The sequence below is a fragment of the Elgaria multicarinata genome, chromosome 3 (assembly GCF_023053635.1).
Source record: "Elgaria multicarinata webbii isolate HBS135686 ecotype San Diego chromosome 3, rElgMul1.1.pri, whole genome shotgun sequence".
Taxonomy (NCBI): domain Eukaryota; kingdom Metazoa; phylum Chordata; class Lepidosauria; order Squamata; family Anguidae; genus Elgaria; species Elgaria multicarinata.
In genome coordinates, this window is record NC_086173.1 from 155075058 (window position 1) to 155194942 (window position 119885).

General features: G+C 43.9%; 4 protein-coding genes across 4 annotated transcripts; 3 read left to right on the forward strand and 1 right to left on the reverse strand.

Moving 5' to 3' along the window:
- Positions 1–45613: 45613 nt before the first annotated feature.
- LOC134395593 (zinc finger protein ZFP2-like) lies at positions 45614–46669 on the forward strand. The gene has a single exon (XM_063121754.1). It carries the CDS (start codon positions 45614–45616, stop codon positions 46667–46669), a length of 1056 nt encoding a protein of 351 aa, XP_062977824.1.
- Positions 46670–60784: 14115 nt separating this feature from the next.
- On the reverse strand, positions 60785–62252 carry LOC134396234 (zinc finger protein 345-like). The gene has a single exon (XM_063122654.1). It carries the CDS (start codon positions 62069–62071, stop codon positions 60845–60847), a length of 1227 nt encoding a protein of 408 aa, XP_062978724.1. The 5' UTR covers positions 62072–62252; the 3' UTR covers positions 60785–60844.
- Positions 62253–72633: 10381 nt separating this feature from the next.
- On the forward strand, positions 72634–86611 carry LOC134396223 (zinc finger protein 420-like). The gene is made up of 2 exons (XM_063122643.1): positions 72634–72663; positions 84559–86611. Exon 2 carries the CDS (start codon positions 84945–84947, stop codon positions 86421–86423), a length of 1479 nt encoding a protein of 492 aa, XP_062978713.1. The 5' UTR covers positions 72634–72663; positions 84559–84944; the 3' UTR covers positions 86424–86611.
- A 17814-nt stretch (positions 86612–104425) lies between these two features.
- Positions 104426–116301, forward strand: LOC134396167 (zinc finger protein 883-like). The gene is made up of 4 exons (XM_063122566.1): positions 104426–104494; positions 110040–110759; positions 111237–111333; positions 114978–116301. Exons 2-4 carry the CDS (start codon positions 110061–110063, stop codon positions 116204–116206), a joined length of 2025 nt encoding a protein of 674 aa, XP_062978636.1. The 5' UTR covers positions 104426–104494; positions 110040–110060; the 3' UTR covers positions 116207–116301.
- The last annotated feature ends 3584 nt before the right edge of the window (positions 116302–119885 follow it).

Genomic DNA, 119885 nt, shown 5'->3' on the forward strand with positions numbered 1-119885 from the left:
TGAGTCAGAGCACTTAAACTTTCTACCACAGCTGCCCAGTCAATGGCTGATAGGGCGAAACATGCAGTGGCAGACTAAGGCCGTAGCTAGACCTAAGGTTTAACCCAGGATCATCCCGGGTTCATCCCTGCCAAAGAAAGTGAGGCAGGGGGCTACCAGGAGGAGGGCCTTCTCTGCTGTGGCACCCTGGCTTTGGAATGAGCTCCCTACTGAAGTTTGCCTGACACCTACACTATATTCTTTCAGACACCGGGTGAAGACCTTTTTACTCTCTCAGTATTTTAACAGTCTATAAATTAATTTTAACTTTGCTGTTTTAAATTTGCATTTTAAATTTGTATTTCTGCACTGCTGCTGATTTTATCCCGGTTGTGGTTTTATATTGTATTTTATATTATGGTTTTATACTGTTGTTTTATACTTTGAAGGGTTTTAATTTTTGTGAACTGCCCAGAGAGCTTCGGCTATTGGGCAGTATAGAAAGGCAATAAATAAATAAATACAACATATTGGACCTGTTCAGACTTGGGTGACCAACTGTCAGGATTTCCCCGGATTTGTCCTGGTTTTTGTTCTTTCCATGGTGTCAGGGGGGATTTTCTATAATTTTCAATAATGTCCTGGAATGACACACCTTCCCCTTTAAGGCTGCCATTAGCATGGCAGGAGGGAATGACATGCTTTCTTGAGGCACATCATTCCCCCACCCTGAGCTCCAATTGAGGTCTTAAAGGGGAAAGTGGGTCATTCGTGGACATTATAGAAAAGGCCCCAATTGGAGTGGATGGTGGTGGTGCAGAATGAAATCCTTTCCCCTCCTCCACTCCAATTGGGTTCTTTAAGGCGGCGGGGGAATAACGTACTTTCTGCAGGACTCAGAAAGCTGCTTCCCCACACACACACTAGGTGTCCTCTTTTTTGGTTTCCCAAATATGGTCACCCTAGTTCAGACGACACGCTAAACCATGGTCAAGCCGCAAACTCATTTGCAGCAAATGGTTGGTGAGCATGTTTAAACCGTGATTATGTTCACCATGGTTAGGAATGGTTGCCCACCCACCCCGGTAACTGACACCTGAGGCGGATGCAGCACTCTGCTGCTTGGTAGGGCCGGCCCTGTAAAACAGTTACTCCGGCAGCTCTTTGATACACGCTTCCTTCCAACATTGTTGTCCTAACTTTGAAAACACAGGAGCTTGCTTGCAGTGCCATCTATTAACCTCACCTGACCCTACATAGCTGCAGCTTTTTTCCACAACACATTCCTCCTGCTCCCGCAAAAGATCTCTTCCAAAGCTCATCCTGTTTATTTAAGTCTTGAGTTTATCTTAGAAGCACAAAGCTGGAAGAAACCCAGCTCATTCCAATCTGAGCCTGAGACAGGATATCCCCTGACTAGAGAATCCTCAAAAGCAGTACCACCTCCAGGGCTGGATCTACACTACTGCTTTAAAGCGCTTTATAACAGTTTTATAGCGCTTTAAGGCAGTTAAAACGCTTTATAACTGTTATAAAGCGCTTTAAAGCAGTAGTGTAGATCCTGGGCCCTTGAGCTCCCTCTGTTGGTAAGGTAGGGTGACCCTATGAAAAGGAGGACAGGGCTCCTGTATCTTTAACAGTTGCATAGAAAAGGGAATTTCAGCAGGGGTCATTTGTATATATGGAGAACCTGGTGAAATTCCCTCTTCATCACCACAGTTAAAGCTGCAGGAGCTATACTAGAGTGACCAGATTTAAAAGAGGGCAGGGCTCCTGCAGCTTTAACTATTGTGATGAAGAGGGAATTTCACCAGGTTCCCCATATATACAAATGACACCTGCAGAAATTCCCTTTTCAATACAACTGTTAAAGATACAGGAGCCCTGTCCTCCTTTTCATATGGTCACCCTAGGTAAGGCTACATTCTCACCAGCTGCTCTTGGTCTGCCTTCTCTTAATAATAATAATAATAATAATAATAATAATAATAATAATAATAATAATATAATTTGTTACCCGCCTCTTCCTCTGGATCGAGGCGGGGTACAACACAAGTGCAAACACCATAAAATGCATATAACTAATTAAAACATTTAAAGCTAATACATTATTAAAAGCAGCACATTATTTAAAAGGCATCTTAAAATTCAACTGGGTAGGCCTGCCGGAAGAGATCAGTCTTTATGGCTTTCTTAAATTCCGGAAGACTGTTAAGTTGACGAATCTCTCACAGCAGGCCATTCCACAGTTTGGGAGCAGCAGAAGAAAAGATCCTCTGGGTAATACTTGTCAGCTTAACTTTGACTGACTGAAGTAGATTCTTCCCAGAGGACCTGAGTGTGTGGGGCGGATTGTGCGGGAGGAGGCGATCCTGCAGGTAGCCTGGACCCAAACCATGTAGGACTTCAAAGGTGATAACCAACACTTTATACTTCACTTGGAAACTAATTGGCAGCCAGTGAAGAGATTTTAAAACTGGTGTTATGTGGTCACCCCTAGTACCTGGCTGCCATATTTTGGACTAGTTGAAGTTTCCGGAGTAAATTCTTCCCATAAATTCTTCATGGCTCCCACTTGTTTGCTTGACAGGCACAGAGCCAGGGAGCAAGTCGGCAGGGCTCTCTCCTGCTCCTCTGCTTCACTCTCACCATTGTCTGGGTCAGAGGGTGAGGCAGGTAAACTAGGGTGACCATATGAAAAGGAGGACAGGGCTCCTGTATCTTTAAGAGTTGTACTGAAAAGGAAATTTCAGCAGGTGTTATTTGTATATATGGGGAACCTGGTGAAATTTCCTCTTCATCACAACAGTTAAAGCTGCAGGTGCCCTGCCCTCTTTTAAATCTGGTCACCCTAGTACAGCTCCTGCACCTTTAACTATTGTGATGAAGAGGAAATTTCACCAGGTTCTTCATATATACAAATGACACTTGCTGAAATTCCTTTTTGTTAAAGATACAGGAGCCCTGTCCTCCTTTTCATATGGTCACCCTAGGTAAACAAGCAGGCAGGTCTGGCCCAAGGCAGGTGTCCTCCTCCTCCCTCCTGATCTGCCAATTTACCTTTCTGGGAGTGCGAACACACACGTCCCAACAGCCCGTGTGCCCGCCAGCTAGGATAGTTTTCTTTGTGCACGTAAGCACGCATGCCTCCCCAGCACACTGTCCATAAGGGGTTTCCACCTTCAGGAGCTGTGCGGAGCCTTCACATGGGACAAAGGATCGTGAGAGGAAAAGCTCCATCGCATCTAGTCAAATGCACGGCTCCCGTCGCTTCTTCCGTCGCCGCTCCCACGTCGCTTCCTGAAAACAGGAAGTAATGAGCCCCATTCAGTCCGGTAGGAGACAGCAGCAACCAGATTTAATGAGAGGTTTTATTTGTAGCGTAATAGTGGCCAGAAGGGGCGGAAGACGCGCGAGAGGCAGACGACGTCATGTGAGCAATTCGTGAGTACCCAGTAAGGAGCGTGCAATAAAACGCTCGTCGGATGGAGCTTGAACTTCTGGGATCTCTCGTGATACTTTACCTGACCTCGGCAGGGGAGGCGAGCGCGATATTGGGGCAGCCTTTGAAGACGGTCCGGAAGCTGCAGCTTGTGCAAAATGCAGCGGCCAGATTGATAGCTGGAACAGGGAGGTTTGAGCATATAACACCGATTCTGGCCCGCTTGCGTTGGCTGCCTATATGTTTCCGAGCCCAATTCAAGGTGCTGGTCTTAACCTATGAAGCCCTAAATGGCTTGGGACCACAATACCTGATGGAACGCCTCTCCCAACATGAACCTACCCGTATACTGCGCTCAACATCTAAGGTCCTCCTCCGAGTGCCTAATCCGAGGGAAGCTCGGAGGATGGCAACAAGGGAGAGGGCCTTCTCAGTGGTGGCCCCCCGACTGTGGAATGATCTTCCTGATGAGGCTCGCCTGGCGCCAACGTTGTTAGCTTTTCGGCACCAGGTCAAGACTTTTCTCTTCTCCCAGGCATTTTAACAGCATTTAACAATGTTAAGTTTGTTTTTAATGGACCCCAGAATTGTTGTTTTTAAATGGATACTGTTGTTTTTATGCTGTTTTTATGTTTTTTTTTAATTTTTGTATACTTTTAATGTTTACTATTTTTAATTGTTGTAAACCGCCCAGAGAGCTTCGGCTGTGGGGCGGTATATAAACGTAATTAAATAAAAATAAATAAATAAATAAATAAATATTTTGCCTGACTAGCGTGCTGGAGAAGCGAGCATGACCACTCATGCAAACAGTGCACAGGGCCAGGCAGGGTGGCAGGGTTGGGAGGTGCAGGAGTGGGGCAGAGCAGGAGCTGAGGTGTGGTGTGGTGTTCAAGCAAGCAGCTGCTTCTTGTTCCTGCAGGTGGCTGGAAGGACCAAGAAGCAGCAGATCCTTTGGACGGGGAGAGCGCCCCTCTTCCCATACTCCGCCACCTGCTGCCCCAGCTTCCTAACGCTTCACGGTAGGACTGGCCCTGAAGCAGATTTAAATGGTGATGAGAAGGAGCAACTCCCAGGTGCTGTTGTCGGTAAGTCCCTGCTCAGTTAGGGACCCTCAACAGGTGCCCGGCTATATCTACCCTTGACACTGACCCTGTCCAAGAGATGCCAGCCCAACCTTCTCTTACTAGACATGTCCTAGGAAGGAGATTATACAAGCCTCTCAAAGCTCCATTGCTGAACTGCTGCTAAGGCCTTAGCTAGACCTAAGGATTATCCCAGGCAAATGGAGGGGTCGTCCCTGCCTGCTCCCAGGATCCCCTGTGTGTCACTTGGATGCAGAGGGATGATCCCAGGACAATCCTGAGATATAGGCCTGGTCTAGCCATGGCCTAAGAGTCTAAATACAACTTTGGATGGTCTTTATTGGGATTTCCCCTTTCTCTGTGTGCTGCTCACCAGGAAAAGTGTGGTTCCCCCTAGGGTGGCTTTCTCCAACCTTACGCCCTCCAGAGATGTTGGATTACAACTTCCATGATCCAAAAAGTCATGCTGGCTGGGGTTGGTGAGAATTGTAGTCAACACGTTTTGAGGACACCAGGGTTCTGGAATGAGCTCCCTAGAGAGGTTTGCCTGGCACCTATGATATACTCTTTTCGATGCCTGGTGAAGACCTTCTTATTCTCCTAGTATTTTAACAGTTCATCATCGTAGTATTTTAACTTTTCCGTTTTAAATCTGTAGTTTAATCTGTGTTTTAAATCTGTATAATTCTCTGCGTTGTTGCTCATTTTTACACTGGTTGTGCGTTTATATTGTATTTTTATATTGTGTTTTTATACTGTTATTTGTTTTATACTTCGTGTCTGATTATTTTAAAGTTTGTGAACCACCCAGAGAGCTACAGCTATTGGGCAGTATAGAAATGCAATAAATAAATAAATACAGTAAATAAATTTGTCCTGAATCTCCCACCAATCAGCTTCATCGGATGAACCTGGGTTCTAGTATTTTGAAAGAGAAAAATGTCTCCCTATTCACAGTCTCCACACCACGCATAATTTTGTATACCTCTATCATGCCTCCCCTTAGCCTCCTTTTCCCCCAAGCTTTTTATTCCATATTATCCAAAATGCCGCAATAAATGTCACTGTGTCCTACAAGGTATAAATGTGCAAGCGAGTTATAGTGTTACCTAGGGTGGCCATATGAAAAGGAGGACAGGGCTCCTGTATCTTTAACAGTTGCGTAGATCTGGCCCAGGTCGGGAAAAGTTGCCTTAGGCTTAGAATCATAGAATCGTAGAATAGTAGAGTCGGAAGGGGGCTATAAGGCCATCAAGTCCAACCCCCTGCTTAATACAGGAATCCACCTTAAAGCATTAATAACACATTCTGCCTAAAATGGAATATGGGTTAAATCTGGGGAGGAATTCTGGGAAGACTTGTCGCAATGGGCCGTGCTTTCATGAGACCGTTATTTCAGAAAGCACCTGATCATTTCTTTTACCAATAGCTATGCTGCACCTTCATCACCCAGGTTTCCAGTGCGGTGCACATAAAACTATAAGAAAATAAAATATAGCAGCAATAACATTTTAAATATGTACGAAACCTAAACCAGCAACAACCAAACGACAAAAATAAATTGAAAATCCGTTTAGGCTGAAATTGAATTTACCATTTTAAAACTCTTTCTTTCTTTGGGCATCTCTCTTTTGCTGCCTCTCTTACTTCCCTCGGCTTTGAGTAACTTCCCCCGCCTTTGCGAAAGACATTGGATGTTGTTGTTTTAAAGGGCAACGTTGTCCCTTGTTGCTTTGATACATTTTGCAGCTGTTCCTCATGTAATGTTTTGATAGCCCTCAAACCGGTTCCATGACGGCCATCTGCTGGAGAACATGGGGAATTGCCCAGAAATTTCTACTACTACATCTTGGGTGACATGTTTATTTATTTTTATTTATTTATTTATTTATTGCACTTATATACCGCTCCCATAGCCGGGGCTCTCTGGGCGGTTTACAGACATTCTAAAATTAAGATAAAAACGAGTATACAAAATTTAAAATTCTAAAACACAGAACATACACACATAAAACATTAAAAACCGTTAAAAAAAACTAAACATGTGGGTGATTAGGATGTGCCGCCATATGCCTGGGCTGTAAGGGATGGGTGAATGATACTGGGGCTGGTCTGTCTTTTAACGTGTTAATTTTATTATTATGGTTCATAGGAAGGGAGATAAGCGGCCCAGCTGCCTGTGGGAGAATGGTGCAACCAGGAACCGCCTGAGGCATGTCCGCTTGGCCTTGAGAGACATTAACATCTCAGGCGGAGGTGTGAAAGATCTACGTATGAAAAGCCAAGGGGAGGGGGGAAGGAGTTGGAGAAAAGAAACTATAAAGTATACTTTGTGGGGGGAGTTCAGGGCGGCTGGCTGACTCCATGGCTGGGTGATGTATGAACCGTAGTTTTACTTTTCTGGCTTGCTTTTTCTGGGTTCTTATATATATGCATGTTTTAATAGTTTTAGTTGCTAATCCCATGTAACCTACCCATTTCCTGAAATAAATGGTCATAAACCTCCAAATTGTGAGCTGTGAGCGTTCTTTCCGGGGATCTGTGCTAAATCCAGTCCAAGGGCTAGCTTTGGCTGGTGCGTGTCTCCTTTACATGGGCAAAGAGGAAAGTCTTAACTTGGCGCCGGAAAGATAGCAGCGTTGGTGCCAGGCGAGCCTCGTTAGGGAGATCATTCCATAGTCTGGGGGCCACCACCGAAAAGGCCCTGTCCCTCGTTGCCACACTCCTGAGCCTCTCTCGGAGTAGGCACCCGGAGGAGGGCCTTAGATGTTGAACGTAGTGACCGGGTATATTCACGTTGGGAGAGGCGTTCCGTCAGGTATTGTGGTCCCAAGCCGTTTGTCCCAAGCAACAAACATGTTTGTTTGTTTATTACACTTTAGGGCAGAGCTTTCCAAACTGTGTGTCGCGACACATTAGTGTGTCAGCTGCAGTGTGTAGGTGTGTCACGCAAACATAACGAGAAACCTCTGAGTCTATGTGAAAAAAGCAATACCAACTTGCATGCATTTTTACGCAGCAAAGGTGCCGATTAGTATGGTGCACTGGTATATTCCCCTTCTGTCGGTTGAGGGATCATACAGGTACTGCGCATGTGCAGTATGCATAATCGGGTCGAAACAGCTGATTCCGCATCACTTCCGGTGACGCGGCTGCACCTGAAGTGACGCATTCGAAAAATTCCATGGGTCCAGTTTTTTGATAGAACATCGTCTCAACCGCTGCTTGATCGTAGCTGGACAAAATTGGTTCAATGTGAAAAGTTTTGGAAATGTATGTTATTATCTTGCAAATCATATATTTTTAAAAATATAAATGAAAGGTTTTCATGAGATATGTTGTGTCCCCATACATATGTGTCCGTATCTCTTATAAGGGGTTAGTTTAACCTTCGGTTTGCTAGTAAAACTGAATTACTGTGTTGTGAAATGATGCATGTCTAAAACGTGTGTCACCAACATGAAAAGTTTGGAAAGCTCTGCTTTAGGGTGACCACATGGAAAGGCGGACAGGGCTCCTGCATCTTTAACACTTGTATAGAAAAGGGAATTTCAGCAGGTGTCATTGTTATGCCTGCAGCACCTGGTGAAATTTCTTCTTTATCTGCAGAAGCCCTGCCCTCTTGTATCTAGTCCAGAAGGCAGGGCTCCTGCAACTTTAACCGTTGTGATGAAGATTATGGCATGATCTCCCCAACGAGGCTCGCCTGGCGCCAACTTTGTTATCTTTTCGGCACCAGGTTAAGACTTTTCTCTTCTGCTAGGCAGTTAACAACATATGCGGAGTTGTTTTTTTTTAACTGTTTTAAATGATATTGCTGTTTTTGTGCTTTAAAATTATTGTATATTTGTTTTTAACGTCGTTTGTAAGCCGCCCAGAGAGCTTCGGCTATGGGGTTGTATATAAATGTAATAAATAAATAAGTCACCCAGTGGGTTTTCATGGCCGAGTGGGGACTAGAACCCAGATCTCTTGACTCGCAGTCCAACACCTTAATCACTACACCACACTGGATAGCCTTTGTTCCCTCCTGCCATCGGTATTTATCGTCCCTACCCCGCAGCTGTGAGGCTGTGGGGTTTTGTGGGAACCAAGTGGCAAAGCTGCATTATAAAGTTACCCCCAAGGCTGTTCTAGATGAAGCACAGTAAAGGTTTCGTCTGCTTTGTCTAACCTTGTTCTATGATTCTGTGTATTCAGCCAGCCTCTCACCTGAGTAGGTACTGGGAAAGATCTTGCACTATTCAGAAGGCCCTTCCCTGATTTTCACTGTTATCAGGATAGCCTTGTCAGGAGAGAGGGTTCTAAAAAGTATCATCATCATCATCATCATCATCATCATCATCATCATCATCATCATCTATTTTTTCGCTCATGGCAGTTTTTCTAGACGAACATGTCAGGCTTTGCCAAGCCATGCAGTCCTTTACTGATTCAGAAACTTCCTTACTATTGAACATGTTTTGAGTATGACTGCTTCCTGGATGTTTGTATGGATGTATTTTGGTACGCCCAGTTTCTGAAGGTTTTCTGTAAAAAAAAAATTGATATGATGCCAGTGACTGAAGTGACTAGCAGAATAATGATAACTTTTACCTGTTACCATAGTTCTTTAACTTCCATAGCCAGTGATGTATATTTCCCCCTCTTTTCCTCTTCCTTTTCTACAACATTTTTTGTCAATAGGTATTGCTATGTCAATGAGGTAGGTGTTTCCCCCCCTTTTTTTGTTTATGACTGTTATGTCTGGTCAATTGCAAAGTATTGTATTATTGTATTATTTATTTATTTATTACATTTTTATGCTGCCCATCTGCCGAAGCTCTCTGAGCAGCGCACAATCAAACCCCATAAAATATAACAAGTTTAAAACGTTATAAAGTTAAAAAGACAATATAAAACCAGCTGCATTAAAAACCAGGGAAAGCCTTTGTAAAAAGGTATGTCTTCAGGAGGCATTTAAAGATGTTACGTCTTCCACTTCACGAACCGTACGAGGGAGGGTCCTCCAGAGGGTGGGGGCCACCACAGAGTAGGCCTGCTGCCGTGGTTCTTCATGGCGGCATTCTGTTCATCTCAGAATGGCCAGTAGGGTTTGACTCAGAATGGCCAGTGGGGCCTCCTCTGAGGATCATAGTTGTCATCCAGGTATATATAAGGGAAGGCGGTCTGCTAGGTATCCTGGTCCCAAGCTGTTTAGGGCTTTGTAGGATAACAGCACAACCTTGTAAGTGGCTTGGTAGCTAATAGGCAGGCAGTGCAGTTCTTTAATATAGGTTTTATATGAGCAGAGCTAGGTGTCCCATTCTGCACTAGCTGCAGCTTCCAAACCACACACATGGGTAGCCCCACATAGAGTGCATTACAGTAGTCTAGTCATGAGGTTACCAATGCATGAATGACTGTGACAAGGCAATCCCTAACCAGAAACAGGCTCAATTGGCGTACCATAAATTCCATCTGAGTCCTTTGCATACAATGCACCGTGACAGCAGACTATAATGCTGGTGTGATGGAACTTATAGTCATCATGACTACTAGCCATTGAGTACCTTCTCCTCTACGAATTTGTCTAATCCCTTTTTATAGCAATCCAAATTTAAAGCAATCTCTGTTGTGGCACCCTGACTGTGGAATGCGCCCCCCCCCTTGGAAGGCCCGACTGGTGCCAACATTGACTGCATTTCGACGCCAAGTAAAAACATGGCTTTTTAACAAAGGCTTTGATGGTTAAACTCACTGGCACATTGTTTTAACTGTTTTAACTGCTTTTACTGCTTTTAAGCTTCCAAATCACGTGAGGTACTGGTTCCTCTCTATTCAGCCCTGGTTAGGCCTCATCTAGAGTATTGTGTCCAGTTCTGGGCTCCACAATTCAAGAAGGACGCAGACAAGCTGGAGCGTGTTCAGAGGAGGGCAACCAGGATGATCAGGGGTCTGGAAACAAAGCTCTATGAAGAGAGACTGAAAGAACTGGGCATGTTTAGCGTGGAGAAGAGAAGATTGAGGGGAGACATGATAGCACTCTTCAAATACTTAAAAGGTTGTCACACAGAGGAGGGCCAGGATCTCTTCTCGATCCTCCCAGAGTGCAGGACACGGAATAACGGGCTCAAGTTAAAGGAAGCCAGATTCCAGCTGGACATCAGAAAAAACTTCCTGACTGTTAGAGCAGTACGACAATGGAATCAGTTACCTAGGGAGGTTGTGGGCTCTCCCACACTAGAGTCATTCAAGAGGCAGCTGGACAACCATCTGTCAGGGATGCTTTAGGGCGGATTCCTGCATTGAGCAGGGGGTTGGACTCAATGGCCTTGTAGGCCCCTTCCAACTCTGCTATTCTATGATTCTATGAACTTGGGTCATGGTTTAATTTATTTTTAACTGTGCACATTTATTGTTTTATACTGTATGTTTTTATCTGTATGTCGCTCTGAGATCTTAATAATATAGGGCAGGATAAAAATGTTTTAAATAAATAAATAAATAAATAAATCTTATGAAAGTTAATTCCATAGTTTAATTAAGTGCTGTCTTTTATCTGTCCTGAATCTCCACCACTTAGCTGCATTTGATGAGCCTAGTATTATGGGAGAGGGAGAAACACTTCCTCTATCCACTTTCTCCATACCATGCATAGTTTTATACACCTCTGTTTTGTCCCCACTTAGCTACCCTCCCCCTGCCCCCAAATATTGTCAACTTTTGCTCCATCCCCCTGAGCATTTTGGCAGCCCTTAACTGATGTGGCTGCAAAAAAAAGAGCAAATGCTGTTTTGGGCTGCATTAATAGCTTCCAAATCACGCAAGGTACTGGTTCCCCTCTATTCTGCATTGATTAGGCCTCATCTTGGGTATTGTGTCCAGTTCTGGGCACCACACTTCAAGAAGGATGCAGACATCTGGAGGGGGTTCAGAGGAGGACAACGAGGATGATCAGGGGTCATCCTCGTTGCCCTCCTATGAGGAGGGGCTGAAAGCACTGGGCATGTTTAGCCTGGAGAAGAGAAGATTGGGGGGGGGGGGGGAGACATGATAGCACTCTTCAAGAACTTGAAAGATTGTCACACAGAGGAGGGCCAGGATCTCATCTTGATCATCCCAAAATGCAGGACACAGAATAATGGGCTCAAGTGACAGGAAGCCAGATTCCGGCTGGACATCAGGAAAAACTTCCTGACTGTTAGAGCAGCATGACAATAGAACTAATGACCTAGGGAGGTGGTGGCCTCTCCCACCCTAGAGGCCTTCAAGAGACAGCTGGGCAGCCAAATGTCAGAGATGCTTTAAGGTGGATTCCTGCATTGAGCAGGGGGTTGGACCTGATGGCCTTAGAGGCCCCTTCCAGCTCTACTATTCTATGATTCTATGAATTCATGCTTTACACGTATGGATCTGGGCTGCCATTAGTCTGCGCCACGTCTACCATTTGCTCTAGTTTCTTCTAGTTTGGAAGGCTGGGGTGTCTTGCTTCCAGATACATGAAGGCAAAACTAAGTGCATCCCATCCGTAGCTGCAGAGTGGTGAGGAGATTTTTACAGGGGAGGAGCGGCACGCAAGGGGTGTTGACAATCTCTGGGTTGTGCCTCTGTGTTGGTGACCATTCCTCTCCTGCAACGGATGAAACATGATGCAGCCTAGCACCAATTTGAAAAGAACGTGGCCATAGGTTGCCAGAGCATCTGAAAAAAGGATTCTTTCTGAATAGCTTTCCCTGCTGTTTGCTAAAATTACATTTCTGGTCGCCACTGGGAAACATATTTGCAGGGCTCTGTGTGTATTCACCTGCCATGGCCTCCTGGGGAGCTTATGAATGGCCCAGACGTAACTCTTCGCTTAGCTGAGTGGTCACTTGGGAAGACCTTGTTGTGCTCAGCAGCTTCTGACTCTGAACCCTGCATTAGCAAGACCTGATTGATCAATGATAATATTATAACTAATAATTAGTCAGGAAATGTCCATCGGATCAGAAGTCAGACTGTTGGATACGTTGCCTTTCACATATCTTTATAAGTTTAAAATCAATAAGCATATTTATCCGCAAAATCCTGAGCAGACTGGGAAGGGCGATGCCGTCTATGAAGTCTAATATTGCCTGTTTCCTGCCTGAGGCCTGGGCTGCCGTTGAAGCCGCCTTCCGGACCACGATGGACGATGGAGCCGGGTAAGTGGGGGAGGGGGGCTTACTTGGCTCTGCCGCCTGCCGCGGCGGTTCATGCGGCTGTGGACAGCGAAGCCAGGCTAAGGGAGAGGGGGACTTATCGGCCCCCATTTTGTCCCCCCTTACCTGCCTCCACTGTCCGCTGCAGAGGCAAGTAAGTGGGGAAGGGGGGGCAAAATGGGGGGCGAATATCGATCCGGACCTCCGGATCTCGCTCCGGATCTGGTTCTGGACCAGATTGGAGGAGGTCTGGATCGACCTGAACTGGTTTGGGCCCGATCTGGAAGGTCCAGATTGGGATCTGAAGCGGTTCAGGGAGGGGTGCACAGCCCTACCAGAGAGTATATAACGATGACAGCTGATTTGATTATGGACTTGGGGCTATTTCTCTGGTTTGTTCACAAAGAGAAAAGCCAGACTTCTTTGTTTGCATATCGGGACAAACACCACAAAGACGAAACATATCTGAATTATTTAGCTGCTCTCAATCAGAGCAGGGGAGATCAGGCAGTGTGCAGTAGCATGCTGACTCATTCATAAAAACCCAAGGTTTTAAAGAAGTTACTATATGTTCAGCTTTTTAAGGTTCAGCTCTGAGAATATGTCCCTCAAATCAATGGTTTTGTACTGCAGTGGAACACTCAAATACGGGATCAGTCATTTGGTTCACATGGAACCATATGGTTTATGATTTGATTATGGTTTCATGTGGATCTCATATAAGATTCAGATCCATGTTTTTGTGTCATGGTCACCCCCATGAATAGTGGATCCATGATTTTTGTGGTTCAGTCCGTAGAAGCAGATACGATGGTGTTCCAGTGTTGTCTTATGATCATGAGGATCCCGGCCTCAGAGCCATGTTTTTGCACTGTGGTTGCACTCAAGAGTGGTAGATCCTTGATTTTTGTGGTTCAGTCTGTGAAGGCTGATGTGCTCTGCGATTGGATTGTAGTTTGGGGAGTTGCTTTATAAAAATCATATGAAATCATGAGGATCCCTGAGGATATGTTCCTGTTTTCCATGTTTTTGCACCATGGGCATGCCCATGAGTGTTGGAACCCAGATTTTGGTGGTTCAAACTGTGGAGGATGACTGGATTGTAGTTGGGGGGGGGGAAAGGTTTACTCTGTAAAAATAATATAACATCACGAGGATCCCTGAGGATTCCTGTCTCAGATCCATGTTTTTGTGCCGTGGCTGCACCCACGGCTGGTGGATCCCTGATTTTTTTGTGGTTCAGTCCGTGTAGGCAGATGTGCTCTGTGATTTGATGGTGGTTTTGTGGGTTCCTCTTTAAAAATCGTATGAAATCATGAAAGTCCTTTTTTGATTTCCTGGATCCTGGTTTTACTTTCTTCCCTGAACTTCCCTTCTCTATACAACTGTTAAAGATACAGGAGCCCTGCCCTCCTTTTCATATGGTCGCCCTAAAGGGGCATTTATATTAGTTATGAAATTGTATTTGTATAGCTTTTAAAACTTTGTAAACCTCCCAGAGAGCGCTGGCTATTGGGAAGAAAGAGAGGGAGGATGCTTCTGCCACCCAGTCCTCCAAGAGTTAAACGAGCTGAGCTGTGCTTCCTAGAGAGGCAGGAAATGTTTTAAAAAGTGCGGGAAATGCAAGAGCCAGGCGCCCACATTCCTCTTCCGGGAAGGGAAAAGGGCCTCGTGGGTCTCCTTGGGCAGGAGGGGAGGCGGATGCACGGCCGGAGGTAAGATGCAACTCAACGTGGGGCTGGGAGGTGGAGGAGACGTGGGGTGTGTGCGTTAAGATTTTGCTTTTAGGGGCGGTTTAGAGGTCCAGGGGCTGAGCCCTGCAATCCAGCTACAAAATCAGCCCCGAACGCATAGAATGATAGAATCATAGAATAGCAGAGTTGGAAGGGGCCTACAAGGCCATCGAGTCCAACCCCCTGCTCAATGCAGGAATCCACCCTAAAGCATCCCTGACAGATGGTTGTCCAGCTGCCTCTTGAAGGCCTCTAGGGTGGGAGAGCCCACAACCTCCCTAGGTCACTGGTTCCTTTGTCGTACTGCTCTAACAGGCAGGAAGTTTTTCCTGATGTCCAGCTGGAATCTGGCTTCCTTTAAGTTGAGCCCGTTATTCCGTGTCCTGCACTCTGGGAGGATCGAGAAGAGATCCTGGCCCTCCTCTGTGTGACAACCTTTCAAGTATTTGAAGAGTGCTCTCATGTCTCCCCTCAATCTTCTCTTCTCCAGGCTAAACATGCCCAGTTCTTTCAGTCTCTCTTCATAGGGCTTTGTTTCCAGACCCCTGATCATCCTGGTTGCCCTCCCCTGAACACGCATGGTTTCTGTTGCACGGCCTTGAAGCCTCCCTCCCGTAGCAACCCAGCGCCCCCCTGGACTATGCCTTGTTCTGATTGCAAGGTCTTTCTGTCAGCCTCCACTGGAGCAATGTCCAGTTGCCCTGGGGCAGAAGAAGCAGCCTGGGGGTGATGATGGGCGATGGGGCAGAAGAAGCTCTGCTGCTTTTATGAGTCCTGGCTGGAGGAGAGCCTGGTCCGTTTCCCTCCTGCTTGGCCAGAAATGGGTGAGGAGATTTGAAAGGGATCAGGCCCTTCTTTGCTTTCCCGAGCTGGAGATGCTCAAGGCAGAGAGTGGAGGAAATGAAATGTCCCGTCCCCCACCCACCCAGCTGCACGTGGTGTTGCTCGGAGATGAACAGAAAGGACTTCTTCGGAGGTCCTCTGCGGAGTTTGGCTCCACTCCCTGCTGTGCAGGTGAAGCGCAAAACAACAGAATGAACCTGTTGGGTGTTTTATTGTGGTTTTAATTTTTGTGAACCGCCCAGAGAGCTTCGGCTATTGGGCGGTATAAAAATGTAATAAATAAATAAATAAAATAAATAAACAGAATGAAATTCCATAGGGATCAATGCCAAGTTCTACAGCTAGGAAAAAGAAACCAAATGAACAGTTACAAGATGAGGGATACTTGGCTCAGCAACACTACAAGCGAGAAGGATCTTTGGACTTGCTGTAGATCACAAGCTGAATATGAGCCAACAGTGTGAGTGGCTGCAAAAAAAGCAAATGCTGTCTCGGGCTGCATTAATAGAAGTATAGCTTCCAAATCACGTGAGGTACTGGTTCGGCCCTGGTTAGGCCTCATCTAGAGTATTGCGTCCAGTTCTGGGCTCCACAATTCAAGAAGGACGCAGACAAGCTGGAGCGTGTTCAGAGGAGGGCAGCCAGGATGATCAGGGGTCTGGAAACAAAGCCCTATGAAGAGAGACTGAAAGAACTGGGCATGTTTAGCCTGGAGAAGAGAAGATTGAAGGGAGACATGATAGAACTCTTCAAATACTTAAAAGGTTGTCACACAGAGGAGGACCAGGATCTCTTCTCGATCCTCCCAGAGTGCAGGACACGGAATAACGGGCTCAAGTTAAAGGAAGCCAGATTCCAGCTGGACATCAGGGAAAACTTCCTGACTGTTAGAGCAGTACGACAATGGAATCAGTTACCTAGGGAGGTTGTGGGCTCTCCCACACTAGAGGACTTCAAGAGGCAGCTGGACAACCATCTGCCAGGGTTGCCTTAAGGTAGATTCCTGCATTCTGCAGGTGGTTGAACTTGATGGCCTTATAGGCCCCTTCCAACTCTATGATTCTAGCGGAATCTCTGTTGTTTTGCTATAACCGGTTCAAAGACCCCTTTACAGCAACCCTGTTAGTTGGGCCAATATGACAGTATGATGTAGTGGTCCAAGTATTGGGCAGACACCAGAAAAACCCAGGTTAACATCCCCACTTCGATATAGTGCTGACTGGGTGGTCTTCTGCCAGTAACTCTCTCAGCTGGATCTACCTCGCTGGGTTGTTGTGAAGATACAGGGGGTGGTGGTGGAAGAATCATGTGTGCTGCCCTGAATTCCTTCAAGGGCAACTGGGATAAAAAATTGTGATTAATCATAACCTTTTGCCCCTATTACAGATTTGTATCTGTGTTTATTATTTAGGTTTACTTATATGTATTATTTGTATTTTTATGTTTCCTGCTCTGTGCCCCCTAAAGTAAAAGCACTGCTAAATGTTGACATTCAAATGTGCTGCCAATCCAAAGGAAATTTTGGAAGTACCCCAGATTATATACAGGAGAAAAAGGGTAACTAATCATCTTTCTCCCATTGTACAGGTAAAGATTGTGTTTGTTCATGTTTTATTATTTATTTTTATTTTATTTCTCTGCACTCCTGCTCTATCCTCCCGAAAGTAAAAACACTGCTAAATGTTGACATTCAAAAATTCAGACACCCCCAGTTAAATTTTGGAAGTACCCAGATTATATATCCGGTTCCCCTAGTTTCTGCTCTGTTCCACCTTGGCAGCCGGTGTATTTCTTGCAAGGCCAGAGGCAGACCAGAGTCGCTGCCGGCCTTTGTGCTTTTAAGGAAGGGAGATCAGCCATTGCTTCTCCTTCCCCAAAAGCATTGTGTGGTGTAGACTGATACATGCAACACTGACCACTGGAGAATTCATTCAGGTTGCAAACCTCCATTTTGAGACTGGTCTGTCTAATCTGCAGGCCTCTTGGCTATGACCCCGGGCCAAATTTCTGGCTTTCCCTCACTTTTCAGCCGTTCACAACCGAATCCTGCAGCTCACATGTCAGTGCCTGGCAGAAGTTTTACTTATGGATTTCTGCATTTTTGGATGCTCTCAAAAGTATTTTGGGATTCCTCAAATGTGTATGTGTGGTTAAAGAGAGCTGTTGTTAGTCCTTTGTTGCTATTTTGCATCCTCAGAGATACCTCTCTCTGATTAAGACTGTATATTGGGAAACACTTTGAGTGCATTAACTCTTATTAATGCATTTATTTTGTGTGCAATTTTTTGGGTTTGGCTTCTATTCACCAAATCTTGGCATAGGTGGCGTGGTTGTGGGGTTGGCAAACGCTTCCCAGAACCAGATGTTCTCCTTGCACTTCCCACACTCCACCCCTATTCTCCTTTTAAACATCAGTTCCTGGATGTATTGGATGTGTTCTTTGTTTTTATTCACCCCTTACTTATGTGGTTACTTACAGGAGCACACAGAGGGAGACACAGACCGGAGGTTTTGGAAGGACGTCCTGAGTTGGCAGTCGGACGCAACTGCATCTTGTGTTTGGTGATCCCGGGAACAGGGGTAAGTGGGATTCTTTTCTTCAAATTGGAAGTTTAGACCTGTCTGAATTTCACTTGAGAGACATGGGAGGGTCCCAGTCTGCAGAGGAAAAGTCCCCACCCCATTTGGTTGTATGTTGAGAAATTTCTCCAGTTTTTGTAGTGACTATGGCGTTAAGCCTCGTGTGGTGCAGAGCGGTAAAGCAGCAGTTTCTGCAGCTGAAACTCTCCCCACGGCCTGAGTTCGATTCCAGTGGAAGCTGATTTCAGGCAGCCAGCTCGGGTCGACTCAGCCTTCCATCCTCCCGAGGTCGGTAAAATGAGTACCCAGTTAGCTGGGGGAAAGGTAATAACGGCCGGGGAAGGCAACGGCAAACCACCCCGCTATAAGGCCTGCCAAGAAAACGTCAGCAAAAGCTGGCGTCCCTCCAAGAGTCAGTAATGACTCAGTGCTTGCACGAGAGGTTCCTTTCCTTTCCTGGTGTTAAAATGTCTAAGGATGAACTGATTAAATTCTGTGATCGTGAATGGCCGACCTTCGGCACTGAGTGGAGACCAGGGGGCCTCTTTGATGCCGCGGCCATTACTGCTGTCCACAATATAGTAACTAGAGATCAACACTGGGATCAGTTTCCATACGCTGATTCCTGGTTGGGCACTGTGACAGCCCAACCTGCCCCCCCCCCCCGGTGGTTTCTAAAATGTAAAATGCAAAAATGTAAAATGATAAGTAAATAAAGCGATTGCCTCCTTTATTTAAACGACAACCCTGCAAAGTAGGTGAGAGCACTGTCGTTGGGAAGAGAGGCAGTAGACAACCTGGGTGGCTCACTTTGTGCTGAGGTTGGGGCATCTGAAAGAATACACCTCTTTCCATTCCTTTTGGCCAAGTAAAAAGTTTGAGAGCTCTACAGTTTCTCTCACAGAAAGTTTTAAATTTCAGGGAAGAAATAATAAAACGTGCAGAAAAAGCTACCCAGTTATCTTTTCCCTTTTCAAACTGGGAGCAATAGTATATGATTCTATGATTCTAGGGAGATGTCTGTACGGGAGATTATTTCAGAGTAGAGAATTCTGGTCCCCCCCCCCCCCCCCGTCCCTCCTTTCAGGTGCTGGTGGCCTTTGAGGAGGTGGCTGCGTATTTCACTGAGGGGAGAAAGGTCCCCTGGATCCAGCCTAAAGAGCCCTGTGCACAAACCCCCTGCTAGAAAATCATGGGGGAAAAGCTGCTCTGAGTAAAGATACTTTTTCCTTCTTTGATAAGATAACGTGAGATGAATTCCTATTTTTGCTGTCACTCTGCTGTAGGGATGCCAGTGTGGACACGGATGCCTGGGCCATATGTCCTCGGGGTGCCTTTTCTCTCACACTCCGCTAGACCTGAGCTTGGCTGCCACCATTTTGAACACTGTCAAATTGGATTCTTAGAGATGTCATGGCATAAAGTCACTTGTATCTCACGTGGGTGTAATGCAGGGCTGGGCCACTTTTTGCCCCTCTGGATGTTTTGGCCTATAAATCCCATCAGCCATAGACCGCACAGGCAGTGGTGAAGGATATTGGGAGTTGTAGGCCAGAACATCCGGAGGGCCTCAAGTCGCCCACCCCTAGAATCATAGAATAATAGAGTTGGAAGGGGCCTATAAGGCCATTGAGTCCAACCCCTTGCTCAATGCAGGAATCCACCCTAAAGCATACCTGACTGATGGTTGTCCAGCTGCCTCTTGAAGGCCTCTAGTGTGGGAGAGTCCACAACCTCCCTAGGAAACTGGTTCCATTGTCGTACTGCTCTAACAGTCAGGAAGTTTTTCCTGATGTCCAGCTGGAATCTGGCTTCTTGTAACTTGAGCCCATTATTCTGTGTCCTGCACTCTGGGAGGATCGAGAAGAGATCCTGGCCCTCCTCTGTGTGACAACCTTTTAAGTATTTGAAGAGTGCTATCATGTCTCCCTTCAATCTTCTCTTCTCAAGGCTAAACATGCTCAGCTGTTTCAGTCTCTCTTCATAGGGCTTTGTTTCTAGACCTCTGATCATCCTGGTTGCCCTCCTCTGAACACGCTCCAGCTTGTCTGCGTCCTTCTTGCATTGTGGAGCCCAGAACTGGACGCAATACTCTAGATGAGGCCTAACCAGGACTGAATAGAGAGGAACCAGTACCTCACGCGATTTGGAAGCTATACTTCTATTAACGCAGCCCAAAATAGCATTCGCCTTTCTTGCAGCCATACCGCACTGATGTCCTGCCTCATTGCTCCCGTCTTCCTTCCGTCAATCCAGTTCTTTCCGAACATAGATGAGGTAGGAAAACTCAGGCTCCTGGTGCCTCAAATGTCTCGGCTTGAGGTCTCCTGTCACTGAGTGGGAAATAGAAGGAATAGTAGAGTACACTGATTAAATGGCTGGATGACAGCTAGAGTGCAGGTAGCATAGGTCTCGCAGCGAGTACGATCAAAGACTCTGCGTCGTGCCTATTACGCGGCAGTGAGGATGGCAAAAAAATCATATTACGCCTCCTCAATTTCATCTTCAAAATGCCACCCAGCAGAACTATTCCGAGTAATGAATAGCCTGTTGGGAGGCGGCTCGGGCCCAGGGAAACCAGAATTGGAACCTTCTGTCATCTGTAATAAATTTGCTGGGCATTTCGAGGAGAAAATTGCTTGGATTCGCTCAGAACTTGATGCCACAGTTGTTGCAGAGCCTGAGGAGGTGTACAGTGCCCCGTCTGGTCATGTTAGGCTATTGGGCGGTATAGAAGAGCTTTGGCTATTGGGCAGTATAGAAATGCAATAAATAAATAAAATGTTTCCTGCGATCAGTTCCAGTTGTTTTAGCCTGATGATGTGGACAAGACGCTTGAATCAGTCCGTCCCACCACATGTAAGCTTGACCTTTGCCCATCCTGGCTAATTCGATCTAGCAAAGGTGGACTGATTGGGTGGGTCCAGGGGGTGGTAAACGCCTCCCTCTGTCAGGGAGTGGTGCCTGCTGCCTTGAAAGAGGCTGTAGTGCGCCCTCTCCTGAAGAGGCCCTCCCTGGACCCAGAGGTATGTGAGAACTAGTGCCCCATCGCTAATATCCACTTTTTGGGCAAGGTGCTTGAGTGTGTGGTGGTTGGGCCACTTCAGACACTCTTGGAAGAGACTGAAAGAACTGGGGAAGAGAAGGTTGAGGGGAGACATGAGAGCACTCTTCAAATACTTCAAATACAAATAGGTTGTCACACAGAGGAGGGCCAGGATCTCTTCTCGATCCTCCCAGAGTGCAGGACACAGAACAATGGTCTCAAGTTACAGGAAGCCAGAATCCGGCTGGACATCAGGAAAAACTTTCTGACTGTTAGAGCAGTACAACAATGGAACCAGTTACCCAGGGAGGTCGTGGCCTCTCCCATCCTCGAGGCCTTCAAGAGGCAGCTGGACAGCCATCTCTCAGGGATGCTTTAAGGTGGATTCCTGCATTGAGCAGGGGGTTGGACTCGATGGCCTTGTAGGCCCCTTCCAACTCTGCTATGCTATGATTATTTGGACCCATTTCAGTCTGGTTTCGGGCCAGCGCATGGCACAGAAACAGCCTTGGTTGCTCTGACCGACGACCTGCTCTGGGTGAAAGACAGGGAAGTGCTACCCTGTTGATCTTCCTGGATCTCTCAGTGGCTTTGGATATCATAGAGCAGTACGACAATGGAATCAGTTGCCTGGTGAGGTTGTGGCCTCTCCCACACTAGAGGCCTTCAAGAGGCAGCTGGACAACCATGCTTTAGGGTGGATTCCTGCATTGAGCAGGGGGTTGGACTCGATGGCCTTGTAGGTCCCTTCCAACTCTGCTATTCTATGATTATGGTAACTTACTGGATCAGCTCTGCGAGATGGGAGTTGGAAGCACTGTGTTACAGTGGTTCCGCTCCTATTTGCAGGACTGGTTCCAGAGAGTGGCATTGGAGGATTCCTGTTCTACCCCATGGCTATTAAGCTGTGGGGTGCCACAGGGTTCTATTCTATCCTCCATGCTGTTCAACGTCTATATGAAGCTGCTGGGTGAGGTCATTAGGGGTTTGGGGGTTGGGTGCCATCAGTTCGGCCTGCCTCGATGGGTGGACTCCGACTGCAGTTCTCATTTTACATCCAGTCTTAATCAGTACCTCTCTAAATGTTTGGGACAAGGGTGGGAGTTACACACCCCATACCACCCCCAATCTGCAGGGCAAGTGGAAAGGATGAATGGCACATTGAAGAAACGCCTTGTTAAAATTTGCAGAGCTGCCAATTTGACATGGCCAACGGCCCTGAACTTAGCCCTTCTGTCCATGAGAACCACACCCCGTCGACCACTTGGACTGTCACCTTATGAAGTTTTGTTTGGTAGGCCACCCCCAGTAGGAAGAGAATATGCTAGGCCACATGTTACTTTGTTGGGGGGAGACGAAGATCTCACTGCCTATATTATTCAGCTACAGGTCCAGTTCCAGAGGATTTGGAAATTTGTTGGAGACGCTCCACCCTTGCCGCTAGACGTGCCTGCTCACCCTTTTCAACCTGGAGACGTGTTTGTGAAGAGCTTTACTGCTGAAGGGCTACACGAGCATTGGTAACAGGCCCTCATCTAGTTTTGCTGGTGACCCACATCGCATTCACTTTTGAGGGAAAGACCTCTTGAATTCATTATACCCAGTGCTCGCAAAGGCATCCAGATAGTCCTCTTGACTCCAGCTCCACTGGAGGGGATGAAAGTGAGGACAGCGCGCAGCAGGGGAACAGCAACGCTAGCCTTGCTACGGACCCAACGGACAAGGAAAGGCCAGAAAAAGAAGCAGAGGAGGAACAGGCTCATCCCAATAACACGGACCTGAGTGACTTTTCAGGCCTCAAAAATCAAGTAGAGCGATGGCATAGAACCTAACTTGGTCTAGGGATAGGTGTTGGATGTGTCTTACCGTGTATTTGTAGATTCAATTGGTGGTTTAAGAATTATTGTCTTATAAAGTGTACATCAGTGTGAATTATGGCACTAGCCAAAGTATTAACAGTGCTCGGTCTCCTGAGTTCCCTACCCCCCACAATATCTCAACTGGTTCCAGCCATTTCACCACGTTTTCAAAATAGCCTTGTGTCTATAACCCAGGCTATACAGCAATCCCTTAATCTCACTTCATGTTGGATATGCCTGGAAACATCGACGCATTTACCCACAGCAGTGACTTGGGGAGTAAGCCCTCTCACGAGTCGCCAATTGGCTAGTCCAGTGTTTGGACTTCCAAATGCTGCCAAAAACAATCTGACTTGGGAAAAATCTGGTTATCATACTTCACAAGAGTGGTGGGAAGTCCGAGATACTGAAGGGACTTGGTGTTTCCATAGGAAACCATCAAGTAATGCCACCACTAATATGGGTACCTCTCGTTGTGAGTGGACACAAGGCATTAAAAATTATACTCACGCCTATAATTGCACCAGATACGGAAATTGGAATGAAACCCATATAGATGGCTATTTTTGCAATGCTTCCACAGCTTATGAAGCAGAAAAGTGGTGCAAATCCGTAGAACAGAACATAGACAGTAATGCATTGCTCTGTAAATCGTTAAATCTCACCCACGGAATAGGCCACAAGAACAAAACACACTTTGGATGGTGGCATAAAAATGGAACCTTTGTTATAGGATTTCCCACCACACAAGTTGCAGTCGGCTCATGGTGGGCTGAAAAATCACTCTGTAATAAGAGTAATGAAAACACAGAAACCCAAACGTTTACCTGCCAAGCAACCTGTGAGCATTGCATGTTCCGTGGACCAGTTCAAGGAGGTTATTATCATGAAGAGAGAATCGGTGACCCAAATAGTTATGATGGACCTTACAATCAAGGAAAAGAAGCCATATTAGGGCACTACTTTGTTTGTGGACGAAGAGCGTTTCAGAAATTACCCCCCAATTGGTTTGGAACCTGCTATGTAGGCATAATTTATCCCCCCTTCAAACTTTTAGCACCGCAGACCAAAATATGGGTACCCACTTACGCACAGCTACAAGTCAGGAAGAAGAGATCTACTGCTATGTTATCGGCAACCCAGAAATGGGGAAACTATGAGTGGCCAGCTCATAAAATTGTAGAATATTACGACCCTATGACCTGGGAGCCAAATGTAGGAGCACGAGGTCTTCGAACCTTAACTGACAGTGTCATAAGGCTCCAGGGCGTAGTCGAAAACTTGGCAAATATGCCAACTGATGCTCTCCACTTAGACTCTTCTGAAATGCCACAAATGAGACAGTCATCCATCCAAAACAGACTAGGGAATGATTACCGCCTCGCTTCAAAAAGAGGTTTGTGTGGAGTCTCTAACTGGACGGACTGCTGTATAAATATATCTGACAATGGAAAACTAATATCTCAATTGGCCAAAAAAATTAGAGCCATTGCCCATGTTCCTGTGCAAAGAATTTCATCAGGGGGTACAAAGTTTCTTTTGGGCCCCTTCCCTTCTCCATTAGTCATTCTGTTTTTATCCACTATGGTTTTGTGCCATGAGCTGTAGTTTGTAAGGTCAAAAAGGGTATGGAGAGTGGAGTGGAGTGCTGTGCTTTGCATTTAAGGCCTTATGCTCTTATACTCCCTCCACAATAAATATAAATAAAATAAAAGAGGATCAAAGATAAGAAAGCACATTTGATTTGAGCATCTTTGTTTATGCTACAATACAGAGAAGGAGAAAGAATTCACATTGAAAAGGTAAATACACTTACTATATACTTTTAAAAAAGAGCTATGCTGGCTTTTTGTGTGTGAAAAATTTAGAATCGCAGCATGAAAATTAATGTTTGATTCAGTACTTCGTTTGGCCAAATGCACAAGACATTCCTGAGACATTGTAGACCTTAAATAATTCTTATAATTAGCTTAAGTTTGCTAGATGGCCTCTCTCCAGAAGCTACTGTTGCTGGAATTGTTAATAGTATTCTTAAGCTAGCACAAACATTTGGAAACAGGTCACCAAGTCTGTACTCTGTTTACAAGTTCAAAAAAAAATCCATTGTTTTAATCACCGATACGATGGGATGAACCAGTAAATGCTAGGCCACGTTCTCTCAAGGAGAGTACAACATCGATGATACGCTTTAAAAGGTTATACCATTTCACAGCTTCAGTTTTGATTGACGCTTCTAAGATGGTGTCAACTCCTGTCCCAGATAGCAGGCACCTTTGTCACCAAGCTAAGTAACATTCTCTGTGGCTACTGCCTTTTTCATGTTTTTGGATCCTGTTGGAAAGTTTCTGCCACTTCCCATTAGAATCTCAGCCTTCAGCAGATACCAGAGCAGACTGAGGCCTTAGCTAGACCTAAGGTTTATCCCGGGATCATTGCGGGGTCGTCCCTGCCTGCTCCCAGGATCCCCTGTGTGTTGTTTTGCACAGGAATGACCCCAGGACGATCCCAGGATAAACCGTAGGTCTAGCTAAGGCCTTAGATGCAGAAGTGCTAGTCTTGACTGTCTTGTGCCAAAATAATCGACATGGAAAGTAATATAAAGCTTGTTTCTGTTGACACCAGACAAGCCAGTCTCTTACATGTAGTTCTCCATTAGTGCTTTGAAATTTCAGGATGCTTTCTGGGAAAACTTGATTGCAGGTGTCTTTTGGGAATGTTATCGGCAGAGGGATGTGACCATTCATAACATACTTTTCTATTTCCTTTCGGAATGGAAACTTATTGGATCAAATGGGGGATTGATGAAAATAATTATACAACAGCTGTGTTTATGTGTTCTTTCAGCATAGATGGGAGAGCTATGTGATGAACAGCATGGTGGGGCCAAGGGTGAGTGATTTATGAAGGCTAACGCATAGCGTACATGCATCCAGCGTGTGATCGCATATATAACCTTTTTTGCCCAGCGACAGCTAGAGCGTGTGCAGTAACCTCAGCTCATGTAACTTAGAAAATATGTGGCACTGTGCCAAAGAGCACTGGCTGTCAATGAATTCCATTAGAATCTGTTTGCAGTTGTGCACTAGTATGAATGATGCAACTTGTTTGTAGCACTGTTTAAAACCCCCGAGAAGCAGACGCTCGGGGTTGCTTCTGCCTTTTTGTTCAGACAGCCTTCACTGTACATGAATAAACTCGAGTTGGATCTTACCCGGTGTCTAATAGCTTATTGGAGCGGCAGCTAGACACGAATCTAAGAGACTCTCACAACACTACCAACCACATTCAATTCACAAAAAGGCAAAAGGGGCAAATAAAATGTTCCTCAGTGCAGAAGATTTGAATAGTGTATTGAGCATTTTCCTGACAAACAGTATGAGGAAGTGTTTTTATAAAGGAGAGCAATAATATAAATGGAATGCTAGATTGTCAGCAGACTGTATTAAGGGAATGAAATGATATCAGTAACTTAAGGAAAAGAAGGAGAATCTTTTCAAACGTACTTAATTTAAACAGGGCATAGTTGGTGGCTGCGGGGAAAGCAGAGGCAGCAACCCAGATCTACACTACTGCTTTATAACAGTTTTGACAACTGTATATGGAGTGTGTCCTGGACCCCAACAGTTGTCAAAACTGTTATAAAGCGCTTTAAAGCAGTGTAGATCTTGCCCTGGGCCGGTTGCTCCTTATCTCTTCCTTGTTCTTTCCTCCTCCCACTTGCTTTTTTCTTAGGGTGACCATATGAAAAGGAGAACAGGGCTCCTGCATCTTTAACAGTTGTATTGAAAGGGGGATTTCAGCAGGTGTCATTTGTATACATGTAGCACCTGGTGAAATTCCCTCTTTATCACAACAGTTAAAGCTGCAGGTGCCCTGCCCTCTTTTAAATCTGGTCACAGTATAGCTGCAGTATAGCTCCTGCAACTTTAACTGTTGTGATGAAGAGGAAATTTCACCAGGTGTGACATGCATACAAATGACACCTGCTGAAATTCCCTTTTCTATGCAACTGTCAAAGATACAGGAGCCCTTTCTTCCTTTTCATATGATCACCCTGTTTTTCCTCTTCAGTTGGATCTTGCTCCCGCAGGAGAAGGAGCAAGCAAAGGCTGTTTAGCCTGGCCTTCCTAGCACGTGCTCGCTCTCCTCTTCACTCTTATGCACTCAGTCCTTTCTAACCTTCCCACCCTGCCCCATCTTTTTCTAAAACAACAAGCGGCTTCTTCCAGATAATTAATCACCATGACAACGAGGCCTCAACGCTTCCGCTGACCAAGCAGCCCTGGAACTGGATCAAATCCTCGTCCCCCCTGCCGCTGGCTTCTTGGCCATCCCAGAATGCAAGCAATTATAACAGGAGTCCCAAAACTGGGGTGGCAAGCCCCTTGTTTGGGGGGGGCACTTGCCCCCCTCTGCCCTACCTCCCTGTCTGGCTCCTGTCCACCTGCCCAGCGGGAAGTCAGTGCGCCTCTCTTCTATAAGAGTCTGCTATCACCTGATTATGTTTGCCTGCAAACGGCTTTTATATACAATATTGTATATTTGAGGTTTTAAAATGTTTGCAAACGTCTGGCTATCAGTGGCAGCACCAGAAAAAAAAAGGGGGGGTGGCATAGAAGGGGCAAAGTATAGTTCTAGGTGGGAGGGCTGTGTCCCACGTGTTAAGATCTCTGAAAGAAAAATAGTAGTACATCTCACACTAAAACTGCCATCCTTACCATAGATTCTTTTTTTTTTATATATATATTTTTATTTTCTACAATACTTAAACATACACATTTACATTCACATAAAAACAACAACAACAACAACATACTACATAATGTTCAATTTGAATACAAAATCTTATCTTAATAACATAATCAAATAACCTACAAGTGCACCCCCCACCTCGGGATCTCATTCCTACTTCCAGAATCTCATACTTTCTTCTGCTGGTGGTTTCCCACTTCCTTTTGAAAACACAAATATTAGGAACTGTTTCCAAATTCCTTCAAAATCATTTGATTTAGCTATACCTCTTCTCCATTTAATATTGCTTGTTAATTTATCATTAATAGCTATATCCCATACTTCTTTATACCATTCTTCAGTAGAATATTCCCCTTGAATCTTCCAGTTCCTAGCTACAATCAATCTTGCTGCAATCAACAAATTCGTTATCAGTTCCTTAGTTTCCTTTTTACATTTAAAATCTTCTTCAAATAGTGACAGCAATGCAACTTTTGGTGTTCGTTCTATCTTCATTTCCACAATTTCTTCAATCTCCAAAAACACCATCTTCCACAATTTCTGAACATAGTTACATTCCCACCACATATGCAAATACGTTCCTTTAACCCCACAACCTCTCCAACAATTTTCTGATTGCTGATTGTTTATCTTATTCAATCTAACCAGAGTTAGGTACCACCTCCATACAATTTTATAATAATTCTCTTTTATTCTTACTGACATATTTCTCAACGCTCTTTGTTTCCATAATCCCTCCCAACCCTGTTGTCCTATTTGTACCTTCAAATCTGTCTCCCAAACCATTTTACCCGAATTATCCACCGTCCCTTTCTCTACCAATATTCTATATAATTCACTCATCAACCCTTTTAACACTGTTCTTTTCTCCCTTTCATTATCTTTCTTAACTATTAGTTCCTCGAACTTTGTTAATTCTCTACACTCCATTATCTCTTACCCACTTTTTAGTCCACTGTTCTAATTGCCTATAATTTAACCAAGTTAATTTTTTATCCTTCAAAACCTCTTCCATATCCTCTCTTGTACTCATTCCTCTTAACCAATCCTTTAATTTCATTTTATTTTTTTCTATTAAAACTTTACTTAATCTACTCTTTAATTCCTCCGGGAAATTCTTCAACATTATTACCGGTGACAAAGGAGAGCCGCTTGGAAGCAGCTCCCCTTTATATTTACTCCAAATTTCCCAGTGAAACCTCAAGAGCGGGTTATTTATACTTTCCACCCATTTTTTTTCCCCTTCCATAAAAAATACATTTTCCAATTTAGTCTCTATATTACTCGTAATTTTTTCTTCCATCCAATCTAATTCCCCTAATCCTGTAATTGCCTTCACTATATATCTTAATCTATTAGCTACATAATATAATTTAATATTCGGGAGACCCAATCCTCCCTTTTTTTGGCTCAAATACCATTTACTTTTATTTACCCTCGCTTTCTTATCACCATTACAATAATTATTTATAATCCTTTGCCAACTTTTTAGCTCTAATTCTGAAATTTTTATTGGTAGCATCCTGAACACAAAATTAATCTTTGCTAAAATCTTCATTTTTATTAATGCTATTCTTCCAAATTTAACCTTTTATATTTTTCCAATTTTGCTAAAATCTCTTTTTTTAACACATTTAAATTCTCTTTCTCTAAACTCTCTAATTTCTGCGTAATTTTTATTCCCAAATATCTAATCTGATTCTTAACTCTAATTTCTCTTCCCTTTTCTTCCCAATCCTTCTCTTCCTTTTTAGTATAATTAAACAACATCAATTCTGATTTAGACCAATTTATTTTTAACCCCGTAATATCCTCAAATTCTCTCAATTGTTGTTTAATTCTCCCCATCTTCTCTATTGGATTCTTTATCGTCAACAACGTGTCGTCTGCAAACATATTCAATTTAATTTCCTTCATACTACCTATTCCTTCAATCTCCTCATCTTCTCGTATTGCATTCGCCAATAATTCCATTACCATTACAAATAGGACTGGTGAGAGCAGACAACCTTGCCTTGTCCCTCTGGCTAGTCGTATCTTATCTGTCACACCATCATTCACTACCACTACGGCTGTATTTTGAGAGTATAACTGTTCTATTATCGCTTTAAATTTATTTCCAAACCCCATTTTATTTATAACCATCTTTAAATCTTGCCAGCTCACACAATCAAAAGCCTTAAAACTATCCAATGCCAGAATTCCCGCTTTAACCCTAGACTTATTTATCACCTGTATTGCATTTAATACTCTTCCCACTAAATTAGGCATCTGTCTACCTGCCACAAATCCACATTGATCCTCCCCTATATATTCCTCTATAAATTTATTCAACCGCCTTGCTAAGATAGTTGAAAAAAGCTTAGCATCTTGGTTTATTAATGAAATAGGTCTATATGAATCCGGGACAGTCAAATCTTTATCTGGTTTTGGTATTAAAATTATTAATGAGTGTTCCCATGATTCTGGCGTTCTATCCCCTTCCAATATGGAATTAAACAAATTTATTAATTTTGGTATTAAAATTCCTTTAAAAACCTTATAATATTCTGGTCCTAAACCGTCTACCCCCGGTGATTTACCCGGCTTCAGGTTCTCAATTACTTCTTCTACTTCTCCTTGCGTTATTACCTTCTCCATTAACTCTTTATGCTCTATTTTTATTCTCTTCTTTATATATTTTTCTATATAAGCTTCCAACTTTTGTTTTTGAGTATCCTTTCCCTTATACAATTCCTGATAAAACTCCTGAAAAATCTTTACTTTATCCTTCATTGTATGACAATACTTCCCTTGTTTATCCTTCAAAATCCCTATCCCGTTCCTGGCTTTTTCTTTTTGTGTGAGCCTGGCAAGCACTTTAGAATTCCTGTTACTGTTTTCAAAATACTCCCTTTTCATATATATTAAATTCTTTTGAACCTCCTCTAAATTTAAATTTTCTAATTGTTTTTTCTTTGCCTGTATTTCTATTAATTTATATTTATTTTTATGTTGCCAATAATCTTTCTCCATTTTCTTAATCTCTTCCTCCAATTGTTCCTGCTCTGCTACTTGTTGCCTTCTTAAATTACACATTTCTCTAATACATATCCCTCTCGATACTGCCTTCATGGTATCCCAAACTACTGCCCTTGACGTTCCTCCGTTCTCATTAATTTCCCAAGCCTCTATCATTTCTCTTTGCATTTTTTCTACCACCTTATTATACTTCAAAAGTTTTGTGTTTAGTTTCCACCTAAACGCTTCCTTATAATTCTTTTTAACTGTAAATTCTAAACTTAACAATGCATGGTCCGTTACCTTTATTACCCCCATTTCCATTTTACATACCTTACTTGCAAACTCTTTTGAAACCATTATATAATCTATTCTAGAGTATGTCTGATGAACTGAGGAGTAATAAGAAAATCCCGGATTCAAGCCATTCAGTAAATGCCAACAATCTACATAATCTTTTTCTTTTACTAGTTTATTCAATATAGTAATATTATTTCTTTTTTCCACATTTGTGGGGTTTGATCTATCCACTCTATTATTCATTACCATATTAAAATCCCCAGCTAAAATTAGATATCCTTCCCTAAACTCCTCTATTTCATTAAATAAATTCATAAAAAACTCTCTATGTCTCTCATTAGGGGCATAAACATTTACTAATGTATATTGTTCACTTTCAATTTTCCCCTTTATCATAAGATATCTACTATTATCATCCTTTCTTACAGTTTCCAATATGAATCCACTTTTTTTTGAAATCAAAATTGCTACTCCATTTTTCTTTGACGTCCCTAATGACTTCTCATAATAAACAGACCACCTTGTCCGGATTTCATTTACGCCATCAAATTTTTGGTGTGTTTCTTGCAACATAATAATATCCGATCTTTCTTTATTTAACATTTGTTCTATTCTCCTCCTTTTCACGACTGCCCCCAGACCTTTAACATTGAGCGTTGATACTTTAATATTCTTATTCATAATCACCCTTTTGATTTTCCTTCCGATCCCGTGTGCTCTGCAACTCATAAACATATACAACACCAAATATAAAAATAAACCCTAAACCCCCCTTCATCCCCCTCCCTCCCACCCTAATGATCCCCCCCAACCCCTCTTCCCCCCCACTACTTTCCCCCTCCCCATATCCCCGTGAGTCTATTACTCCGGCCATCTAACTTAGGGGAGAGGGGGGAGGCGGCGCCCCGCCATAACGGCACGATCCCTGTATTTAACTACTTATCATATTAATTATCTCATAACAACATTCCACATTTACCCCGTCCCAGACGCCCCGGCTACAGCTCCATTCTCATCTCCAGCTCCAAAACTTGCATCATTACATAACCCCAATCTCTTCAGCAGCTCCTTGCCTTGCTCCAGAGAGGTTACTCTATGTTCACCCCCAGCATAGGAAAACTTTAAAAAAACTGGGTAACCCCAAGCATATCTCACTGTATTTTTTGTTAACGTTTCAGTTATTTGCTTAACGCTGCGCCTCCATTGGAGTGTTTGCTGACAAAGATCGTTGAATACTTGCGCTGTTTTACCTTTATATTTAATCATGACCATAGCCCTCAATTTCTTCATCACTTGCTCTTTTTTGTAGTAACTGCCAAATCTCACAAGAATGTCTCTGGTTGATCCTCTATACTTTGCTCCTCCCACTCTATGGATCCTTTCAATATCACAGTCTTTTATATCCAGATCTGGCATCATATCGTTGAACCACTTCAAAACTATTTTTCTCAAATCCTCTCCTGGTTCTTCAACAAATTGTTTAATGCGTACATTGCAACGCCGCTCCTGATCTTGAAGTCGGATCAGCTGTAGATCTTGACTTTGAAATTTTAGCTCACAACTTTTTTCAAAGACATCCTGTTTTTTCACAAGTGCTTTAACTTCCACATCTAGCTTCTTTATCTCTCTATCATTAGCCGCGATCTTATCTGCTAGCACCCCCATTCGTGAAGCTGCATTTTTTTCATTAATATCCATCTTCTTGCTCAAAGTGGCAGTGCTATCTAGAATCAGTTTCTTCAATTCTTCCAGTGCAGCTGAAATTGGCTCCGTGCCAGAACCCTCAGCCATTTTGATAGATCCGTCTGAATCACTTCCAGAACTTTGTAAGTCTTTTTCTACAGACACTTTCTCAAGACGGGCCAAATTATGGTTAGAAGGATGAATTCTTTGCCAAGTAGCCTTCCCCGGGTTTTTTCCCCCTTTTTTTCTGATATATGGCATGGATCTATTTTTAACTCTCAGTCACTGTCCCGATTACAATCCACCGCGTCTCTCTCTTCTTACACAGATAAACACTTTATTCTTCGATGCTCTTTTTTTTTTTTTTTTAGAGGGGTGAATTTACTGCCAATTAAACCTTTCTCTCAGATTAGGAGTATATAAATCATCACTTTATCAGACTAGAAGACAGGAGAGCTCTAACATTCCAAAGTTAGTTTCGCTTTCTGCTCCCCCCTCCTTCCGTCTGCTTGCAGCCAGAGAACGGGCTGTTTTTCTCCTCCTTATTCTGAGTCTGCTTCCAAAAAAACAGGATTTTCACCCTCTCTTAACAATCATAATCATCCTCCTTCACTTTCATTAACGACCCATGCCTTTTTAGATGAGATAATTAGCTTTTCAGATCCCCCCCTTCGGGAGCTCTCAAGAAGAGACCTTACCCGTCATGACGTCCGGCTCCGCCCCCCCCCCTTACCATAGATTCTGAAATAAATCATATATTGATTAATTTATGTGTTGTTGTTTCTAATATAGCATGCGTTAGCCAAATTCTAATTACAGTAAGGAAAAGGGCTTTCAAACAAGGTAGTCACTACACAAGCATTTCCTTAACCTACAGATTAAACAGACAGAACAGTTTTTTTAAAAAAAGAAAACAGTTACTTTTGAACCAGTGCAGGCAGAACCATGAAGGTAGACTTCTAGTTTCACCAGGTGCTGCACCCATACAAATGACACCTGTTGAAGTCCCCTTTTCTATGCAACAGTTGAAAGATACAGGTTTGGCTTCTATTCATAGAATCATAGAATCATAGAATAGCAGAGTTGGAAGGGGCCTACAAGGCCATCGAGTCCAACCCCCTGCTCAATGCAGGAATCCACCCTAAAGCATCCCCGACAGATGCTTGTCCAGCTGCCTCTTGAAGGCCTCTAGTGTGGGAGAGCCCACCACCTCCCTAGGTAACTGATTCCATTGTCGCACTGCTCTAACAGTCAGGAAGTTTTTCCTGATGTCCAGCTGGAATCTGGCTTCCTTTAACTTGAGTCCATTATTCCGTGTCCTGCACTCTGGGAGGATCGAGAAGAGATCCTGGCCCTCCTCTGTGTGACAACCTTTTAAGTATTTGAAGAGTGCTATCATGTCTCCCCTCAATCCTCTCTTCTCCAGGCTAAACATGCCCAGTTCTTTCAGTCTCTCTTCATAGGGCTTTGTTTCCAGACCCCTGATCATCCTGGTTGCCCTCATCTGAACACGCTCCAGCTTGTCTGTGTCCTTCTTGAATTGTGGAGCCCAGAACTGGACGCAATATTCACCAAATGTTGCCATAGGTGGAGTGATTGTGGGGTTGGCAAGTGCTTCCCAGGCAAATACAAGATTTTATTGATGAAAAGCTTTGTCAACAGTAACATTTTTCACACCATCCTTAGACTTTTCTCTGCCTTCGTGTTTAATTTCGATGTTCTGCCGGTGTGCATCCCCTGCTTACTTCCCCAACACACAATGCAATTTTCCAGTGTCTTTTCTCCCACTAATATTTGTTACCTGAATTTTAGACATTCATGTTATGTGTATGTGTGTATAAACGAGAGACTGCCTATACTTCACCCATATCAGCCTGCCAGCACTTTAAGATCAGAAAGAGAGACCTGCCCACCAGTGAGAGAAATTAGGTGGGTCTCCACATGGGAGAGGGCCTTCTCAGCAGTGGCCCCACACCTGTGGAACAAACTCCCACTGGTGGTCCCCCATGCACCATTCATAGTGGCTTTTAAAAAGGGCTTAAAATATTTTTATTTAACTATGGCCTTTTGTTAGTTTTACTTTAAGCTTTTATTGTTTTTATCTGATATTTTGTTGTCTCTGCTTTTGTTGCTTGTAATGTTTATAGTGTTTTATGTATGGTTGTAAGCTGCCTTGGCCCTCACCATGAAAGGCAGCTAAGAAATGGTTTAAATAAAAAATAATAATGTGGGAATGCTTTGGGAACATTCATTCCCATTAATACATTCTATTTTTAAACCTTGGTTTGTGGATCTGCTGGCTGTGTTTTTTTGTTTAGCTTTCATTTACCAAAGTTTGGCAAAGGTGGCACTGGCCAAGGGTAAATGCTCTCCAGATTATTGTGCTTGCCCTCCCCCCAACACCCCATTGCTTGACCCTTGTGATTACATAAAGTGAAATGAAATCTCACTTCCTTATTCCTCCATCAATCCGCTCAATGAATTAAATAATAGTCCACAGTTCTATACCAGAGTTTCTTGACCAAAGTTTTTCTGTTCCAAGGCTTCTTACTTTCAGGTCCTTCTCCCCAGGGCTCCAAAGGCTAAAATATAGAACCCAGATAACCATGGAATGTTCCTTTTCTTTGCCCAGGCAGGTGCTGAGAAGGACAACGGGAAGAAGAAGGAGCCCTGTGACGTGTCCCTGGAAACAGGCATGAAGCAGAACAGACCTTTTGGAACAAAGTGGAACCAAACTGGCGCAAAGGAAATCCATCAAGGAATCGGAAGAAGAAGAAGACATCCTCTGCTTCCGAGACTCCTGACCTCCATGCATCCCTGATCCTACAGGATTGCAAACAAAAGGGAAGGAGAAAGAGTAAAGTCTTGGGGGGGGGTTATACATGAAGGTCAATTGAAATCAACAAGATATTGCAGAACCCACCCAGGGAAGAAACTATATCCATGTGTAGTGTGTGGTAAGAGGTTCAGTCAAAGAACAGACACAGTGGGGGAAACCTATATGCATAGACTGTGGAAAGAGCTTCAGTGATAATGGAAGCCTTACTGATAATGAAAGAATCTATACAGGGCAGACACTAACTGAATAAATTGAATGAGGAAAGAATTTGAGAAGGATTGCTGGACACACAGGGCAGAAATCACTGGAGTGTAAGGAATGTGGAAAGACTTTCAGCACAACCACTGACCATAAAAGTCATCACAGAACTCACAAGGGGGAGAAACCATGTAAAAGTACGGAATGTGGAAAGCGCTTCAATACGACCAGTAGCTGTAATGCACATCAGAGGACGCATACAGGAGAGAAACCTTATGAATGCATGGAGTGCGGAAAGAGCTTCAGTATAAGCCAGAGCCTTACTTTACATCAAAAAAGTCATACAGGAGAGAAACCATATAAATGCATGGAGTGCAGAAAGAGCTTCAGGGATATTACTCAACTTACTGAACATCAAAGAATCCACAAAGGGAAGAACCCATATGCTTGTACGGACTGTGGAAAGAGCTTCAGAATAAGTTCCTACTTTAGTATTCATCAAAGAATCCACACAGGGGAAAACCCACATATATTCATGGAGTGTGGAAAGAGCTTCAATAGGTGTGGCTCTCTTACTTTACATCAAAGAACACACACAGGAGTGAAACCTTATGAATGCATGGAATGTGGGAAGCACTTCAGTATAAGCCATGGCCTTACTTCACATCAAAAATGACATACAGGAGAGAAACCATATAAATGCATGGAGTGCAGAAAAAGCTTCAGGAATGGTACTGGATTTACTGAACATCAAAGAATCCACACGGGGAGAAACCATATGCTTGTATGGATTGTGGAAAGAGCTTCAGAACAAGTTCCCAGCTTAGGATTCATTAAAGAATCCACACAGGGAAAACCCACATATATGCATGGAGTGTGGAAAGAGCTTCAGTAGGAGTGGCTCTCTTACTTTACATCAAAGAACACACACAGGAGAGCAACCTAATGAATGCATGGAATGTGGAAAGCGTTTCAGTAACAGAGGTGGCCTTACTTTACATCAGAGAACCCACACGGGGGAGAAACCTATCAGTGCATGGAGTGTGGAAAGAGTTTTAGTCAAAGACAGTACTTAAACATACATCAAAGGACCCACACAGGAGAGAAACCATATGAATGCATGGAGTGTGGAAAGCGTTTCAGTGACAAGAGTGGCCTTACTTCACATCAAAGCACCCACATGGGGAAAAACCATATCAGTGCATGAAGTGTGGAAAGAGATTTAGTCGAAGTCCGCAGTTTGCTCAAGATCAAAGAATTCACACGGGAAAAACCATATCAATACATGGAATGTGGAATGAGCTTCATTAGGGGTAAATCCCTAACTTTACATGAAAGGACCCACACAGGAGAGAAACCATATAAATGCATGGTGTGCAGAAAGAGTTTCAGTGATGGTACTCGACTTACTCTACATCAAAGAATCCACTCAGGGGAGAAACCATATGCTTGTATGCACTGTGTATATGCACTGTGTATATGCACTGTATACACTCTCACCATAGGATTCATCAAAGAATCCACACATATCAATGCATGGAGTGTGGAAAGAGATTTATTCAAAGAGCACACTGTAATAGACATCAAATGACCCACGCAGGAGAAAAACCTTATGAATGCATGAAGTGTAGAAAGAGATTTAGTCAAAGCCCGCACCTTGCTTAGCATCAAAGAATTCACACAGGGGGAAAACCATATCAATGCATAGAGTGTGGAAAGTGCTTCAGGAACAGCAGTCATCTTCAGAGACATCAAAATACCCATAGAGGGGAAAAACCACAGAATTGTATAAAGTATTGATAAAGCTTCATTCAACCAGGGCCTTTACTCAATATCAAAGTACTTCCTCGGGAGTGAAACCATATAAATCAGAATTGTATAAAAAGCTTCAGTCAGAGCAAAGTTCTTTCTTTACGTGAAAGAACCCATACAAGATGGACATTGTTTCAATTTACACAACCTCAAGCTTTTTTCAATAGTGAAGCGAGACCCCCTGTTTACTGCCAACACAAAACTATTGTTCGTTTTATTTCCGAAGTAATTATTGCTTGATTCATTCCCGGGAAATCATAATGTAATCGATGGACGTACACAAACATGGGAATAAATAGGTCATGTCTCGCTGTTCTCCCAAGACCCTTGGGAAAGTGCTGACCCCTGAAGAATGACAACTAGAACTTAGCCAAAATGTTGCAGATTTTTCTTTTCTTACCCCCTAGAAATAAAGGACACTTTGCAGAATTTTCTTCATGTTTATGTGTGGGTGGGTCCATTCCCTTTTCCACCACTTGCTATGCCCTGGAGGCTGCTGATGCTGTTGCCACTTGAAGTCCCAGTGCAGAAAAGTCAAAAACCCATAGAGAAAAAAACCCAGAAGTTGTTCTACAACCCTTGCCAATTCCTACCTGTGAGAAATTGTTGGAGAACTTCTCCTCCCCCTGGAGAAATTTGATGAAATTCTCCCACCAATTTCTTTGCCCACAAACAGCTCCAGATTTAACCTTCCACAATAATTCAGCACTTCCAGCATCACCCCGACAATGTGTGTGGGGGAGCGTTGGAAAAATCCAGGATTGGACCAAATTTAAACACAGCATTCCCTAGTATGAAGGCATGAAGTGCACCATCAAAACCCTGTGAGGTTGCAAACAAAAAGACAAAACCTTGGGTGCTTCAAAACGGGGGCAATGCAGATAAACTCTGGGAAGTTTGTAGGATGGGGACCAAAGTTCATGCAAAGTCTCCCGGAGCAGTGATTCACACAAGCTTCACTGAAAATCCTGCACACTGACAAAAGCCTTTGCGAGCGAAAGTGCCTTTTGGTGGCAGCTATAACTCTATGGAAGTTTGCAGGAAGAAGACAAAACTTCACACACCTCATCAAGGCAAAATGACAACCCTGCACAGCTGTCACCACCCAAACAAGGGTATGTTTGACACTTGGGGAGGTTGCAAGGGTTAAGGTGGGATTGGTGTGTGATGTGTGATCAGTTGCTAGGCAGATCATGGAAACATCTGCCCATTGGAGGAGAGTGGCAGAAGCAGTTTTGACCGCTTTTGCCAAGCTATGCTTTGGGCGCCCAAAACAACCATCTGTGACCGCAACACGCTAACCTATAATGGGTTAAAAAGCCCACTCTGCAGACTGTGGGTTATGATAATGGCTTATATCATATATTATTAAATACATTAAAAGGTTGTCACACAGAGGAGGGCCAGGATCTCTTCTCGATCCTCCCAGAGTGTAGGACACGGGATAACGGGCTCAAGTTAAAGGAAGCCAGATTCCGGCTGGACATCAAGAAAAACTTCCTGTTAGAGCAGTACGACAATGGAATCAGTTACCTAGGGAGGTTGTGGGCTCTCCCACACTAGAGGCCTTCAAGAGGCAGCTGGACAACCATCTGTCAGGGATGCTTTAGGGTGGATTCCTGCATTGAGCAGGGGGTTGGACTCGATGGCCTTGTAGGCCCCTTCCAACTCTGCTATTCTATGATTCTATGATATATTATTAAATACATATATAGTCCGTTATATATAATTAAATACATATTAAATATATTTTTAAATATGTATATAGTGGTTTATATCATAGATAATTAAATACAGATATAATTAAAAATATATCACCAAATGCCTGCCCCAAGGAGCTTACAGTGTAACATTCCATGCAGAGGAAACAGTGAGCATCCTGTGTAAAGTTCTGGTCATCACATATAAAAATGATATGGTAGAGGTAGTGGTGCACAAGAGGGCAACTAAAATGATCAAGGGGTTGGAGTATCTCCCCTATGTGGGACGATTACAACAACTGGGACTATTTACCTTGGAAAAAAGGAGGCTAACGGGAGACATGATAAGAGGTATACAAAATTATGCCTGGTGTGGAGAATGTGGATACGGAGACATTTTTCTCCCTCTCCCATAACACTAGAACCAAATGGGGTCATCCCATGAAGCTGATTGGTGGGAGATTCAGGACAGATAAAAGGAACGACTTCTTCACACCACGCAGAATTAAACTACAGAATTCGCTACCACAAGATGTAGTGATGGCTGTCAATTTGGATGGCTTTAAAAGGGGGCTTGGATAAACTGTTGGAGAAGACTATCAGTGGCTCCTAATCCCGATGGCTGTGTGCTACCTCCAGTATCAGAGACAGTATGCCTCTGTTGCAGGGGAACATGGGTAGGAGGGTGCTCTTGCACCATGTGTTGTTTGTGGGTCCCTGGTCGACAGGTGGTTGTGTTATGGACTCGGGGATGGGGTGCCTCTGGTACTGGAGCTGTGATGTTTCTTGGGGATGGGGAAGCAAGTGAGGATTTAGTCAGGAGATAAATCCCAATCTTTTTAACGTGGGTTACTCCCTAGGAATTGTGTCACTATCCCATATGTAAATGAGCACATGCAAATTGTGCCTTCTTTTGTTGCTATGAGCCTGAGCCCCTTTTAGGCACCTGATATCACCCGGGCTGGGTCCTGCCCCCCTGCCCAGAGGGAAGTCACTGCTCCTCCCTCCAACAAGGGCCTATGTTTGCATGCAAACGGCTTTTATATTAGGCACGAGATTGTCTATTTGAGGTTTTTAAATCTTTGCAAACCGCCCAGAGAGCTCTGGCTCTTAGAGAGAGGGAGCTTCTCCCTCCCAGTCCTCCAAGAGTTAAACGAGCTGAGCTCTGGCTCCTAGAGAGGCAGGAAATGTTTTTTAAATGTGCGAGAAAGACAAGAGCGAGAACCCCGCATTCCTCTTCCGGGAAGGGAAAAGGGCCTCGTGGGTCTCCTTGGGCAGGCGGGGAGGCGGATACACGGCCGGAGAAAGAGGTAAAATGCAATGCAATGCGATGTGGGGCTGGGAGGTGGAGGAGGAGACGTGTGGGGGGTAAGATTTTGCTCTGGAGGGCGGTTTGGGGGTCCAGGGGGGCTGAGCCCTGCAATCCAGCTGCAGAATCAGCCCGAAACATCTGCATAGTTTCTCTTGCACGACCAAGATGCCGTTCTCTGCGGTGTTCGTGGTTATGGCGTCGGGCAGAGACTAGAGAGACACCCAGGCTCACGTCCCCACTTCGACAGAGGGCTCATTGGGTGATCTTCCGCCAGTAACGCTCTCAAGCGGATCTACCTCACTGGGTTGTTGTGAAGATACACGGGGTAGGGTGACCATATGAAAAGGAGGACAGGGCTCCTGTATCTTTAACAGTTGGACAGAGCAGGGAATTTCATCAGGTATCATTTGTATATATGGAGAACCTGGTGAAATTTTCTCTTCATCACAGCAGTTAAAGCTGCAGGAGCTACCAGATTTAAAAGAGGGCAGGGCACCTGCACCTTTAACTGCTGTGATGAAGAGGGAAAATCCCCAGATTCCCCATGTATACAAATGACACCTGCTGAAATTCCCTTTTTAATACAACTGTTAAAGATACAGGAGCCCTGTCCTCCTTTTCATATGGTCACCCTAAGGTGGTGGGAGAACCATGTACGCTGCACTGAACTCCTTCAGGGAGAAAAAGGGTGACTAATAATCTTTCACCCATTGTACAGGTAAAGATTGTGTTTGTTCATGTTTTATTATTTATTTTTATATTATTTCTCTGCACTCCTGCTCTATCCTCCCGAAAGTAAAAACACTGCTAAATGTTGACATTCAAAAATTCAGACACCCCCAGTTAAATTTTGGAAGTACCCCAGATTATATATCTAGTTTCCCCCAGTTTCTGCTTTGTTCCACCTTAGCAGCCAGTGTATTTCTTGCAAGGCCAGAGGCAGACCAGAGTCGCCGGCCAGCCATTGCTTCTCCTTCTCCAAAAGCATTGCGAGGTGTAATCTGATACCTGCAGCACCGACCACTGGCAAAGTCATTCAGGGTATAAAACTCCATTTTGAGACTGGTCTGTCTTCGCTGCAGACCTCATGGCTGTGACCCGGGGGCCAAATTTCTGGACTTCCCTCACTTTTCAGGCGTTCACAGCTGAATCCTGCAGCTCACATGTCAGTGGATTTCTGCATTTTTGGATGCTCTCAAAAGTACTTTGGGATTCCTCAGATGTGTATGTGTGGTTAAAGAGACCTGTTGTTAGTCCTATGTTGCTATTTTGCGTCCTTAGATCTCTCTCTCTCTCTCTCTGATTAAGACTGTATATCGGGAAACACTTCGGGTGCGTTAACTTTGATTAATGCATTCTATTTTGTCTGCAATGTTCTTGTTTTGGCTTCTATTCACCAAATGTGGGCATAGGTGGTGTGGTTGTGGGGTTGGCAAATCCTTCCCAGACCCGTAGGTTCTCCTTGCAGCTCCCCACCCTCTCCTATATTATTTTTAAATATCAGTTCCCTCTTCATCACAACAGTGAAAGCTGCAGGAGCCCTTTCTAGTATGACCAGATACAAAAGAGGGCAGGGCTCCTGCAACTTAACTGTTCTGATGAAGAGGGAATTTCACCAGGTGCTGCATGCATACAAATGACACCTGCTGATATTCCCTTTCCTATACAATTGTTAAAGATGCAAGTGCCCTGTCCTCCTTTTCATATGGACACCCTAGATTAAGGTTGTGTACTCGGAAAGAATTTGGGTATATTAACTCTCATTAATGCATTCTATTTTGTCTGCAATTTTTTCCCCGTCTTTGGTTTGGCTCCTATTAATCCAGCATTGGCACAAGTGGTATTGTTGTGGGCTTGGCAAATTCTTCCCGGGCAAGGAGCGGTTGTTGTACCTCCCCACCCCTCATCTTTGGGGCTACATCACAAATTTATTCAGTTTATAAACCTCCATTTTGAGACTGCTCTGCCTAATCTAAAGACATCATGTCTGGGACCCCGGGCCAAATTTCTCGACTTGGTTTCTTCCCTCATCGCCCAAACTCCAATTCTTGCATTCAAGACTGCTGATAATCCCAGGTACATTGTGTGAATACCCCTCATTGCATATATCTGTTTCCCTCTCATTTCAGGCATCCACAACCTAATCCTGCAGCTCACATATAAGTGACTGGCAAAAGTTTCACGTGTGGATTTCTGAATTTTGGGGCACTCACAAAAGTACGTTGGGATTCCTCAAATGTGTCTGTGTGCTTACAGAGAGGTGTTGTCAGTCCTATGTTGTTGCTGTTTAACTCTCATTATTGCGTTCTATTTTGCCTGCATTTTTTTTCTTTTATGGCTTGGCTTCTATTCACCCAAAGTGGCCGTAGGTGGGATGATTGTGGGGTTGGCAAATGCTACCCAGGCAAGGAGAGTCTCCATGTACCTCCCCACCCCACACCTCTGTGGCTACTTAGGGGAAAACACAAAGGGAGAAAGTAGTCTCAGGATGCTGTACAAGATTTTATAATTAATACTTTTATGTATTTTCTACAAAAAATAAGACACGCAGGGAAAGGTAAAAAACAATACAAACTATACAAACTACATCACAACGCATGCAAGTACTAAAACACCCACAAATACATAAGGCTATATTCCATTTAGAGCAATCTTCATGTCAGACGACAAACCTCAATCATTTCTAGTTAGCCATGTCGTAATTACTTAGTAGCAAGCAACTGCTTATAATAAAGACAAAAACACAGTCTATATAAAAAAAATCCACATACAAATAAATCATCTTTTTGCAATTCTTGTAGGTACTCAATAAGAAGTTTCCAGTCCATTACATAAGAAGCTATTGTTCTTTCTTTTACCAACGCCGTTAATTTTGCCATCTTTGCCAGTTCTAGCACCTTGAGGAGCCATTCTTCCGTTGTTGGTACTTGTGTTTTCTTCCAATATTTTGCATATAGTAGTTTTGCCGCTGTTGTCATATATTGAAATACCAGTCCCTTTTCTTTTACTTGATCGTCCATTTTTTCTTGTTTATTCATTCAGTCGCTTCTGACTCTTCGTGACTTCATGGACCAGCCCACGCCAGAGCTTTCTGTCGGCCGTCGCTCCCCCTAGCTCCCCCAAGGTCAAGTCTGTCACCTCCAGAATATCATCCATCCCTCTTGCCCTTGGTCGACCCCTCTTCCTTTTGCCTTCCACTTTCGCTAGCATCAGCCTCTTCTCCAGGGTGTCCTGTCTTCTCATTATGTGGCCAAAGTACTTCAGTTTTGCCTTTAATACCATTCCCTCAAGTGAGCAGTCTGGCTTTATTTCCTGGAGTATGGACTGGTTTGATCTTCTTGCAGTCCAAGGCACTCTCAGAATTTTTCTCCAACACCACAGTTCAAAAGCATCTTTCTTCCTTCGCTCAGCTTTCCTTATGGTCCAGCTCTAGCAGCCATAGGTTACTACGGGGAATACCATTGCTTTAACTATGCGGACCTTTGCTGTCAGTGTGGTGTCTCTGCTCTTAACTATTTTATCCAGATTTGTCATTGCTCTCCTCCCAAGAAGTAAACGTCTTCTGATTTCCTGGCTGCAGTCAGCGTCTGCAGAAATCTTTGCGCCCAGAAATACAAAGTCTGTCACTGCCTCCACAAGTCTGAGCAAAAACATTTCAAGTTTCATTTCTATGTTTATTTTGTTTTAAAAAATGCATTATTGCATGTATTTTAACTCTGTGGCTACCTAAAGGAAAACACAAAGGGAGAAAGTAGTCCCAGAATGCTGTACAAGATTTTATTGATGAAAAGATTTGTCATCGGTAAATTCTTTCACACCCTCCTGAGACTTCTCTCTGCCTTTGTGTTCACTTTCGATGGTCCGCCACTGTGCATCCCCTGCTTCCGTCCCCCAACACACAATGCCATCTTCCCGTGTCTTTTCTCCCTCTAATATTTGTTTCTTGAATTTTAGACATTCACATGCACGTTGTATGTATGTGTGTATGAACAAGAGATTGTCTGTACTTCACCCATATCAGCCTGCCAGCACTTTAAGATCAGAACGAGAGACCTGCCCACCAGTGAGAGCAATTAGGTGGGTGATCACATGCCCTTGCTTTTTCTTTACTGATAGTTTTACTGTTGGCTTTTTTTGTTTTTATCTGATATTTTACTGTCTCTGCTTTGATTACTTGTAATATTTATAGTGTTTTATGTACGGTTGTAAGCCGCCTTGAGAGGGCTCACCCTAAAAGGCGGCTAAGAAATCGTTTAAAGAAAAATAATAATGGGGTAATGCTTTGGGAACATTAATTCTCATTAACATTCTATTTTTAAACCTTAGTTCTTGGATATGTTTTTTTTTCTGGCTGTGTTCTTTTGTTTAGCTTTTAATTACCAAATTTTGGCACTGGCCAGGGGTAAACGCTCTCCAGATGATTGTGCTTGGCCTCCCCACAACACCCCATTGCTTGATCCCTGTGATTTCATAAAGGGAAATGAAATCTCACTTCCTTATTCCTCCTACAATCTGCTCAGTGAATTAAACAATTGTCCACAGTTCTAGACCAGAGTTTCTTGACCAAAGCTTTTCTGTTCCAAGCTTCCTTACTTACAGGTCCTTATCCCCAGTTCTCCAAAGCCTAAAATATAGAACCCGGATAATGTTCCTTTTCTTTGCCCAGGCAGGTGCTGAGAAAGACAACGGGAATAATAAGGAGCCCTGTGAAGTGTCCCTAGAAGCAAGCAGGCATGAAGCCGAACAGGAGACCTTTTGGAACAAAGTAGAACCAAACTGGCACAAAGGAAATCCATCAAGGAATGTGGAGAAGAAGGGGTATAGATAAAGATCAATTAAAATCAACAAGATATTGCAGAACCCACCCAGAGAAGAAACTATATCCATGTGTAGTGTGCGGTAAGAGGTTCAGTCAAAAGAGTGACCTTAAAATACATCAAAGAACAGACACAGGGGGGAAACCTTCTATATGCATAGACTGCGGAAAGAGCTTCAGGGATAGTGGAAGCCTTACGGATAATGAAAGAATCCATACAGGGTAGACACGAACTGTATAAATGGAACGAGGAAAGAATTTGAGAAGGATTGTTGGACACACAGGGCAGAAATCACTGAAGTGTAAGGAGTGTGGAAAGATTTTCAGCACAACCAGTGACCATAAAAGACATCTGAGAACTCACATGGGGGAGAAACCATATAAATGTACGGAATGTGGAAAGTACTTCAATACGACCAGTAGCCGTTATGCACATCAGAGGACGCACACAGGAGAGAAACCTCATGAATGCATGGAGTGTGGAAAAAGCTTCAGGAATGGTACTCAACTTACTGAACATCAAAGAATCCACACAGGGGAGAAACCATATGCATGTATTGACTGTGGAAAGAGCTTCAAAGTAAGTTATTCCCTTAAGATACATCAAAGGACCCACACAGGGGAGAAACCAAGCTTCAGAATAAGTTCTCACTTAAGGATACATCAAAGAATACACACAGCAGAAAAACCTTATGAATGCATGGAATGTGGAAAGTGCTTCAGTAAAAGCAGCGGCCTTACTTTACATGAAAAAACACATACAGGAGAGAAACCATATAAATGCATGGAGTGTGGAAAGAGCTTCAGTAGGGGTGGAGCTCTTACTTTACATCAAAGAATCCACACAGGGGAGAAACCATATGCTTGTATGGACTGTGGAAAGAGCTTTAGAACAAATTCTTCCCTTACGGGTCATCAAAGAACCCACACAGGGGAAAAACCATATAAATGCATGGAGTGTGGAAAGAGCTTTAGTCAAAGACCGCACCTTATTATACATCAAAGGACCCACACAGGAGAGAAACCTTATGAATGCATGAAGTGTGGAAAGAGCTTCAAGGAGAGCGGTAAACTTAGTCAACATCAAAAAATCCACACAGGAGACAAACCATATAAATGCACTGCATGTGGGAAGAGCTTTAGTCGAAGACCGCACCTTATTATACATCAAAGAACTCACACGGGGGAGAAACCTTACGAATGCATGGAATGTGGAAAGCATTTCAGTGACAGCACTGGCTTTACTTTACATCAAAGAACCCACACAGGGGAAAAACCATATCAGTGCATGGAGTGTGGAAAGAGATTTAGTCAAAGCCCGCACCTTACTCAACATCAAAAAATCCACACAGGGGAAAAACCGTATAAATGCATGGAATGTGGAATGAGCTTCAGTAGGAGTGACGGCCTTACTTCACATCAAAGAACACACACAGGAGAGAAACCATTTAAATGCATGGAGTGTGGAAAGAGCTTCGGGAATAGTGGTAGCCTTTGGGCACATCAAAGAACTCATGCAAAGAAATAACCACAGAATTCTATAAAATGTTGATAAATCTACATTCATCCAAGAGCCTTTACTCAGTATGAAAGTACTTCCTCAGCACTGAACCCATATAAATCAGAATGGTGCAAAAAGCTTCAATCAGAGCAAAGTTCTTTCCATGAAAGAACCCATGAAAGAAATTGTTTCAATTCACACAACCGCCACCAATTTCCAAGATTCTGTTCCAATAGTGAAGAAAGCACCTGCTTAGTGCCAACAGAAAACCATTGTTCCTTTTATTTTAGAGATGATGACTGGCTCATTCCCCAGGAAATCAAAATGTAATCTATGGAGGTATGCGTACTAAAATGAGGGGAGAAATAGCTAATGTCTCCCTGTCCTCAACTGACTCCATGACAGTGTTCAGATGTCATTTTAAGTCATGATGTGTTAATAAACTACTCACAGGGTGCATTTGGATGACACAGTGGCTAACCCTGACACGATAGTCCACTCCACGGATGACTAGCAGTATGTAGCACTTGGGTGACATGCTAATAATTTATCCTTGGAGTAGGCTATCAGGGCAGGGTTGTGTGGAGGAACTCAAAAGGGTAGTTTCCCTTGGTTCGCTGAGTGGCGGTCAAAGACTCTCAAGACACAATTTCTCTCACCTTGGAAAAGATTTACTACGAGCAGCCTGCCGTGCTGCAAGGTGGCAAACCCTAGAGCAGCCTTCCTCAACCTGGGGCGCTCCAGATGTGCTGGACTGCATCTCCCAGAATGCCCCAGCCAGCAGAGCATTCTGGGAGTTGTAGTCCAACACATCTGGAGCGCCCCAGGTTGAGGAAGGCTGCCCTAGAGGCTCTGAAGGACTGCCCACTAACTGCAGGCAAAGCTAACATACTTATAGGGTCAATTTCCCAGAACCTTCCTGCCAATCATGATACAGTTTTGCAATACAGTAACCAATGATACACAAGGCAGTTATGCGTGTACAGAGTCGAATAATTCTAAGACTAAAAACTATACATAGATGTATTGAAACCTGCACCTGTTTTCGTTTGAGGTTAGCTAGCTCCCGAAAATATCTCACTCTACCCTCTAACTGTTTTCATTGAAACCCAGTCTTGCAACATGTCAGTTCAACCTTGACCGTTAGATTCGAAGGAGTGGGTTGCAATCTTAATATACGTTACCGTATTTCTTCGACTGTAAGACGCACACTAATTTCAGTGCCACCAACAGGAAAAACAACAACCCTAAGACACACCCGCGATTCTAAGACGCACCCCATTTTTAGAGATGTTTATATGGGGGGGAAAGTGCATCTTAGAATCGAAGAAATAGAGTAGTTACACTAAAAGCATGAATCTTATGATTTATAATGAAAAGGCCAAGGCACACGTTTTCCTATACCTGTGGGCATAGGTAAACAGACCACCCATTGTGATTTCCTCGACAGTTGGCTGTTGCTCCCCCCCCCCCCCGCACCGAATGGTAGCACTGGTTCCCCCTTGCCTTATCGGTACATTGCCATTCCATGGGGTGGGTGTGGAGAGGGGAAGAGACACCCCCCCACCTCCCTGCTGTCAGGGGAGCTGATCTGTACGCTGATTCTTGCTGCAGTGGCCGCAGTGCGGGGATGTGCCCTGGCTGCCGAAAGAACCTGGGGCCATAGAAACGAAAGGAGGGCGCTGCTCTAGCAATGGTTGCTGGAGCTGCCCTTTCCGAGTTTCCATGGCCCCGGCGGTGAAAGAGGCGGCAGCTCAGCGAAGTCATCTCACTCTGCCCTGCTGCCTCCTTCCTCATTAGTTTCGAGGCTGAAGGCCGAGAGAGCTGTCGGCATCCTCTCTCTCCGCCCCTGGCTTCGAAACAAACGGGAGAGGACGCGTGGTGGAGGGAAACCGTTCCAGGATCGGGAATAGTACCCGTCCACTACGTGTCCCTGCCTGTTTCTTGCTATGCCGAGGGCGGAGAGAACCATCAGGAGAGCCGCTCTTGACAAATGCATTTAACAGCATTTAACAACATATGCTAAGTTTGTTTGTTTTTAATGGATCCCAGAACTGTTGTTGTTTACTCCAAGGGAAGCTCAGAGGATGGCAACAAGGGAGAGGGCCTTGTCAGTGGTGGCCCCCCAATTATGGAATGATCTTCCCGACGAGGCTCTCCTGGCGCCAACATTGTTATCTTTTCGGCGCCAGGTCAAGACCTTTCTCTTCTCCCAGGCATTTAACAGCATTTAACAACATATGCTAAGTCTGCTTTTTAATAGCCCCCAGAACTTTTTTTTTTTAAATTTTATTTACCACAAATTAAAACATCTTACAAAAAAGAAATAACACAACATACTACATACATTTTGAATAAATGTTGAATACATAAATATTGAGTAAATATTATCTATAACCTATCCTATCATACAATATAATCATTCTTAACATATAAGTGCACCCCCCACCTCGGGATCTATTCCTGCTTCCGAAATCTCATACTTTCTTCCGGTTTCCCACTTCCCTTAGAAAACACAAATATTAGGAACTGTTTCCAAATTCCTTCAAACTCATTTATTTTGGTTATACCTTTCCTCCAGTTAATATTACAAGTCAATTTATCATTAATAGCTATATCCCAAGCTTCTCTATACCATTCTTCAATAGAATATTCCCCCTGAATCTTCCAGTTCCTAGCTACCATCAAACGTGCTGCAGTCAGCAAACTCGATATCAATTCTTTAATTTCTTTTCCACATTTTAAATCTTCAAATAGTGACAGTAATGCAATTTTTGGTGTTTGTTCTATTTTCATTCCCACTATTTCTTCAATTTCAAAAAACACCATCTTCGTAATCTTTGTACATATTTGCATTCCCACCACATATGTAAATACGTTCCTTTTTCCCCACAACCTCTCTAACAATTTGCTGAATGCTGATTATTTATCTTATTCAGTCTAATCGGGGTTAGGTACCACCTCCACAAAATTTTAAAGTAATTCTCTTTTATTCTCACTGACATACTTCTCAACACTCTTTGTTTCCACAGTCCCTCCCAGCTCTGTCGCCCTATTTGTACCTTCAAATCTGTCTCCCATACCATTTTTCCTGAACTATCCATTAGCCCTTTTTCTAACAATATTTTATATATTTCGCTCATTAACCCTTTTAAGACTAAACTTCCTCCTTTACATTTTTCCTTTTTAACTATTAACTCCTCAAACTTCATCATTTCTCTACAAACTCTATTTTCTTTAATCCACTTTTTATTCCACTGTTCTAATTGCCTATACTCTAACCAAGATAATTTTTTCTCCTTTAACAGCTCTTCCATATCTTCTCTTGTATTTATATCTCTTAACCAATCCTTTAATTTCATTTTATTTTTCTCTTTTAATATTTTACTTAATCTACCCTTCAGTTCCTTTGGGAAATTCTTTAACATTATTACCGGTGACAAGGGAGAGTTGCTCGGAAGCAGCTTCCCTTTAAATTTACTCCAAATTTCCCATTGAGACCTCAGGAGTGGATTATCTATACTTTCAACCCACTTTCTCCCTCCTTCCTTAAAAAAAACATTTTCCAAACTCATCTCTACATTACAAGTAATTTTATCCTCCATCCAATCTAAATCTCCTACTCCTATAATTGCTTCTACAATATGTCTTAACCTATTTGTTACATAGTATAATTTTATATTTGGGAGACCCAATCCTCCCTTTTTTTGGCTTAAATACCATTTATTCTTATTTACCCTCGCTTTCTTATCTCCGTTAAAATATCTGTTAATAATATTTTGCCAGCTTTTTATCTCAACTTCTGAAATTTTTATTGGTAACATCCTAAACACAAAATTAATCTTTGCTAAAATCTTCATTTTTATTAATGCTATTCTTCCAAACCAGGATAAATTTAATCTTTTATATTTTTCCAATTTTTCTAATACCTCTTTTTTTAACCTCGTTAAGTTCTCCTTTTCTAAATTATCTAATTTTTTTGTAATTTTAATTCCCAAATATCTAATCTGTTCCTTAACTCTCATTTCTATTCCCTTTCGTTCCCATTCCTTTTCTTCCTTCTTAGTGTAATTAAACAAAATCATCTCTGATTTGGACCAATTTATTCTTAATCCTGTAGCTTCTTCAAATTCTCTCAATTGTTGTTTAATTTTATCTATTTTTCTTATTGGATTCTTAATAGTCAATAGGGTGTCATCCGCAAACATGTTCAATTTTATTTCCCTTACCTTTCCAATTCCTTCTATCTCTCCATCATCTCTTATTGTGTTCGCCAATACTTCCATAACCATTACAAACAGGACCGGCGAGAGCGGACATCCTTGTCTTGTACCTCTGGCTAGTCGTATCTTATCAGTGAGTCCATCGTTTACCACCACTACAGCTGTATTTTGGGAATATAACTGTTCTATTATAGTTTAAAATTTATTTCCAAATCCCATTTTATCTAAAATAATCTTTAATGCCTGCCAGCTCACACAATCAAAAGCCTTAAAAATATCCAATGCCAAAATTCCTGCCTTGATCTTTGATTTATCGCGTGTATTACATTTAAAACTCTTCCCACTAAACTATGCATCTGTCTCCCCGCCACAAATCCACATTGATCTTCTCCTATATATTCTGATATAAATTTATTTAACCGTTTCGCCAAAGTAGATGAAAAAAATTTAGCATCTTGATTTATTAATGAAATAGGTCTATATGAATCAGGGATAGTCAAATCTTTCTCTGGTTTTGGAATTAATATCAATGAGTGTTCCCATGATTCTGGTATCTTCTCTCCTTGTAATATAGCGTTGTAAAGTTTCAATAATTTCGGAACTAAAAACTCCTTAAAAACCTTATAATATTCTGATCCTAAGCCATCTGCTCCCGGTGATTTACCCACTTTCAAATTATCAATTACATCTTCAACTTCTCTTTGAGTTATTACCTTCTCCATTTGCTCTTTATGTACTATTTTTATTCCCTTCTTTATATACCTTCCTATATAGTCCTCCAAATTTGCACTGATTTGCCTTTATACTGTAGCAGGGCCATGGATCTCAGTTTCTTCATAACTTACTCTTTTTTATAATAATTGCCAAATTTCACCAAAATATCTCTGGTAGCTCCTCTATAATTTTGCCCCCCCACTCTGTGGACTCGGTCGAAATCACAGTCCTCTAATTCCAAATCAGGCATCATCTCTTTGAACCACTGCAGAATTATATCTCGCAAATTTTCTCCTTGTATTTGAATTAAATGTTTTATACGAAGTGATGAATGACGATTTTGATCTTCTAAAGTTATCAGCCTTAATTCGTGGTCCTGGAATTGCACATTGGACGATTTTTCAAAAGCCTCCTGTCTCTTCTCGATCAGGTCTGCTCCTGCCTCTAAATCCTTTATACTCTTGACGTTCTGTGCTATCTTATCAGCCAACACAATCATCCGCTTATCTAATTTTTCCGTTTGCTGGTCCATTTTTTAAAAAATGATTACATTGTTTTCTGCAATAACACTCTTGATTTCAGCTAAGGTGGCTGGCTGGCTGCCAGCTGATTTTCCACCTTCCGCTATTTTAGTATCTTCTGCTGCTGTGTCTGTATCTCCCTGCTCTTCTTCCAAAGCCAATTTTTCCAAATGAGGGAGGTTGTGATTACTGGGTCGTTTCCTTGACCACGTAACTTTTGCAAATTCCGTTTTAATTTTTCTTTTTATATTCGACATAGGGCATAAATCTCTTTCTTAAGTCCCGGCTCCCCTTCTTGCCCAGACTATTTTTTATCTCTCTGTGCTTTTCAATACTTAATAACTCTTCTCTGGGGGGGGGGGGGAATTTCACCATATATCAAGACAGCATTCACTGGGGGAGATCGAACAACCATAAACACAGTTCCAACAGTATCAAGCAGTCGTCTCCCCTCCCCAAATGCTGCAAATGCTCCAAATGCTGCAGTCCACTTCCCCCCCCCCCCATAATCTCAAATTAGCACACCGTCTGTCCGTCCGTCTATGCCTGGGTTGCTTTCACTCTGTAAAGCCGGTAATTAACAGCTCTTCGCTTTCCAATAAAAAGTGAGATTTGCCATAAATCAAGTCCGCGTCTCTAACAATAACAAGCAATTAACTGCTGTGCACTTTCCGGCACACAGCAGTCTCTTTCTTTTTCAACTAGAGACGTTGTCTCCAACCGCTTCAAATTTCTCACTTTTAAATCATTTCCACTTTACACCATTATCAGCAACATCAACAATTAATATTCATAGTCCTTTTCCATCGTGTTCCTTTGAAATTTATGCCCTTTTAAAAGGAGATAATTGACTTTTCCGGCGTGGCCGGTTAGAAAGTTAAGAAACTCTTACCAGCTCCATGGCCGCCAAGCTCCGCCCCCCTACTGTTGTTTAAAATGGACACTGTTTTATATTTTTGACTGTTTTAAATTTTGTACACTTTTAATGTTCGCTCTTTTAACTTTTGTAAACAGCCCAGAGAGCTTCGGCTATGGGGTGGTATATACATTTGATAAATAAATAAATAAATAAATGGATATTGTTGTTTTATACTTTTTAAATGTATTTTTGATGGTTTTTAAATTTTGCATACTTTTTAATGTTCACTGTTTTTAACCTTTGTAAACTGCCCAGAGAGATTTGGCTATGGGGGAAAAAAGGAAAGGAACCTCTCGTGCAAGCACTGAGTCATTACTGACTCTTGGAGGGACGCCAGCTTTCGCTGACATTTTCTTGGCAGGCCTTATAGCGGGGTGGTTTGCCGTTGCCTTCCCCGGCCGTTGTTACCTTTCTCCCAGCTAACTGGGTACTCATTTTACTGACCTCGGGAGGATGGAAGGCTGAGTTGACATGAGCCGGCTGCCTAAAACCAGCTTCTGCTGGGATCAAACTCAGGCTGTGGGGAGAGTTTCAGCTGCAGAAACTGCTGCTTTACTACTCTGTGCCACATATAAATTTAATAAATAAATAATAATAAATAATTGCCCCACCCCTACTCTCGGCATAACAACAAATCTCAAATGGACGATGGGGACGCAGGAGAACGCTCTCACCCCTGCGCCCGTTCACCGCAAAGTGCTGCGAACGGAGCAGGAGTTCTTTGCATACGCAGTTGCCAGCACTTTCCCTCTGTGGGAGGGGTAGGGGGCATGAGGGGCACCGCAAATGGCAGTGCCCCACCCAGGGACAGTAGGACTGGCAGCTGCTGAAGTGCTTCCCGGACGGGATTATTTCCCGTCTTCAGCGCCCCATCTAGGTAAGAGCGGCGGGGGGGGGGGGTCTGCCCCTCTTGCCTCACAACTCCGTAGGAAGGGGAATTAAACCACGGAGCCCGCCACACGCCACAGTAATCAATGGCTGTGCAACGGCTCTTAATTGTGCTGGTTATGTTCTAGCAATAACCAACTGTGGTGTAGCTTTTCCCACCAGACGACACAATAGTCAATGGTAGACTATTCAGTCTACATGGACTATTTAATCAACTGTTGACTTAGAATCATAGAATAGTAGAGTTGGAAGGGGCCTATAAGGCCATCGAGGCCAACCTCCTGCTCAGTGCTGGAATTCACCCTAAAGCATCCCTGACATGGTTGTCCAGCTGCCTCTTGAATGCCTCTAGTGTGGGAGAACCCACAACCTCCCTAGGTAACTGATTCCATTGTTGTACTGCTCTAACAGTTAGGAAGTTTTTCCTGATGTCCAGCTGGAATCTGGCTTCCTGTCACTTGAGCCCATTATTCTGTGTCTTGCAATCTCGGAGGATCGAGAAGAGATCCTGGCCCTCCTCTGTGTGACAACCTTTTAAGTATTTGAAGAGTGCTCTCATGTCTCCTCTCAATCTTCTCTTCTCCAGGCTAAACATGCCCAGTTGTTTCAGTCTCTCTTCATAAGGAGACTGTGGCCATAGCTAGACCGAAGGTTTATCCCAGGATTGTCCTGAGGCCAAACCTGTTCATCTAAGTGCCACACAAGGCATCCAGCGCTCAGGCAGGGGTGAATCTGGGATGATTTACTCTTCCTCCATTTACTCTGGAGGAAGAAACCCATAGGACTGAACAAGAAGGAAAGAGGATTTTGTTGGCAGAGACGAAGCTCCAAACATAACCTCCCAAAGATAAGAGTTTTTAACTTCAATTTTATATGGACATTTTAACTTACTTTTTTCTCATTTATTCAATTTTAATGGTTCATCAATCAGGGAATCTGCTTGGCACTTAAGTGTGTTTTTACTACAATTTTTAAACAATTTTTAACAAATTTTTACAACAAATTGGAGGAGGTGAAGGGGAGGTTGAGGGAGCGAACAAACGAAGGGGAGTAAATAAGTTCACCACCTTAGACTGGGTGAAAATTGGAATCATGGTGTTTACAAGAAGGATTTATAAAGATTTGGGTCTTACCCCTTGCCAACAATATCGTTCTCCAGAGCCGCGGAAGAGACAAATTAAAATCACTCAGTTTTTTAAGCATGAGGAGGAAGGGGGAAAAACAGGAGAACTGTTTAAGTCCATGCAGGATGATTCCTCGCCAGAACTTAAAATGCTGGATTGGTCAGTAGATCTTAAAGGGGCCTTACAAGAACCTAAATCTACGATGTCTATATTAGATCTAGCATCACAGCTGGCCCTGGCTGAGATCCATGACTCCCTACTTGAAGCACAGCGGGTCGTCGAGGGAGAGGGAGAAGAATTAATGTAGAAGCTGAGGAAGAACCTGTGCAGAATCAATCATTTAATTGCGTAGCTAATATCTCAAGAAAGAATTACAACACAATCTCCTTGCAAACAGAGGATACAGGAAAGGAATTTCTTCAGATGGAAGGGCAGTTACTTATGATATCTAAAGAACTAGCCCTCATTAAAAACTTTTTGGCAGAAAGTAACAGGTTGTTAACAACTTTGACTGAATGCTTTAATTTGCAGGAGAGGAACCAGCTGGTAAAAGGTAATGATGATAGGAAAACTCAAACAGAGTCGTCAAACAAGAAGTTATGCAACTCCAGAAAGAACCAGTCTAAAGGAAATAAAAAAGTGGCTCAAAATGGGGAGCATAAGAAACAAAAGAAAAGCAAAAACATGAAAACATCTAAAAAGCAGGAGAAAAAAGTACGGTCTTGCCGGAGAAAGGATTTTCAGAGGTTGTTTGATTTGTTGGATGTATCTAAAAATGCCAACCCTATCAAGCCTCGACAGAAAGAGCAGGAGGAAAGGGGAAAAAGGACAAAGAGCAAAGGATCACTTAAAGCCCTTACTAAACAATGTAGTGGTGAAGAAGATCTTGCTTTGAGCAATGTGTCCAGTGATCAGGATTTGGAACTGTTGCGAGATCCCTGGGAAGACGTTCTTTGTAAGGCTCAGGTAAAGTTGGAGGATGATATTCAAGGTATTAAGCAGGGTGCTGCTATTTTTCAGCCCAAACCAGTGCTGGTCTCTACTGTAAGAGCCAATTGGAATTTGGTGATGATCCCTTATAAGCTGGTGTTTGTGAACTATCCCAAACCGTGGGGCAATCTTGCCCAGTCAGTTCGTGTCTCACATTTTTTGCATATGGTAAATAGTGTTATGCCAGGTGCATTGCACTTTAACAACATTGTGAATATAGAATACTTATATTATGATGGAATAAGAGCACGTGCTGTTGTTACATTTAGTGACCAGGGCATAGCAAGTTGTATTTATAGAGCAAAAAGGGAATTTTTAGTAAGTAATATAGTTTTAGCAAGATTTTTTGAAAATCAGGCCCCTTTGGCCCCTTTATTTGATGCTCTAGACAGGAAACCCAGTGAGAACATAATGGGAGTTAGGAATCACACTGAAAATCTAATTGATCTAAATTGGTCCTGTGACATCAATCAAGCCCCTACTCAGTTAGAGAAACAGGACAAATTGAGGATTAAAGTAAACCCAACAATGGGATCACAGCATTTTGATAACGGAAAGTTAGGTTTAGACATTGCAGAGGAGACTGCTCTCCTGAATTCTTTTCAGGTCTTGCCAGATTTTGCACAGGAAGAGATTTTGGAAAGGTTAGAATCATTGAAAAACCATCTAAGGGAAATAAATCTAGGGAAACCTAAGCCTTATGATGGAGGAGGACTTCAAAAAGAAGAAGAGCTAAAAATAGTGGTGGATGCAGGAGATAGTAGGATGGCTCAGATTTCAACAAGTAATTCAATAAAAATGAGCCCAGTTAATCTTTCAGGTTTGATCCAAAATAGAAATGAATGCATTGCTTCTAAACCCAAGAAAGGTGTCGACTTAAACAGCATAAACTGGCAAGCTATGAGGTTCCTGGAGGAAGGGGAGTTGGGATGTATTAATCAGCCCATTGTGACCACACATTCTAAGACAGACATCATCCATCCTTTGAGTTCTAATGTGAGTGTATTAAGTCCCTTTATGGAGGAATTGACGTGTCTGGATACGGAGTATATTCAACCCACTAATCAATTAGAAAAGGCAGTCAAAATTAGTTGATTAGGAGAGCTAATTGATTTAGGGAGGGGGGATTCATTGACAGCTAGATTTTCATCTCATGCATATCTTAGTCCCCACAATCACACTAGCAGGCCAGTTAAATTTCTCTCATGGAATGTATCGGGCTGGAGGTCTTGTCAGCAGGGAGTTGATCTGAAGGAATTCCTTTTTGACTTTGATGTGATTGCCCTCCAAGAAACTTGGCTCATAAATAATGAGAATATCCTCCCAGGTTATATTGTTTGGAATGAACCTGCTTGGAAAATGAAGAATAAGGGCAGAGCAGTTGGGGGATTAGCAATTCTTGTTAAGGAAGATTTAGGTTGGGTTGGTGAGCTGGTGTGTAATAGTTTTGCTCCACAAAATAGTATAGTAATTAGGTTAAAAACCCCAGGTTTATCATTATTATTAGTAAATATTTATATACCACCACTCAACTCACAGTATTATTTTCAGGATGTCTGGCTTCTTTTGGAACATTTGGTGGAGGATTTAGGTACGAGATTCCCGAATGATTTAATTATCATGTTGGGTGATTTTAATGCCAGAATTGGCTCCAATCCATCACAATCTGCTGAGCGTTGGGGTCTTCATGAAGACCTCCAGGAGATCTATTAATGGTCCTCCAGAGATAAGAAAGTAAATAAAGCGGGTCGGAATTTGTTGGAGTTAACCTATAAATTAGGGCTTCAAATTTTAGGTCCCAGTGATACCGGGCTTCTTTATCCATATACATATTTTACACATTCAGCTGGCAGTGTTATAGATTACATTTGTGTCCCTAGACAGAATGTTCATCTGTTCCCAGGAATTACGGTAACTACAAGAGAAAAGAGTGACCATCAACCCATTTCAACTCACTTAATTTTAGAATCAGATCGTAGATTAGTGACCCAGTTAGACAAGTATGTGTCAAGTAGGCTAGACATTGTTAGTGAGAAAAGAATAAGATGGGAGCATGTGAATACCCAGAATCTCAAATCCTGTCTGAAATCAAATGAGGGAATAGCCCTGGGAAATCTGATATGTGCTCTGGATACAAACATTGAGTCTGTGCTGTCTGCATACCAAACAATTTGTTCACAAATTAAACCCTGGTTACTAAAAAGGGACAGTAGAAATGGTCTGCGGAATATAAAAAGTACTTGGTTTGATGCAGATTGTAGAGTTTCAAGGAATAGACTGAGAAAACAAATGAGGATTGCTCATGATACCTTGGACAATGAAGCACATATACTTATGCTTAAGCTTAGGCGAAATTATAAGAAATTACTCATAGATAAGAAAATTAATTATTATGCAAAAAGTTGGTCTGAGTTGGAACAGGCGGCCAGAAACAAAAATTCAGCAAGTTTTTGGCGTATGGTATCTGCCAGATTTAGAACAGACAATTATAGTGTAGAGATTCCTGTATCTGCTAAAGTATGGGAAGACTTTTATTTCGAACTATTTAGGGATAAGGCAAACGGGGAAGGAATAAATGTTGCAGAAGACATTGATGCCATTCCCAAATGGCCTCCAATTTTAAAACAAGAAATAAAGCCTCTCATTCTCATGTTAAAGAATAATAAGGCTCCTGGAGAAGATTTTTTGCCGCCAGAACTTTTTAAAGACAATGTTGACTGGTGGGCTTCTGTTCTTGCAGGCCTCTACACTCATATAAGTAATACTGGTCGTATACCTAATGGATGGAAACTTAGCATAGTAATTCCCTTATTTAAAAAAGGTGATCGCAGAGACCCCAGTAACTATAGACCTATCAGTTTAATAGATATCCCTGCAAAAATCTATGCTAGATTCTTATACCAAAAATTAGAGGAGTGGGCGGAACAAAATGCTATTTTGGTAGAAGAGCAGGCAGGTTTTAGGCAGGGAAGGTCTGTTATTGATAATTGTTTCACACTATCTCATTTGATATCCAAATATACCTCAAAGGGTGGACAGCTCTTCACAGCATTCATCGATTTAACTGCAGCCTTTGATTCAATTAATAGAAGTCTTCTCTGGGATAAGTTGGCTAAAACAAACATTGATCAGAGACTCCTTTTTCTTATAAAGATCCTCTATACAGATACCCGTTTAAAGGTTAGAACTGGGGTAAACCAAGCTTTAACAAACGACATTCCCACAAGTAAAGGAGTTCGTCAGGGTTGTATTCTTGCGCCATTCCTCTTCAATTTCTATGTTAATGATGTAGTTTCCGCACTACATAGTCAAGAGCTTCATATGCCAAGGATACTGGATAAATCGTTGAATATCCTCCTTTATGCAGATGATATGATTTTGTTTTCTACCACACAGGTTGGTTTGCGGAGGCTTCTGAGAAAATTTAGTTTATATTGCAGGGAAAATGATTTAACGATTAATGGTAAGAAATCAAAAGTGTTAGTCTTTGGAAAGAAAAAGAAGCGATATAAGTGGGTTTTGGATTCTAATGAAATTGACCAGGTGGATTCATTTATCTATCTTGGCTTAGAGTTTACTTCCTCAGGTTCTTGGGCACCGCAGTTAAAAAGAAACGAACTAAAGGCAACGGTGTGTGCAAAATCCTTGAACAAGCTCTTGAATTATAGACATCCTGGTTCTCTTTTGCCAGTAATTAATGTGTACAAGGCTAAAGTGTTGCCGATAATAATTTATGGGGCTGAAATCTGGGGCTTTTCTAAAAGTAGGGAAATAGAAAGGGTCCAAAACCGTTTCTTTTGTACGATTCTAGGGGTTGCATTTGCCTGTCCAGCATATGTGCTTAGATCGGAATTAGGTATCTTGGCTGTTTTAGACCAAATGCATTGCAGGCTATTTAATTATTGGTTTAAGCTAGTTTCGATGAATGAGGCCAGGCTTCCAAAGATGTGTCTTCTCGAGCAGATGGCCAAACCTTTAAAAACTTCCTGGCTTTATAAATTTAGTAAGATGCTACCAAACTATGGCTTTAGTTTGCAGGCACTTAGCATTTCAAACACCAATATAAGAAATGCCGTTAAACTCAGGATTTCAGATATTAGAAGGCAGTCTGATATAGCGGCAGTGTCAAAATCAAGGGCCATGAAATGGCTAGCCAAAACAAAATTCCATTTCAAAGAAGAAAAATATTTGTTTTTTGTTATGAAACGGGCCCATCGAGTAGCCTTTACCCGGCTTCGATTCGAGCTGATGGACACAATGATGTTACAGGGTAGATTCCAAGGTATTCCATTGAAAGATAGACTATGTATATGTGGCAACCCTGAAATTGAAGATTTAACCCACTATTTACTTGAATGTTGTTTATATTCGAAATGTAGAGAACATTATCTATCTATGTTTTTAATACGCATGAGAGCCTGGTCAGCCAAGGATAAATTGGCCTTTCTCCTACGTGGTTCTAACTATTTTGTGACCCAGAGGGTTGCTCTCTTCGCTCTTAAAGCAGCCAGTATAAGGAAAAAAGAATTAGAAAAAATGGATTAATTAATAAGTTTTTATCAAATGTTGCAATATATGTGGGGTTTTATTAACTGTTAGTCATATATAATGTATTAATTATGAACTGTATATTGTTTTAGAATTTTAAATCATAAATTTTAAGTATTTGTTTGTTTTTAATAATATGTGATTTTTTTGAAATGGTCAGTAGACTTATTCAATAAAGGTATTCATTCATTCATTCATTCCTGAGAAAGTACTTTGATCTTGAGTAAAGGCCTTGGATGAATGAAGCTTGATCAATATTCTATACAATTCTGTGGTTATTCCCCTCTATGGGTTCTTTGATGGCACCGAAGCTGACTACTGTTACTGAAGCACTTTCCACACTCAATGCATTTATATAGTTTCTCTCCTGTGTGGATTTTTTGATGTTGAGCAAGGTGCGGGCTTTGACTAAATCTCTTTCCACACTCCATGCATGGATATGGTTTTTCCCCTGTGTGGGTTCTTTGATGACAAGTAAGGCCAGTGCTGTCACTGAAACGCTTTCCACATTCCATGCATTCGTAAGGTTTCTCCCCCGTGTGAGTTCTTTGATGTTGAGCAAGATGGTGACTTCGTCTAAATCTCTTCCCACATGCAGTGCATTTATATGGTTTGTCTTCTGTGTGGATTTTTTGATGTAGACTAAGTTTACTGCTCTCCTTGAAGCTCTTTCCACACTTCATGCATTCATAAGGTTTCTCTCCTGTGTGGGTCCTTTGATGTATAATAAGGTGCGGACTTTGACTAAAGCTCTTTCCACATTCCATGCATTTATATGGTTTTTCCCCTGTGTGGGTTCTTTGATGTATCCTTAAGTGAGAACTTACTCTGAAGCTCTTTCCACAGTCCATACATGCATATGGTTTCTCCCCTGTGTGGGTCCTTTGATGTAGAGTAAGTTGAATGCCATCAATGAAGCTCTTTCCACACTCCATGCATTTATATGGTTTCTCTCCTGTATGTGTTTTTTGATGTAAAGTAAGACCCTGCCTCATTCTGAAGCACTTTCCACACTCCAGGCATTCATAAGGTTTTTCTGCTGTGTGGATTCTTTGATGTTTCCAAAGGTTAGAACTTACACTGAAGCTCTTTCCACAGTCCGTGCATGCATATGGTTTCTCCCCTGTGTGGGTCCTTTGATGTATTCTAAGGTAAGAATTTACTCTGAAGCTCTTTCCACAGTCCATACATGCGTATGGTTTCTCTCCTGTGTGGATTCTTTGATGTTCAGTAAGTTCAGTACCATGCCCGAAGCACTTTCCACACTCCACGCATTCAAAAGATTTCTCTCTTGTGTGCATCCTCTGATGTGCATTACGGCTACTGGTCATATTGAAGCTCTTTCTGCATTCCATACATTTATATGGTTTCTCCCCCGTGAGAGTTCTCAGATGTCTTTTATGGTCAGTGGTTGTGCTGAAAGTCTTTCCACACTCCTTACACTTCAGTGATTTCTGCCCTGTGTGTCCAACAATCCTTCTCAAATTCTTTCCTCGTTCCATTTATACAGTTAGAGTCTGCCCTGTATGGATTCTTTCATTATCCGTAAGGCTTCCACTATCCCTGAAGCTCTTTCCGCAGTCTATGCATATAGAAGGTTTTCCCCCCTGTGTCTGTTCTTTGATGTATTTTAAGGTCACTCTTTTGACTGAACCTCTTACTGCACACTACACATGGATATAGTTTCTTAACTGGGTGGGTTCTGCAATATCTTGTTGATTTCAATTGATCTTTATCTATACCCCTTCTTCTCCACATTCCTTGATGGATTTCCTTTGTGCCAGTTTGGTTCTACTTTGTTCCAAAAGGTCTCCTGTTCTGCTTCATGCCTGCTTGCTTCCAGGGACACTTCACAGGGCTCCTTCTTATTCCTGTTGTCCTTCTCAGCACCTGCCTGGGCAAAGAAAAGGAACATTCCATGGTTATCCGGGTTCTATATCTTAATCTTTGGAGCATTGGGGAGAAGGACCTGTAAGTAAGGAAGCTTGGAACAGAAAAGCTTTGGTCAAGAAACTCTGGTCTAGAACTTTGGACTATTGTTTAATTCATTGAGCGGATTGTAGGAGGAATAAGGAAGTGAGATTTCATTTCCCTTTATGTAATCACAGGGGTCAAGCAATGGGGTGTTGGGGGGAGGGCAAGCTACTCACCTGGAAAGCATTTACCCCTGGCCAGTGAAAGTTTGTTTTGAAAGTTAAACAAAAAAAAACACAGCCAAATATCCAAGAACCAAGGTATAAAAATAGAATATATTAATTAGAATTAATGTCCCCAAAGCATTCCCCCATTATTATTTTTTATTTAAACCATTTTTTAGCTGCTTCTCAGGGCGAGCCCTTCCAAGGCGGCTTACAACCATACATAAAACACTATAAATATTACAAGCACTAAAAGTAGTGACAGTAAAATATGTGACAGATAAAACAATAAAAGCTAACAGTAAAACTAACAGTAAAAATGACAAGGGCAGTAGCAGCAAAACAATAATAACAGTAATAATAATAATAATAAATTTATTTATTTATTTCTTATCTGCTTCTCCCTTTGGATTGAGGCGGGGAATAACATTATTACAAGAATCAACACATCTTAAAAATTCTTGATTTAACATTGATCTGGATAGGCCTGAGGGAAAAGGCTCGTCTTCAAAGCAGTCTTAAAATCACAGAGAGAGTTAATTTTACGACTCTTCTCCGGTGGGCCGTTCCACAATCTGGGGGTGACAGAAGAAAAGTTCCTCTGGGTAACTGATGTCAGCCTACTTTTGGCTGACTGAAGTAAGTTCTCCCCAGAGGACCCGAGTGTGCAGGACGGACTGTATATGAGAAGGCGATCCTGCAGGTAACCTGGACCCAAACCATGTAAGGCTTTAATGACCAACGCTTTGTAATTTGCCCAGAAACTAATTGGCAGCCAGTGGAGTGATATTAATGTTGGGGTAATATGCTCGCCCCTAGACGTACAGGTGACCAACCTGGCTGCTGTATTTTGAACTAGTTGAAGTTTCCTAACTAGGTACAATGGGATAAATAAATGTATGTAAATGTACAGCGCATTGCAGAAGTCAAGCCTTGAGGTTACCAGCATGTGCACTACTGTCTTTAGGTCTTCCAACTCTAGAAAAGGTCACAGCTGGCGCAACAGCCAAAACTGATAGTCGGCACTCCTGGCCGTCGCATCTATCTGGGCTGTCATTTGGAGTGCTGGATCCAGGAGCACCCCCAAACTGCGAACACAGTCTTTCAGGGGGAGTGTAGCCCCATCTAGAACTGGTTGACACACCTCCGAACCTAGGTCAGAGCCCTTGACAGCAAGCACCTCAGTCTTGCCTGCATTCAGCTTCAGTTTGTTTTTCCTCATCCAGCCCATTACTGCCTCCAAGCATTCATTCAGAGGAGACACACGATCCTTAGCTGATGCTGTTATTGAAATGATCGTTAAATGCATCAGAGTGAACTACCGAAGGCTCAGGGGAGAAGGTGTCTGAGTTAGACCCCTCACCACTCTGAACAGTTCTGCTGGACGCGAATTCGCAGACGCAAAAAGCTTTTCATCAGTAAAATCTTGCACAGCATCCTGAGACCACTTTCTCTCTTTGTGTTTTCCTCTAAGTAGCCACCGAGGGGTGGTGCGGTACATGGAAACACTCGTTCGGGAAGCATTTGCCAACCCTACTATGCCAGCATTTGGTGAATAGAAGCCAAACCCAAAAAGAAAAAAAATGCAGGCAAAATAGAATGCAATAATGTACCCCAAAGGCTTTCCCAATTCACAGTCCGAATATATGAGGAAACAAAACAGCAACAACATAGGACTGACAACACCTCTCTGTAACCACACATACACATTTGAGGACTCCAGAAGTACTTTTGTGAGCGCCCCAAAATTCAGAAATCCACACGTGAAATCCACACTTTTGGCAGTCACTTACATGTGAGGTGCAGGATTCAGTTGTGAATGCCTGAAATGAGAGGTAAGCAGATATATGCAATGAGTCGTATTCACAAAATGTACCTGGGATTAACGGTATTATGTACCCAAATTCTTTCCGAGTACACAGTTTTAATCTTGGGTGACCCTGGGAAAAGGAGGACAAGGCTCCTGCATCTTTAACAGTTGTATAGTAAAGGGAATTTCAACTGTTGTAATTTGCATGCATGCTACACTTGGTGAAATTCCCTCTTCATCACAACAGTTAAGCTGCAGGAGCCCTGCCCTCTTTTGTATCTGGTCATGCTAGGCAGGGCAACTGTTGTGATGAAGAGGGAACTGATGTTTACAAATAAAATAGGGGAGGTGCAAGGAGAACCTACTGGTCTGGGAAGTGTTTGCCAACCCCACAACCTATGCCCACATTTGGTGAATAGAAGCCAAGCCAAAAACATTGCAGACAAAATAGAGTGCATTAATCAAAGTTAATGCACCCAAAGTGTTTCCCAATATACAGTCTTAAACAGAGAGAGAGAGAGAGAGAGAGATCTTAAACCACACATGCATATTTGAGGAATCCCAGAGTGCCTTGGACTGCAAGAAGATCAAACCAGTCCATACTCCAGGAAATAAAGCCAGACTGCTCACTTGAGGGAATGGTATTAAAGGCAAAACTGAAGTACTTTGGCCACATAATGAGAAGACAGGACACCCTGGAGAATTGGCTGATGTTAGGGAAAGTGGAAGGCAAAAGGAAGAGGGGCCGACCGAGGGCAAGATGGATGGATGATATTCGGGAGGTGACAGACTTGACCTTGGGGGAGCTGGGGGTGGCGAGGGGCTGACGGAAAGCTCTGGCGTGGGCTGGTCCATGAAGTCACGAAGAGTCGGAAGCGACTGAACGAATAAACAACAACAAAGTACTTTTCAGAGCGTCCAAAAATGCAGAAATCCGTAAATGAAACTTCTGCCAGACACTGACATGTGAGCTGCAGGATTCGGTTGCCAACGCCTAAAAAGTGAGGGAAGTCCAGAAATTTGGCCCCCGGGTCACAGCCATGAGGTCTGCAGAGAAGACAGACCAGTCTCAAAATGGAGGTTTGTAACCCGACTGACTTTGCCAGTGGTCGGTGTTGCAGATATGGGATTACGCTTTGCAATGCTTTTGCGGAAGGAGAAGCAACGGCCGATCTCCCTTCCATAGAAGCACAAAGGCCGGCAGCGACTCTGGTCTGCCTCTGGCCTTGCAAGAAATACACCCTGGTTGCTAAAGTGGGACAGAGCAGAAACTGGGGAAGCGGATATATAATCTGGGTACTTCCAAAATTTACCTGCGGGTGTCTGAATTTTTGAATGCCAACTTTTACCAATGTTTTCACTTTTGGGAGGATAGAGCAGGAGTGCAGAGAAATATAAAAAATACGGTCTTGTATGGGTTCTTTCACGCAGCTGGATTGCAGGGCTCAGCCCCCCTGGACCCCCAAACCGCCCTCCAGAGCAAAATCTTACCCCCCACACGTCTCCTCCTCCACCTCCCAGCCCCACATCGCGTTGCATTTTACCTCCTTTTCCAGCCTTGTATCCGCCTCCCCGCCTGCCCAAGGAGACCCACGAGGCCCTTTTCCCTTCCCGGAAGAGGAATGCGGGGTTCTCGCTCTTATCTTTCTCGCACATTTTAAAAACATTTCCTGCCTCTCTAGGAACCAGAGCTCAGCTCGTTTAACCCTTGGAGGACTGGGAGGGAGATCCTCCCTCTCTCTAAGAGCCAGAGCTCTCTGGGCGGTTTGCAAAGATGTTAAAAACCTTAAAGAGACAATCTCGTGCCTAATATAAAAGCCGTTTGCCTGTAAACATAGGAACAGGCGATAGCGGACCCCGGCTGGGGGGAGGAGCAGTGACTTCCCTCTGGGCAGGGGGGCAGGAGACAGCCCCGGGGGGTGGGTAGCAGGTGCCTAAAAGGGGCTCAAGCTCTAGGAGCAAAAGAAGGCACAAATTTGCATGTGCTCATTTACTTATGCAAATATATGAGATGGTGACACAATTCCTAGGGAGTAACCCACATGACAAAGATGGGGATTTCTCTCTTGACTGAATCCTCCCCCCATCCCCAAGAAGCAGAACAGCTCCAGTACCGGAGGCACCCCCATCCTATGCTATTCTATGATTCTATGAAAGACTTCAATCCATCCATCCTTTATTTACAGTCATAGGCGTGCGCAGCACATTTCATTTGGGGGTTCAGCCAGGGGTTGTTTTTTTTAAGGTAAACATTGATTGAACATACAGTAATAAAGGACTTTTTTCACTCATCAAACAAATGAAATAAACGAAAACTGAAGTAAACTGTATTTTTGTTATTAACAAGTAATATGTACTTTAAAAATACACATTTTGAAACAGAGACTCTGAATACTTTTTTTTGCTGTAGTAATAACCAGGCATATATAAAGATACAGTTAATTTTTATCATCTTTAAATTTAATCAGATAATGACCTAATCCAAACTTACTAAAACAGATTCAAGTTTCTTGATCTTCTTTTCCTAAAGAAGGAGGCGTCGCTCACCAGGTGTTATGGACTTAAATTCCTCAATAACATCATTATAATTAACTGACAAAACCAATTCTTGTTCAATGTACAAAATCATGAGTGAGTCGAGTCGCTGTTGGGACATTGTAGTTCTTAGTTTGGTTTTTACATGTGTTAGTTTCGAAAATGCTCTTTCACATGAACAGCTTGTAACAGGCAAGATTACAAAACATTGAATACATTTGTAAAAGGCCTGGAACATGGAAGACCGATCCGATTCCTTTAGCCAATCAAGCCATTCTCTGGTGGTGTTTGTAGTGCTACCTTTAGGAACAGATCCTTCATAACCCCGAAGCAGTCTGACTTCAGCTTCCAACTCATCCAAGGACACTTTAAATTTTTTGGAAATGATTCTAATATCATCCCTGCCAATGTCTAAGCTCAACAGCTTTCCCACTGCAGTCACAATTTCACAAGTGTCCTGTTCAAATCGCTGGTCAATGCAAGTAATCATTGAGTCTAGGAGTGGGTAAAAGGAAGTTATTCTCTCCTGCTCCTCTTTCGTATCAAAGTGATGCTGGGACTCAAACATGTCATCAATCCGAGTAGATATTCTTCTCTTCTTAACTGGGGGAATAGATATATCACGCTCTTCACATATTTTCACGCTGTCATTGAAAATAGATTTAAAATGTTCTGGGTCACTTCTCATTGCAGCCAAAGAGTTACGCAAACTTTTCACCCCTGTCATTGCAGTCAGTAGGTTGAGTTCTGGAGCTTGAAGAGCCTTACTCACTTTTACCACCATCTGGAGAATAGGGTGCATCATATGAAGGGCAAAGATGAACTTGAATGAATTTAGTTCATGGATAAGGCCCTTGGCTTTTATTTTAGCGTCAGCAAGGCGAGTTGTTTCATTTATCTCTTTTAAAGCTTGTAAAATGACGGAGTAGTTTTGTTTTACAGCAGCCACTGCTTCTGCTCTGCATGCCCATCTTGTGTTTGACAGTGACTTCAAAGTTTTCAACTGGGATCCTACGTCTTGTGCAATTTTCTCCAATACTGCATGTCGCACAGCACTCCCCTCCATGAAAGCATAAAGAGTCTGAATAACACCAAAAAAATTAAACACAGTTCTGTTTTGTTGACTTGAAGTGCATGCATCTACTAGGACGAGGTTCAAGCAATGTGCATAGCAGTGAACATAGAGTATTTCACTGTTTCGATGTTTACATTTCATTTGAACTCCTGCAGTACATCCAGACATAGTAGATGCACCATCAAAACAGACAGACATCACTGAAGACCAGCCAATTTTAAGAATGCCAAGGACCTGATCTAACTGGTCAAAAACAGATTGAGCATCAACTGCTAATAATCTCTGAACAGATACAAAACGTTCAACTGGACCATGTTTTTCATTGTCGAAATATCGCACCACAATGGACATCTGTTCATGGTGTCCACAGTCAGTAGTGTCGTCGGCAATTATTGAAACCATTTTTCCATTTAGTGAAGAAATAATTTGTTGTTGCACAACATTGTGACAGGCCACAATTAAATCATTTTGGATGCGATTGCTCAGATAGGTAGCATTTCAAGGAGAATGTTGCACATGCTCTGCCATTACGGGATCATATTTTTGGAGCATAGTGACAAGATCTAGAAATAAGCCTTTTTCAGCACTGTCAGCTTTTTCATTGTGACCCCTGAATGGTCTCCCACCTTTTGCCAAACACAGAACAATGTCAATCAGACGCTCCATTATTCTTCGGTTATGGCAGCGTTCTTCTTCTTGCTTAGTCAGATAAGCCTGCTTGCCCTCATCCAACAATGCATCAATAGGTTTCCCTTCATTAAAAGTTGACCATGAAGAAAAGCTCAACACATGAGATTTTGAAAGTTGGTGGTTTTTAAAAGTTTTGCTAGCCTTATGCCAACTTCTGAAGCCCTTACGAATAAATGCTAAATCAGGGTGACCTTTGTTTGTTGGCATATTAGAGGAGAAGCAACGGCAGAAAAAACAAAATGCTGCATCCTTTGATGGGCTGTATTCTAGCCAACTATACTTTTCATACCAATCAGAATGAAAACTTCTTTTACTTTTTGCCATTTCAGTTTTAGGAAATATGCTCAATTTAGGCTGATAATGACCTCTAGATAATCGGGACTGGCGTTCTAATCTGTTTTTTGGAACATCACAGGCTGGGTCATCAGGTGAAATGTCTGATGGCTTTGAAGAGGAACTACACTGACCTGAACTAACAGACAAAGTCTGTTTCTGTTGTTCATTTCTCAGTTCATTGCACACACTAGAACTAGTGGCAGCAATAACTTCATCTTCATGTAAGTTCTTCAGTGAGGAGTCAGAGCTATTTGCACTAGTATCAGCACATTCATTATAGTTCAGTTTGTCTGCTCCTTTCTTTATCTTAACCACAAACCGATCCATATTTAAAATTTGCTACTGTACCCCACTATTTCAGTGCACAGGTTGCTACACTTGATGGTCCCGAGTGCTCAGGATTGCAACTCCCTTTTCTCCAAAGGCCCTTTTTCTGAAAATAAATAAATATTGTAGAGCTAGGAACTGTGTAGAAAAAAGCAACTAAAATGTTCATTTGGCTTTAACAACTTTAGCAAAAACAGCTGAACCCAATGGAAATTTTTATGCAAGTAAGTAAGGTGACCATATGAAAAGGAGGACAGGGCTCCTGTAACTTTAACAGTACTGTAGAAAAGGGAATTTCAGCAGCTGTCAATTGAAGAGGGTGAAATTCTCTCTTCATCACAACAGTTAAAGCTACACTAGCTATAGTAGAGTGGCCAGATACAAAAGAGGGCAGGGCTTCTGCAGCTTTAAGTGTTGTGATGAAGAGGGAATTTCAGCCTCTTCAATTCACACCTGCTGAAATTCCCTTTTCTATATTACTGTTAAAAATACAGGAGCCCTGTCCTCCTTTTCATATGGTCACCCTACAAGTAAGTGATCACCCAGTCACTCCCTACGTAGGTGGAAGGGGGGTGGGAGAAAGGGGATGCCTGGCAGGTTATGAAAAAGCCCAGGGCAGACAAATAAAGCCACGTGCACGCACGCACACACATTGCAACTGGATCTGGAAAAAGGATTTGCACTTGAGGCCAGGGCAGGAGGGCATTGCAACAACTGGAGAAAGATGGGGTGCGAGGTCTGGGCAGGGAACAACCCCATCAAGCCTCGTGCAGCGCAGCTGGAGAGAGGAGGGGCACTTGAGCCCCCGCAGGAAGCAATCCCCAGCAGGCCACATGTAGCACACACCGAGGCTAGGAAAACATGAGGCGTTCGAAGCCAGGACAGGGAGGGAGCAATCTCCGGGGAAGCCGTGTGCAGCATGCACTGAGGCTGGAGTTAGGCGAGGCGTCCGGCGCGAGGCCCGTACAGGGAGCAACTCCCAGGGAAGCCGTGTGCGGTGTGCGCCGAGGCTGGAGATAGGTGAGGCCCGGGCAGGGCCAGGGCAGGGAGCAACCCCCAGGGAAGCTGCAGTGTGTGTGTTTTACGTATGTGGCACCAGATTGCTGTTCCTCCGTGCCTTGTGAAGGGAAAGGAAATTGGGCCAAGGGCTTCAGCTGGCTAACACACACACACACACACACACACACACACACACACACACACACGATGAAGACTCCAGCTTCAAAATTGTGACACTTGCCTCCAGCACGACACCCACCCAGCCAGTCACCCCAACGCAGTGCGCCCTACATGCCTCCACCCGCTAGCCAGCCTCCCTCTCCCCATCCAGCACAACACGAGAGAAAACCTTCTCGCCCCTACCGCGCTCGGCTCCTGCTTCTTCCTCTAGCTGCTGCTGGCTGAGCTGATAATAGTGGCCGCTCTGTGCTGAGGCAATGGGGAGGAGCGGGAGACACCCCAATCACCACGGAGCAAACGGACCCGAGTGGCTTCACCCTAACCCAGGGCCGGTGCCAGACTATTTGGTGCCCTAGGCGAGGGGAGCTATTTTCACCCCCTCCCCCCGAAAAATTGCCAACTTTGTTTTGTCTACTTAGAAGCCCAATTGGGTTCAACAGGATTTACTCGGGTGTAAGCGCGCTCAGTATTAGAATCCCGAGCTGATCAACAGCAGCTGGGAATCTCCCCATTGAGAACTGGATCATTCTGAACTCAGACAAAGATGGGCTTTGGCCCACAGGTTTGGAGGTTGGGGTGGGAGCGGAGCCCCCCCTTTTTTGTTTCAGTGGGCCCAGCTCACCCGGGACAGCCTAGCAGAGAGCCCATTACCTTAGAGTAGGCTTCGCTCCCTTCCTCGGCTTCCATCGGCCTACTCAACTTCCTCATCCGAGCCCTCTCTCTCCCTGCGGCAGAGGAGGAGGAAGCCCCACGTGGGAGAGTCCCTTACCTTAGAGTAGGCTTTTCTCTCCCTTCCTCGGCCTCCATCGGGCCGCACCTTTCGGCCCCTCTTCCCCGGCCTGCCCAAGCTCCTTTGCCGTGCCACGAGGCGCGGACAGCCTTCCACGTGAGAGGAGTCGCGGCCGGAGTGAGGGGCTGGAACCGCCTTGCCAGCCGCTCGCGCCAGAGCCACATAAACGGGCGCAGCCGCTCCGGCACGAACACATGCAGTGAGGGAGCCGGCCCGCCTCCTCTCCTGCATCCGGGCACCACCTCGCCTACGGCCTACCTCCTTCGCCTTCAACGGGAAGCCTTCCACCGCTTCATCCCGGCCCACTCTATTTCTTCTCCCCCCGGCCTGCGGCGGGTACGCTCGCAGAGTGGAGCCAGGACCGGCTTGCTAGCCCAACCAGCGCAACCCAGAGCTGCCAGGTGACATTGGGCTGTCGGAGGGTGGGCCCATCCACTGCCGCGCCTCACGGCCGGGCTCTCGGCCTACACCAGCAGAGACAAAGCGCAGGAGGCTGCGAGGGCCTGAAATCCTAGACTCAGAGCTACTTTGGCACGGGCAAAGTGAGGGGGACCAATGGCTACTATTAGCAGACCAAGAAAATAGCTTACTTTCACGAACTCGCCTGTAGCTTCGTGGTGCTCCTGGCTGCCCTCGCCTCGCCTGTCGCCTCGTGTTCCTCGGCTATTGCAGCTGTGGGAGGGGCGAGCAGCTTCCGGGCGCGTTCCGGAAGCCTGAATGAACATGTGTCGAGTGGAGCTGCCCCTCCCCCCGAGCGTCCCTCCCTGCTTTGCTCGGCTGGGCAGGCGCAGGGGCGGATCTCTCGCCCGCCCAGTCGTTTCTCCCTAGAGAGCTGCTAGAGTGGCTCTGGGAGCAGCAGCGGGCGGGGGTGGAGGGCGGCTTGCTCAGCAGGGACGGGGGAAACAACATGGCGGTGGCAGCACATTAGGGGGTTCAATTGAACCCTCTGAATCCCCTGTGCGCACGCCAATGTTTACAGTCAATAGACCAGAAAAAGAAAGGTACAGTTATTTCAAGCAAAAGGAAGAGAGATATAGCCTATGAAATACCAAGAGTTAAACGAACTGAGCTCTATTTCTGGCTCCTAGAGAGGCAGGAAATGTTTTTAAAATGTGCGGGAAAGACAAAAGCCAGGCTCCCGCATTCCTCTTCCGGGAGGGGAAAAGGGCCTCGTGGGTCTCCTTGGGGAGGCGGGTGCACGGCCGGAGAAAGAGGTAAAATGCAATGCAATGCGATGTGGGGCTGGGAGGTGGAGGAGGAGACGTGTGGGGGGTAAGATTTTGCTCTGGAGGGCGGTTTGGGGGTCCAGGGGGGCTGAGCCCTGCAATCCAGCTGCAGAATCAGCCCGGAACATCTGCACCGTTTCTCTTGCACGACCAAGATGGCGTTCTCTGCGGGGTTCGTGGTTATGGCGTCGGGCAGAGGCCGGAGAGACACCCAGGCTCACGTCCCCACTTCGACAGAGGGCTCATGGGGTGATCTTCCGCCAGTAACGCTTTCAGGCGGATCTACCTCACTGGGTTGTTGTGAAGATACGGGGTGGTGGGAGAACCATGTGCGCTGCTCTGAACTCCTTCAGGGAGAAAAAGGGTAATCTTTCTCCCATTGTACAGGTAAAGATTGTGTTTGTTCATGTTTTATTATTTATTTTTATATTATTTCTCTGCACTCCTGCTCTATCCTCCCGAAAGTAAAAACACTGCTAAATGTTGACATTCAAAAATTCAGACACCCCCAGTTAAATTTTGGAAGTACCCAGATTATATATCCGGTTCCCCCAGTTTCTGCTCTGTTCCACCACACTATTGCCCCGCTCGTGCTCTTCGCTCCTCTGACGCCATGTTTCTCACCTGCCCAAGGGCCTCTACTTCCCTTGCTCCGCTCTGTCCATTTTATTCTGCTGCCCCTTATGCCTGGAACGCTCTTCCAGAACATTTGAGAACTACAAGTTCAATCGCAGCTTTTAAAGCTCAACTAAAAACTTTTCTTTTTCCTAAAGCTTTTAAAACTTGATGTTGTGCAGACTTTATACTGTTAGTTTTACCCTACCCTGTGCCTGTTTGCATTCTCTTCCCCTCCTTATTGCTTTACTATGACTTTATTAGAATGTAAGCCTATGCGGCAGGGTCTTGCTATTTACTGTTTTACTCTGTACAGCACCATGTACATTGATGGTGCTATATAAATAATAATAATAATAATAATAATAATAATAATAATAATAATAATAATGAATAAAGGCCGCCGGCCTTTGTGCTTCTAAGGAAGGAAGATCAGCCATTGCTTCTCCTTCCCCAAAAACATTGAGAGGTGTAATCTGATACCTACAGCACCGGCCACTGGAAAAGTCATTCAGGATATAACCCTCCATTTTGAGACTGGTCTGTCTTCTCTGCAGACCTCATGGCTGTGACCCGGGGGCCAAATTTCTGGACTTCCCTCACTATTCAGGTGTTCACAACTGAATCCTGCAGCTCACATGTCAGTGGATTTCTGCATTTTTGAATGCTCTCAAAAGTACTTTGGGATTCCTCAAATGTGTATGTGTGGTTAAAGAGACCTGTTGTTAGTCCTATGTTGCTATTTTGCGTCCTTAGATCTCTCTCTCTCTCTGATTAAGACTGTATATTGGGAAACACTTCGGTTGCGTTAACTTTGATTAATGCATTCTATTTTGTCTGCAATGTTCTTGTTTTGGCTTCTATTCACCAAATGTGGGCATAGGTGGTGTGGTTGTGGGGTTGGGAAAAGCTTCCTAGACCAGTAGGTTCTCCTTGCAGCTCCCCACCCTCCCCTATGTTATTTTTAAATATCAGTTCCCTCTTCATCACAACAGTGAAAGCTGCAGGAGCCCTTTCTAGCATGACCAGATACAAAAGACGGCAGGGCTCCTGCAGCTTAACTGTTGTGATGAAGAGGGAATTTTACCAGGTGCTGCATGCATACAAATGACACCTTCTGATATTCCCTTTCCTATACAATTGTTAAAGATGCAAGTGCCCTGTCCTCCTTTTCATAGGGTCACCCTAAATTAAGGTTGTGTACTTGGAAAGAATTTGGGTATATTAACTCTCATTAATGCATTCTATTTTTCCCCCGTCTTTGGTTTGGCTTCTATTAATCCAGCGTTGGCACAAGTGGTATTGTTGTGGGCTTGGCAAATGCTTCCCAGGCAAAGAGCGGTTGTTGTACCTCCCCACCCCTCATCTTTGGGGCTACATCGCAAATTTATTCAGTTTATAAACCTCCATTTTGAGACTGCTCTGCCTAATCTAAAGAGATCATGTCTGGGACTCCGGGCCAAATTTCTCGTCTTTGTTTCTTCCCTCATCCCGTTTTTTACCACTATGCCCAAACTCCAATTCTCGTATTCAAGACTGCTGAAAATCCCAGGTACATTGTGTGAATACCCCTCATTGCATATATCAGTTTCCCTCTCATTTCAGGCATTCACAGCCTAATCCTGCAGCTCACATGTAAGTGACTGGCAAAAGCTTCACGTGTGGATTTCTGAATTTTGGGGCACTCACAAAAGTACGTTGGGATTCCTCAAATGTGTCTGTGTGCTTACAGAGAGGTGTTGTCAGTCCTATGTTGTTGCTGTTTAACTCTCATTATTGCGTTCTATTTTGCCTGCATTTTTTTTCTTTTATGGCTTGGCTTCTATTCACCCAAAGTGGCCGTAGGTGGGATGATTGTGGGGTTGGCAAATGCTACCCAGGGAAGGAGCGTCTCCATGTACCTCCCCACCCCACACCTCTGTGGCTACTTAGGGGAAAACACAAAGGGAGAAAGTAGTCTCAGGATGCTGTACAAGATTTTATAATTAATACTTTTATGTATTTTCTACAAAAAATAAGACACGCAGGGAAAGGTAAAAAACAATACAAACTATACAAACTACATCACAACGCATACAAGTACTAAAATACCCACAAATACATAAGGCTATATTCCATTTAGAGCAATCGTCATGTCAGACGACAAACTTCAATCATTTCTAGTTAGCCATATCAGAATTACTTAGTAGCAAGCAACTGCTTATAATAAAGACAAAAACACAGTCTATATAAAAAAAATCCACATACAAATAAATCATCTTTTTGCAATTCTTGTAGGTACTCAATAAGAAGTTTCCAGTCCATTACATAAGAAGCTATTGTTCTTTCTTTTACCAACGCCGTTAATTTTGCCATCTTTGCCAGTTCTAGCACCTTGAGGAGCCATTCTTCCGTTGTTGGTACCTGTGTTTTCTTCCAATATTTTGCATATAGTAGTTTTGCCGCTGTTGTCATATATTGAAATACCAGTGCCTTTTCTTTTACTTGATCGTCCATTTTTTCTTGTTTATTCATTCAGTCGCTTCCGACTCTTCGTGACTTCATGGACCAGCCCACACCAGAGCTTTCTGTCGGCTGACGCCACCCCTAGCTCCCCCAAGGTCAAGTCTGTCACCTCCAGAATATCATCCATCCATCTTGCCCTCGGTCGGCCCCTCTTCCTTTTGCCTTCCACTTTCCCTAGCATCAGCCTCTTCTCCAGGGTGTCCTGTCTTCTCATTATGTGGCCAAAGTACTTCAGTTTTGCCTTTAATACCATTCCCTCAAGTGAGCAGTCTGGCTTTATTTCCTGGAGTATGGACTGGTTTGATCTTCTTGCAGTCCAAGGCACTCTCAGAATTTTCCTCCAACACCACAGCTCAAAAGCATCTATCTTCCTTCGCTCAGCTTTCCTTATGGTCCAGCTCTCGCAGCCATAGGCTACTACGGGGAACACCATTGCTTTAACTATGCGGACCTTTGCTGTCAGTGTGGTGCCTCTGCTCTTAACTATTTTATCGAGATTTATCATTGCTCTCCTCCCAAGAAGTAAACGTCTTCTGATTTCCTGGCTGCAGTCAGCATCTGCAGAAATCTTTGCGCCCAGAAATACAAAGTCTGTCACTGCCTCCACAAGTCTGAGCAAAAACATTTCAGGTTTCATTTCTATGTTTATTTTTTTTAAAAAAATGCATTATTGCATGTATTTTAACTCTGTGGCTACCTAAAGGAAAACACAAAGGGAGAAAGTAGTCCCAGGATGCTGTACAAGATTTTATTGATGAAAAGCTCTTTCATCAGTAAATTCTTTCACACCCTCCTGAGACTTCTCTCTGCCTTTGTGTTCACTTTCGATGGTCCGCCACTGTGCATCCCCTGCTTCCTTCCCCCAACACACAATGCCATCTTCCCGTGTCTTTTCTCCCTCTAATATTTGTTTCTTGAATTTTAGACATTCACATGCACGTTGTATGTATGTGTGTATGAACAAGAGATTGTCTGTACTTCACCCATTTCAGCCTTCCAGCACTTTAAGATCAGAACGAGAGACCTGCCCACCAGTGAGAGGAATTAGGTGGGTGATCACATGGGAGAGGGCCTTCTCAGCAGTGGCCCCACACCTGTGGAACAAACTCCCACAAGTGTTCCCCCATGCACCACCCATAGAGGCTTTTAAGAAGGCCTTAGGGTCATTTTATTTTACTAGGGCCTTCTCATAAGTGAATACTGTTTTGCTGCCACTGCCCTTGCTTTTTCTTTACAGATACTTTTACTGTTAACTTTTATTGTTTTTATCTGATATTTTACTGTCTGCTTTGATTGCTTGTAATGTTTATAGTGCTTTATGTACGGTTGTAAGCCGCCTGGAGAGGGCTCACCCTGGAAGGCTGCTAAGAAATCATTTAAATAAAAATAATAATGGGGTAATGCTTTGGGAACATTAATTCTCATTAATACATGCTATTTTGGTTATCTAAATCATTAAGCCATTTACCCTTCCCTTTTTGCTTAAAAAACACATTTTGCAATTTCAACTCAATATTCCCCAGCGTATTTTCCTCCATCCATTTCAAATCCCCTACCCCTATAATTGCTTCAACAACATGTCTTAACCTATTAGCTAGATAGTAGTACTCAAGGTTTGGGAGACCCAGTCCGCCTCTCTTTTGGCTTAAATACCATTTACTTTTATTAATCCTTGATCTCTTCCCTTCATTGCAGTAATTATTTATAAGATTCTGCCATCTTTTTAATTCTATCTCTGAAATTCTTATTGGTAACATTCTAAAGAAAAAGTTAATCTTAGGTAAAATTTTCATCTTTATTAAAGCTATTCTTCCAAACCAGGAAAGATTCAGTTTCTTATACTTCTTTAACTCTTCCTCTAATTATTTTTTCAATCCATTTAAATTCTCACTTCCCAAATCTTCTAAATTTTTTGTAATCTTAACACCCAAATATTTAATTTTTTCTTTGCTTTTCAAAACTGAAGCCTTCCCTTCCCACTCCCTTTCTTCCTTTTTAGTATAGTTGAATAACATCAAATCCGATTTTGCCCAGTTTATCCTTAACCCCGTAACTTCCTCAAAATCATTCAACTGCTGTTTAATTCTTTCCATTTTACCTAAAGGGTCTCTGATAGTCATCAATGTATCATCTGCAAACATGTTCAGTTTAATTTTATTACTACTACCTATCCCCTCTATCTCTCCATCCTCTCTTATTGCGTTTGCCAACAATTCCATCACCAATACAAACAGGACTGGCGAAAGTGGGCATCCTTGTCTAGTCCCTCTAGCTAGTCGTATCTTGTCCGTTATTCCATCATTTACTACCACTACGGCTGTGCTCTTAGAGTATAACTGCTCAATTATTGCTCTAAATTTAATACCAAATCCCATTTTATTTATAACCAACTTTAAAGTTTGCCAGCTCACACAATCAAAAGCCTTAAAAATATCTAACGCTAAAATACCCGCCTTAATCCTTGATTTTTTTATCCCCTGTATTACACTCAAAACTCTACCTATTAATGTGTGCATCTGTCTATCTGCTAGAAAACCACATTGATCTTCCCCTACATATTTAGCTATACATTTATTTAACCTTTTAGCCAAAATGCCTGAAAAAATTTTTGCATCTTGGTTTATTAGTGAAATTGGTCTATATGAATCGGGGAGAGTCAGATCCTTATCTGGTTTCGGGATTAAAATTATTATAGAATGCTCCCATGACTCTGGAATCCTCTCCCCCTCCATTATTGCATTATATAATTTCAGCAACTTTGGCACTATTAAGGTTTTAAATTTTTTGTAAAACTCTGGTCCTAAACCATCTGCCCCTGGTGATTTCCCTGCTTTAAGCTGGTCTATAACCTCCTCTATTTCACTTTGCAATATTTTATTATCCATTATTTCCTTATGTTCTTTTTCTAATCCTTTCTTCAAAAATTTATCCACATATTCCTCCGTCCTCTTCATTTGGGTATCTCTTTTCTTGTATAACTCTTCAAAAAAATCCTGAAAATTTTTTATTTTATCCTTCATCAAATGACAATCATTACCCTGCTTATTTTTTATTAACCCTATCCCATTTTTGGCGTTTTCTTTCTGTGTGAGTTTGGCAAGCATCTTCGAATTCCTGTTACTATTTTGAAAATATGCCCTTTTCATATAAATTAAATTCCTCTGAACCTCTTCTAAGTTAATGTTTTCTAATTCCTTTTTTTGTGCCATTAATTCTATTAATTTATGTTTATTCTTAGTTTGCCAATATTCTTTTTCCAGCTTTATTATCTCTTTTTCTAGAGTAGCCTGCCTTGCCTCTTGTTGTCTTTTTAATTTACACGTTTCCCTAATACAGTTCCCCCTAAACACAGCCTTCATGGTATCCCAAACCACTGCTGTTCTTGTTCCCCCTTTCTCATTTATTTCCCATGTTTCTGACAATTCCTTCTGCATTTTCTCAATTACTTTATCATTCTTAAATATCTTAGTATTCAATCTCCACCTTAATGCTTCTTTATATTCCTTACTAACTGCAAAAACTAAGCTTACCAGTGCATGATCCGATACCTTGATTGTCTCTAATTCCATTCTACATGTCTTGGTTACAAAATCTCTAGATACAAAAATATGATCAATTCTGGAGTATGTATGATGGACTGAAGAATAAAACGTGAATCCTGGGTCCGCCCCTCTGAGAACTCTCCAAGAATCAACAAAATCCTTCTCTTTAATTAATTTGCTTAAAATAGTAACATTGTTTCTCTTTTCTACCTCAGAGGGATTTGACCTATCTACTCTATTGTCCATAACCATGTTAAAGTCTCCCTCCATAATTACATACCCCTCCTTGAATTCTTCCATCTCTCTTAATACCTCCTCATAAAATTCTTTTTGTTTATTGTTTGGTGCATACATGTTAATCAAAGTATATTTTTCCCCCTCCAGTTTGCCTTTAATCATGAGATATCTCCCATTCTCATCTTTTTTAATATCCTCCATCATAAACCCAGTTCTTTTTGAAATCAAAATGGCCACTCCTTTTTTTTTTTTTGACGTCCCCAATGATACTTCATAATAGACTGGCCATCTCAATCGAATAACGTTCTTTTTCTCCTTAATTTGATGAGTCTCTTGCAGAAATATCATATCAGAACCATCCTTATTTAACAATTGTTCAATCCTTCTCCTTTTTACGACTGCCCCCAGACCTTTGACATTGAGCGTTGAGATTCTTAACTTCTTATCCATATTCAGCTCTCTGATCTTCTATTCGATCCCGATCGTGTTGAAAACATAACATACACACATATACATACAACACCTCAAACATACCCTTCCCTCCCACCCCACTTCCCCCTTCCCTCCCATCACTTTTCCCCCCAATATATACCCGGAAGTCTAATACTTCCGCCATTTTTTTTTTTACCCTTTGGGGGGGGGAAGAAGCCAGGAACCCAGAGCCAGCAGGAACTAATTAATATATTTCTTATCATCGCTATATTAACCATCTACACCACCACCCCAACTGCTCCTCTTTCTTCTTCATCATCACTTTTTGCACCGCCACCAGCATCTCTTTGAGGACCCAAACCTAAGCTCTCAAGAAGCAGAAAAATCGGATATCCCCATGCATAAAGAATTTTCTTCTTTTTCAATTCCTCCGTTATGACCTTGACACTGCGTCTCCATTCCAAAGTCTGTTGGCACAAATCATTAAAGACCTGCACTGTTGCTCCTTGGAACTTCAGCTCACCCAATGCTCTTAATTCCTTCATCAATTGCTCTTTCTTGTAATAGCTTAAAAATTTCACCAAAACATCTCTGGGGGGTGCACCACTTCTGAAACCCCCTACCCTGTGAGCACGCTCCACATCTTCTTCAGCTAATTGCAGGGTTGGGACTAGTTCTTTGAACCAGCTTAGAATATTCTTCCTGAGGTCCTCCCCTTTCTTCTCCACCATATAACGAACGCGCATGTTTACTCTTCGTGCGTTATCTTCTATATCAATCAGTCTCTTATCTTGATCTTTAAATTTCGCCTCTTGATCATTTTGAGTCTTCTTAATTTCTTTAACTTGATTTTTCACTTGATCAACCTCTGTCTTCAAAAAGCCTAATTGATTGTCTCTTATAGCCATTTCTGCTGCCAGCTTATCCACCCTCTTATTATTTTTGTCAATTTCCGTTTCAATTTTCATAAAAAGTTCAGCTTTAAGACTTTTCAACATAGCTGAAATTTGATCCACCATTTCCTCTTGCCCTGCTGGCTCTGCGCCAGCTCCGGCAGCCATCTTCAACTCCTTTGTCGTTATTGCAGATTCTTCTTGTTTTTCTTCCGTCTCCGGCTCTGGATCAACAACTCTTTGAAGTCTTTTAATGGTATTGTTGGACGCGTGTTGCACCCAACGTGGCTTCACCACCAGGGCAGTTTTTTTGGGTGGCATAGGCTTGCAAATACTGCTGGTGCTAATTAGTTTCGCTTTTAAATCCAACAAACAGCGAGCTCAGAAGGGTTTTACTGCCGTGCTTAACGAGATTTATTACTTGCTACTGAAAAGGTGGCTATCAATCAATCTCTCCTGACGATGGCTCTGCAATTAAAATTCCTTTCAAGATAAGCTCTCCGTCTGGGAGATTCCTTACGCAGCCGTTCTTAACAGTTCAAGGAGGGGCTACTTCTCCACTAGCCACCTTCCTTCCACTTCAAATACACTCGTTAAGCAGCAAAATACTTTAATCTTTTAAATCCCATTCTGTAGCTCAAAGTTTCCCATTCAATCTTCACCGTTCTTCACTATTTGATAGAAGAAGAACCGAGGGGACAGGAGCAGGCAGAAGTAACATCGGGGCCTGCTCCTGCTGGACTCTTCCCCCCCCCCCCACAGGGCAAACTGCCATCTTGGCCCTGTGGGGAAGAAGAAGACCGAGGGGACAGGAGCAGGCAGAAGTAACTTCGGGGCCTGTTCCTGCTGGACTCTTCCCCCCCCCCACAGGGCAAACTGCCATCTTGGCCCTGTGGGGAAGAAGAAGGACCGAGGGGACAGGAGCAGGCAGAAGTAACATCGGGGCCTGCTCCTGCTGGACTCTTCCCCCCCCCCACAGGGCAAACTGCCATCTTGGCCCTGTGGGGAAGAAGAAGAACCGAGGGGACAGGAGCAGGCAGAAGTAACATCGGGGCCTGCTCCTGCTGGACTCTTCCCCCCCCCCCCACAGGGCAAACTGCCATCTTGGCCCTGTGGGGAAGAAGAAGAACCGAGGGGACAGGAGCAGGCAGAAGTAACATCGGGGCCTGCTCCTGCTGGACTCTTCCCCCCCCACAGGGCAAACTGCCATCTTGGCCCTGTGGGGAAGAAGAAGGACCGAGGGGACAGGAGCAGGCAGAAGTAACATCGGGGCCTGCTCCTGCTGGACTCTTCCCCCCCCCCTCACAGGGCAAACTGCCATCTTGGCCCTGTGGGGAAGAAGAAGGACCGAGGGGACAGGAGCAGGCAGAAGTAACATCGGGGCCTGCTCCTGCTGGACTCTTCCCCCCCCCACAGGGCAAACTGCCATCTTGGCCCTGTGGGGAAGAAGAAGGACCGAGGGGACAGGAGCAGGCAGAAGTAACATCGGGGCCTGCTCCTGCTGGACTCTTCCCCCCCCCCCCACAGGGCAAACTGCCATCTTGGCCCTGTGGGGAAGAAGAAGGACCGAGGGGACAGGAGCAGGCAGAAGTAACATCGGGGCCTGCTCCTGCTGGACTCTTCCCCCCCCCCCACAGGGCAAACTGCCATCTTGGCCCTGTGGGGAAGAAGAAGGACCGAGGGGACAGGAGCAGGCAGAAGTAACATCGGAGCCTGCTCCTGCTGGACTCTCTCTTTCTCTCTCTCTTTCTTTCTCTCTTCTCCCTCCCTCCCTCCTTGACTCCTTTTCCTTGTGTGTCATGTCTTTATTAGATTGTAAGCCTGAGGGCAGGGACTGTCTTTTTTCCTAAGTGTAAGCCGCTCTGAGAGCCTTTTTTGGCTGAGGAGCGGGGTATAAGTATGATAAATAAATAAATAAATAAATAAATAAATAAATAAATATTTCCAGCCCAAATAATTAGATGATAAGGCTTAAAAACCTACCGGTCCATCTGCAGTTCTTTTTTTCCCTTATTGCTCCATGGCACGCTGGCTCCTCCCCCTTAATGGCTTAATGATTTAGATAATCAATTTCTGAAGTTCCATTGGGAACTTTGGGATAATTATAAAAAGGAATTATTTTCAAGTAATTCCCCCTTAACACCGGTGATAAAGTTAAAGAAATTTCCTGAAAATTTAAAGATGAGGTTAAGCAAAGTTTTAAAAGAAATAAATAAAATGAAATTAGGAGAGTGGTTAAGGGGGATGAATACAAGAGAGAGGTTGGAAGAAGTTTTGAGAGATTTGGAATTAACGTGGTTAAATTATTTTCAATTAGAACAATGGACTAAAAATTGGGTAAGAGAAAATGGAGAATGTAAAGAGAGGACGAAATTTGAGGAATTAATTGAACAAAAAGAAATAGATAAGGGACAAAATATAGGGATAAAGGGGTTAGTGAGTCAAATATATAATATATTAGTTGAGAAAGGAGGGCTGGATAGTGCTGGGAAAATGGTTTGGGAGACTGATTTGAAGATACAAATAGGACAACAGAGGTGGGATGGACTATGGAGACAGAGAGTGTTGAGAAATATGTCAGTAAGAATAAAGGAGAATTACTATAAACTTGTATGGAGGTGGTACTTAACTCCGGTTAGATTAAATAAGATTAATAAACAGCTTTCAGCAGATTGTTGGAGAGGTTGTGGAGAAAAGGGAACGTATTTACATATGTGGTGGGATTGTATACATGTGCAAAAGTTATGGAAGATGGTGTTTTATGAGATTGAACAGATTGTGGGATTTAAAGTAGAAGTTACACCAAGGATTGCATTACTCTCACTGCATGATGATCTTAAATGTAATAAAGAAATGAAAGAATTGATAACGAACCTGCTGACAGCTGCGAGGTTGATAGTAACTAGGAATTGGAAAATTACAGGAGATTATTGTATTGAAGAATGGTATAAAGAAGTGTGGGACATTGCTATAAATGATAAATTGACGTGTAATATAAAAATGAAAAGAGGCATAGTAAAAACGAATGATTTTGAGAGTATATGGAAAAAGTTCCTGGAGTTTGTATTTTCTAAAGGAAGGGGGGTTCCACCAACAGATGAAACTATGAGTTTTTGGAAACAAGAGTGAGATCCCGAGGTGGGGGGAGCACTGTTATGTTTATTATATTATGTTTAATAGGTTAATATTGAATATATGATAGTAAGGTATGATAATATCTTGTATTAAGTGATTTTGATTTGTGTTTGTTTCAATAATAAAAATATTTTTTTAAAAAAATTAATACATGCTATTTTTAAACCTTGGTTCTTGGATATGTTTTTTTTTCTGGCTGTGTTCTTTTGTTTAGCTTTTATTTACCAGATTTTGGCATAGGTAGCACTGGCCAGGGGTAAATGCTCTCCAGATGATTGTGCTTGGCCTCCGCACCACACCCCATTGCTTGACCCCTGTGATTTCATAAAGGGAAATGAAATCTCACTTCCTTATTCCTCCTACAATCTGCTCAGTGAATTAAACAATTGTCCACAGTTCTAGACCAGAGTTTCTTGACCAAAGCTTTTCTGTTCCAAGGCTCCTTATTTACAGGTCCTTTTCCCCAGTTCTCCAAAGCCTAAAATATAGAACCCGGATAACGTTCCTTTTCTTTGCCCAAGCAGGTGCTGAGAAAGACAACGGGAATAATAAGGAGCCCTGTGAAGTGTCCCTAGAAGCAAACAGGCATGAAGCCGAACAGGAGACCTTTTGGAACAAAGTAGATCCAAACTGGCACAAAGGAAATCCATCAAGGAATGTGGAGAAGAAGGGGTATAGATAAAGATCAATTGAAATCAACAAGATATTGCAGAACCCACCCAGGGAAGAAACTATATCCATGTGTAGTGTGCGGTAAGAGGTTCAGTCAAAAGAGTGACCTTAAAATACATCAAAGAACAGACACAGGGGGGAAACCTTCTATATGCATAGACTGCGAAAGAGCTTCAGGGATAGTGGAAGCCTTACTGATAATGAAAGAATCCATACAGGGCAGACACTAACTGTATAAATGGAACGAGGAAAGAATTTGAGAAGGATTGTTGGACACACAGGGCAGAAATCACTGAAGTGTAAGGAGTGTGGAAGGATTTTCAGCACAACCAGTGACCATAAAAGACATCTGAGAACTCACATGGGGGAGAAACCATATAAATGTACGGAATGTGGAAAGTGCTTCAATACGACCAGTAGCCGTTATGCACATCAGAGGACGCACACAGGAGAGAAACCTTATGAATGCATGGAGTGTGGAAAAAGCTTCAGGAATGGTACTCAACTTACTGAACATCAAAGAATCCACACAGGGGAGAAACCATATGCATGTATGGACTGTGGAAAGAGCTTCAGAGTAAGTTATTCCCTTAAGATACATCAAAGGACCCACACAGGGGAGAAACCATATGCTTGTATGGACTGTGGAAAGAGCTTCAGAGTAAGTTATTCCCTTAAGATACATCAAAGGACCCACACAGGGGAAAAACCTTATGAATGCATGGAGTGTGGAAAGTGCTTTAGTAAAAGAAGCGGCCTTACTTTACATGAACAAACACATACAGGAGAGAAACCATATAAATGCATGGAGTGTGGAAAGAGCTACAGTAGGAGTGACGCTCTTACTTTACATCAAAGAATCCACACAGGGGAGAAACCATATGCTTGTATGGACTGTGGAAAGAGCTTCAGAGTAAATTTTCACTTAAGGATACATCAAAGAATCCACACAGGGGAAAAACCTTATGAATGCATGGAGTGTGGAAAGTGCTTCAGTCAATGCAGCAACCTTACTTTACATGAACAAACACATACAGGAGAGAAACCATATAAATGCATGGAGTGCGGAAAGAGCTTCAGTAGGAGTGGCACTCTTACTTTACATCAAAGAATCCACACAGGGGAGAAACCATATGCTTGTATGGTCTGTGGAAAGAGCTTCAGAAAAAGTTCCTGCATTAGGATTCATCAAAGAACCCACACAGGGGAAAAGCCATATAAATGCATGGAGTGTGGAAAGTGCTTTAGTCATAGACCGCCCCTTATTATACATCAAAGGACCCACACAGGAGAGAAACCTTATGAATGCATGAAGTGTGGAAAGAGCTTCAAGGGGAGAAGTTATCTTAGTCTACATCAAAAAATCCACACAGAAGACAAACAATATAAATGCACTGCATGTGGGAAGAGATTTAGACGAAGTCACCATCTTGCTCAACATCAAAGAACTCACACTGGGGAGAAACCTTACGAATGCATGGAATGTGGAAAGCGTTTCAGTGACCGCACTGGCCTTACTTGTCATCAAAGAACCCACACAGGGGAAAAACCATATCCATGCATGGAGTGTGGAAAGAGATTTAGTCAAAGCCCGCACCTTGCTCAACATCAAAGAACACACACAGGAGAGAAACCATTTAAATGCATGGAGTGTGGAAAGAGCTTCAGGAACAGTGGTAGCCTTAGGGCACATCAAAGAACTCATGCAAAGAAATAACCACAGAATTGTATAGAATATTGATAAATCTACATTCATCCAAGAGCCTTTACTCAATATGAAAGTACTTCCTCAGCACTGAATCCATATAAATCAGAATAGTGCAAAAAGCTTCAATCAGAGCAAAGTTCTTTCCATGAAAGAACCCATGCAAGAAATTGTTTCAATTCACACAACCGCCACCAATTTCCAAGATTCTGTTCCAATAGTGAAGAAGGCACCTGCTTAGTGCCAACAGAAAACCATTGTTCCTTTTATTTTAGAGATGATGACTGGCTCATTCCCCAGGAAATCGAAATGTAATCTATGGAGATATGTGTACTAAAATGAGGGGAGAAATAGCTAATGTCTCCCTGTCCTCAACTGACTCCATGACAGTGTTCAGATGTCATTTTAAGTCATGATGTGTTAATAAACTACTCACAGGGTGCATTTGGATGACACAGTGGCTAACCCTGACCTGATAGTCCACTCCACGGATGACTGTATGTAGCACTTGGGTGACATGCTAATAATTCATCCTTGGAGTAGGCTATCAGGGCAGGGTTGTGTGGAGGAACCCAGAAGGGCGGGTTCCCTTGGTTCGCTGAGTGGCGATCAAAGACTCTCAAGACACAATTTCTCTCACCTTGGAAAAGATTTACTACGAGCAGCCTGCCGTGCTGCAAGGTGGCAAACCCTAGAGGCTCTGAAGGACTGCCCACTAACTGCAGGCAAAGCTAACATACTTATAGGGTCAATTTCCCAGAACCTTCCTGCCATCACAGTAACCAATAATACACAAGGCAGTTATGCGTGTACAGAGTCGAATAATTCTAAGACTAAAAACTATACATAGATGTATTGAAACCTGCACCTGTTTTCTTTTGCGGTTAGCTATCTCCCGAAAATATCTCACTCTACCCTCTAACTGTTTTCATCGAAATCCAGTCTTGCGACATGTCAGTTCAACCTTGACTGTTAGATTCGAAGGAGTGGGTTGCAATCTTAATATATGTTACCGTATTTCTTCGATTGTAAGACGCCATCGATTGTAAGACGCACACTAATTTCAGTGCCACCAACAGGAAAAACAACAACCCTAAGACACACCCGCGATTCTAAGACGCACCCCATTTTTAGAGATGTTTATATGGGGGGAAAAGTGTGTCTTAGAATCGAAGAAATAGTTGCACTAAAAGCATGAATCTTATGATTTATAATGAAAAGGCCAAGGCATACGTTTTCCTATACCTGTGGGCATAGGTAAACAGACCACCCATTGTGATTTCCTCGACAGTTGGCTGTTGCTCCCCCGCACTGAATGGTAGCACTGGTTCCCCCTTGCCTTATCGGTACATTGCCATTCCATGGGGTGGGTGTGGAGAGGGGAAGAGACATCCCCCCACCTCCTCCCTGCTGTCAGGGGAGCTGATCTGTACATTGATTCTTGCTGCAGTGGCCGCAGTGCGGGGATGTGCCCTGGCTGCCGAAAGAACCAGGGGGCGGATCACCTGGGGCCATAGAAACGAAAGGAGGGCGCTGCTCTAGCAATGGTTGCTGGAGCTGCCCTTTCCTAGTTTCCATGGCCCCGGCGGTGAAAGAGGCGGCAGCTCAGACAGCTGGCTCGGGTCGACTTGACAAGTCATCTCACTCCGCCCTGCTGCCTCCTTCCTCGTTAGTTTCGAGGCTGAAGGCCGAGAGAGCTGTCGGCATCCTCTCTCTCTGCCCTTGGCCTCGAAACAAATGGGCGAGGACGCGTGGTGGAGGGAAACCGTTCCAGGATCGGGAATAGTACCCTTCCACTACATGTCCCTGCCTGTTTCTTGCTATGCCGAGGACGGAGAGAACCATCAGGAGAGTCGCTCTTGACAATGCATTTAACAGCATTTAACAACATATGCTAAGTTTGTTTGTTTTTAATGGATCCCAGAACTGTTGTTGTTTACTCCAAGGGAAGCTCAGAGGATGGCAACAAGGGAGAGGGCCTTGTCAGTGGTGGCCCCCCAATTATGGAATGATCTTCCCGACGAGGCTCTCCTGGCGCCAACATTGTTGTCTTTTCAGCGCCAGGTCAAGACCTTTCTCTTCTCCCAGGCATTTAACAACATATGCGAAGTCTGCTTTTTAATAGCCCCCAGAACTGTTGTTGTTTAAAATGGATACTGTTTTATATTTTTGACTGTTTTAAATTTTGTACACTTTTAACGTTTGCTCTTTTAACTTTTGTAAACAGCCCAGAGAGATTCGGCTATGGGGTGGTATATACATTTGATTGATAGATAGATAGATAGATAGATAGATAGATAGATAGATAAATAAATGGATATTGTTTTATACTTTTTAAATGTATTTTTGATGGTTTTAAAATTTTGCATACTTTTTAATGTTCACTGTTTTTAACCTTTGTAAACTGCCCAAAGAGATTTGGCTATGGAAAAAAAAAAAGAGAAAGGAACCTCTCGTGCAAGCACTGAGTCATTACTGACTCTTGGAGGGACGCCAGCTTTCGCTGACGTTTTCTTGGCAGGCCTTATAGCGGGGTGGTTTGCCGTTGCCTTCCCTGGCCGTTATTACCTTTCCCCCAGCTAACTGGGTACTCATTTTACCAACCTCGGGAGGATGGAAGGCTGAGTCGACCCGAGCCAGCTGTCTGAAACCAGCTTCCGCTGGGATCGAACTCAGGCCGTAGGGAGAGTTTCGGCTGCAGAAACTGCTGCTTTACTACTCTGCACCACATATAAATTAAATAAATAATAATAAAAAATCCCTCCACCCCACCCTCAGCATAGCAACAAATCGCAAATGGACGATGGGGACGCAGGAGAATGCGCTCACCCCTGCGCCCCTGTTCACCGCAAAGTGCTGCGAACGGAGCAGGAGTTCTTTGCATACCCAGTCGCCAGCACTTTCCCTCTGTGGAAGGGATAGGGGGGCATGAGGGGCACCGCAAATGGCAGTGCCCCACCCAGGGACAGCATGCGCCCGTCCCAGAAAGTGCATGGCTCCCCACCGATGGATGGTAGGATTGGCAGCTGCAAAAGTGCTTCCCGGACGGGATTATTTCCCCTGCCTTCAGCGCCCCCTTTAGATAAGAGCGGCGGGGGGGGGGGGTTCTGCCCCTCTTGCCTCACAACTCTGTAGACGGGGGAATTAAACCACGGAGCCCGCCACACGCCACAGTATTCAACGGCTGTGCAGATAACCAACTCTGCACTCTTAATTGCGCTGGTTACGTTCTAGCAATAACCGTGGCGTGGCTTTTCCCACCAGACGACACAATAGTCTACCGTGGACTATTTAATCAACTGTTGATTTAGAATCGTAGAATAGTAGAGTTGGAAGGGGCCTACAAGGCCATCGAGTCCAACCCCCTGCTCAGTGCAGGAATCCACCCTAAAGCATCCCGGACAGATGGTTGTCCATCTGCCTCTTGAATGCCTCTAGTGTGGGAGAACACACAACCTCCCTAGGTAACTGATTCCATTGTCGTACGGCTCTAACAGTCAGGAAGTTCTTCCTGATGTCCAGCTGGAATCTGGCTTCCTGTCACTTGAGCCCATTATTCTGTGTCCTGCAATCTGGGAGGATCGAGAAGAGAACCTGGCCCTCCTCTGTGTGACAACCTTTTAAGTATTTGAAGAGTGCTCTCATATCTCCTCTCAATCTTCTCTTCTCCAGGCTAAACATGCTCAGTTGTTTCAGTCTCTCTTCATAGGGAGACTGTGGCCGTAGCTAGACCTAAGGTTTATCCCAGGATTGTCCTTAGGTCAAACCTGTTCATCTAAGTGCCACACAAGGCATCCAGCGCTCAGGCTGGGATGATCCTGGGATAAACCTTAGGTCTAGCTACGGCCTGTGTCATCCAAAGCCACGTACCATAGGTTATTTTGAATATAAGCTACTGTTATCCCCCACAGGACCAGACAAGCTACTGTGCATAGCTTCGTGAGCTGGTGTGCATCATCTCATCTGCCCACAGCCTGCCCTGTTGCAGTCCTTCTGCCCCAACAATGGCCGTTTCACCCATTGACAACATCATAGTAGCCTGTTTTAACTTGTGCTGCCCCCCCCCCCAAATTCTCCCACGTATTTTTCAACCATTCTCATTCAATTTGATAGAAATTGCTTTTGAAAAGCAGTTCAGAGAAGAAATGTTGGTGAAGTTCTCATGGGTTTGGTTCAGGGTTCTTGTGCTTACCTTACTTATGAGATGGCTGAGGAGTGTATTTGAATGTCCTGCCTTTCATTGTGCAGTCATCTCTCTGACAGCCTGTGGACCCCTTGGTGACAGGATCAAGTTTACTCTTCCTAGGGGGGCAGGGAAGGGGCTTGGGGGGGTGTCAGTTGGACTCATAATCTGGAGGAGAAGAACCAGGAATTTACCAGCCAATGCAGGAAGTACGGGAGGAGTTTCACCAAGACTCTTCAGGAGTCAAGGATGAATCTTCTGACGAGCTTATCGCGGAGAATGCAGACAGTTCAGAGACACCTGCGAACTCAGTCTTTGTCTGAAGGGGAAGGGATGTCAAAATTCATAGATCCCAGAGTCTGCCACACGTTGACAGGGTTGAGAGGAGGTGAGAGACTCTCAGGGTATCGGATTGCGAGAGGCTTTCCCCAAAAGATTCTCCATGTGCTACAGTGCCCCTTGGACTGTAGGAAACGGTCCTGCTGTAGTTGTTGATTTGTTGAATAAAGCTTTGTGGATTACACTGCAGGTGTCTTTATTATCTCGCACCAGTGGGAGGGCTTGGAATCATGACACTCGGCGTCCCGCACTTCCCACTTAGGTGAAGGTGTCTTGAATTTATTCCTCCCATAGGCCCTTTTCAGATCAGGAAGTGCAGGCAGCCTGGGAGACTGAAGGGCAAAGGTGTGATGTGTCATGCAAAGGAAAATAGGGAAAGTACCCACGGCCACCTCACAGTGATTAGGTAAGGTGAAAAACACCAACACTCATTCACAATGACTTATGAAATACCCTGAGAATGAGGTAGAAAAATGGAAGCTTCCTTCATGGTGGAAGAAAACTTTTAGGAAATTGGAGGAGAGGTTTTGGCACAGCGTTAGCACCACGACTTACCTAGAGCTGGATGCAACACTGCCCCCCCCCGCCTTGCACCTTTTACAGCTTTCAGGGAAGGAGCATCTGCACTAGAGACTTAAGACGTAGCCACAATCACCCCTCAGAAATTGGGAAGATCCTAGGGAAGGTGCTGAACCCTGAAGAATAAACCAGTGTGGTTGTGGTCACAGACTCGCAAGACACAATTTCTCTCTCTTTAGAAGGTTTATTACAAGCAGCACTGCAAGGTGACAGTCTCAGAAGACCTGAGGAACTGCCCAACAATTTCAGGAAAGGCTAACATATTTATAGGGTCCGTTCCCCTGAGATACAATGGCAGAACCTTCCCACCAATCATAATACAGTTCTGCAATACAATAACCAATGAGAATCAATGCATTTAGGCATGAACAGAGTGTAAGTACTTCTCTGATTAGAAAAACAATACATAAATGGGTATTGCAATAGTTACAGCAACCAAATCTCCCATCTGTTTCCTTTTACGGTTAGCTTGCTTTGAAAACATCTTACTCCACCCTCTAGCTTCCTGTGTTGACACCGTCTTGTGACATGATTTCAACACCAGCTATGAGTTGTGAAAGTAGCTTCAGTCTTAAAAAATTGTGGTTACGCAGGAATGATTTATAGAGCCTTTTTCCTATACCTGTGGGCATAGGTAAAAGAACCACCCAGCTTGAGTTCCTCGACATGGTGTTGTGGCTAGAGTGTCAGACTGGGAGTTGGGAGATCCAGGTTCTAGTCCCCACATGGCCATGGAGACCCACTGGGTGACTTTGGGCCAGTCACAGACTCTCAGCCCAACCCACCTCATAGGGTTGTTGTGAGGATAAAGTGGAGAGGAGGAGGATTATGTATGCCGCCTTGGGTTTCTTAGAGGAAAAAACGCAGGATATAAATGCAGTAATAAATGAATGAACTAGGGCTGAGCCAAAATGTTTTAGAAGCTATGTTTCTCAGAAAAGTCTTGAGATTTTTCTTTTCTTACCCCTTAGGAATAAAAGGACACTTTCCGGGAATTTTCTTCACCATTATTCCTCTCACACCACTGATGTGTCTCTGGAAAGTGTGTGTGTGTGTGTTGTGGTAGTGGAAGATTTGAACATGAGACACATAGGCTTGGTTCAGAGGCTCTTTACCAATGTCTGTCAGGCAACATGCAACTGATGGTTGGCTATTTTCCGAAATAAGTGTATTAGGGCAGCATAGCTGGCGAGAGGAAAAGGTAAAATGGTTTGGGTAGTTTTCGTTTGGCATTTCAATGTGCGGAAGGAGAAGGGTGCCAGCCAGAGGACTTACCGTCTGGACACCTGGGAAGGGAAACGGAAAGATAGGAGAGACTTTGGTACTAGGTTAACCTTATTTTGGAAACCAAAAAGGACAACGCCCACCTGAACATGGCCTTGGTCTTGTGTCTGATTTTACAGCACATAATTAAGACAAATATGTTCTACATAACATCTTAATGTTAAAATCAGTGAAATAAAGATCAAGTGAAACATTCAATGTATGTGAAATTCACTTACTCCTAGTTTTGTAGCATTTCCTGTGCTTTGAAGCTTTTGCTACACTGTGTGACACATTCTCCTCTTCCCTCAAGATCTTTTCTGACTGCATCCTCACTCTGCTGCAAGCTGCTGGTGCTGCTGTGAATGGGGTTTGCTGCTGGTCGGCCAGCTGCCTTTTTATTTTTAAATTTCAATTAAAAAAACCCTTGTGTACGATTGTCACTTGACGAAGACCTTTTCAGTCGAAACGCGTTTGGCCTCTTCCTATGAAGTTTTAGACACATATTGGTCTGCGCAATATGCTATTGTACTTTTAATGTGACATTATTTTTCATTTGTATTTTACATGATCGTATATTAAATATTATGGTTTCATTGTATATATACCCTTAACTTTGGGTTGAGTATTGTATTCTTGTTTGTTAAGGACTACACCTTTTCTTGCTCTTGTCACAGCACTAGTTGAAACAGGATGGCAATGGGTGAAACAGGGCCACTGCTGGGGCAATATGACCGCAGACGGACAAGGGGCAAGTGACTCAGTTCTGGGCTAATAGAAGTATAGCTTCCAAATCACGTGAGGTACTGGCTCCTCTCTATTCGGCCCTGGTTAGGCCTCATCTAGAGTACTGCGTCCAGTTCTGGGCTCCACGATTCAAGAAGGACACAGACAAGCTGGAGCGTGTTCAGAGGAGGGCAACCAGGATGATCAGGGGTCTGGAAACAAAGCCCTATGAAGAGAGACTGAGAGAACTGGGCATGTTTAGCCTGGAGAAGAGAAGCTTGAGGGGAGACATGAGAGCACTCTTCAAATACTTGAAAGGTTGTCACACAGAGGAGGGCCAGGATCTCTTCTCGATCCTCCCAGAGTGCAGGACACGGAATAACGGGCTCAAGTTAAAGGAAGCCAGATTCCGGCTGGACATCAGGAAAAACTTCCTGACTGTTAGAGCAGTACGACAATGGAACCAGTTTCCTAGGGAGGTTGTGGGCTCTCCCACCCTAGAGGCCTTCAAGAGGCAGCTGGACAGCCATCTCTCAGGGATGCTTTAGGGTGGATTCCTGCATTGTGCAGGAAGTTGGACTCAATGGCCTTGTAGGTCCCTTCCAACTCTGCTATTCTATGATTCTATGACGCACACTAGCTCAACAAGCTACACACAGAAGTTTATGTGCCTGATCGTATGGGGGATAACAGTAGCTCATTTTCAAAATACACTTCTGTGAGTAGCTTATCAACCCATCATGGCTTAAAGTGACGTCCAAACGCGGTCATGGAGTCAGTTGAGAACAGCGAGACATGACCTATTTCGTCCCATGTTTCGGTACATATATGTCCATAGATTACATTATGATTTCCCGGATTTACTTCGGAAATAAAAGGAAGAACAGTTTCGTGTTGGCAGTAAACAAGGAGTCTCGCTTCACTATTGAAAAAAGCTTGGAAATGGGCAGAGGTTGTGTACATTGAAACAATTTCCATCTTGAATGGGTTCTTTCATGTAAAGAAAGAACTTTGCGCTGAATGAAGCTTTTTATACAATTCTGATTTATATAGTTTCACTCCTGAGAAAGTACTTTGATCTTGAGTAAAGGCCTTGGATGAATGAAGCTTTATCAATATTCTATACAATTCTGTGGTTATTCCCCTCTATGGGTCCTTTGATGGCACCGAAGCTGACTGCTGTTCCTGAAGCACTTTCCACACTCAATGCATTTATATGATTTCTCTCCTGTGTGGATTTTTTGATGTTGAGCAAGGTGCAGGCTTTGACTAAATCTCTTTCCACACTCCATGCACTGATATGGTTTTCCCCGTTTGGGTTCTTTGATGACAAGTAAGACCAGTGCTGTCACTGAAACGCTTTCCACATTCCATGCATTCGTATGGTTTCTCCCCCGTGTGAGTTCTTTGATGTAGAGCAAGATGGTGACTTTGTCTAAATCTTTTCCCACATGCAGTGCATTTATATGGTTTGTCTTCTGTGTGGATTTTTTGATGTTGACTAAGTTTACCTCTCTCCTTGAAGCTCTTTCCACACTTCATGCATTCATAAGGTTTTTCTGCTGTGTGGATTCTTTGATGTATCCTTAAGTGAGAACTTACTCTGAAGCTCTTTCCACAGTCCATACATGCATATGGTTTCTCCTCTGTATGGGTCCTTTGATGTAGAGTAAGATGAGTGCCAGCAATAAAGCTCTTTCCACACTCCATGCATTTATATGGTTTGTCTCCTCTATGTGTTTTTTGATGTAAAGTAAGGCCATGCCTTATTCTGAAGCACTTTCCACACTCCATACATGCATATGGTTTCTCCCGTGTGGATTCTTTGATGTTCAGTAAGTTCAGTACCATGCCTGAAGTGCTTTCTACACTCCATGCATTCATAAGGTTTCTCTCCTGTGTGCGTCCTCTGATGTGCATAACGGCTACTGGTCATATTGAAGCTCTTTCTACATTCCGTACATTTATATGGTTTCTCCCCCATGTGAGTTCTCAGATGTCTTTTATGGTCACTGGTTGTGCTGAAAATCTTTCCACACTCCTTACACTTCAGTGATTTCTGCCCTGTGTGTCCAACAATCCTTCTCAAATTCTTTCCTCATTCCATTTATACAGTTAGTGTCTGCCCTGTATGGATTCTTTCATTATCTGTAAGGCTTCCACTATCCCTGAAGCTCTTTCCGAAGTCTATGCATATATAAAGGTTTCCCCCCTGTGTCTGTTCTTTGATGTATTCTAAGGTCACTCTTTTGACTGAACGTCTTACCACACACTACACATGGATACAGTTTCTTCCCTGGGTGGGTTCTATAATATCTTGTTGATTTCAATTGATCTTCATGTATAACCCCTCCAAGACTTCCCTCTTTCTCCTTCCCTTTGGTTTGCGAACCTGTAGGATCAGGGATGCATGGAAGTCAGGACTCTCGGAAGCAGAGGATGTCTTCTTCTTCTTCCCAGTCCTTGATGAATTTCCTTTCCGCCAGTTTGGTTCTACTTTGTTCCAAAAGGTCTCCTGTTCTGCTTCATGCCTGCTTGCTTCCAGGGACACTTCACAGGGCTCCTTCTTATTCCCGTTGTCCTTCTCAGCACCTGCCTGGGCAAAGAAAAGGAACATTCCATGATTATCCGGGTTCTATATTTTAACCTTTGGAGCACTGGGGAGAAGGACCTGTAAGTAAGGAAGCTTGGAACGTAAAAGCTTCGGTCAAGAAACTCTGGTCTAGAACTTCGCCTGTCCTTAAGGCGGAGGCAAAGAGGATTGGGGGGACGGCGGAGCGTGGCCGGCGGAGCGTGGCAAAGAGGATCAAGGTGAAGGCGGATCCTTCGCCTCGATCCGGAGCTCTGCCGGAAAGGTAAGTGGGGTTTACGGGGTAAGGCCCGGTAATAGCAGGTAAGGCCCCCCTCCCCCTTGGTCCCTTACCGGGCTCTGCCGCCGTCGCCGCACGGGCAGCGATGGCGGCAGGGCCCGGTAAACCTCCCGCCCTCCTCTCCCGGCCTTACCTGGCGCCACTCCCCTCCACTGTGGAGCTCCGATTCGGAGCCGGAGCTCCGCGGCGAAGAGGAGCGGAGTATGGGCGGAGCAGCGCGGAGCAGAGTGAGCCGATCCGAAATTTTCGGATCGGCCCGCGGGGCGGAGCGGGGGGTCCGTGCACACCCCTACTGATCTCCCTTCCTTAGAAGCACAAAGGCCGGCAGCAACTCTGGTCTGCCTCTGGCCTTGCAAGAAATATACCCTGGTTGGTAAAGTGGAACAGAGCAGAAACTGGGGAAGCGGATATATAATATGGGTACTTACAAAAATTTACCTGCGGGTGTCTGAATTTTTGAATGTCAACATTTAGCAGTGTTTTTACTTTTGGGAGGATAGAGCAGGAGTGCAGAGAAATATAAAAATATACGTTCTTGTATGGGTTCTTTCACGCAGCTGGATTGCAGGGCTCAACCCCTGGACCTCCCAGCCGCCCTCCAGAGCAAAATCTTACCCCCACACACACGTCTCCTCCTCCACCTCCCAGCCCCACATTGCATTGCATTGCATTATTATCTATCTATCTATCTATCTATTTATTTATTTATTTATTTATTTATTTATTTATTTATAGCACCATCAATGTACATTGCATTTTACCTCCTTCTCCGGCCTTGTATCCGCCTCCCCGCCTGCCCAAGGAGACCCACGAGGCCCTTTTCCCTTCCCGGAAGAGGAATGCGGGGTTCTCGCTCTTGTTTTTCCCGCACATTTTAAAAACATTTCCTGCCTCTCTAGGAACCAGAGCTACGCTCGTTTAACCCTTGGAGGACTGGGAGGGAGAAGCTCCCTCTCTCTAAGAGCCAGAGCTCTCTGGGCGGTTTGCAAAGATTTTAAAAACCTTAAAGAGACAATCTCGTGCCTAATATAAAAGCCGTTTGCTTGCAAACATAGGAACAGGCGATAGCGGACCCCGGCTGGAGGGAGGAGCAGTGACTTCCCTCTGGGCAGGGGGGCAGGAGACAGCCCCGGGGGTGGGTGGGTTAGCAGCTGCCTAAAAGGGGCTCAAGCTCTAGGAGCAAAAGAAGGCACAAATTTGCATGTGTTCATTTACTTATGCAAATATATGAGATGGTGACACAATTCCTAGGGAGTAACCCACATGAAAAAGATGGGGATTTCTCTTTTCACTGAATCCTCACTTGCCTCTCCATCCCCAAGAAGCAGAACAGCTCCAGTACCAGAGGCACCCCCATCCTATGCTATTCTAAGATTCTATGAAAGACTTCAATCAATCAATCAATCCTTTATTTACAGTCAATAGACCAGAAAAAGAAAGGTACAGTTATTTCAAGCAAAAGGAAGAGATATATCCTATGAAAAACTTAAAAGGTTGTCACACAGAGGAGGGCCAGGATCTCTTCTCAATCCTCCCAGAGTGCAGGACACGCAATAACGGGCTCAAGTTAAAGGAAGCCAGATTCCAGCTGGACATCAGGAAAAGCTTACTGACTGTTAGAGCAGTATGACAATGGAATCAGTTACCTAGGGAGGTTGTGGGCTCTCCCACACTAGAGACATCCAAGAGGCAGCTGGACAACCATCTGTCAGGGATGCTTTAGGGTGGATTCCTGCATCGAGCAGGGGGTTGGACTTGATGGCCTTGTAGGCCCCTTCCAACTCTGCTATTCTATGATACTATGATCCCTGCCGCAATATCAGCCCTGCCCTCCAACTGGGGAATGGGGCATTCCAAGGGTGAGGGGGGGTGTCATGGAAAGAACAGGGGAGCTCTGCAGTGGGTGGAAAGACATTTAGAACATAAGAAGAGCCCTGCTGGATCAGACCAAGGGGGCATCGAGTCCATAACTCGGTTCACCACCTGTGGACCAGAGACCCACAAACAACACATGGTGCAAAAGCACCCTCCTACCCATCTTCCCCTACAGTTGGCGTATATAGGCTTATTGTCTCTGATACTGGAAATAGCACATAGCCATCGGGATCAGTAGCCTCTGATAGCCTTCTCCTCCAGCTGTTTATCCAAGCCCCTTTTAAAGCCATCCAAATTGATGGCCGTCAGTGTTCCCGATACAAATATTATAATAATAATTATTATTATTCCGTGGTCCGCACAGTGTTTTGCCTCACACTAGGTGCTGCCAACCATTTTGGACCTTTGGGTACTTTGGTAGGGTGACCATATGGAAAGGAGGACAGGGCTCCTGTATCTTTAACAGTGGCATAGAAAAGGGAATTTCAGCAGGTGTCATTTGTATATATGGACAACTGATAGGTAACTGATTCCATTGTCATACTGCTCTAACAGTCAGGAAGTTTTCCCTGACGTCCAGCTGGAATCTGGCTTCCTTTAACTTGATCCCGTTATTCCGTGTCCTGCACTCTGGGAGGATCGAGAAGAGATCCTGGCGATAGTAGATGGCATGGCACTTCTTCACACCTACCACAAACCTAACTCAGTGAAAACATGCCGTGACCTTGCTGTAAGCTTCAGCAAATGGATTGGTGAAAAATTCAGCAATTAACAGTGAGGTTCATGTGGTTTTCGACTCTTACAAAGAGAACCCATTGAAAAAAGAGATGGGAGTGATTCAGCAAAAAAGGCTCAGATCCAATCCAGTACAAAATCAGACCAGAAACAACGATTGGAAGTACACCAATGAATAAATTACTGGCTCATGATAAGACAAAGGATGAACTGACAGAGTTCCTTTCCAACCAGATCCTTCATTTCGGTGTGGCCAATAGGAAAAAGTACGTTTTCAGTTGGAAGGACAAAGTCGTGAGTGATTAAAAAAAACAACTATAAGAAGAGCCCTGCTGCTGGACCAGGTCAAAGACCAACCTAGTCAAGCATCCTATTTCTTAGAGTTGCAAACTAGATGCCTCTGGGGAAGCTCACAAGCAGAACATGAGCGCAACAGCACCCTCTTGCACATAGAATCATAGAATAGCAGAGTTGGAAGGGGCCTACAAGGCCATGGAGTCCAACCCCCTGCTCAATGCAGGAATCCACCCTAAAGCATCCCTGACAGATGGTTGTCCAGCTGCCTCTTGAAGGCCTCTAGTGTGGGAGAGGCCACAACCTCAGCAGGCAACTGATTCCATTGTCATACTGCTCTAACAGTCAGGAAGTTTTTCCTGATGTCCAGCTGGAATCTGGCTTCCTGTAACTTGAGCCTGTTATTCCGTGTCCTGCACTCTGGGAGGATGGAGAAGAGATCCTGGTCCTCCTCTGTGTGACAACCTTTCAAGTATTTCATAGAATCATAGAATAGCAGAGTTGGAAGGGGCCTACAAGGCCATCGAGTCCAACCCCCTGCTCAATGCAGGAATCCACCCTAAAGCATCCCTGACAGACGGTTGTCCAGCTGCCTCTTGAAGGCCTCTAGTGTGGGAGAGCCCACAACCTCCCTAGGTCACTGGTTCCATTGTCGCACTGCTCTAACAGTCAGGAAGTTTTTCCTGATGTTGCCCAGAAGCTGGTCTTCAAAGGTTACAGCCATCAAGGCTAGTAGACAGTGATATTTATTTATTTATTTATAACATTTATTAATTATTTTATTTTATGTATTACATTTTTATACCGTCCAATAGCCGAAGCTCTCTGGGCGGTTCACAAAAATTAAAACCATGAAGAGCATAAAAACAACCAACACATTTAGAACACAAATATAAAAAGCACAACCAGAATAAAACCACACAGCAAAATTTAAAATAGGTTAAAATATGAGATTAAAACAGCAAAGTTTAAATTTAAGTTAAATTAGGTGTTAAAATACTGAGAAAATAAAAAGGTCTTCAGCTGGCGACGGAAAGAAAACAATGTAGGTGCCAAGTGAACCTCTCTGGGGAGCTTGTGCCACAACCAGGGTGCCACAGCAGAGAAAGCCCTCCTCCTAGTAGCCACCTGCCTCACTTCCTTCAGCAGGGTCTCACGGAGAAGGACCCCTGTGGATGATCTTAAGGTCTGGGCAGGCACATATGGGAGGAGGTGTTCCTTCAAATAACCTGGCCCCAAACCGTTTAGGGCTTTGAATGTTAATACCTGCACTTTGAATCGGCCCGGACCTGGACTGGCAGCCAATGAAGTTGTAGAAGGACTGGCGTGATATGATCTTGCCAGCCAGTCCCTGTTAGTAGGCGGGCTGCCCTGTTTTGTACCAGCTGAAGCTTCTGGACCGTTTTCAAAGGCAGCCCCACGTATAACGCATTGCAGTAATCCAAATGAGAGCTTATCAGAGCATGGATAACTGTAGCTAGGCTATCTAGGCTATATCACGCCCTATATCAATAAGATCTCAGGGCGGCATACAGATAAAAGCATACAGTACAAAACAGTAAATATACACAGCTAAAACCAAATTAAACCATACACCAAGTTAAAGCAATATATAATTTAAAAGTAGTAAAACTATTAAAACAGTTAAAACAATGTGCCAACTTAGTGAATTCAACCATTAAAAGCTTTGTTATTTATATTGAAGGAATTAAAAGGTAAATTACAAAAGAGGTAGGCACAACTATACAATGCTCCATTTAGTACTGACAAACGGCTAGCCCTCCCCTAGCCATAAAAGCGGCCAGCCTTGTCTTAGGAAAACCAGACCTCTAAAACATAAACAAAAACTCTAGCTTACTCCAAGCAACCATCCCAGGCAGCTTTTAATGTTCTTCCTCCAAACCCCGAAGAGAAGACCCCCTCCTCGGCAGGATGCCCCTTTTTATCCCCTTGTGGCTATAAAGCCCCATGACCCTGCTGAACCAACCCCTAACTCAGCTTGACTATTAATTCCCCTCCCTTCCTGGAGAGGCTTCGCCCTCTCTCTCACACTGAACCCAATTATCCTAACGACTAGGGAGATAACCTGCAGGTGCAAGGCCAAATTTGACCTTGGAGTCTCTTGAAGTCTTGGCGCCTAGAGTCCCAACTCCCACCTTCACTTAACATACTAGTGTAACTACACAACACATACCAGAACAGATACACAGCAGAAAGAATAATACAATTAAAAGCCCATATACTTAAAGAGCCAGGAGCCAGTACATTTCCATCAGCAAACCCCATGTCCTTCACAGCTTATAATAGAATCATAGAATCATAGAATAGCAGAGTTGGAAGGGGCCTACAAGGCCATCGAGTCCAACCCCCTGCTCAATGCAGGAATCCACCCTAAAGCATCCCTGACAGATGGTATACTCATTTGTATACTCATATACAAATCTGTGGTGTGAATGGGACACGCATGAAATACTGCGGTCTGGTCACCGCACCTCTAAAAGGATTTTGAACAGCAGGAAAAGGTCCAGAAAACTGCAACGGAAATTTATTTATTTATTTATTATTGCATTTATATCCCGCCTCTTTTCCTCCAAGGAACCCAAGGAGGCGTTTGTAAATTGCCCAGAGAGCTATGGGGCGGTTATATAAATTTAATAATTAAAATAATCATGCATGCTGCTACCTCAGATCAAAGCCTTACGTGGTAGTATTAGTGAATTGGTAATAAACCTGCTTTGGTCCTTACGTTGTGTGTGTGTGATTTATTCCTGAAACCTCTGGCTCCTTAGGGTGGTTGGTCCTTGGTCCCGGGACCGCCTTGCAGGGAGGTCAGATTGACTCTGGCCTTCGGTTACATAAGCCATTTAGAAATTTCAAACAATAGTAATTACCTATATCAGAAGTACCCTGGAAAGTTGATCACATCCTTATCCTTACCCAGCAAACTGCCCTCTTGCTTGGCATCCGTGGAGAGCTGTATCTTCATGGTATCAAGTGGTCCCTCCTCAATCTTAGGGGGAATTAGCAGCCCCATCTTCCACCTGTAGCTGAAACAAATACGCAAGTAACACTCATTATATTCAGATATTCTATTTCTGTGAACAATCAACATGCAAGAGGGGAGAACAACGATAAGCACACTAGTTCCAATCTCCCTTGTCGCTATTCCCCTCAACACTCCATAAGTTGTGGAGAAGGAAAGGAAAGGAACCTCTCGTGCAAGAACTGAGTCATTACTGAACTCTTGGAGGGACGCCAGTTTTCGCTGACGTTTTCTTGGCAGGCCTTATAGCGGGGTGGTTTGCCGTTGCCTTCCCCGGCTGTTATTACCTTTCCCCCAGCTAACTGGGTACTCATTTTACCGACCTCGGGAGGATGGAAGGCTTTGTCGACCCGAGCCAGCTGTCTGAAACCAGCTTCCGCTGGGATCAAACTCAGGCCGTAGGGAGAGTTTCGGCTGCAGAAACTGCTGCTTTACTACTCTGCACCACATATAAATTAAATAAATAATAATAAAAAATCCCTCCACCCCACCCTCAGCATAGCAACAAATCGCAAATGGACGATGGGGACGCAGGAGAATGCGCTCACCCCTGCGCCCCTGTTCACCGCAAAGTGCTGCGAACGGAGCAGGAGTTCTTTGCATACCCAGTTGCCAGCACTTTCCCTCTGTGGAAGGGATAGGGGGGCATGAGTAGGGTGACCATATTTGGGAAACCAAAAAAGAGGACACCTAGTGTGTGTGTGGGGAAGCAGCTTTCTGAGTCCTGCAGAAAGTACGTTATTCCCCCGCCACCTTAAAGAACCCGATTGGAGTGGAGGAGGGGAAAGGATTTCATTCTGCACCACCACCATCCACTCCAATTGGGGCCTTTTCTATAATGTCCACGAATGACCCACTTTCCCCTTTAAGACCTCAATTGGAGCTTGGGGTGGGGGAATGACATGCCTCAAGAAAGCATGTCACTCCCTCCTGCCATGCTAATGGCGGCCTTAAAGGGGAAGGTGTGCCATTCCAGGACATTATTGAAAATTATAGAAAATCCCCCCTGACACCATGGAAAGAACAAAAACCAGGACAAATTCGGGGAAATCCTGACAGTTGGTCACCCTAGGCATGAGGGGCACCGCAAATGGCAGTGCCCAACCCAGGGACAGCATGCGCCCGTCCCAGAAAGTGCATGGCTCCCCACCGATGGACGGTAGGATTGGCAGCTGCCGAAGTGCTTCCCGGACGGGATTATTTCCCCTGCAATCAGCGCCCCCTCTAGGTAAGAGCGGCAGGGGGGGGGTTCTGCCCCTCTTGCCTCACAACTCTGTAGACGGGGGAATTAAACCGCGGAGCCCGCGGTTATTTATTTATAAATAAATAAATAAATAAATGGATAAATAAATATATCATTTGTATATATGGAGAACCTGGTGAAATTCATCACAACAGTTAAAGGTGCGGGAGCTATACTAGAATGATCAGATTTAAAAGAGGGCAGGGCACCTGCAGCTTTAACTACTGTGATGAAGAGGAAATTTCACCAGGTTCTCCATATATACAAACGACACCTGCTGAAATTCCCTTTTCTATGCAACTGTTAAAGATACAGGAGCCCTGTCCTCTTTTCATATGGTCACCCTAGAGACTCTGGTTAGTTTAACCTTCCCAGATGTGTTGGACTACAATTCCCAGCATTCCACTGGGCGGCAGACTGAGGTGAACAAGTCCCCCCCCGCCCAGTGAGAGGTGTATTGCATTTCTATTTACATGTAGCATGATAGGTATTGTTTCTAAAGTAGCCTCTGTACGTATAAATCGTTCGGTGCAAATTGCATGCAGATTTGTGTCCTCTTGTTTGGTGATGCATTTCCTCTTTTCCTTTTGATGGGGTGGGGGGGGAGTGAGAGGGCGCTGCATAAATAGCAGCCTAACTGAAAGTCTCTTACTTTGGAGGACCCCCCCCCCAAAGAAGCTCAAGGGGTTAAATGCACCGAGCTTTTTAGGCCTAGAGAGGAATGACCAGAAACATATGGCGAGGGAGGGATGTGGAAAGAAAAAGACAGAGAGGAGGAGGTGGAGAGAAACCCAGTGAGGTCACTTTCCTGCCCCACCCTCTCCCCTTCCTGGTGTGTTGAGCTTCATTTTCTTGGATTTTCCCCCTCCTGCAAGGGCTGCAAAATAACACCCCCAAGAGGAGAGCGTCGTGCCAAAGCGGTGCAAGGAGCCGGTGAGTTCAAAACGGGGTACGCGAGTGAGGCTTGGTGGGATCCGGATTGGGATGCAGGCAGGTAGGAAAAGAAAAGGGGGGGATCCTTGGAGTAGATCCATCACTGCAGAAAGGAGACTAGATCGGGGGTGCATGGGGAAAACGAAGTGTCTCTTTAGCACTTGGAAATATCCCGGTTTTTTTAAATTAAAAACAAAGGTAGCCGTGTAAGAAAAATGCGAAAATCCCTATTGGTGTAATACGTTTATTAGGCCAAGCAAAAGAAAGCTTGCATGGTGATCTTTCAGTTGGCCTAATAAATATATTACACCCATATGGGTTTTGGGACTAAATTGTTATTAGGATTATTATTCCTAAAACAAGGTGTTATAGAAAACACATAGGGATCCAGACCTATGTGTTTTGTAAAATGGCTTGTTTTACGAGGTATTATTTCATTTGGAACAGACCCATTGAAATCAATGGGATTTGAATTAGACTAACTTGCAGCCCCATTGATTTCTGTAGGTCTGTGCTAAGTATGACTAAGGATGATATCCTATGCGTGTTTAGACAGAAAAAAAGCCCTATAACTCCCAGCATTCTCCAGCCAGTATGGGTGGCTGGGGAATCGTGAGGGTTTATGGCTTTTTTTCTGCCAAACTATTCAAAGGTTGCTCCCTAAAATTCTAGGTAAAAACGCATTAAAAGTCCAGCTCTTTCCAATGGGTTTGCGACCTCACATTTTTGCTCTCCCAACTGTACTTTCTGGTACCTCAAAAAGACACACCTCCAGTCTGCTTTGCTGCTCAGTATGCCTTGAACTGCCTCCCTGGACACCTGTGTGACGCTGCCTCTCTTGCTTCCTTCAAATGTCTTTTAAAAGTCTACCTTTTCTGTGAAGCCTTGAAAATGACCCCCTCTTTTGCAGGCCCTCCTGCAACTCAAAAGTTTAAATGTCTGCACTGCAGCTGGAACAAGCATATATTCCGTAGAGTGACCATATGAAAAGGAGGACAGGGCTCCTGTATCTTTAACAGTTGTATTGAAAAGGAAAGTTCAGCAGGTGTCCTTTGTATATATGGGGAACCTGGTGAAATTTCCTCCATCACAACAGTTAAAGCTGCAGGTGCCCTGCCCTCTTTTAAATCTCCTGCAGCTTTAACCGTGGTGATGAAGAGGGAATTTCACCAGGTTCTCCGTATATACAAATGACACCTGCTGAAATTCCCTTTTCTATGCAACTGTTAAAGATACAGGAGCCCTGTCCTCCTTTTCATAGGGTCACCCTATATATTCCTTCCCTGTCCACATCTGCCTCCATTTCCCTTTCCTTCTCTTCTTTCACCTGTCTAGGATTGAACCCGGAAGCCTTCTGCTTGCAGCATCTCCAGGTAGGGTTAGGAAAGAGGCCTTCCTTAAATCCTGAAGAGCAGCTGTCAGTCAGTGTCAACAATCCTGGGTGAGATAGACCAATGGTCTGAATCAGTATGAGGCAGCTTCCTATGTAAACTTCTTAACAGCATGCTGAAATAACAACAATAACAATATTATTATTATTATTAATAATAATAATAATAATAATAATATCAACAACAACAAAATAACGATACAATAAAAACTCTTCAGCAATTGCCTGAAGATGAAAGAAAAGGGGGGCGGTGGATTTCCAGGATATTCTACAGTCTTGGTGCCACTAAAAAAAAATCCCTGTCTCAGCTACCCCCTCTTCTGATCTTGCATAAGGGCTAGATTGAGAGCAGATCCTCTGGAGGTGATCTTAATCTGTAGGCAAGCTCATGTGGGAGAAAACAGGCCTTGAAACAACCTCCAAGCCACCTGTTTAGAGCAAGGGCCTTGCAAATATTTTGGCCTAAAACTCCCATCAGCCCTAGCCAGCACAGCCAATGCTGAGGGATCATGGGAGTTGTAGGCCAAAAATCTGAAGGGCCCAAGTTGCCCGTTACTGGTTTAGAGCTTCCAAAGTTAAGATCAGCTCATTAAAGCCACCTTTCCCAAGCTGGGTGCCCCCACACGTTGGACCATAATTCCAAGATGACTGATCATGCTGGCTGGGGCTGATGGGAGTTGTAGTCTAACAATGGAAACTAGTTAGGGAAGGCTGCTTTAAAATGAGCCCAGAAACAAATAGGCAGCTGATGGTACTGTTGCAAGATCGGACCATAATTTAATCAATACTCCATGAAACGAAGAGCACGAAAGGCGCAATCCTATGCACGTTTAGGCTGAAATAAGGCCTACAACTCCCAGCATGTCTGACTGGGGCATGCTGGGAGTTGTAGGGCATTTTTCTGTCTAAACATGCGTAGGATGGTACCCCAATTGACATTTCAGAGCAGTTCTTAAGGGCAGCCCAATTTTAATTCTACTCGCTAGGAATCACTTTGTCTGGATGATATGACCATATGTTTTTTGTTTTGTTTTGAGGAAGCTGTCCCCAAAATGTCAGCTGCCTTCTGCCTATTCAGAGGAGGGTAACCAGGATGATCAGGGGTCTGGAAACAAAGCCTATGAAGAGAGACTGAAAGAACTGGGCATGTTTAGCCTGGAGAAGAGAAGATTGAGGGGAGACATGATAGCACTCTTCAAATACTTGAAAGGTTGTCACACAGAGGAGGGCCAGGATCTCTTCTTGATCCTCCCAGAGTGCAGGACACGGAATAACGGGCTCAAGTTAAAGGAAGCCAGATTCCGGCTGGACATCAGGAAAAACTTCCTGACTGTTAGAGCAGTGTGACAATGGAATCAGTTACCTAGGGAGGTTGTGGGCTCTCCCACATTAGAGGCCTTCAAGAGGCAGCTGGACAAGCATCTGTCGGGGATGCTTTAGGGTGGATTCCTGCATTGAGCAGGGGGTTGGACTCAATGGCCTTGTAGGCCCCTTCCAACTCTGCTATTCTATGATTCCTCTGAACCCTAGTGGGAAGTGAGGGGAATGTTTTCTCTGCAGTGGTGCAACTACATCAATTTAGACCCTGGACCCTGGAGAGGGGGGCTTTAGATTGCCGTATGTATTACTCCAGTTGTGAAGCACACCATTAACATTTCACTTCTCTGACACTCTTCCTCACTACCATTCCATGCTTTTTGTAAACTGTCCAGTGAGCTTCAGCTGTGGGGCGGTATAGAAATGATGATGATGATGTCACATTAGTCACTGGCATCACATAAAAAACATTACACAGAACTGGGCCTACCAAAATATATCCTCACTAACATCCAGAAAGCAGTCGTGCTTAATAGTCCGTAAATTCCTGAATCAGTAAAATTATTTATTTATTTTATTTTATTTATTACATTTTTATACCGCCCAATAGCTGAAGCTCTCTGGGCGGTTCACAAAAGTTAAAACCATAATAAAACGACCAATAGTCTAAAACCACAAATACAAAATACAGTATAAAAAGCACAACCAGGATAAAACCACGCAACAGAAATTGATATAAGATTAAAATACAGAATTAGAACAGTAAAATTAAAATTAAGTGTTAAAATACTGAGTGAATAAAAAGGTCTTCAGCTGGCGACGAAAGGAGTACAGTGTAGGCACTAGGCGGACCTCTCTGGGGAGCTCATTCCACAGCCACAGCAGAGAAAGCCCTCCTCCTAGTAGACAGCATGACCTGGCAAAGCCTGTCATGTTCATGTAGAAAAACCGCCATGAATGAGAAAAGAGATGATGATGATATCGATGATGCATATTTTTCAACCAGGTGTTGGAGAACCAAGCCTTGGTCAATAGTAGATCGCCCAGACCTAAATCCTGCCTCTTCGTCTTCTAGAATATTTTCTTGATCCAGCCACATAACTAGTTTTTAATGAAGATGGCTGGCATACAATTTACTAATTATACTTAAAAGGCTGATAGGTCTGTAATTTGCAGGGTCCGATCTTTTCCCTTTTTTGTATATTGGGATGATAATTGATGTAAGTAAATAGGGCTGCTGAAACTGGCGCCCACCACTCTTTATTGGCTTTAAGCAGTTCTGGAGGGATGTTGTCTCCACCTGGTGCTTTACCCTGTTTAAGTTTCAGGATAAGGTTATTTATTTCAGAAACAGATACAGGGGGCCACTCAGGAGCACTATTAATTACAGCTCTTGGAAACTGTTGGGAGACTTGCCCACTTGCATACATAGTATAGAAATGGGATTCTCAAACTTCAGCAGGGATAAGATACTCCGGTCTAGCTGTTGATAATAATTATAACAATATACAACTGCTTCTACATTCTCAATACGTTAGAGCAAAAAACGAACAAAAGACAGTTTGCCAACCAATATAAAAAAGAAATACTCTGTGCTTGTGAATTTTTGCATTTTTAACACCTCAAAGCACCATTACGATTACAGGAATAAAACAGAATGTGCTTCTGCTATCTTGATGCTAAACACATTTGGCAGCAAGCAGCATTTTGCTGTAGAAAAGGATAATATAAGGTGAAAGTACAAAATAATAATAAAAATAATGTATGGCCATGTACATGTCTGGCCGGCTACCCCCGACTGAAATGGTTTTACAAGTAAAAGAAAAGAATGCTGTGACAACCACGTTAGCCCCAGCAGGGCGTGTTTCATCAGATGCTGCCCCACTGTCAGTTTGGAGGGGCTATTTTCCCTTTTTATTAATTTCCCAAAATTAAACAAACCAACAGTAAGGGGGGGAAATGGATAAAAAACACATTTGGACTTAAATAATTATTGATATATCTGTATATTTTTCCTTTCCCTTACAAACCAAAATATAAGTGGAATTCATAAGCTGCTGGGAAGTTATCTTTATAATTCATCACCATAACAGGTTATATTTAGGCTCAGTTGAGACAACATGTTTCTCAATGGTGATTTTAGAACTCCACGGTGGAGTTTTTACATCACCATTGAGAAATGTGTTGTCTGGCAGGAATACACCCCACAGTGGAGGGTTGTGTATGTGTGTGTGTGTGTGTGTGTGTGTGTGTGTGTGTGTGGGAAACACTCCATGCTGAAAATCCATGCTGTACAGAGGAGAGTTCCTCCACAACTGTTTTGTTGCGTGGAGGGCTCTGTGGCGTTTTCCATTGCATTGACTTTTCCCACTGGCTGCAGAGTTCCCTTGACAAGGGTGGTGAAAGGAGCAAGTGGCGCTCTAGGAGAGCCACCAGGATTGGTTTTTGCAGCAATGGCTGATGGGATACCATCGGGAGGACCGGGGGAGGAAAGAGTGTGGAGGAACTGTCAGTCAAATGTTGTAATGGATTTTACTCAACTCCACGGTAGCCCACAGTCACACGATGGTGGAGTTAGAACATATTGTGTAGGGGGTACCCCCTAAAAACTCAGCTGTTGAGTTGAGTTTTCCCACTGTGTTGACTAACGCATTGTCTGAACTGAGCCTTAGTTTCTTTTCTATAGTCTGAGGAAAGGTTTGGACAAGCCTGTCGCTCTTTAATATATAAAATAAAATCCTGCCGTCAGATGTTTTGACTTAGGAAGATCTGTTTTTGCCCAACTTCGTTTCCCACCTTTTAATTGAATTAACTGAATGGATGCCCTTCCCCATCCAGGAGTTGTCACCAGGAAGCAAGATGGAGGAACGGGACTCGCCGGGACCCAAAGCAGGGGAGCGATTGGCAACCGGAGGGAAAGATCTTCGCATTGTCCAGGTGGAGACAATCGGGGAGTTCCTGACAGGGGTGACTCCACCTCAGATTAAGCAAGAACCTGAAGAGGGGTTCTGGGAAGCCGAGAGGCAGGAGTTGAAGACCCCGTCACCATATTCCCGCTGGGGAAATTCACAGCTCCCTCCGCCCCTATCTGAGGACAATACCACGGATTATCAGGTCCCCTTCAAGGGAGTCGCTGACACCAAACAGTGGTCTCCTAGAGGACAGGCTGTGGGCCAAACCCTGCCAGGCCAAGAAGGCCCCGATGTCTATGGGAGCCGGGATCCTGTGACTGGAGTAAAGGAAGAGAACCCAGAGGAGGGGGCCGTCCCTATGGAGCTACGGTGCCAACGCTTCCGGCAGTTCGGCTACCAGGAGGCCGAGGGTCCCCGAAAGACATTCTGCCAGCTCTGGGATCTCTGTCGTCAGTGGCTGAAGCCCGAGAGGCACACCAAAGAGCAGATCCTGGAGCTGGTGATCCTGGAGCAGTTCCTGTTGATCCTGCCGCTGGAGATGCAGTGCTGGGTCAGGGAACGGGGCCCGGAAAGCGGCAGCCGGGCGGTGGCCTTGGCCGAGGATTTCCTCTGGAGACCGCAAGAGGCTCAGAGTTCAGAGCAGAAGGTGAGAAGGATTCATTCTAATCACCTGTAGAGTCTCAGTCTCTCTCTCTCTCTCTCTCTCTCTCTCTCTCTCTCTCTCTCTCTCTCTCTCTCTCTCAATCTTCTCTTCTTCAGGCTAAACATGCCCAGTTCTTTCAGTCTCTCTTCATAGGGCTTTGTTTCCAGACCCCTGATCATCCTGGTTGCCCTCCTCTGAACACGCTCCAGCTTGTCTGCGTCCTTCTTGAATTGTGGAGCCCAGAACTGGATGCAATACTCTAGATGAGGCCTAACCAGGGCCGAATAGAGAGGAACCATGTCGAGCCTTTTACAAAAAAAGAACCATTAAAGATTTTAACTGTTTTTAGCAGCACTAGAGCCTGCCTCCTGTTCTTTTTCCATCTAGTGGTGCTTTCCCCCCCCCCTGTAACTACACAACCCAACTCAGTATAAAGCAGCTTCCGGTGTTTTCTATGCCTTGTTCCTGTTTCTCTTTCAGCCACCAGAGGATTTGGATGGCTTGTCTGCCGAATCCCCCAAGTCGGAACTAGATCCCTCTGACATTGTGAAGATCGAGCTCCCCATGGACAGCGACGGTGAGGAGGCCCCTAACATTGGGGTAAAGTCAGGGGGCTGCATCCTTTGCTGGGGGATTTCTCAGGTGGTTCTTCCAGATGCTTCACTGGCTGAGATTCTGGGGCAACATGGAAACTCCCTAAATCTACTGCCTCTTGTGTTCAGACGACACACTAAGCTGCAGTGGTTAAGCATTTTGAGCTAAACATTATGGCTTAGCGTGTCGTTTGAACTGTGACTTAACTGTGTGAATTATTCCTAACCATGGTGACTAAATAACCATGATTTAAACACGCTCACTAACCATTTGCTGCAAAAGGGTTTAGCATGTTGTCTGAACGAGACCAGTGTGTGTGTTCCTGCTTGTATGATGCACTTCAAGTTAGACTAGTTAAATATGGCTGAATCTGCACCCAACCATTGGCTTAGCTGCTGTGATGTCACAGACGCACATGGGAAGGGTGGGAGGCATGGAGGTGAGAAGGAGGAGGAGCAGATACCATGGCCTACTTGCTCCCTGGCTGTCAAGCCAGGTGTATGGCCTACAGGCCTGTAAAACAATGGCTGCATGCAAACGTTTATGCATGAATGGTTGCTTCTACTAAGTTTCAGGGTCAGGGGTGGCAAGGCCTCAGTGCAGGAACGCCGGGGCTGGGAGGGACAGTGGTGGAACCGGCAAACAGAGTCCAGAGGACCGGACCGGAGGCAAAAGGCATGGTCCAGAGATGCCAAAGAAGTGCCTTATTATCAGTAAGCCTCGTTATTACTAACGCTGAGAATGTATACTTGTTATTAAACCTAGTAATCAATCATTTGCTCAACTTTCCAAGTTCAGTTGTGCTATAATTGTTCTTGTGCCCAGGGGTGGGGTGGGGTGGGGGTGTCCAGATTTTGCCGAAGGGTCTTTTGTGCAGGAAGCCTTCGAAGTCTGGTCCACCTTTATTGGGATATGCCTGATGTGCTTGTAAACTATTCCAGTAAAGATTGTCTCCTTGTAAGCAAACCTCAAGTCTGACTACTTTGTTTCCTTGGTAAACCCTGAAGAAACCTGAAAGGCCATGGCCAGGGCAAACACCAGTGGGTAGGAGCGATGAGGAGAAAACGGATAGGAGCAGATGGTGACAAGGGTGGTAAGAAGGTAGACTCACACAGAGAGAGAGAGTGAGAGAGAGAGAGAGAGAGGGGCCCATTGGAGATGACTTGGCCAAGGCCCTCAAAAACCTAGAGCCAGCCCTGGTTGGTGGGGCCACCCCTTTCCTCAGTCTCTCTGCCACTTCCTTATCTCAGCAGGCTGCAGGGCAAAGGACAGATTTCCTTTACCAGAGGTTTGAACTCATCCTTTGCTTTTGAAATTAGGCCGAAGGTTGCACAGATTTTATTATTATTATTATTATTATTATTATTATTAGTAGTAGTAGTAGTAGTAGTATACCGCCCCATAGCCGAGGCTCTCTGGGCGGTTTACATAGGATAAAAACACTTAAAAACAATATACAAAAAATTTAAAAATTTAAATCACAAAAACATACAAAAACAAACCCAGGCTAATTACATATTGCTCAATGCCTGGGAGCAAGGCCAGGCAAAGCTGGTAGTAGGCCCGGGCCTGATGGGAAATGTAGGCCCCATTTCAAACTGCTCATTAAGTATTTTTTTAATCAGTTCTAAATACATATGAACTAGAACTATTTATAAAAATAAATAATGGCAAGCACTTTTATTCCAAGATGTATATAAGACATCACTTCTTCACATCCAGAAATACTTTATGGGCTTTTCTTTGGGCAAATTCATCATCAACAACAGAAAAATTTATTTATTTATTTATTTATTACATTTTTATACCACCCAATAGCCGAAGCTCTCTGGGCGGTTCACAAAAATTAAAACCACAAAAAACATCCAACAGGATAACGAATTTGCTGACTGCAGCAAGGTTGATTGTAGCTAGGAACTGGAAGATTCAAGGGGAATATTCTATTGAAGAGTGGTATAAAGAAGTATGGGAGATTGCTATTAATGATAAATTGACATGTAATATTAAAATGAGAAGAGGTATATCAAAAACGAATGATTTTGAGGGAATCTGGAAACAGTTCCTAGTATTTGTGTTGTCTAAGGGAAGTGGGAAACCACCAGCTGAAGAAACTATGAGTTTTTGGAAAGAGGAATAAGGTCCCGAGGTGGAGGGTGCACTTTTAGATTAAGTTTGATTATGTTAATAGGCTAAGCGAAAATATGAGATTTTAATGTATCGCAATATTATTGTATTAGGTTGTTTTTCTTTAATTGTGTGTATTATGTTTAAGTAAAATAATAAAAAAAAAACATCCAACAGGTTAAAAACACAATTACGAAATACAGTATAAAAAGCGCAACCAGGATAAAACCACACAGTAAAGTTGATTATAAGATTAAAATACAGAGTTAAAACAGTAAAATTTAAATTTAAGTTAAAATTAAGTGTTAAGTGTTAACACTTAAAATCAAGCAACTTTGCCCGGGGGGACTTGGAGTAGGCCCCCTCAAAATTGTAGGCCCGTGCCAACTGCCCCCACTGCCCCCCTCCCTCTGCCCAGCCCTGCCTGGGAGAAGAGGAAAGTCTTGACCTGGCACCGAAAAGACAACAATGTCAGCGCCAGGCGGGCGGCAGTGTGAGGGCAGCAGCTTGCAGGCCTCCCCTGGTGTCCGTGCTGCTGTGGTAATTGCGAAGTGCAGGTGCTCCTCATGACAGTTCCCACAGCCACTGGGAGAGTCCAAAAATCCAGGCCGCTGTGGTGATCCGTATCAACATTCAAGGCCAAGCTACCCCCAAAATACTTTTCATTATACAGCATGGATAGCTCACAACCGGTGTATTGTTGCTGGGAAAATCCGTTCTGAAACCCCGCTGAAGTTGCTGTGAGGATTGCAGCTAAACTGTGAGGGAACAGGAAAATCCGAGGCGTGGGGTGACGTCATTGTCACAGACTCTCAGCCCAAACCACCTCACAGGGTTGTTGGTGTGAGGATAAAATGGAGAGGAGGAGGATTATATACGCCGCCTCGAGTTCCTTATGGAGGAAAAAAGGCGAGATGCAAATATAATGAATAAATAAATAATTGCCCCTGCTAATTAAAATGTCTCAGGGCTTCAACCCTGCTGCGCTACACTGCCTGGTGTTGAAGCCTCCTTTCCTTCTTTTCTGGAATATACAACTTGTCTCATGATTGTTTCTGCTGAAACTAGCCAAAAGCAAAGTTAAAATACCTGACTTTTATAAAATATGGCAGCAGGATGTTATTTATATACTAATCAGTGTGATATGCAGCAGTGTTTGTCCAAGCCTTTCCTCAGACTATGGAAAAGAGACTGTTGTGGTAAAGAATTATAAAGAAAATCTCTAAATAGCCTATGGATTCCTCTTATAGGTTGGTTTGTAAGGGAAAGAAAAAATACACATATATGTTAAGTATGTTACCTTCTGTCAATAATTAGATTCACATCCAATGTATTTCTTTTTATCATTTCCCCCCCTTATTGTTGGTTGGTTTAATTTTGTTTTGGAAAATTAATTTTTTAAAAAACGATTGTTTCATTGATGTAGATATATACAAAACTTCATATGTCAATAATGCTAAAAAAGAAATGAATAAATGTATATATGACTGCTTGTTGTTCTAGGAGGCAATGACCAGCAGCAGTATATTCTCGGGGAAGGAGCTGGCTTGCAAGAGGGAACTTATAGCAACGTGCGGAAAAAGGGTGGCTTTGACCCTCTTCCCAAGAACCAGAAGATGGTGCCAAAGGAAAAGCTGCACAAATGCCAATATTGTGGGAAGCTCTCTGACTGCAGGGCCCACCTCATCATCCACGAGAGGACCCACACCGGAGAGAAGCCGCACAAGTGCTCGGCCTGCGGTAAAAGCTTCACCCGGAAAGAATCCCTCATTATCCACGAGAGGTTCCACACTGGCGAGAAGCCGTACAAATGCTCCGTGTGCGGCAAGACCTTCAGCGATAAGATCGGCCGCCTGATTCACGAGAGGACGCACACGGGGGAGAAGCCGTACAAGTGCTCCGAGTGCGGGAAAAGCTTCGGGACTCGCTGTAACCTTCTGAGACACCGGAGGGTGCACACGGGGGAGAAACCGTACCGGTGCGCCGATTGCGGGCAAAGCTTCAGGTACAGGCCGCAACTGGTGATCCACGAGGGGACCCACAAGGGGGAGAAGCCCTATAAGTGCCCGGATTGCGGGGAGAGCTTTAGCCAGACCCGGCATCTTGTGATACACAAGTGGACCCACACTGGGGAGAGGCCCCACAAATGCGCTGTCTGCGGCAAAAGCTTCAATCAGAAATCGGACCTGATTACGCACACGAGGACCCACACGGGGGAGAAGCCGTACGTCTGCTCCGAGTGTGGGAAGAGCTTCATTTCCAGCTGCCAGCTTAGGAAACACGAGAGAATCCACACAGGTGAGAAGCCGTACCAGTGTTCCGAGTGCGGCAAATGTTTCACCTACAGCTCTCACCTGACGACGCACAAGCGGACGCACACAGGGGAGAAGCCGTACCAGTGCCCGGACTGCGGCAAGTGCTTCATTTCCAGCTCCCACTTCACCGCCCACAAACGGACACACACAGGGGAGAAACCCTACCAGTGTTCGTACTGCGGGAACAGCTTCATCCAGAGGTCGCAGCTCGCCAAACATGAGAGGTCGCACACAGGGGAGAAGCCCTACATCTGCTCCGAGTGCGGACAGAGCTTCCGGTGGAGCCAAGGGCTCAAAAAGCACATGCGGACCCACACGGGGGAGAAGCCGTACAAGTGCCCCGAATGCGAGAAAACGTTCTCCAGCTCCTCGAATCTTTCTAGGCATCAGAAAATCCACGCCAGGGAGAAACCGTAAAGGAACTTTAGGTGATAGGAGGGACCGCAGCAAGAAGGCTTTAAGGGCCTAGGCCAGCCTTTCCCAAATCTGGTGTCCAAAAGCAAAAATGGGAGGAGAGAACCAGCCAAGAAAGGTGCAAAAAGGGGGAGAAATGAGTTCTCAAGATGCTGAACTTATATATATATATAGGTTGAGGAGCCCGACGCATTTCGGCCTATATTTTTGCTAGGCCTTCCTCAGGGTGCTGTGAGCAATTAAAATGCATATTGTAAATACATATTGTAAAACATGAAAGGAACAACACATAGTAAAATATATATTCTTACTGTAAAATTAACATATAGCCACAGGGGGCTCTGTACATATGAAATATGTTTAAACGTATTTCATATTTTATTTTTACTATGTGTTGTTCCTTTCATGTTTTACAATATGTATTTACAGTATGCATTTTAATTGCTCACAGCCCCCTGAGGAAGGCCTAGCAAAAATACAGGCCAAAACGCGTCGGGCTTCTCAACCTATATATATATATATATATATATATATATATATATATATATAAAGTTCAGCATCTTGAGAACTTGTTTCTCCCCTTTTTGCACAAATCTGGTGTCCTCCAGATGTGTTGGACGACATGCTGACTGCTCCAGGTTTTTGTGAACCCCTGGGCAAGACACGGTAATGATCCCCCTCCCTCAGCCTGTCTACCATCTCATCACCATGGTCACCAGCTGCTATAGCTCCTCCTCCTCCCTCTCATCATTGCTCCCACTTTCATAGGGCCTCTGAGCAAGTGGGCAGTGGCACCTCCTGCTCCTACACCCAATGAAAAACCAAAAGGAGATAAGCATCCAAGTCAAATAAAAAAAGAGAGGAACTAGTCCTCAGGATGCAAAAGGATTTATTTGTATGAAGCCCAACGTGTTTCGGCCTATTAAAGGCCTTCTTCAGGGGGTTGTTAGAAGATGTCTGCAGATTTTCCTCTAGCAATAAGATGTCTCCTCTAATAACTCGTCAGTCGCCAATGAATTATTAGAGGAGACATCTTATTGCTAGAGGAAAATCTGCAGACATCTTCTAACACCCCCCTGAAGAAGGTCTTTAATAGGACACAGGCCGAAACTCGCTGGGCTTCATACAAATAAATCCTTTTTTCAACCTGAGGACCAGTTTCTCTCTTTTTTTTTTGACCTGTTATCATCCAGCAGCGGATTGGGGGAGGCTGCTGTAAACCGAGTCTCAAGAAGCCTGATTGGAGCCCAAACCTGTTGTGGTAACTCCCAGCCTCCTAAGCAACAGAGAACCTGGGGCAGCTTCTCAGGACGGTTCCAATCCTTTTGTTCCCAATTGCAGGGATGGGTCCCTAGGGCATTTGACGGCAGTGCCTATGACCACTTGCCCTAAGGCCTAGAAGCGAGGGAAAAGGCCACTCTGGCTTCTACTGCTGACCACTGGAATGTTGTCCCTCTGCCTCCCAGGAAGAACATGGTGGTAAGGGGATGAGCAGCCTGCCCCTCCCTTCCCTCAGCCACAGAAGGAGCAGCTGAAGGGAAGCTGCTCCCCCTGACACACACACACAGCCTGAAAGACTCCTCAGCGCCCCACATGCCAGTTGCCCTGAGGCTCCATAGCAGAAGGGAAGCCCCCTTTGGTTGATGGAACAAGGCCTTGCTGGCTTATTATTTTGTATTGTAATGTGTGGTAAGCTGCCTGGGAGATCATATGGGGTTGGATCCAGGATCTGCCTTTGTCGTGAGGAAGGGACCTTCTGCAAGAGGAAATGCTCCATTCAGAGAAGGTCCCTTGGCCCGATTTTGGGGGATTCTTCCACCCTCCACAGTTGATCCCATTCAGCAGGGTCTCCTGATTTTGTAGCATTTTCTGGGGGCTGGAGGGGCCGCCATGGGAAGGATGGGGCAGAGAAGCCCACTTCTGCCTGTGCAGTGTAAATCTGGATCTAACTCATGGTGCATAGACCTTCAAAATGAGGATTTCCAAAACTAATTTGGCTCATGCAGAGCTGGTGTCTCGAAAGGTTGGTGCTGGATTTAAAGAAAAGTAAAACAGGAACGGTGGCAATGTTGCAGGTGTGTGTGTGGGGGTGGAATTCCATTCTGTTGTATTATATTGAGACACTTTGGAATTTGCTCTTTGTATATACCTATTTTTATGTCTGCATTTGTTTTCAGTCGTTGTTACATAGCCGGAGCTAAAGGACTTTGGGCTTGGCTATGGGGTGGGTGGGTAATTGTACATGTTTATTTAAAAAATGAATTTTAGCTTCATGCAGATGCATTCACTGTAGGTTATGTGTTGAAATTACACCTGTTCCTCATTAAATTCAAGGTGCCATGTCTTATGTGGTGTTTGTTGTAGAGTGGATTAGAATGGATGTATTTATTTTATTTTCTTGCACTTCTTCTAAGGCTACTACAGCTTCTATCACCCTTAGCTACCATAGCCTTGTTGGCTGAGGATAATGGGAGTTGTAGTCCAACACACTGGAGGGTACCAGGTAGGGGAAGGCTGTTTTAAAGTGCCCAGGGGGAATGGTTCTCTCCCCTCCCTCCATATCCTTACAACGGCCCTGTGAGGTGGTTTATGTCAATAGAGTCTCCAATGAGCTTCCAAAGATGAGTAGGGATTTGTATTTTAGAGCACACTAGGCCTACTCTGAGACTTGTCTATCCCACGCAGGTGGACTTCTTACTCCTAATTTCTTAGTCTGCACTGGGCCTGTTCAGACAACACGCTAAACCATGATTAGGCTGTTAACCCCTTTTCAACAAATGGTTAGTGAGCATGTTTAAACTGTGATTATGTAGCCACCATTGTTAGCAAGCATCGTTGTTGCCTGTATGCCTGAGTGCGCTTTCAGACATGCAACTTGGACAATCAGATCAATCAGAATCAGACTCTGAAGTAGAGGAGTCGGCGCCAGAAACAGGCTAGATTATACCAGTGGGGGAGAAAGCTCTCACGGGCTCTTCACCAGCTGGGAGTGAACCCTCTCCAGAGCTGATCTCCTCAGGGGCAAACAATACACAGTCAGTGAGAAGCCAATTTTCTTCCGAGGGAGACCACAGAGAAATTAGCCGATCCTAGAGTACGCCACAGACTAAAATGGGCAGAGAGAAAGTCGACATACATTCAAGAGATCAGATCATAGCAAAGGACCCCTGTTCTTTTGTACAGAATTCTAGTTCTAATGATTAAGACAGACACATTCAAAGCAATGGTTTGGTGTAACTGACTAGCAGAGGGGAGAAGTTTTGGAGGTGGGGAGTGGATTTCAGGACTGGTAGGGGAAGGAAATAGAGGCTGGTACTAGAGGTAGTGAATGGAGGGAAAGGCCGCTATCAAGTTGCCTATCCCTGCAGAAAGAAGCGGGGAAGGTTGACTGGGTGATGACAAGAAGAGAAGAGAGGGGGAAACCTGGCAAGATAGTAGACTTGTTTTGGAAAGGGGTGGGGAACTGGTGGCTTCTTGATGTTGTCGGACTCTGGTTTCCCTCAGTCCCAGTCAGCGTGGCCAATGATTAAGGATGATGGGAATGGTAGTCTGGAGGACCACACATTCGCCACCCATGGCCATAGCCACTAATGTAGATGATTTAGGAAAATATTAATAAAAATTCCCAAAGGACAGGTTTTATCAATGGCAATCAGATATGATGAAACCTTGATGTTCGACA

Excerpts from the sequence above, each read along its gene's own strand:
- LOC134395593 (XM_063121754.1), top strand. The coding sequence starts at position 45,614 with ATGGAGTGTGGAAAAAGCTTCAGGAATGGTACTCAACTTACTGAACAT.
- LOC134396234 (XM_063122654.1), bottom strand. The coding sequence starts at position 62,071 with ATGGAACGAGGAAAGAATTTGAGAAGGATTGTTGGACACACAGGGCAG.
- LOC134396223 (XM_063122643.1), top strand. The coding sequence starts at position 84,945 with ATGGAACGAGGAAAGAATTTGAGAAGGATTGTTGGACACACAGGGCAG.
- LOC134396167 (XM_063122566.1), top strand. The coding sequence starts at position 110,061 with ATGGAGGAACGGGACTCGCCGGGACCCAAAGCAGGGGAGCGATTGGCA. Across the intron at positions 110,760-111,236 it reads CTCAGAGTTCAGAGCAGAAG|CCACCAGAGGATTTGGATGG; the intron begins GTGAGAAGGATT and ends TTTCTCTTTCAG. Across the intron at positions 111,334-114,977 it reads GCTCCCCATGGACAGCGACG|GAGGCAATGACCAGCAGCAG; the intron begins GTGAGGAGGCCC and ends TTGTTGTTCTAG.